This window comes from Borostomias antarcticus (assembly GCF_949987555.1).
Source record: "Borostomias antarcticus genome assembly, chromosome: 5".
NCBI lineage: Eukaryota > Metazoa > Chordata > Actinopteri > Stomiiformes > Stomiidae > Borostomias > Borostomias antarcticus.
In genome coordinates, this window is record NC_140238.1 from 31,722,380 (window position 1) to 31,837,379 (window position 115,000).

The 115,000-nt window shown below is 47.6% G+C and overlaps 3 protein-coding genes across 4 annotated transcripts in view; 1 reads left to right on the forward strand and 2 right to left on the reverse strand.

The window, feature by feature from the left end:
- Nucleotides 1–9,355: 9,355 nt before the first annotated feature.
- LOC311308856 (charged multivesicular body protein 6-like) lies at nucleotides 9,356–15,789 on the reverse strand. Its single transcript, XM_084437927.1, has 8 exons — nucleotides 15,630–15,789; nucleotides 14,150–14,259; nucleotides 13,586–13,673; nucleotides 12,903–12,989; nucleotides 12,358–12,423; nucleotides 11,925–12,005; nucleotides 11,363–11,438; nucleotides 9,356–11,260 (listed from the first exon to the last, which is right to left on the reverse strand). Exons 1-8 carry the CDS (start codon nucleotides 15,693–15,695, stop codon nucleotides 11,211–11,213), a joined length of 624 nt encoding a protein of 207 aa, XP_084294053.1. The 5' UTR covers nucleotides 15,696–15,789; the 3' UTR covers nucleotides 9,356–11,210.
- Nucleotides 15,790–16,159: 370 nt separating this feature from the next.
- ttyh2l (tweety homolog 2, like) lies at nucleotides 16,160–61,397 on the reverse strand. 2 transcript variants are annotated; one of them, XR_014630469.1, is made up of 15 exons: nucleotides 60,998–61,397; nucleotides 56,825–56,997; nucleotides 41,941–42,052; nucleotides 35,076–35,296; nucleotides 33,458–33,553; nucleotides 30,338–30,410; nucleotides 26,890–26,959; nucleotides 26,391–26,446; nucleotides 25,413–25,505; nucleotides 24,960–25,052; nucleotides 24,686–24,828; nucleotides 21,253–21,438; nucleotides 20,496–20,574; nucleotides 18,043–18,341; nucleotides 16,160–17,766 (listed from the first exon to the last, which is right to left on the reverse strand). XR_014630469.1 is itself a non-coding variant. In XM_084438836.1 (14 exons), the coding sequence occupies exons 1-14, from the start codon at nucleotides 61,124–61,126 to the stop codon at nucleotides 17,686–17,688; spliced, it is 1,605 nt and encodes a 534-aa protein (XP_084294962.1). In that variant the 5' UTR covers nucleotides 61,127–61,397; the 3' UTR covers nucleotides 16,160–17,685. The 2 variants fall into 2 exon arrangements, 1 of the variants encoding a protein (XP_084294962.1); XM_084438836.1 differs by lacking the exon at nucleotides 18,043–18,341.
- A 29,521-nt stretch (nucleotides 61,398–90,918) lies between these two features.
- Nucleotides 90,919–115,000, forward strand: part of LOC311309794 (protein sidekick-2-like) — a gene marked incomplete at both ends in the record, with an annotated part of 132,520 nt that continues 108,438 nt past the window's right edge. Inside the window, one exon of the mRNA XM_084439116.1 lies at nucleotides 90,919–91,012. Coding sequence (XP_084295242.1) covers nucleotides 90,919–91,012 — 94 coding nt within the window. The remainder of the gene's footprint in view (nucleotides 91,013–115,000) is intronic.

Below are 115,000 nucleotides of genomic sequence, written 5' to 3' on the forward strand. Positions count from 1 at the left end.
TCCTCCCCCCCCTCCCAGAGTCCTAACCTTCTGAGCGAACGCAATTATAAGATTACGCCGGGGGATTCATGGCGGAGCTTTGCAGCATCAGAACGAATTTCTTCATTTGGCTCCGCGGCCGGGAAACTCCGCTCCTCCGTCTCTGTCCGAGATCAAACGGATGTTTCTCTGTGGGGTATCTCTGAAGGAGAGAGAGAGCAGCGGCGGTGGGGGAAGGGGGTGGACAGGACAGTGAAACCAAAGCGCGTCCGCCGAAGCCAACTTCTGACCGCGGCGGAGTTCAGAGAGACCGCTGCCCACCAGCCCAGCGCCTTCAAAGGAGACGACGATGAGGAGGAGGATGAGGAGAAGGAGAAGGAGAAGGAGAAGGAGAAGGAGAAGGAGAAGGAGAAGGAGAAGGAGAAGGAGAAGAAGGAGAAGAAGAAGAAGAAGGAGAAAGAGAAGAAGGAGAAGGAGAAGGAGAAGAAGAAGAACTCAACCCTCACCGCCTTCTGCGGCGCAGAGTCCCCGAGTTGACTTCCTGGTTCGTCCCTGAGTTGACTTCCTGATTCCTCCCCAAACAGGTTATGTAGCTCAACACACACTGGCCTTTTCAGACGAGGAGCGTCCGCCAAGGCCTGGTTATGCTGAGGTATGCCCAGAATGCGCTCTGTGAGAAATCAGGCTCTCCCGTAGATCACTCCGCTAACGCCATCAAGCCAGCCTGGCTGTCGGCGTCCACCTGTCCTCATGAGGTAGTGCATTGTGGGACATGAAAGGCAATTTATCCAGGTCTGCGAGCCAAGTTTAAACACAAACTCACCGAGTCAACCCTAACCTGAGACCTGAGACGCTCCTGTTCCGTAAAACAATATGAGTGACGTGGATAGAAGCCCTGTCTGTCTGTCTGTCTGTCTCCTTGTCTGTCTCCCTGCCTGTCTGTCTGTTTGCCTGCTTGTCTGCCTGTGTCTCCCTGTCTGTCTGTCTGTCTCCCTGCATTTCTGCCTCCCTGCCTGTCTGTCTCCCTGCCTGTCTGTCTGTCTCCCTGTCCGTCTTGTCACCCTGCCCGTCGGTCTGTCTCCCTGCCTACCTGTCTGTCTGTCACCCTGTCTGTCTCCCTGTCTGCCGTGTGAGTTAGCCTGTGGTTCACAGCCTTGCTGCTTGGAACGAGCCTAATAACTCGTCTTATGAGCGTCGGCGCCCGGGGGAGCAGTGAGACAGCCGTCTGAAGCTGCTGGAGGTGGGGGACCAATTACAGGCCAGCTGGCCAGAGGACTCCTCATCATTACAACGCCAGCAACATGCTAGCACACAGCTGAGGGAGACTGAGGGACGGAGGGAGGGAAGGAAGGAGGGAAGGAAGGAAGGAAGGAAGGAAGAAAGGAAGGAAGGGAGGGAGGGAAGGAGGGAGGGAGGAAGGAAGGAAGGAAGGAAGGAAGGAAGGAAGGAAGGAAGGAAGGAAGGAGGGAAGGAGGGAAGGAAGGAGGGAAGGAGGGAAGGAAGGAAGGAAGGAAGGAGGGAAAGAAGGAAGGAGGGAAGGAAGGAAGGAAGGAAGGAGGAAGGAAGGAAGGAAGGAAGGAAGGAAGGAAGGAGGGAAGGAGGGAAAGAAGGAAGGAGGGAAGGAAGGAAGGAGGGAAGGAAGGAAGGAAGGAAGGAAGGAGGGAAGGAGGAAAGGAGGGAAGGAAGGAGGGAAGGAGGGAAGGAGGGAAGGAAGGAAGGAAGGAAGGAGAGAGAGAAGCAGAGAGAGAGAGCTAGAGGGAGTAAGAGAGAGAGAGAGAGATTGATTACATTTACTCATGTGGGTGTTTGCGAGCGTCCCAGAGGGCCGTGGGGCAGAGGAACCATCATCTGCTCCACAGATTCAATCACAACTCTGATCAGACTCGACAGGCTGGTACTAGATCCCTGCGTCCCATAACCGTCTGCTAGTGTCAGAGGAGGAGAGGGGAACCAGGTCACCTCCTTCACCCCCCCCACCCCCCCCCCCACCCCCCTCGCTGACGGCCGACCGATCACTGGCCGGAGCTACAGCTTACCGGATTGGTCTAGTTTTGTTTACGTCGCCACCCTCTTGACCAATCACAGCCCCTCTGCTCCGGTGATTCAATTCCATTCAACTCAAAACAACAACAACAAATGAGGACGGTCTCCATGGAAGCAGAGTCTGTGCTGGTTGGGAGTTCCAGGGTCGTTAGATTGATCTCTCAGACGTTAACGGGGCTTCAGAAATGCACTTCAAAACAGCATTTTCTGACGAAGAGTTTTTTTTTATCCTCTACAAAATAATAGTTTGAGATGAAAGTAGTCTGAGATGAAAGTCCTCTGAGCTCAAATCTGTGCATGTAGGTGAACTTTGGAATGTTACAAAATTCCGGGAATATTCAAAGTTGGAAACTTCCCATGGGAATTAACAAGTATTTAAGGGAGTTAATGGGAATAAACTGGGAAATTTGGGGTTATTTATACTAACTGTATTTAGCTTGTCATATACAGACATAAATATTAAACTTTTGTTTATATAACAACATAGCAGGCAAACAATTCTATTTACTACTATCAATTTTACAAATGAGAATCTATTTGTGAGTAGAACTTGAATGGATTCTACAGCCCTCTTAGTAAACAGGATGCTAGGAATTAGCTGTGCATGTGATGGAGGAATGCACTGTGCATGTGATGGAGGAATGCACTGCACATGTGATGGAAGCATGCATTGCAACTGAATTTGCATTAAACCAGGAAGGTTTTAACCAAGATCAAGCTGCAAGATCTAGAATAGCATTTATGTATTTTCCCCAACTATGCTACATTTAAGTTCCCTGTTATAGGGGTCTGTGGAGGTGTAGCGGTCTAATGCATTGTGTTCCGGTGCAGCTGCCCACCAGTGACCGGTGGTCTCGCCAGATCCAGAGTGTGGCCTCATCCCAGAGGGAGGGGCCTATTGGGCCGCCGCTCCCCGAGGGTGGTTAGTTTAATCTCGGCTTGAGGATTCGTCACACAACAGCAACCAACCAGCAAATTGGGTGAACATGGGTAAAATCCTAAAATAAATTTATAAAATAAAAATCTGTTATAGACTAAAATAAATTTTAAAATTTCCAAAATTCCCGAGCTTAACTTCCCAGAAATGTCACACCCCTTTGCAACCCTAGTTATTACATCACTGCCGTCCCCCCAGACGGCTGTGCTAGAAAACTCACCAAATCAACGCACATTATGCAATTAACAATTCTCTCTCTACCTCAATTAGCCAATTCAATTAAGAATTCAGTGAGTTTGCACACAGACTCTGGTGCTTCAACAGCTTATGGAGACTCTGCTCTAAACCTCACTGACAGATCTGTGACAGTCACAATGACTCAGAAGTCAAAACGTGTCCAGGGTGCCTCAACACTTTGATTGAGCTGTGTGTACAGTGTGTGTGTGTGTGTGTGTGTGTCACAAGGTACAGCATGTCACAGAGTTGCATTTCCTAACCCACAAGCACTTCAATTAGGGTCCACCGCGCTCCACCTCAACATGGTACATGACTCACATACATGACCGCTCCCCACAAACACATGGACAGATGGTCCTTATTACCGAGGAGGGAGTTGAACCAATTCAACGCGGATGCTCGTGTGCTACGCTAGGCTAGGCTAATGCTAGGCTAACGCTAGGCTAAAGCTTCTCTGATGTTCAACCAGCTATAGGTGAGGAATGTTTGGGTCTGGCATGGCTGCATGGTGCCAGGGATGATTTCCCTCTACTGGCCCACTCATCCATTGGGGACGATGACACTGAGCTTGGGATGAGCGAACAAGCTTCCCCCGCTCAACGTCACACAACTGGGATTAGGATTAGAAGAAGAATAGCAGGTCATTGTGATCCCATCACAGGTTCAACTCATTACTCATAGCTCCACCCCCTGAACCTAAAAAAGACCCCTTAACAAGAACTGACCACTTAGAGGGGTTCAACCTCAGTAAATGAGCTGTGAGCCTGAGGCCTCTGGCCAATGATACACCGCTGCCTAAACCTCGTTTGCTCTCTCTCTCTCCCTCCTCTCTCTCTCGTTAATTACAGCCCAGATCCCTCCACAGTAATTAGGGACCATTTCAACGAGGATGTGGAACATCTCTCTCCTCCAGCACGCCGCACGCCCCCCCCCCCCCCCTCGTCTGCCCTCACCCCTGAGCCTGGGTTGGCACGCCTCAAATCGAAACCATCCGTGGAAATGTTCAACACACAACACGGCAGCGGCAAAAGAAGATGGACGCCCGTTAACGAGACGCAGCCGCAGCCTCGGGTTCCGCTCCGCGAAAGAGCGCCGCGGCGCCCAAGGAAGGAGAAGACGCGTCTATAAGCCGTCCGCCCACGAACGCTGAGAGAAGGTGGGAGTAGCGGCGTTTACCGCCGCGTCCACACAGCCCCCGGAGATACCAGCAGAGAGACCAGCAGGCCGGCCGGCTCTGCGTTACGACGCCTTCCGCAAACGCCGTCTTCCAAGGCCCAAGGCAGAGAGTAATACGGTAGAAATACTTCCATTTCAGAATCTAACGCTCGGGAGTAGCGGTCGTTTGGGAGCGTACGTGTTCCGCAAAGTAATGCGGTCGAGACGAATGGCTATAGGGCGCCGGCGCTGTGATGAACGATGTGTTTATTCGGTCGGCGGCGGCGGCCGCGAGGCACTTCTAGAACTCGCGAGGCCGCAGAGAAATTAAACGGGAGAAAATGTTCCTGCGCCGGGTCCATAACAGCTTGAAGCTTTTTGCGAGGCTTCCACAGGCCATTTCTCCTCCGACTACTCATCAATTAAACAGAGAGTGAGATGTGGTACATTATCTATCACTCTCTCTCTTTCCCTCTCTCTCTCTCACACACACACACACACAGACACACACACACACACACACACACACACCTCTCTGTCTCTCTCCCTACACATCTCCCCAGGATGACATGACACTTGACAGCATGTTGTTGCTAAGAGACCACCTGTTCAAAATCTCCCACGTGACTCGCTGGAAGTGTCGTCCCCTCGTCCCCGGCTAAAAAAAACAAACCCTGATTCGTTCGACTGGAGAGCTCGCCGACGACACGGCGTTGGAACGTTTGGCTGAGGAGAGAACAGGAAACGCGGGGGGAGTTCTCCTGTCAGGGAGAGAAACTACCTTTAGAGCCGCGAGATGTGGAACACGGTACTCGGCCCTGAGCAAACAGCACAGCTCCTCCTCACCCTGTTAATTACCACAGCAGAAGGCGAACTCATCGCGACGCCATCGCCATACCTAGCATTAACGCGGACGTAATAGCGGTGTTCTCTAGGTGGTGTTTACGGTTCGGGAGGGGTTCGGGAGGGGTGCAGGGGGGGGGGGGGGGGTTTGGGAACGGGAGCACAGGCCCGAGGGCAGACGGGGTCGGCCGCGCCCTGCGCTGCGCTCCTCGTACCTGGCAGGGTTAGCGTTAGCTCTGACGGCGCCCTTCCAACAAGCCGGCCATTGTTTGCGGCGCCTCGCCGTCGTTTCGAAAGCGATGGAGACGGAACGTCGTCGGGCTTCGCTTCCCGCTCGACGACCCATTGCCCCCCCCCCCCACACACACACACACACCACGCCCCCCCCCCCCTCCCGCCCAGACTGTCTGGTGCTTGTGTCTTTTGCGTGCAGCTAAGAGGCTTGACCCGAGGCCGCCACCCCTCACCCGAACTCCCGTGGAGGGGCGGGGCCGGCGATGATCCCCGGCAGGATGACCAGCTGGTGGGAGCTCCCCCCCCGCACACACACACACACGCGACCTCCAGGCACTGCCTGGGAGTCCGGCGTTTCCCTGGCCTTCGACGAGCCTTCTGACTGTCGATGAGCAACGACTGCATCCTTTATTTGAGATCCCACGAACTTGGGACTGTTGGGACCGAGGAGAGGAACGCGACGTGACTCACGCGGTAATACCAGGTTCTCAAGACTCACGCGGTAATACCAGGTTCTCAAGACTCACGCGGTAATACCAGGTTCTCCAGACTCACCATGATGAGCATAGACTCATTAAACTAGGTGTGACTCGACTGAATAAATAGCAATTCAATTCCAAACCATACCCTATTCACGCCCTGTGTAAACTCACCTGCCCTATTCAACACACACACACACACACACACACACGTGAGTCACAGCAGTGCAGTTGGCATCCTTTCCTCCCCTGCAATTACTCAGCATCTGTGCAACCAGCCCACTGTAAGGATTGAGCCGACACACACACACACACACTACACACTACACACTACACACTCTGTACTCTCTCTCTCTGACACAGCGGGATTCAGAATCAATCCCAGTCAAAAGCCGCTTTTAAAAAAAAACGAGGGTTCCGCAGAGGTGAGCGTGAGGAGGCGGAGCCAGTCGGACCCGGCCGCTCGTCCGTTCCCGTTCCTGCCGGCGCGCCCATCGGTCGGTCAGTCAGATCAGCCTGGCCGGTACGGCGAGCTGGCATGTCTCTCCGCTCTGTTCCGCTGCCCGTCAGCCAGGCCTGTCAGGGTGGGCGGGCGTGACCGGACCTCCACCGGCCCCCGGGGATGAACCCGCCGCCGGGGTTCACGGTCCGCTGGCCAGAACCGCTCTGCTTCCCGGAGAACCCTTGACAAGAACCGCTCTGCTGCCCGGAGAACCCTCGACAGAACGGATGGCAGTTGGTCTTCTGAACTACCCAGCTGTCCAGCATCTCTGGCTCTGTTTCTAGCTGTTTTCATTGACTGTTGCGCTTATTGCTGTATTATTGTTGGGGTCGTTGTACTGTATTTATTGTTGTATTGTTTGTTGTGATCTATTGTATTTATTTTTTCACTGTGACATCGCAAATAAGGGCGTGGTCACCCTCAATGTATTTTCCGAGCATAAATAAAGGTTATGAATGAATGAATGAATGAATGAATGAATGAATGAATGAATGAATGAATGAACCAAACCACACATGATTAGGAATGTGAGGGGGGAGGGGGGACATTCTCCCTCTCATCCAAGCACAGCGTCCAAAGTGCATCGGAGGGGTCTATTTATATTCGGACTAAATGGACGCCTTCCTTCCTCGAGTAGCTCTTTGAACGCAGCTTCTCTCAAGTCTGGCCTCGCCTGGCCTCATTTCCGACTGCTGACTGCTCCCCAAAGGAACGCCAGGACCTCGGCTTCCCAAACCCTCCGCTCTTTCTGGGCGCACTGGCTGATGGGAAACCACTCTGGTATGGAGGCCCTCAGGTTGTTGCTTTAAAAGCATGGGTGGTCGTTTCTTTATAGGCATGGGTGGGTAAATGTTAGATGTTAGACCATCCTAGTGTGATACAGGTGTTGGTGGGGATGGGCGGTTGTCTTGGTACCCTGAGAACAAGATGGCGTGTTAACATTCCAGAAACATCCACAGGTGTTCGGCCCTTTCAACTCAACACCCGCGTGAACCCCCAAGCTAGATGACGCAGGCAGCGCGTTCAAGGCCGTCTGCAGTGAAGCAGTAGTCTCGCGACGCCAGACTTTCAGAAATCCAACAGACTCAGTGAAGCAGTAGTCTCGCGAGACCAGACTTTCAGAAATCCAACAGACTCGCGCAGGGGATCACTGGCACATTGCACAATGAAACTCGCGTGTTATTAGAAATAGAAAGAGAAGGCGCCCAATTGTCCCCTTATGTCAGCCTTGAGATAGGCTAACTGATAGTCCTGTACCATTACCAAATCAGGAACAGTCACTTCTCTGTAATGAACATACAGTAATATGATGGCCTGTAAAATAAGAAGCGGGTGACAGAGAAACCAAAGAGGGCTGGAGCTCAACTGCTGAACTGGTTTGGATGTGGAAATCCCTCTAGGCAAATGTTTGCAGTCTCGAGGCCCTACCTGTTGCAACACAGCGGCAAGCCTACCCTGCCTGGTCCTGTCAGCCAAATACCCACCTACAGGTATGTCTAGCAGGCAAAATGGCAGGAGTCACTTTGAAAGCTGAATGGTTAATAGGTAATCTATTGATTGACTGAGCTGGGCAAGTGTGTGTGTGTGTGTGTGTGTTTATATATAAAAGATGGGATATTTTAGTACCTTGGTAGGCCGTGACTGCACATCAAATGCCTTAAGACGGAAGCTATACAATATGCAACAAACGATAGCAACAACTTGAACTCGACGCAACAAGTGACAGTCAAATAAAAGCTATTAATTATGCTAATGATCTGAAACGACGCAAAGACGCTACTCCCAATAGAGCCATATGGATTGAGACAGTAATAAAACCTCCTCCGCCTCCCTCGAGTCCCATCGTCTCAATCCGTGGAAGATGCGCCTCGGTCGAAATAAACATAACGACGAATAAGAGAAATCCGTCTTTCTAACAGCAATCCTATGTCAGTAACCTACCGCTCCAAACTTTTAACCACAGTTGAAGCACTTTACCTTGTAGACATTCTCCGTGATGCGGTGGACCTCGTCGGTGCGAGACATCTTGGAATCGTCGGTCAAAACCATAAACAGTATTTTCCTTTAGAGAAAAAAAAAAAGTATCCTCGTAAAAGAGACAAAGTATGCTGAGAAGGAGACGGAGAGGTGCTGTGATTGACGGTGTGTGTGTGTGTGTGTGTGTGTGTGTGAGAGAGCTCCCACTGAAAGTAAACGCACGCAATCTCTGCCCGGAGTGCAAATCGCTCCGCCAGCAGAGTGGATCAGGCTGTAGTTTAGCAGAGATCCGCCTCGTTTTCTACAAAAACCCCGCCTCCCCCATCCACTTTTGGCCAAATAACTACATTTGACCGGCTTCCCTGGTCTAGAACAACGTGAAATTGATTATACACATTTCACAAGAGCCTATTTCCTAATAAACGGACCATAGCTGTCAACTTGAAACCAAAACAAATGTCCTTCCGCTCCTGAACTGTGAAGAGTAGCAGAGTGACAGGTAGGAATATGTTATAGCAATGTCTATAATGACTTGCTTTTTGTTTTAATGCTTTTAATTCGTCCTGCCTTTTGTTTTAAATGTCTATAATGTCTTGCTTTTTGTTTTAATGCTTTTAATGTCTCATGTAAAGCACCTTGAATTGCCCTGTGGCTGAAATGTGCTATATAAATAAACTTGCCTTGCCTTGCCTAGGCGACCCTTCAGGCATGTAACCCCAGACACTAGTTGTCCATGCTGGCTATGGATAATAATATCATGACTAATGCTTTCAGGTGTATGACATTTTAGAGAAAGCACTGTTATCCTGTGATGTCTCAATGCAAAGTAGGCTGGTCTCTATGTTCACAGAGAAGTTAGAACTGTGGAGATACCGCCAGTGATCATCTACAACACAAAATGATCATCTCTCATTCGACTGTAATACTGTAATTTATTACAAAATCATTGTGGTTATATTATTTCACATGAAACAAGTGCATTATTGACATCCATTTGAAGTTCCTTTCACAGTACATTGTATGCCATCGCATTGTGTAAGATGGTAAATCAAACTCCTACACTTAATTGTTTTCAGTTTTCAGTGGGTGATGTTTTTCTCACAGTGGATAATTGGTGTGAGCTCATTACATGGTAATTAATTTACACGTTTTTTCCCCTCAGTGTAGGATAGTAAACAATGTCAGTGACATCTTGGTACGTCATGTCTGCCACAGAAGACCTGCGAGGAGGATTAACCCATCTGTCAACTTCACTCTCAGGTGGGAATCTGTCACGAGGACAGAGCTGCAAGACTGGTATATGGTGCCACCTGGTGGTCAATACATGTCAAAACAGGCTGTCAGTGATAACGCTGCTTGAAATAATCAAAAACATATGTTCATCTGGAAAACAATAAGAAATAAAAAGGGTTTGGACTAAATAAACAAGATCATGATGTAGTAACCATTAATCATTAATAAAATATGAATGTGAATACTACAGCTGGTTGGTAGAACCCCAAATACAATACAATACAAGCGTTAGCCACATTTGACTTTATCATGTAAGATGAGATTCTAAAACAATCATGACTGAGATGGTGTAATCAGAACAGATACTAGTGACATTAAGTCACCAATCCAGCTCACACAAAGGACACAGAATCCAAGATTTGATTGTGCTTCTTTTGTTTATGCAGGCTCTCTGTGTTCCATCCACATTGGGAGTCCGATTCCTCGTATGTGAAAATGTATTTGGCAAACAAATCTAATTCTGCTTCTGATCTAGCCTCGTGAGACCATCCTGATCTTGCGAACTCACATTCCACTTCTCTCCACAGATCAGTCTGGCCTTCCTCACAGTATCTACATCTAATCGATTTCAGTGGGCGGGAGTACTCGCCTTGACAAACTCCTTCAGCCAATCAGCGTAACAAAACGTTGCCAAATCCAGTCGGAAGAACGGCGAAAACGTATTTTCCGCCGAGAAACTCCGCTAGTGCGTACACGCGAGAGATGTTTTGTTTTTGGTGGCGTGTGTTCGTTGGTTCTTTAACAGGATTACCTAAAAACTACCAGGCCGATTTTCCTGAAACTCGGTGAAAGTGTGTAGCATGGTCCAACTTAGAACCCGTTAAATTTTGGAGCGAATCCGAATCACGGGGTGGGTCCTCGATTGTCAATTGGGGGGGGGGGGGGGGGGTCACTGAGACATGTGAAGGTCACTGAGACACCGGGTTTGGACTGACATTAAGCTCTCGACTTAACGAATGCAGCAATACTAAACACCTCCTGCTCGCACGCACGTGCACACACACACAGCCACAAAATGCACTCATGGGCGGAGGTCTGTGCTCCCCGAGCACCATTTCTAGTCATTATCGGGTCTATTTCTGCAACTGATGGCTGTGTTTATTCTACTAACACTTGTTGCTTCAGGAGACTCCATTAGCCTGTATTTCACGTCATCGACTACGGGACCCAATCAGGGTCTGCGTTCCCCTGGTGGACAAAACACAGAACGCAGTCTCCGATTGGCCCGGTCACATTGTAATTTCTGGAAATTGGCGTAGATACAGGGAGGGCCAGACTGATCTGTAGAGAGAAACGGAAGGTGAGCTTGTGTGAGGTCAGGATGGTCTCACGGGGCTAGTTCTGATTTCCCTTCTGACATTCCTTCATCCTTGAACAGGGTTCTAGAGAGGGGAGCAGCAGACAGATGGTGTCTACAGTGTCCTGTCCCTCCTCCTCCATATCCCACCAGGGTGACCCAGGGTAGGGTCAGCTGGCCCGCGTCATGCAGACCGACACCGTGACCCAGCCACTGTGGACGGCTGTTTGGCCTCTAGGCCGCCAGCATCTCTCTGTCCATCTTGTTTTTTGCAGGTTTCCTCTCTGGGAAAACACAAAGAAGAGGCCAAAACAGTCACGTCACAGTGAGAGATGACACTACATTACCAGGATCTGGCTTCTACCCATGAGTACCAGGCCCAGTACCTGAGTCCGGCACACCTGCTTCCGCTACTTCTGGTAGCGGCTCGGCAGGGACCTCTGGCAGAACCATGTCTTCTCCCTGTCTCGGTAGAGAGGGGGGGGGGGTTAACTTACAGAAGAGGAACGGATCCATGAAGGACACCACCACCGATCTGCATTTCCACGTTCCTCCTACCCAGCATCCCTCTGGGTTTAAAAAATCGATTAATCGATTCTGAATCAAATGATTCAGAATCGATTCATGAATCCCAAAATCGATCTTTTATTGAATGAATGAACGAATGAATTAATAAATTAAGGAATGAATAGTTCATTAATTCATTCAATGATTCATTCATTCATTTTTGGAAATCAGTATCGATACCCAGCCGTAGTATTGATGTGTTGCACAACTTGGCAGTCATGTAATTAAGGTTACAGCTCAAAAAAACAGGTTTTAGTAACAATAACCGAATCGATATTGAATCGAATCGAATCGCGATAATCGATTCTGAACCTTGTGAATCGGAATCGATTCTTGAAATTGGAATCGATCCCCAGCCCTAGACCCTACTGGGTGACGCACCTGAGTGATGGCCTCCAGCTCGGCCAGAACCGCGTCCTCGTCCTCCTGCGTCAGGGACCCGGCCAGCATCTCATCTATTTGCTGTTGGAACAAGAGGAGGAGGTTAAAGGTTAAAGTCCCAATGATTGTCACACACCTGCGTCGCACACCTGTGAAATTTGTTCTCCGCATTTGACCCATCCCCTGGGGGGGGGGGGATGTAGCCCCCCCAATTCCAACCCTTGATGCTGAGTGATGCAGAGAGGCGATGGGTACCATTTTTATAGTCTTTGGTCTGACTCGGCCGGGGATCGAACTCCCGACCTCCCAGTCTCAGGGCGGACACTCTAACCACAAGGCCACTGAGCCGGTAAGTGTAAGGCGGAGGGTGGAGAGAAATGATAATAGCGACAGCAAAAAAAACAACACAAACAGGAAGTGATGCGACGCTCACCTTCTGGTACTCGATGGCTTCCTGGGTCTCATCCATGATCCTCTCCACGTCCTCTATGGACATGACCTGAGGAGGAGAGGGCAAGACGAGGGCGTGACGCCATGTCCGTGTAGAGCCAACGTGATCACATGCTGCGAGTGAAAAGGCCCGGATCTTTCTTTTTGCTCCTGTCATTGTGCTTGGTTGTGAGACGAGAGAAAGCAGGGCTTTCCTAAGCAGGGCGGGAACACCGTATCCAAGGATAGCTAACAGTCACACTGCTGTAGTCAAGGATTTGCCTCTTAATCCTTTAATCTTCAAAGAATGTCCAGCTATGCTAACACGGCAAATAAAGGCTTTCTGGAGTGCACGCTATTAAACCAAGGAGCACAAAAGAGTCGGTGGTGAAGGTTTGACAGCAGTATGATGTATAACGTATACTAATGTGGTTGGGTGTTTCGTTGCAAATGTACGGTTCAGGCTGTAGTCATGGCTATTGTCGTGAGAGGAGGAGGAGCGGATTATGAAATGTCAAACAGATGACTCAGAGCGATCCATACTCATACCTCATGCATGCTCTTCAGGCAGTCATTGCCAATCTTGAGTCCCTCAATGACTTTCATCTCAATCTGGGCAAACTCAATATCTTGAACCTGTGGAAGCATCTCAGTTAAATGTTTACATTGGCATGGCTAACATGGTATTCAGTCTGAAAAATGTTTTCATGACAAGTTCTGTTACCCGTTGGAGCGCACAATCACTTAAGTCTGCCAGTGTTTATTGAAATGTATTGTCTAAAATGTTCTATGGACACACACACACACCTTTTCAGAGTTATGTGTTATTTGTATTGTGAAGCGCTTTGTGCATTCGTGCTGTGAAAGGCGCTATATAAATAAAGTTTTACTTACTTACACACACGTGTCTGTGGAGTTGTTCAATGTAGCTGTCCTCTATACAATCTACTTTATAGTGTGTGTGTGTGTGTGTGTGTCAACATTGCATGCCCCCTGCTGGCTGCTGTGGGTAGTGTTATCACTACCAGTAATTGACCATTTGGTTGATTGGCCTAATTAAAAAATCTGGCCGTCACCATCTGCGACCCCTGCCAGTACCCGTGCCAAATATGAACGCTCTCAGGCCCACGGTGTCCAAGGAAATTGGAAACCGAGATACAGAGAGAGATTTGCTCATTTGTGTGTTAAATATGCCTCATTGCTCCTGACAGAAGGAGGATATAGATTCTTACCATTCGTTCCAAGTTTGTTATCTGGTTGTCCGTCTTTTCTAGTAGCTGATCCTGGTAGCGTTTCTTCTTCAGAAGAAGCAGTGCCTTCCTACGGTGTGAGAAATACAGCGCAGCCAGGATGAGACTCTACATTATACAATTGCACACTCAATCTTAAGTTGAATCACAAAATGTTTGGCAATATATCGGCCTTCAAATCGTTAAAAGCTAGACGGCATTTAAAATCATCCAGGGGAACCTTTGTGTTCAGGCTACTTTGAAAGGGACAGTAAAGGTCAAAAAGGACATCAAAGATGCATGGTAGCACTCACCAATAAAAGATACATGGACAGATCCTCTATTTCACCGGTTTTATATTTGCCTCCATTGACGGCAAAAATAAAACCGGTGAAATAGAGGATCTGTCCAGGTATCTTTTATTGGTGAGTGCAACCATGCATCTTTGATGTCCTTTTTAATGTTCACAATTTTGGTTAAGCACCACAACAAAGTCTCTTTTTTTGAGGAAGGCGCATCCATTTCTATTGGGACAGTTAAGATATTTGTGATAACATTCAGCCTTACTCTTTTCTGCCATCTTTCAGCAGCTGCTTGGCCAGAAACCTCTCTTTGTCCAGCTGCAAAGTGATTCTTTTCTGGTACTGCTTCAGTTTATCTCTCTGCTGCTTCAGTTGCTGAACAGACACAGGGAAGTGAAAAGCATTGGTGAAAAAGGCATAGCAGTCTAAACAAAAACAGGAAGTGCTTTAGTGTACTGTAGTTAGCCAGTGTGCAGCTGGCCGGAAATTGAAGATAGCTCGCTACTTTTGGGCAAGATACTTAACTTGGTAAGGTAGCTAATTAGACAGCAGCCCCTTCAACTCATCAACATTGCTAATGAGTTAATAAGTAGTGCGTAGCTACCTGGCCTGACGGTAATCCATGTTATGGTCTGAGCTAGCTCAGTGGCTCACTTCACACACTACTTTCCTTGGGTGTTCATCGTAATAATGTATGATTGATTGATTGATTGATTTTTATTTATTTTTAAGACAGGGACAAGGTACTGTAGACATTTCCCCTATAGAATAGGGAGAGATGCACTGTACAAGGTTATAGCTAGACAGCTAATTTCCACCCGCAGTCCCTGGGCAAATAAATATACAGTCTTAAAATAGTGGGGCAAATAGTACACAGTGGGAAAGTTACATACATGCTGTAGAAGGAATACAAAAAAAAAGTTATGTAGCACAGATTTCACTCATTCCTATACCCACATCCCTCTATACCCTCATCCCTATACCCTCATTCCTATACCCACATCCCTCTATACCCTCATCCCTATACCCTCATCCCTATACCCTCATTCCTATACCCACATCCCAACCTCCCCAGACCCTTTCTCAAACCCTAGGTACAGCCCCCATACATATGTGCCACACACACACACACACACACACACACACACACACACACACTTGACTGCAGCGTGAGCGTGTAAAAAAAGAACTCGTTCACCTAGACAGTACTAATGTTAGCCAAATGGTCCTGGTAGCCAGTTTAGGTAGCAGTTGGCAAGCTTGCTAGCTAATGTTAGGTAGCTAGTCCACCCTGCACTCCCTGGTAGGGCTGCTCGATTATGGCAAAAATCATAATCACGATTATTTTTGATTGATATTGAGATCACGATTATTTAACACGATTATTCATTGAATTTTTTTTATTTTTATCAAGTTTTAACATTTTCTTAACATATCAAATTATACATTGACTTTGAAAACAATTAATTTATTAAATGTTGACTTGCTTTTCTTTTTAACAATGTTCTTTGGATTAGATCCATTTCTCCCATGGGAGACAGTATAGCTCTGCAGTGTAGGGTGCACTTGATTTGTGCAAAATCGTTTTATGGCGATTATTTTGTTTTAATGATCGTTGACAGCCCAGATCTTAATCTAGATTAAAATCCGATTAATCGAGCAGCCCTACTCCCTGGCTAGTCCACATGAGAGGCTGGCTACATAGCTAACTATGCTACATAGCTAACCCAGCTAACCCAACTCACCAGAACCGCTTTGTCCTGGTCCGTAATTCGAGAGGGGCGGCTCTTTCTCCCGAAAATGTTTCCCATTATCTAACCACATGCCCGCCACAGTCCTCTTCTTTAATACAAGAGCTACTTTCTACCAACAGGGTTTATTTCTATCATTATGCGACAGTAGCTGTGTATGGTCTGATGGTTGCTTGCTAGCTTGACAACATCATAGACAGAGCCATCGTTTCCTTATTTAGTACGGCAACTAGAGCAGGTCAATTTAAATCGCTACGGCGTCACTGCAAAAGGCAAAAAGTATCCATTTGCCCATTGATGACATGGGTTTAAATGTATTCATTGTGATTACTTATTGTTCCTACCGAAATAAGAGCTTCTACTTCAAACTTTACAAGCATAATAGTGACACTTGGCTAGTAGGCTAGTGTACTTTAATCATACTGATGGCTACAGTGCAGATTAACTTGTAGTGATCAATACACGGTCTGTCATGGTGCAAATGTAAGGATCAGAAATACCAAGTTAAGTTTTCTCCATTCAATTTATGCACATATCAAATTGGTCCACTACTTCAAACTTATACTACAGTGGTATAGATTTACATGGAAGAATACGTGCCACAAACAAGAATACAGACTGTACAATGGCTCAGCTGATTGCTGGGCCTGATAATACTACGCATTTACAGTAGTTTGAAAACTGCAATATTCTACCAGTGGCCTTCAGTGCTCACAACAGTCATTTTCATCAACTAGCATAAAGTATATTTGAACATGTATACCTTCCAACTCAACATGGCATAGAGGGAAAATTAGAATTCTTTGAAAAAGTATCCAAAATATGTTCCCTCAAATTGACTGTAAGACAAGGATGCAGTTACAGGCGTTCTAGGCGACACAGAAACACTGAATCAGTGCCAACACTTCAAGGTTGATCAATGTATCTTTTTGTGTGTCCATTTCATCCAGGGAATGTTGGAACAAGCTAATGTACAAGCATTGTACAGTATCTCTCATAGTGGGATATTCCCGATAGGCGAGGCACATTGATCGGAAGGAAGACAGACGCAGACGCAAAGAGAGACGCGAAGAGATGCAAACGCCCGTTGCAGTTGAACACCTACAGCAGTTACAGAAAAATGGAGGCAGTATAGAAACATGTCGTTCCTCATCACACCTAAAACATCACCTAAAATCACATTAAACAAATAATTAAAAACAGCTCCAGCTCAGCTTGCTTCAAAGTAAGTGCATGATATTCATTAACTGATGTCAATGAACAATCAAATATAAAAGAGGAGGTATGTGGTCCATTTCAGCCTTGTGTCATGGAGGAAAAACACGAGGCCCTCGGCATGTACTTGTTTAACGGGTGGCGTCAGGACTGTGTGGTAGTCTTGTTTGAGTGAGCCAGATACAGACGGGTCACGTGAGAGGGTAGAAGGAGAACAGCTAATCATTAAACACCGTGTTATTCTCTCAGTGAGGATCCATGGGAGACGGAATGACTTGCGCAAAAAAACATCTATTTGGTCGAAAATCATTTCGTAGTCTCTTGATTTGTCTCAACATATGCCTGTGTGTGTGTGTATATATACATATATATGTATATATATATATATATATATATATATACACACATATATATATATATACACACATATATATATATATATACACAAACATACATATATATATATATATATACACACATATATATATATATACACACACACACATATATATATATATATATATACACATATATATATATATATATATATACATATATATATATATACATATACACATACTTACATACACACACACACACACAGAAACTCTCTGTAGTGAATCATCTCCACTGAGGGGTTTTGAGGGGAGACTGACAGCTCTCGTTCAGGACGACTGTTCATACAGTAGCTTAAGAGCTCTGAGAGTCCAGAGCAACGTTGACGAGCTCCAAGGTGACGAGCTCTCTCGTCTCGGGCCGCAGATCAGTTCAGCGAAACGATATCCACCGACGGAAACATCCGCGCCCGCGGCCTTCCTCCGCAGCGGGCGCCGGGCTACACCTGGAAATCGGTCCCAAAGTGTCTGATCTGGGCGTCAGTCATAGATAGGTAGGTGGTCCTCATGCTGGGTGAATACTGCAGTAAAAACAAAAACAGAAGATGGGTTAGTCCAGTCAGGCACACGACACGACACTACTTCAATCACAAATCTGTCTGAAGCTGCGAAGCTGAAGAGTTGATCCAGAAGACATGGAACAATAGTCGTCTCAGACATTGGCGTTCATTGCGGTGAATTTAGGTTATGGCGAGTCAGCGTTGAGAAGAGCAGTGGGGAGAGTTGGCAGGTCAAGAGGTCAAGAGCAGGCAGGGGTGAGAGTCGGGCAGGCAGGACACATGAAAGGTTCCACTCACAGGTGACCCACCAGGACACAACAGCACCGGGAGGTCAGAGGTGACTCGGCTGAGGTAGAGCTTTTAGAACATCTCATTGAGTTAGGACCAAACAAATGGATTAGGAAGTGGCAAGTTTTATACCGGAGGAAAAGTTTCAGGTTACACACACATACAAACACACACACACACACACAAGCACAGAGTGTGTTAGACTCATCTTCTAGAAGTGGCACGTGGATGAGTGCGGTGACACGTAGGAAAGCAACAAAGGTTCAGTTAAGGTTGTGTACAACTGGAAACTTACGGTTTCTAAATGTCTGTGAGTAAAAGAAAGATAAAAATGAAGTTAGTTCCAACATAGACTGTAGTTAGATACCCTGTTAGGATAGAGAAAGACTCATTATAATAGTGTAAGTTAAAGGTGCAGTATGCTGTTTGTGATTTCATGTTACAGTAGACTTGGGAAACATTTCGAAAGTTTTTGAAAAATGCAACCGACAAAATCCCCGCCCCCTCCCTTCAGGCCTCCATCCAAAGCCACTCCTCCAAACTGAGGGAAAACAAATGACACTCTCTAGGCAGGTAGGCAGGTTGACAGACAGGTAAGCCATCCAATCATTTCAATGTGGCAACTCAAAATGATTGGACTCGCTTATTACAGTACAGTCCTGCTACTTCCACAGATTATGGATTTCTAAAATTTTTGTGTCAGAGCACTTTATTTATTGATTGCAAAACATAACAAAAAGTGCTTCTGAGACAAACTGCATACTGCACCTTTAAGATCCCAGATGAAGGGGTACACGGCACATTGAAGGATTGGATTAAAAGCAACAACACATATTGGCACAATAAAATGTTCTTGTCATCTGTAAAATATATTACAAAAATATAATATACAATATAGACAATTTCATATTTTTCCAGGCATAAAATACATTGTTACATTTTGTAAAATATGTCTAAATAGGTTTTGCAAATATATGCTACAGCTACTGTAACTGTGATGATTGTGGAGATTTGTCATTGCTGTTGGGTGAAAAACACTCAAAAAGCTCCATTTTGAGAGACACTTCCCAGCCCTGGGGCCAATGAAATGTCTTCTAAACAGCATCATATGATTTATGATTTTATGTTCAGAAACAAAGACATTTTTTTTTTTTTTTTCCGACATTATGAAAACATTTTGTAGATAAGTGGTTTTCGCCCGACAGCGATGTGTTTGGAATGTCATTTATCTAATGGCGCCTGACATTCTAATAGGGCGGTTGTGGCTTAGGAGGTAGAGGGGGTGGTCCGATGATCGCAGGGTCGACGGTGCGAATCCCGCCTCCTCCTGTCCACATGTCAAAGTGTCCTTCCGCAAGACACTGAACCCCAAATTGCTCCCAGTGAGCAGGCTGGCACCTCGCATGGCAGTTACCGCCATTGGTGTGTGAATATGTGTGTGGATGGGTGAATGAGGGGCCATTGTAAAGTGCTTTTGAATAAAAGCGCTGTATAAGTGCAGAGCGTTTACCATTTAATCATAGCAGCCTCTCTCAGAGAGGGAACTCTGTGTTCCCTTCGTGTGAGAGGGGCGCAGAGTGCCGAGGAAATAAGCAAATGTCGAACGAGGCCTCTCGACTCCTCAGCGGAGTTAAGGGCTCCGTCTCAGAAGTGTTCCGCTGCATGGAAAAGAACGCGGGGCTTCTTCACGTCAAAACAAAACAAATCTCTCCATCAGCCGACATGGAACGAGCATTAAAGGCAGAGCATATTGTTGACACTAATGGGGGGGGGAGGGGAGGGGGGGGCAGCCATGTTTTTACTTAGCAAGCCCCTAACCCTGATTTAGTCCCAGGTCCTAACCAGCTCAGAGGAGCTCACAGGAGGCTGACCCAGGCCAACAGAGGCCTGATCCTCCACGACAGCCATCTTGGTAATGGATTAAACCAGCTCACCTTCAATGCTGCTCCATCTTTGGGGCCCACAATAAATGCTATTGCAAAATTAACTATCCCATTACAACAAGAGATCTCGGGGAAAGCAGACCGTTTTTTTTGTGTTTAAAAAAAAATAATCTTGCTCTATTGCTGCCTTGCTACTTCCCGCAAGGTAAGAGGGTGCTATCTGATCCATTAAGACCATATGGTAAAGCCTAACACATACTCAACTCAAGAGTTTGATCACAGCCAATGTTGCAAGGGACATATAAACACTATAGTCTAAGGGTATCAGTTAAACAGGTGCGGGACATTGCATTGACTGCACAGCAGCCCATGGCCAGCAGAGGGCAGTCTTTCATTGAGAGTGCAGTGGAGGTGTCTCTGTTGGAGTACAGCAGGATGTTTTGTTATGCGGTGAATAACCATGTAAAGCAGTAGTGGACTGTGTGTGTGTGTGTGTGTGTGTGGTCCGGGTGTACTGCGCTACGGAGGCCAGCCTCGTCGCCATCACACAACGGACCCGGCCTCTAGAGGCCAACGCACCGAGGGTGGCGGTGATCCTCTCCCGATCAGCGGCACGTTCTCATAGCGAGGGTTCCCCCCGAACAGCATGGACTGATTCCTAGGGGCGAGAGAGAGAGAGAGAGACAGAGAGAGAGACAGAGAGAGAGACAGAGAGACAGAGAGAGAGAGAGAGAGACAGAGAGAGAGAGAGAGAGAGAGGTGTTCAGTTATACAATGCGACAAATATATGGGTGACAATAGTCTCTCTCCTGACTCTAAAGAACTCTCATGGGTCTGGGGTTGAGACTAGGGCGACACAAACGTGCACTATTTTATGTTTGCATTTCCTGTTTGTCTCATTATTTGTTATTATTTATTACATTGTATTTTATTGTTTTATTGTTTAGCGCCTTTTATCCCACTGTACAGCACTTTGGTCAACCACTGTTGTTTTCAAATGGTAAATGGACTGCACTTATATAGCGCTTTTCCACCTTAGCGGCACTCAAAGCGCTTTACAATGGCCTCTCATTCACCCATTCACACACACATTCACACACCAATGGCGGCAGCTGCCATGCAAGGTGCTAACCTGCTCATTGGGAGCAATTTGGGGTTCGGTGTCTTGCTCAAGGACACTTCGACACGTGGACAGTCGGAGCTGGGATTCGAACCGCTGACCCTTCGATCGTTGAACGACCCGCTCTGCCAACTGAGCTACAGCCGCCCCGTGTGCTTTATAAATAAAGTTTGACTTGACTCGAGGCTACCCAGGAAGGGGTCCGGCCCAGCTTACATGTATTCGGCTGCGGGGGTGCTGGAGGCGGCCTGGGGGAGCGGGGGGGGCAGGCTGCTCTGGCTGCCCAGGCTGCTGCTGTAGCTGCAGAAGCTGTGGACGTGGGCCCTGCTGGGGTTAAACGCCATGCGCCGCGCCTGCGGGTTGAACGGGTCCTCCTCGTCGATGTCGTCATAGTCCCTGTCCCTGTGGAGGGGGGGAGGGAGGGAGGGAGGGAGGGAGGGAGGGAGGGAGGGACGCACGCACACACACGCACACACACACACACACACACACACGCACACACACACACACACACACACACACACACACACGCACACACACAGGGGCATCATCACCGGGCCTGCAAGGGTGTATTAACTAGGGTTTGCTTCTCATAACCATCTGGGGACTCTCTGTCGGAAACTGTTTGGGAAAAGGGCGGGAACTTTCAAAACTACTTGGCAGGTGATTGGATGAACCATTGTAATAGATACATTCAAATGAGTGTATTCTCTGCTCAAGACATTGTCATAGGAAATGTACACTGTGAATCCTGTGTGTTATACAGTGAGCAGCTATCTCCTGTTTTCAATTCAAACCTTTATTTATAGTGGGGCAATTGAGGTTTCCCTCATTTCCAATGCCGACGAGCTCACAAGCAAACGCCAACATCAACAAAACATAAGCAATTTACAACAATAATACAATTAAGATTACGTTTATTGTCCTGACCCCACTTTCCCCAGACCTAAACAACCCTTCATGGCAGGAGACCTCACTAAGGGGTCCCCTCCTCCCAACTAGACCTCCCCAGGGGTCCCCTCCTCCCAGCTAGACCTCCCCAGGGGTCCCCTCCTCCCAGCTAGACCTCCCCAGGGGTCCCCTCCTCCCAGCTAGACCTCCCCAGGGGTCCCCTCCTCCCAGCTAGACCTCCCCAGGGGTCACCTCCTCCCAGCTAGACCTCCCCAGGGGTCCCCTCCTCCCAGCTAGACCTCCCCAGGGGTCCCCTCCTCCCAGCTAGACCTCCCCAGGGGTCCCCTCCTCCCAGCTAGACCTCCCCAGGGGCCCCCTCCTCCCAGCTAGACCTCCCCAGGGGTCTCCTCCTCCCAGCTAGACCTCCCCAGGGGCCCCCTCCTCCCAGCTAGACCTCCCCAGGGGTCCCCTCCTCCCAGCTAGACCTCCCCAGGGGTCCCCTCCTCCCAGCTAGACCTCCCCAGGGGTCCCCTCCTCCCAGCTAGACCTCCCCAGGGGTCCCCTCCTCCCAGCTGGACCTCCCCAGGGGTCCCCTCCTCTCAGCTAGACCTCCCCAGGGGTCCCCTCCTCCCAGCTAGACCTCCCCAGGGGTCCCCTCCTCCCAGCTAGACCTCCCCAGGGGTCCCCTCCTCCCAGCTAGACCTCCCCAGGGGTCCCCTCCTCCCAGCTAGACCTCCCCAGGGGCCCCCTCCTCCCAGCTAGACCTCCCCAGGGGTCCCCTCCTCCCAGCTAGACCTCCCCAGGGGTCCCCTCCTCCCAGCTAGACCTCCCCAGGGGTCACCTCCTCCCAGCTAGACCTCCCCAGGGGTCCCCTCCTCCCAGCTAGACCTCCCCAGGGGTCCCCTCCTCCCAGCTATCTCTGATCTCTGTAAATGTTCACTTCAGCTGTTGACCCTCTGACCTAGCCTACTCACTGATGATTGGCTAGTGGCGTATTTGCATATGCATGTATGGTCACAACCACAGTGTTTATAACGCTCTGTTTTGATGAGAATCACAGCTCTTGGTGAATTCTCCTTTCTCTCTGAGCCCGACTTTGCAAACTTGTTAACTATTTGGAATAAAAGTAACCAGCTTGGACTTGCAAAAGATGAATCTTGGCATTCTCGACTACTCTTTTCTGAATTATCAGAATAAATCGATAACACCATCTGAAAAAAATCTGAAAACATCCAATCACACAACTTCAGCCGCTCCTCACAGTTATACGTAGCTGTTTTTATTTAAAATGTCCTCAAAACCGACGCTGGCAAGATCGTTTTCCAGTCAGGCTCAAAACTGTCTCCCTCGAGAGTATCCAGAGTGAGCTCAGGCTCGGTCTGACGAAGCTAAGGGCGTACTGTACACCTCTAATCTAAGATAAGGGCGTACTGTACACCTCTAATCTAAAATAAGGGCGTACTGTACACCTCTAATCTAAGATAAGGGCGTACTGTACACCTCTAATCTAAGATAAGGGCTTACACCTCTAATCTAAGATAACCCAGAGTCTGTGAACCTAGATGAGGGGGGTCTGGTTGGAGTGTGTGAGATAGGAGGGGGGTCTGGTTGGAGTGTGTGAACGGAGAGGAGGGGGGTCTGGTGGGAGTGTGTGAACCCAGAGGAGGGGGGTCTGGTTGGAGTGTGTGAACCCAGAGGAGGGGGGTCTGGTTGGAGTGTGTGAACCCAGAGGAGGGGGGTCTGGTGGGAGTGTGTGAACCCAGAGGAGGGGGGGGTCTGGTGGGAGTGTGTGAACCCAGAGGAGGGGGGGGTCTGGTGGGAGTGTGTGAACCCAGAGGAGGGGGGGGTCTGGTGGGAGTGTGTGAACCCAGAGGAGGGGGGGGTCTGGTTGGAGTCTGTGATCCGAGAGGAGGGGTGTCTGGTGGGAGTGTGTGAACCCAGAGGAGGGGGGTCTGGTTGGAGTGTGTGAACCGAGAGGAGGGGGGTCTTGTGGGAGTGTGTGAACCGAGATGAGGAGGGTCTGGTTGGAGTGTGTGAACCCAGAGGAGGGGGGGGTCTGGTGGGAGTGTGTGAACCCAGAGGAGGGGGGTCTGGTGGGAGTGTGTGAACCCAGAGGAGGGGGGTCTGGTGGGAGTGTGTAAACCCAGAGGAGGGGGGGGTCTTGTGGGAGTCTGAACCCAGAGGAGGGGGGGTCTGGTTGGAGTGTGTGAACCCAGAGGAGGGGGGGGTCTGGTGGGAGTGTGTGAACCCAGAGGAGGGGGGTCTGGTTGGAGTGTGTGAACCCAGAGGAGGGGGGTCTGGTGGGAGTGTGTGAACCCAGAGGAGGGGGGGTCTGGTGGGAGTGTGTGAACCCAGAGGAGGGGGGGTCTGGTGGGAGTGTGTGAACCCAGAGGAGGAGGGGGGTCTGGTGGGAGTCTGAACCCAGAGGAGGGGGGTCTGGTGGGAGTCTGAACCCAGAGGAGGGGGGTCTGGTGGGAGTGTGTGAACGGAGAGGAGGGGGGGTCTGGTGGGAGTGTGTGAACGGAGAGGAGGGGGGGTCTGGTGGGAGTGTGTGAACGGAGAGGAGGGGGGTCTGGTGGGAGTCTGAACCCAGAGGAGGGGGGTGTCTGGTTGGAGTGTGTGAACCCAGAGGAGGGGGGGTCTGGTGGGAGTGTCTGAACCCAGAGGAGGGGGGGTCTGGTTGGAGTGTGTGAACCCAGAGGAGGGGGGTCTGGTGGGAGTGTGAACCCAGAGGAGGGGGGTCTGGTGGGAGGCCCACCTGCTGGCGATGAGGGTCCAGGCGCGGGGAACGGCACACAGCATGGCGGAGAAGGCGCTGGCTGCCAGCAGGGAGAACAGGCAGAGGTAGAGGAGTCCCTCCACGCCGTCATAACACACCCCCATCAGAGCATCCAGGTAGTCCTGCGTACACACACACACACACACACGCACACGCACACACACACACACACACAATTACGTGAGCTGAACTGCATGCGGTCCGCTTATTGTGGCTGAAAAAGCGTCGTGCTGTGCAGCTAGTGTGGCCTGACCTTGTGCAGCCCACGGCAGTCCAGGAAGACTGTGAGCTGGTGCAGGTTGAACTCTGAGGAGTTCAACAGGCGCTGGATCCCCAGTAAGTCTCTCTGTAACAAGGCACACAGGGAGAGTGAGCGACACACACACAGAGTCCTCCAACGCATTGCGTTTGTAGTTAGGTTTAGCTCCCGGTCATGTTTGTAGTTCGGGTTAGCTCCCCGCTATGTTTGTAGTTCGGGTTAGCTCCCCGCCATGTTTGTAGTTCGGGTTAGTTCCCGGTCGTGTTTGTAGTTCGGTTTAGCTCCCCGCCATGTTTGTAGTTTGGGTTAGCTCCCTGCCATGTTTGTAGTTCGGGTTAGCTCCCTGCCATGTTTGTAGTTCGAGCTAGCTCCCGGCCATGTTTGTAGTTTGGGTTAGCTCCCCGCCATGTTTGTAGTTCGGGTTAGCTCCCAGTCCCAGCTCCTCACCTCGGCGGTGGGGAACACGGGCACGGAGAACTGCAGGAGTCCCTGGACCTGGATCTGCATGGTGGTCAGAGACCTCTGGAACACGGTCAGGGACTAGCAGGAAGAGAGAGAGACACAGAGAGGAGGAGGAAGAGAGAGAGAGAGACAGAGAGGAGGAGGAAGAGAGAGAGAGACACAGAGAGGAGGAGGAAGAGAGCGGATGAGGGGGACGGACGGACGGATGGACAGACAGACGGACAGAGACAGACAGAGACGGACAGACTTAGTAGCACATCAAGCAACACGGTGTGGCATTATGGTGCACTTAATGGAGGCCACATTCATGTCATGATAGATACTGTAGCCCTCCCCTCCCCATCCCCCTAATCCCCCCCCCTTCCCCCCCACCCTGCCCCCCTAATCCCCCCCCTTCCCCCCCTCCTTCCCCCCTACCCCGCCCCCCTAATCTAATTTTTTATCTCACATCACATAAAGCCCTAAATGCATACTGCTATGATAAACACAGACACGCGCACACACACACACACACACACACACACACACACACACATACACACACACACACACACACACAATACGTGTCTTTATAATTACCGGTCATGCATTTAGCTTGTGTTTATTTAATCAATAGATGGAAAATAAAAAGCCCCCCCCATTTCATTTTTAATGAAATAATAATTAAATAATAAGGTATAAATAAGCAAAAATCCCTAAGGCGGTGCGTACTATGCACACATTAGACACGGCTAATTATACCAAACCCACAGATATAAAACAGATCAAAGTTTGTTTTGGTTATGCCCTAAGTAATTCAATCAGCGCCGCCAAGTATGATTTTCCCCCGAGCTGTTGAATAGTGCTTGATAGCTTGATAAAGATCTGCATCGGAGCTAATGAGGTAAATACATACTTTCAAGTCAACGATAATTATCTCCAGCGTGAGTTATTGAGACGAAGATGGGCTGGAAGGGTCTTTACCTGTTGGAAGGGGTTGGGGAGACTCGGACTGCAATACAGATAGTAATGAGCTACTTCTGTGAGGAGCAGATAGAGGGAGAGACGGATGAGAGAGTGAGAGACAGAGAGAGAGAGAGAGAGAAAGGGAAAAAGAGAGAAAGGGAGAAAGAGAGAAAGAAAGAAAGAAAGAAAGAAAGAGAGAAAGAAAGAAAGAAAGAAAGAAAGAAAGAAAGAAAGAAAGAAAGAAAGAAAGAAAGAAAGAAAGAAAGAAAGAAAGAAAGAAAGAGAGAATGAACAAGAGAAAGAAAGAAAGAGAGAAAGTAGAGAAAGAAAAAGAATGAACGAGAGAAAGAGAAAGAAAGAAAGAAAGAAAGAAAGAAAGAGAGAAAGATCACAATTAGGATTGGTCCATTAATCACCCTAGCCAATTAGAAAACTAGCGCTTTCATTCCAGAGAGCAGGGAGGCAGGATGTGTTTGTGGCGTGAGGTCAGTACTGGATGTGCTTGGTGAGAGCTTGCCTGCACTGAGGAACTCCTTGGTCTGGTTGACGATGAACTTGTCCGGAGACACACAGAAGTCGCTGGTGCCCTGAAACGTGGTCATATAAAACACATGAAATAGTCAACAAACAGTCCTTCATTGTGCTATTAATACACAATCCATCACATTATAAAGTGCTAAGAGGCTGTGAGAAACGCCAATGACCTCGGTAAACAGGCCTGCAGCACCACAGTAAATGACTCATTCGTAGGGGGAGGGGGAGAGAGAGGAGGAGGAGATACAGACAGGGAGTGGGGAGAGAGAGACAGAGAGAGGGAGGGAGGGAGAGAGGAAGGGAGAGACACAGACAGGGAGTGGGGAGAGAGAGACAGAGAGAGAGAGGGAGGGAGAGACACAGACAGGGAGTGGGGAGAGAGAGACAGAGAGAGAGAGGGAGGGAGGGAGAGAGGAAGGGAGAGACAGACGGAGTGGGGAGAGAGAGACAGAGAGAGAGAGGGAGGGAGAGACACAGACAGGGAGTGGGGAGAGAGAGACAGAGAGAGAGAGAGAGGGAGAGACACAGACAGGGAGTGGGGAGAAAGAGACAGAGAGAGGGAGATGGAGTCAGGAGATTTCCCAGACAGACCTGTCATGTTCAACCCTACGCCCGGGCGGGCGTGTTTGGTAACCAGCTAATCAGCTTTGCTGACCACAGCCGAGGCGTACAGTGTGTCAGTACTGCCTTATTAATCTGCGGATTTGCACGCATAAGCAATTAGGACACCACAGCGACGCTGAAAGTGTCGAGTCTCAGATTCCCAGGAGATCACAACGCTAGGTTAACCGAAGGAAAGGAGGCGACGCACTCACGAAGGGGATTAGGCCTTTAATGATTAGAGGAGAGGAAGGAGTCAACTTTAAAGGATTAACATGGTGGTTTGTCACACTTTCTAGGTTTTTATACCATTTGCACAATAGGACATTACAGTATTAAATGTGTCCATTCTTTAGTTTTCGAGAAGTAGGCATGTTAAACGACGAAGATCCAAACGGATCGAAACGATGTCACTCAAATAAAGAATCATCTATAATTGGTGTGTGAGTTCCATCCTATTCTACAGATGACAGTTAATTTACCGAGCACCCCTCGATGTGCATATTGGATAGAATTCTCCTCATTGTAGTGTCACATGAGGATAACCACACCCCTGTCCTAATGTTAGCTAGCTAGCTTTCATACATCGATGTTATCGATATCGTAGCGAGCTAGCAACAATTCTCATCAGATAAGCCAGTGTCCTTACAGTACCTTAGCTATCTATAGGATGCTTGATACTAAGTTAGTTCTGCTGTATAACAAAATAAAACCAGATCATCCTCCCAGATCGTCCTCACAATGACCGCTGGAAAGAGAAGTCATGAAATATTCATGGGATTGTGGAATGATTTTCCGGGACAACAGCGTTTTGCCTCCTGACAAGCTGCTAGTGGCTCCCAGTAGGCTTGTTTGGGAGAGACAGCAGGGGCCTCCCCGGGGCCCTGTCCTCACACACACTGGCGTGCACGCAAACGCAAACCCGCGCGCGCGGCGAGCTGATGTGGCGGCAGATCCCAGGTGACATAACAAGATAAACAATGGCGTCTGACAGCGGCTGTGCCTCTGGGAGCTGATAAATCCGCCGCGTACCGCGGTTCACTCGGTCCGTATGCATAATTTACCCTCGTTCTGGAATCATGCTCCAGCAGTTTGAGCGTTAGAGCAGGGGTTGCTGGGAAGTGTAATTACTGCAAAGACAAGCTTGCTTTATAAACAATGGGTCTCGAGGTTCTGTAACCTAGAAGACTGGAACTAGGAAAGTTTTACTGGCTAGCTCTAGGGGAGCTCAGACAGACAGACAGACAGACACGCACACACACACACACACACACACACACACACACACACACACACACACACACACACACACACACACACACACACACACACACACACACAGAAAAGGTGTACCTGAACTGTAATGTTAGCTTAAGAGCTCTTCAAACAAATAACATTGGTGGGTTTTATCCCTGAGCTGTCTGTATGACTTAAATCAAAACCATCCGTGGATTAGAGACATCTGATTAAAAGTTGTGAAATGTTCAATAAACAAAATGGTAGCAGCAAAAAGACGAAGCGCACACACACACGCGCACACACGCACGCACACACACACACGCGCGCACACACGCGCACACACGCATACACACGCATACACACACATACACACACATACACACACACATACGCACACGCACACACACACACACATAGACAAAGACACTCAAAGGTGCACTCAGTGTAGCCTGACACTCTACTGAACCGCCATTTTGTTTAATTCCATTATTCAGTCTGAACAGGCTCCCATTACAGCCGTTTTCCAAGATGGGGCGTTGGCGAAGAGGGAGTCCTCAGCGATTAGTTCATCGTCTAACCAATCACAGCACTTGAAATCACATTCTAAGGATGCTGATTGGCCTGGTTGGAATTCCAAACAGAGATGTCCCTCCTTTCCAGGCCCTGAATTCGAACATCGAATCAGAATCGATTCATGAATCCCAAAATCGATCTTTTATTTAATGAATGAATGAATAAATGAAGGAATGAATAGTTAATTAATTGGGGCGGTTGTAGCTCAGTTGGTAGAGCAGGTCGTTCAATGATCGAAGGGTCAACGGTTTGAATCCCAGCTCTGACTGTCCACATGTCGAAGTGTCCTTGAGCAAGACACCTAACCCCAAATTGCTGCCAATGAGCAGGTTAGCACCTTGCATGGCAGCTGCCGCCATTGGTGTGTGAATGTGTGTGTGAATGAGAGGCCATTGTAAAGCGCTTTGAGTGCCGCTAAGGTGGAAAAGCGCTATATAAGTGCAGTCCATTTTCCATTCAATGATTCATTCATTAATTCATTTTGGAAATCAGTATCGATACCCAGCCCTAGTATTGATGTGTTGCATAACTTGGCAGTCATGTAATTAAGGTTACAGCTAAAAAAAAAACAGGTTTTAGTAACACTAACCGAATCGATATTGAATCGAATCGAATCAAATCGAATTGAATCGTGATAATCGATTCTGAACCTTGTGAATCGGAATCGAATCGATTCTTGAAATTCGAATGGATACCCAGCCCTAGCCCTAACACTAGTCTGCAGGGGCAACAGAATAAACTAAACGGGTTGCCTTTTATCATTGTCCTGCAGTAATGAGCACACAGCCCTTTGAGTACAGGAGAGGACTGTTGCGGTACAGACGGAGAGACAGACAGATGGACAGACAGACAGATAGACGGACGGACAGACGGACAGACAGACAGACAGACAGACAGACAGACAGACAGACAGACAGACAGACAGACAGACAGACAGACAGACGGACAGACGGACAGACGGACGGACGGACGGACGGACGGACGGACGGACGGACAGACGGACAGACGGACTCTCTCACCACAGCTGTAGCAGTGCCCGCCCCCAGCGATGCCCAGCTCAGCATCAGAGTCAACAAACCCAGCACCATGATCCTGGAGATACACAGGAAACAGAGAGATGGATAGATAGATAGAGAGAAAGAGAGAGAGAGGGAGGGAGAGAGAGAGAGAGGGAGAGAGAGGGGGGAGAGAGAGAGGAGAGAGAGAGTTAATCAAATACATCTGTCAGAAGAATAAGCGTCTTTGTACACATATCTGAAAATGTAGTCCTAATAGAGATATAATTCTAAAAAAACACAATAAATGTAATTCATTCAGGAACGCTGACATCATACTGTAGGTTGATTACCATTTATTGCTACAAATTGAATACAGTTAAAGGGGTAGTGAGCTATTTTGGTTATTTAGCCCTATTTGTGGTCTGCCTACCATGAACCTGTAACATAGAGACCATAATTTCACTGATTGTTCCATTATTGAGCTAGCTGCAGTTTGTATGCAGGCTCTCACTGGGCTACAATAGAAGTCAATGGGGTATAAGTAAATGTGTTGGAAAAACTATGATTCATGTGCTTTTCCGAGACAGGAAGCACAGGGTGTAATCTCATCAGTCCCAGTATGCTCTCCTGTGAAATGTATCGCAATCCAAATATTTTTACATGTTTGGCATCACTTGAACATAAGCATTGCTTGTTTTCACTGCTCCCATGGAGAACTCTATGCAAGCCATGCCAAACACCTACAAATATTCGGATTGCGACACATTTCACAGGAGAGCATACCGAGACTAGTAAGATTACACCCTGTGCTTCCCGTCTCGGAAAAGCACATTTATCATAGTTTTTCCAATTGTAGCCCAGTGGGAGCCTGCATAAAAACTGCATCTAGCTCAATACTGGAACGATCAGTGAAATGATGGACTATGTCTCAGGTTCATGGCAGACAGACCACAAATAGGGCTTAACGTCCAAAACAGCGCACTACCCCTTTAAGTTTGGCGCTGACGGCTCCGCTCTAAATGCTTCACTGTATTAGCTAAGCGGCATGCTACACCAAACAGGATGCTACAAAAACAACGACAACAAACAAACAAGGGGACACAGAGCGGGACAAAGGTAAGACATGGAGGCAGTACAATAGACACACAGAGATGAGCGCGACAGACAACAAGGGCATACAATAAAAGAGGGAAAAAGAACAAGGCACATAAATCTTAAGACAAGGGCGAAACAATGGAAAATAAATAAGAGACCGGGTCAGGTTAAGCTACAGTAGGAGTCGTGATAAGGCACTGAACCAGAGGGGGAGAGGTCGCGGAGGTCGAGGAAGGCTCGGCAGCAAAGTGGCGGTGAATACGCAGCATTAATGTACGCTAGCAAAGAGCAGTGTGGTGGGAAGTCGTTTAGATAGACACTGAAAGCCTGGAAAAAGCTGATTGGTCAGTGGGCGTGTCAGCTGATTAGAGCTGAGGCGCATGACCTCATGTCCTGCATTGAAACGATGTGATGCTACAATTAATTAAAATGTCCAGAGATAATACTTCAAATGAGATCACGACTCGCAGGTGAATTAACTTGTTTGGTGGCTCTTCGACATCATTTAATTTCCCCTCATAAAATCGGGATTCAATCAGAAGCAAGTTAATAGCCCCAACAGAGGTGGCTATGAATGGACACAAGTGTTTTTTTGACCATTACACCTCGTACCCTGCAAATAACCACAGTGCTCTAGAGGCTCGGAGAAAGAGCCATGAGAGACAGAGAGATAGACGGGGTGGAAAGCAGAAGGAATTGCTCCCTGATGGACGCGATAAGCAGCAGAGGACCTCGCTTCCCCATCCCCTCCTTTGATGGTCTTAAAAGCTGCAGTAAAGTAGAGTGCACAGGCTCTTAATAATGAGTTAAGGGAGATGCACATCCTGGCAGGCCAGTCAATAGACATTAGTGAAGCCCATAGATGGGCAGATGTCTCCAGCATCCAGCTCTAACACGGGTACTGGGAGAGGGGGGTTATGGGTACTGGGAGAGGGGGGTTATGGGTACTGGGAGAGTGGGGTGATGGGTACTGGGAGAGGGGGGTGATGGGTACTGGGAGAGGGGGGTTATGGGTACTGGGAGAGGGGGGTTATGGGTACTGGGAGAGGGGGGTGATGGGTACTGGGAGAGGGGGGTTATGGGTACTGGGAGAGGGGGGTTATGGGTACTGGGAGAGGGGGGTGATGGGTACTGGGAGAGGGGGGTGATGGGTACTGGGAGAGGGGGGTTATGGGTACTGGGAGAGGGGGGTGATGGGTACTGGGAGAGGGGGGTTATGGGTACTGGGAGAGGGGGGTGATGGGTACTGGGAGAGGGGGGTGATGGGTACTGGGAGAGGGGGGTTATGGGTACTGGGAGAGGGGGGTGATGGGTACTGGGAGAGGGGGGTGATGGGTACTGGGAGAGGGGGGTGATGGGTACTGGGAAAGGGGGGTGATGGGTACTGGGAGAGGGGGGTTATGGGTACTGGGAGAGGGGGGTGATGGGTATTGGGAGGAGAGCTACATGTACAGTGCGTATGACAATGCGTTACAGTATGAACCTTCGGGGGTAACTTGCCGTGTTCACCCCAAAGGGGCCGGGGTATACGGGCGGGTGGGGACTTTATACCCCCCCCAAAAAAGCCCCAGCTTACTTTGTGGGTGGGGAGGAAACGTTGAACATTTCTGATTGGCTGATTAGGGAGCCTACAGACAACGTTTTATTTCAAAGGCGCCATGTTTAAATTCACTGCACAAAAACGCTTCGTTTCGTGTTTAGTATTAACGTTGATGATTTTCTAAAACTGAATAAATCCCACACATATAAAACACAAAACCAAGTTCAATATAGTTCAATATAGTTTTTTAAATTTTTTATTCGACAGATTGAGGTTTATAAGTCTGCAATCAAAACCACTTCTTTGTTTCCTGCAGCGTAGGGATGTAACGAACGATAACCGTGATATAATGATAAACCTCGATAAAATTTGATTACATTTATTGTTAATCATTAAATCATTTATCATTAAAAACGGGTTTGATTCCTTGACAGACACACACACACACACACACACGCACACACAAACATCACACACACACACACACACACACACACGCATCTTACATGATGAGGATCCATCGTGACTGCTTCGCCATCCCCAGACATGTGACCAGGCAGATGACCAGGTCCAGGATCAGCAGCAGCAGGTAGCTCAGCCATCTGCAGTCGGGGCAGAACACAGAGATCAACCTCCCACCAAACTATCATCATCATGTGTGTGTGTGTGTGTGTGTGTTAGCGTGCATGCGTTCGCGCATCTGTGTGTTTGTGTGAGTGTCGTGTGTTTTGGTCTCTTATAGACCCCATCTGCTCAATAATTAAACAGGACAAATACACAGACATGAATATTTAATGTGCCAAAGCGTCTTCCACAGGAACGGCCCATCCTACCCAGGTCCTTGTCTGTAACATACATGGCTTTTGACACACACACCCGTGGGAGCAGGTGCTACTGTTGTACCATGTCTAAAACCACCGTTATTATTACTAATACGAACTAGAATTGACCACCAAACAGGGACAGGCCAAACCTCGAACGTCCACTGTGAAATAATCGTCTTGTCGGTCAGTTAGGGGAATTCACGGCACGATGAATAGTAGTGATGGAAAAACCCCAGCCTACTTATCTGTATTGTAACATTAGACCATGAGAGTCTGGAGTGACCGCATCTTTATAGAAGAGAGTGGTGGGAGAGAGAGAGACTACGATTAGATTAGTAAGAACTGAGGCGGCTAAATGTGATCTGATGAACTTCGATGCGTGGGGGGGGGGGGGGGGGGGGGGAGAAGACGAGAGGAAAGGAGAGAAGTAGCCTGATTTTTTCCCGCTCAATAACCCGGGGCCCGGTTGAAACGCTAGCTCTTCATCGATACACTCCGCCTCCGCCGACTCCGTTGGCTTCGTAGCCCCGCGACGGGGTCCGATCGGGAAACCCAATCGGCGCCGGGGGCGAGCGGTGTCGGGTTCCGTAGCGGGCCGGGGGAACGGGCGTTTGAGGCCGAGAGTCTACAGCGCGGAGCCGGGCGTACTTGACGTGACGGTCGGTTATGGGTCGTTGACGGTGATGCGAGCGGTCATGACAGAGATAGTAACAGTTGGCGCCGCCCCCCGAAACCTCCCCCTCTACCCCACCCCCCTGTGATGAATAACTACAACACTGCGTTCGACGAATCCGAATGGAGTTCACGTGTCGACTGGACACAGCGAGATACCCCGGGGCTAACGGCTGTCACAGCGTGTCGTGGTATCTCTGTGGGCGAGGGGGCTTCTTAGCGGTCAGCAGGGTCGTGGTTCGGGTGAGGGGGCTTCTTAGCGGTCAGCAGGGTCGTGGTTCGGCCGTGGATGTTAATATCTTGTGCGTGAGGAGCCTCGCGGGCGTGACACTGAGCAGGGTCGAGTTGAACAATAGTGGGCTTCGTATCAGATGTCTTTATGTATCGCTTGGTAAGAATAGCTCTTCCAGTCAGCGGTGCAGAGGAAGGCCGACACCCACCAGAACGGCTCCACAAAGCCTGTGTGTGTGTGTGTCTGTGTGTGTGTGTGTGTGTGTCTGTGTGTGTGTGTGTGTGTCTGTGTGTGTGTGTCTGTGTGTGTGTGTGTGTGTGTCTGTGTGTGTGTGTGTGTGTGTGTGTGTGTGTGTGTGTGTGTGTGTGTGTGTGAGAGGACGAAGCGAGCATTCACCTGTAGTATTCGATGCTTCCGGTCTGGTCGGCGATGGCCGCCAGGTCCACCTTGGCCCTGCTGAGGTCCGGCAGGTTGGTCAGCTGCCTGATCACGTTGTTGGCCATCTGCTGCATGAAGCGAAGGGACTGGACATAGTCCTCCCTGGCGGCGAAGATCTCGTCCAATCGGGCGAGGTGCTGCTTCATCCCCGTCTGCATGGTGCCGAGGGAGCTCCCCACCTAGGCCAGGGGACGAAGGGGGAGGCGGTCAACGAGGGTTTGGTGACAGCTGTGATGACGACCGTGTACGCGAGAGTGCGTATTAGGGATGCACGATATATCGGCGATCATATCGGTATCGGCCGATATTAGTCATTTTTTTGTATATATCGGTATCGGCCGATGTTAGTCATTTTTTAATATATCGGTATCGGTCCGATGTGCAAAACAGGGCAGATGTGAACAATTATTTCTCTCTAGCTGCTGTTGTGTGTTGTTTTTGAGAGGAAACAAATGTGGAAAATCGATTATTTATCAGCTTTTCCAAATTCCAAATATCGATTATCGGTTATCTTTTATCGGTATCGGCCAAAATGTTCACATGGGTGCATCCGTGGTGCGTACATCTCAAAAACAGCCCAGGGTTGAGTGGGAATGCTAATGGCGTCCCGGGAGAGCAAGAGAGACAGCCTGGTCAGTGATTTAGAGAAGAGATGGCGGAGGGAAGTGCACTCACTCCGGTCTCCTCTGCAGCCTCTGCTCATCTAAGTGCATTCGCTGATGAGGTGAACAAGCACTTTCACGCCCGAGGAAAACTGCACACTGTTGACTGGGCCCCGGCAGAAACAATAAGTGACAATTTTAAGGTCTTTTTTCACTGGAGAACGTGTAAAAAGCAGTGAACCACACACTGGAAAAAGCCCCAGACATCCCACTGAGGACTTCAGCAGCTTAAATCCTTCTCTCCACAGGCCTGCGGCATACTGTAGTGTGTCTACGGTAACAAGCTATTTCACAGACTAATACTGTATGCATGGAGTTTAATGGGGTCAGCTGTTTAAATGGGGTCGGAGAAAGTCCGAGGGATTTCCTGCTTTGTGTGCCAGTAAAGTGTGTATCTGTAGATGCGGCCCAGTGTAAATATGTGTGTTTTGTGTTTGGATCTGTGTTTATGCTTGCACAGTATCTGTGTATGTTTGCATGTGTATAAAGCTTCCAATGCTGGTGTGTGTACGTGTGTGTGTGTGTGTGGGGGGAGGGTGTCATGATTAACTGGAACAGTAGGAAATGATTGATGCAAACATAATGACCACAGGAAGCCGATTTTCTCCTCTAGTTATGTTGACATATCATATATAAGTCAACATACTAGGGAACGGAAATTAGTTCGGAATTAAACACCGTGGCAGTGTTTCGACTTCCTGTAAACAGACGCTGACAAATAAATAGAACTCGCTACTAAACTAGTTCAAGGAAATCTTCAAATAGGGCAGTTCCACTTCGAGGAATTGTCAGTACAAGCACCCCGTGTGCTTCACAAGGGTGAAAAGACAGACCACATTGAGTGTTGATTTAAATCACAGACCTGGAACTGTATGAATCAAGCGTCTCAGAGCAGGAGTGCTGATCTAGGATCAGGGCCCCACCTCTCATTCCTCATCCTCTCAATATGTCTTTGGATAAAATAGTTTAGGCCTTTCTGTAGAACTCTCTTAGACAAAGTAGTGGCATTTGACAAATAACATCCAGCAATATTGTCAGGAATCCTTGCGAGAATCATCAGGTATGTGCTGTTCAGTGGACATCTTATTAACTTGCTCCAAAGCTTGTGGGGCATAGCAACAGTAACTAGGGGTGGGGGGGCGGAGCTTGCCCCCTGAATATGAAAGGTCTATGGATATCTGGTTGTGCGGAACGCTTGAGTTCCATGTTCAACAAAACTTCCCTGCTGCTGTGGCAGTCAGAATATTATCCGTTACGAGGAAGAGCGTACAGTAGCTACTTCCATCAGGTCCCAAACTGTCACAATTCCCAGTTAGTTTCCAAACTTCCTCATTATCTGTGTACTTCCTCATTTGTTGTGCTATTCATGCGTCAGACGGCAACACAGGCCCTCCTCGGTCAAATCCCGACTGAAAACCCCCTCAAGGGTAGATAAGGACAGATCTCAAATCAGTGGACCGTGTCAGTGAGAAAGCCCAGAGCGACAGCTGAGCAGGCCAGGACTAGCAAACTGAGTTGCACCCAAGCCTACTCTGCATGAGATGAGCAGGTCCTGCCAAACCGCCACCAGCTGGGGGGATGGATTCCCACCACAGAGCAGCCAAACACGCCCCGAATAAGAACCCTGGAAGCCTCGACTAGGCTCCTCTTCAAATCCATAAGACCTAAAGGAAACTGACTTCACCAAAATAATTGGTAGCTGAAGACCTAACCCAGCATACTCATGTCTTATCGTGGCATACTTAAAGGAGTAGTAAAGGGAAAAATCATGTTTAGCCCTGTTTTAAGGTTACTTATGATCATATACAATGGTTCAGATCAAAGCGTTGACAAAACTAGCACTTTTGAGAAAGTCTGATAATTGCTCTACCAACGTTTTGGTCATACAATGGATGTGGGTGGGCACCGTGAAAAATCATTCAAAAAACATGTTACACTCTCAATTTCAAAGACAAGAAACACACTGAGGTGTTAGTTGGCGTTCTGACATATAATTCGCCATAAAGTAAGATTCTAGTTCATCTGGAAAGGCTTTAAAAACAAATTTTAGCATAGAACTATTTAGTCGCAGCACATACGTGTGTAAACGTCTGCAAACTAGCTAGCCTAGCAACATAAACAATAAAAATAGCTACCGTAAGTAGTTCCACTTCCTGAATCCCGTCTGCGGATTGATCTACACATCTACAACGGTTGCGTCAATACAAGTCAATGGATTTCATAAAATGATCAATAAAACCCTACAGGATTCATACTTTGTGGCGAATTTGATGTCAGAACACCAACGGACACCATTTACCCCCTTGGTAAGCTTCTTGTCTTTGAAATCAAGAGATTAACATGTTTTTTAATGAATTTTCACAGTGCCCACCCACATCCATTGTATGACCTAAACGGTGGTAGAGCAATTATCAACTTTCTCAAAAGTGCTAGTTTTGTCAACGTTTTGATCTGAACCATTGTATATGATCATAAGTAACCTTAAAACAGGGCTAAACATGATTTTTCCCTTTACTACTCCTTTAAATGCTGATCAGCTCCAGATGTAGATGGGAGGGAGAAGGCGGTATAACTTTGGTTTTCTGCAACTGAAGAGCTTTTCGTTTCTCTGGAGATCTTGGTTTCAAACAAGCTATTCCAGCATGCATCACAAGTTACAGAAAATCAATAGTGAAGTGTGTGTGTGTGTGTGTGTGTGTGTGTGTGTGTGTATAAGATTAGGAGAGCTGCTCAACAATTAAGATATCTTTAAATTCCCTTGTGTGTTCTTCATCTGACCATACACAGTAATTTGTCAAATTTACCGTTTGATTGGTGTCACTGTCATAATATCAATATCGCTGTGCATGTGACGTGAGTTAGTGGCATTGTGCGTATGTGTGTGTAATCCATGTGTCTGAGTAGAAATCAGACTGGTGGCTCGTGTGTGTGTGTGTGTGTGTGTTTCAGCACAGGGCGTGTGTGATGCGTTAGTGCAGTAATACTGGAGTAGTAGTGCTTGTGGTTAGTGCATATTGCATGCTCCTTCTGCTTGCTACTTTCTGCTTTCTGCTGCTGCGGCCAGCCAGTGCTCTTTGTGGGGTGAAAAGAGGAGCCAAGTGCGTAAGGCCTGATTCATAGTCAACGTAAACAACGCAAGCTACGTTGTGAACGCAAGCTCCAACATGACTCGAGAGCTTGCGTTCTGTGTTTTGTTTTGTGGAAACACAAGGAATTGCACTATTGCTTGCGTCAAGTGACACATTTCGGCATGACACACGCAAGGACGCAACGAGATCTTGCGTGGCCTTATGAAGCCTTGCGTTGCTTGCGCTTATGTAGTTTGCGTTGACTATGAATCCGGCCTTAGTCTCTTCCTGCTGGTACACAGCCCCTCTACCGCCAAGACTTCTGCAGTGCCTTCTCGTGGTCACACACAGTAACTGGGTCCCCTGCGGTCCCTAAACTGTAGGGGATCTCGGAGCAGCAGTGGGCCCCAGAGGGAAGGCGCAAAGGAGAAGGTCACTCCGAACTTCTTGCGACCCTTCTGAAGGAACATGAGCTACTGGCTGCTAACAGCCTGTTCCAGAAAAGAAGAGGAAAGAGATGGACCTTCTAGGACCGGGCTTCCGGTATGTTTAGATTGCTAGACTACATACTGGTAAGGCACAAGTGGAGGAACTCAGTCACAAATGCAGAACCTTACATTCAGCACTGTTGGCTCAGACCAGCGAATGGTTTCCATGAGGGGGAAGCTGAGCTTGAGGGTTCAGAAGTCAAACCTGAAGACCCGGCATGACTGGAAGACTTTCTCAGTGAGACCGGATCTCCAAACTATATCCACAGTGGAGGTGAAAAATCGCTTCCAACTGCTGGACGTGGAGGAAGGTCCTAATGCACAAATGTACGATCGGTTTGTAGCACATGTGGAGGCAACGAGGAAGTGTGTGCCAGTAGTAGAGAGGACCAGAGCTTCCCCAAGGTCCAGGCATTTGGAGGCTGTAGGTGCATGGGAAAGAGGAAAGACGTCTTGGCCAAGAGAAGACTACGGGGAGCCGGTTGATAAGGAATGAGACGAAACAACAGCTCTTCGATACCTCCGATAAGATCAGAGAGGAGGAGCTGATGGTAAAGGTGCGCAGGGTGGAGGCGGACCGAGGGGAGCAACGATACGGTGGCCTGGAAGGTCAGTAACGAGATGAGTGGACAAAGGAAGGACAAGTCACAGGCAACAGCCCAGAGGAGAGGGTGAACACTTGGTTCACTCACTTCAGGAACCTCCTAAGCACCCACCTGACAGTGGAAGAAGAGGAGGAGATACTTGTGATCCTCAAAAATCTCAATATTGACGATGGCCTCTTTTCAGCTGCAGAGCTTGCCAGGGTGAAATCCACTCTGAAGCAGGGAAAGAGTGCTGGGCCAGATGGCATTCCCAAGAGGTCTTTAAGAACTGTGACCTTGATGACATCATCTTGGACATCTGCAACCTTGCCCTAATGAAAAATAATGAGCCTGATATATGGTCTCTCTCCAACGTCATCCCAGTGCCTAAATCTGGGGATCTCTCAATGCCAGACAACTACAGTGGCATCAGCCTGATCTGTATCTTTGTATAAATGTATAAATACAACCGCATGATACTAAACAGGCTGCAGAGCGCCATCGACCCGCACTTGAGAGACAACCAGAATGGCTTTCGAGAGGGGAGGTCCACAGTAACTCAGATCTCGGCCCTAAAAGGATCATTGAGGTGGTGAAGATTGATTGATTTATTTCGAAAAGGCATTTGACTCAATACACAGAGGCGGCATGATGAAAATCCTTAAGGCCTATGGTAATCCCACCAATTAACTTCAGGCCATAGGGACCATGGAACACAAGGAACACAAGGGCAAGGGTTTTGCTACCGGATGGCAACAACAAAGATTTTGACACCATGGCGGGAGTGTTACATGTGGACATCCTCCACCCTTCCCCTGGACTACGCACTGAGGCAGGTAATCAAGGGAAGGGAGGAGGATCTCAGCTTCACTATACTGTAACACCTATTGTAGGAGGTCGAGAAGGTATCCTGCTGTCCTGTAGTCCTTACAGACCAGGACTTCGCCGACAACATCAGCCTGATATCTAACCACGTGAGGCAAACACAAAAGCTCCTTACCAGAGTGGAAAAGGAATATGCCAAGGTGGGTCTTGGACTGAACGCCAAGAAAACTGAGGTTATCACCTATAACACTCCAGAACATCTGCCCCCTAATGACAGCTGAAGGTACTGCTCTGAAGGAGGTTGAGGACTTCAAATACTTGGGCTCTTGGGTCAACTCAATGGAGCAAGAACTTAAAGTGAGGAAGGCGCTCACGTGGAGAGCTCTAAACGGCATGAGCAACATGCTGAAATCCAACCTCCCCCGTGAAACCGAGCTCCACTTCCCCGACGCCACCGTGGAGGCCGTTCTCCTGTATGGGTGAGTGCTGCTGGACCCTGAGCCACTCCCTGCAGAGGTCGCTAGACGGATACTATACGAGAATGCTACGTGCAGCACTGGACATAAGTCACAACGCGCATGTCAGTATTGAAGATCTGTACGGAGAGAGGCCAAGGGTGAGTGGGAAGATAGCAGCAAGGAGAATGAGGCTGGCTGGGCACTGTTATAGACACCATGAGCTTCCGGCCAGTAAGCTGGTGAGAGCCATCTCCATGGCGCGGACACAAGTCGTGAGGATGTCCTACCAAAACATTTGTGGACATAATCAAGATGGATGCGGGAGTGGAGACCACTGATGAGATCGGCAGGTGTATGGAGGACCAGGACACCTGGAGACGAAGATGGGAGGCCCATCCCCAAAAGTCCCAGTTTATTCCCGTTAATTCCCATGGAAAGTTTCCGACTTCTGAATATTCCTGGAATTTGACAACCCTAGCCATGACAACAACAACAATAACAACAGAACACTACAGTATGACGTCCCTCAAGCGGCTGTCGTCAATGACAGAGAGACGACATACCACAGTGATGAGTCGCGATCTCTGTGTGTTATCCTGTATCTAGGGGAAGTCCCAACACAAACGGTCTCTAAGAGTCTCTACTTCTGAGGGAGCGTGTCCAGCCACCCTCAGCTCTGACCCGTCAGGGTGATGGCTACGGGGGCCTGTGGGCCGGGCGCCTCTGCCCCTCTCTTACCATGCTGTTGATGCCATTCAGCGTGTGGTTGGCATTGTAGAGGGAGTAAGTCAGCTGGTACACCCCGTCGTTGGTCTGGCTGTTTCCATAGAAACCCACTCCCACGGCAGAACTGTTGAGAAAACAGAAAAAAATCTAAATTATTATTGTTTTTTTTGTTTTTTTTACACATACTTACGTTCACAGATTGTATCGAGCAACGGTCAAATACTGTACACTGCCTAAATTGAACGTGGGAGCCCGGCACACCGAGCCTCCTACGTGTGGTGAGGCATGGTCCAGCCCCAGGGAGAGAGGACGACAACGCCTCCCATCAGCAAACATGAAACTAACCCTTCTTCACCCAAACAGCTGAGGGCCGAAGCCTCTTCAGAACCAGGGTCTCGAGTCTCTCTGTCCTGACAGTCTCTCCTCCGTCACTTTGGGGTACCAATCTGTCATTATGTCAACAGAACAAATACCACAACAGAACCGCTCTACTGAACCCTGGCGACGGAGCCGGGTTGGGGCAACATGGAGGCCGGGGGGGGGGGGGGGGGGGGGGGCAGCATGGTGAAAGTCCCTGCTAAAGACCCATCTTTTCTCCCTGGACTTTGAACTTTGAGTTGAGCCTGCCTCCTGGTAATCCAACTGTTGCTATTTTAGTCTCTTTTAATTTATTCTGTAATTTGCTGCACTTTTATTTTGTATCTGAGCCCTTGTGTTTGTATTTGCACTTTTGTACTACTTTTTATCTTCTGTAGATGTATTTTTTGCTCTGTGTTATTACCTGTGAAACATTTTGGTTAAGCCGCAGCTGTTGTAAATGTGCTGTACAAATAAAGGTGACTTGACTTGACTCCTGTCCCCTCCCGTCTCTCCTGTCCCCTCCCGTCTCTCCTGTCCCCTCCCGTCTCTCTCCTGTCCTCTCCCGTCTCTCCTGTCCCCTCCCGTCTCTCCTGTCCCCTCCCGTCTCTCCTGTCCCCTCCCGTCTCTCCTGTCCTCTCCCGTCTCTCCTGTCCCCTCCCGTCTCTCCTGTTCCCTCCCGTCTCTCCTGTCCTCTCCCGTCTCTCTCCTGTCCTCTCCCGTCTCTCCTGTCCTCTCCCGTCTCTCTCCTCTCCCCTCCCGTCTCTCCTGTTCCCTCCCGTCTCTCCCCTGTCCTCTCCCGTCTCTCTCCTGTCCTCTCCCGTCTCTCCTGTCCTCTCCCGTCTCTCTCCTGTCCCCTCCCGTCTCTCTCCTGTCCCCTCCCGTCTCTCTCCTGTCCTCTCCCGTCTCTCCTGTCCTCTCCCGTCTCTCTCCTGTCTCTCCTGTCCCCTCCCGTCTCTCTCCTGTCCCCTCCTGTCCCCTCCCGTCTCTCTCCTGTCCCCTCCCGTCTCTCCTGTCCTCTCCCGTCTCTCTCCTGTCCTCTCCCGTCTCTCCTGTCCTCTCCCGTCTCTCTCCTGTCCTCTCCCGTCTCTCCTGTCCTCTCCCGTCTCTCTCCTGTCCCCTCCCATCTCTCTCCTGTCTCTCCTGTCCCCTCCCGTCTCTCTCCTGTCCCCTCCTGTCCCCTCCCGTCTCTCTCCTGTCCCCTCCCGTCTCTCCTATCCCCTACCGTCTCTCCTGTCCCCTCCTGTCCTCTCCTGTCCTCTCCCGTCTCTCTCCTGTCCTCTCCCGTCTCTCCTGTCCTCTCCCATCTCTCCTGTCCTCTCCCGTCTCTCCTGTCCCCTCCCGTCTCTCTCCTGTCCTCTCCCGTCTCTCCTGTCCTCTCCCGTCTCTCCTGTCCTCTCCCGTCTCTCCTGTCCTCTCCCGTCTCTCCTGTCCTCTCCCGTCTCTCTCCTGTCCCCTCCCGTCTCTCTCCTGTCCCCTCCCGTCTCTCTCCTGTCCTCTCCCGTCTCTCTCCTGTCCCCTCCCGTCTCTCTCCTGTCCCCTCCCGTCTCTCTCCTGTCCTCTCCCGTCTCTCCTGTCCTCTCCTGTCCTCTCCCGTCTCTCTCCTGTCCCCTCCCGTCTCTCTCCTGTCCTCTCCCGTCTCTCCTGTCCTCTCCTGTCCTCTCCCGTCTCTCTCCTGTCCCCTCCCGTCTCTCCTGTCCCCTCCCGTCTCTCTCCTGTCCCCTCCCGTCTCTCTAATGTCCCCTCCCATCTCTCTCCTCTCTCTCCTGTCCCCTCCCGTCTCTCTCCTGTCCCCTCCCGTCTCTCTCCTGTCCTCTCCTGTCCCCTCCAGTCTCTCTCCTGTCCCCTCCCGTCTCTCTCCTGTCCCCTCCCGTCTCTCTCCTGTCCCCTCCCGTCTCTCCTGTCCCCTCCCGTCTCTCCTGTCTCTCCCGTCTCTCCTGTCCCCTCCCGTCTCTCTCCTGTCCTCTCCCCTCTCTCTCCTGTCCTCTCCCGTCTCTCTCCCGTCTCTCTCCCGTCTCCTCCCGTCTCTCTCCTGTCCCCTCCCGTCTCTCTCCTGTCCTCTCCCGTCTCTCTCCCGTCTCCTCCCGTCTCTCTCCTGTCCTCTCCCGTCTCTCTCCTGTCCTCTCCCATCTCTCTCCTGTCCTCTCCCGTCTCTCTCCTGTCCTCTCCCGTCCCTCTCCTGTCCTCTCCCGTCTCTCTCCTGTCCTCTCCCGTCTCTCTCCCGTCTCCTCCCGTCTCTCTCCTGTCCTCTCCCGTCTCTCTCCTGTCCTCTCCCGTCTCTCTCCTGTCCTCTCCCGTCTCTCCTGTCTTCTCCCGTCTCTCTCCTGTCCTCTCCCGTCTCTCCTGTCCCCTCCCGTCTCTCCTGTCCTCTCCCGTCTCTCCTGTCCCCTCCCGTCTCTCTCCTGTCCTCTCCCGTCTCTCCTGTCCTCTCCCGTCTCTCCTGTCTTCTCCCGTCTCTCTCCTGTCTCCCCTGTCCTCTCCCGTCTCTCTCCTGTCCTCTCCCGTCTCTCCTGTCCCCTCCCGTCTCTCTCCTGTCCTCTCCCGTCTCTCTCCTGTCCTCTCCCGTCTCTCCTGTCCTCTCCCGTCTCTCCTGTCCTCTCCCGTCTCTCTCCTGTCTCTCCTGTCCCCTCCCGTCTCTCTCCTGTCCCCTCCCGTCTCTCTCCTGTCCTCTCCCGTCTCTCTCCTGTCCTCTCCCGTCTCTCCTGTCCTCTCCCGTCTCTCCTGTCCTCTCCCGTCTCTCTCCTGTCTCTCCTGTCCCCTCCCGTCTCTCTCCTGTCCTCTCCCGTCTCTCTCCTGTCTCTCCTGTCCCCTCCCGTCTCTCTCCTGTCCTCTCCCGTCTCTCTCCTGTCCCCTCCCGTCTCTCTCCTGTCCCCTCCCGTCTCTCTCCTGTCCCCTCCCGTCTCTCTCCTCTCTCTCCCGTCTCTCTCCTGTCCTCTTCCGTCTCTCTCCTGTCCCCTCCCGTCTCTCTCCTGTCCCCTCCCGTCTCTCTCCTGTCCTCTCCCGTCTCTCCTGTCCTCTCCCGTCTCTCTCCTCTCTCTCCTGTCCTCTCCCGTCTCTCTCCCGTCTCTCCTGTCCTCTCCCGTCTCTCTCCTGTCCCCTCCCGTCTCTCTCCTGTTTCCTCCCGTCTCTCCTGTCCTCTCCCGTCTCTCTCCTGTCTTCTCCCGTCTCTCTCCTGTCCTCCCCCGTCTCTCTCCTGTCCTCTCCCGTCTCTCTCCCGTCTCTCCTGTCCTCTCCCGTCTCTCTCCTGTCCTCCCCCGTCTCTCTCCTGTCCCCTCCCGTCTCTCCTGTCCCCTCCCGTCTCTCTCCTGTCCCCTCCCGTCTCTCTCCTGTCCCCTCCCGTCTCTCTCCTGTCCCCTCCCGTCTCTCTCCTGTCCCCTCCCGTCTCTCTCCTGTCCTCTCCCGTCTCTCTCCTGTCCCCTCCCGTCTCTCCTGTCCTCTCCCGTCTCTCCTGTCCCCTCCCGTCTCTCCTGTCTTCTCCCGTCTCTCTCCTGTCCTCTCCCGTCTCTCCTGTCCCCTCCCGTCTCTCCTGTCCTCTCCCGTCTCTCCTGTCCCCTCCCGTCTCTCTCCTGTCCTCTCCCGTCTCTCCCGTCTCTCTCCTGTCCTCTCCCGTCTCTCCTGTCTTCTCCCGTCTCTCTCCTGTCTCCCCTGTCCTCTCCCGTCTCTCTCCTGTCCTCTCCCGTCTCTCCTGTCCCCTCCCGTCTCTCTCCTGTCCCCTCCCGTCTCTCTCCTGTCCTCTCCCGTCTCTCCCGTCTCTCTCCTGTCCTCTCCCGTCTCTCCTGTCTTCTCCCGTCTCTCTCCTGTCTCCCCTGTCCTCTCCCGTCTCTCTCCTGTCCTCTCCCGTCTCTCCTGTCCCCTCCCGTCTCTCTCCTGTCCTCTCCCGTCTCTCTCCTGTCCTCTCCCGTCTCTCCTGTCCTCTCCCGTCTCTCCTGTCCTCTCCCGTCTCTCTCCTGTCTCTCCTGTCCCCTCCCGTCTCTCTCCTGTCCCCTCCCGTCTCTCTCCTGTCCTCTCCCGTCTCTCTCCTGTCCTCTCCCGTCTCTCCTGTCCTCTCCCGTCTCTCCTGTCCTCTCCCGTCTCTCTCCTGTCTCTCCTGTCCCCTCCCGTCTCTCTCCTGTCCCCTCCCGTCTCTCTCCTGTCCTCTCCCGTCTCTCCTGTCCTCTCCCGTCTCTCTCCTGTCTCTCCTGTCCCCTCCCGTCTCTCTCCTGTCCTCTCCCGTCTCTCTCCTGTCCCCTCCCGTCTCTCTCCTGTCCCCTCCCGTCTCTCTCCTGTCCCCTCCCGTCTCTCTCCTCTCTCTCCCGTCTCTCTCCTGTCCTCTTCCGTCTCTCTCCTGTCCCCTCCCGTCTCTCTCCTGTCCCCTCCCGTCTCTCTCCTGTCCTCTCCCGTCTCTCCTGTCCTCTCCCGTCTCTCTCCTCTCTCTCCTGTCCTCTCCCGTCTCTCTCCCGTCTCTCCTGTCCTCTCCCGTCTCTCTCCTGTCCCCTCCCGTCTCTCTCCTGTCCCCTCCCGTCTCTCCTGTCCTCTCCCGTCTCTCTCCTGTCTTCTCCCGTCTCTCTCCTGTCCTCCCCCGTCTCTCTCCTGTCCTCTCCCGTCTCTCTCCCGTCTCTCCTGTCCTCTCCCGTCTCTCTCCTGTCCTCCCCCGTCTCTCTCCTGTCCCCTCCCGTCTCTCCTGTCCCCTCCCGTCTCTCTCCTGTCCTCTCCCGTCTCTCTCCTGTCCCCTCCCGTCTCTCTCCCGTCTCTCTCCTGTCCCCTCCCGTCTCTCTCCTGTCCCCTCCCGTCTCTCTCCTGTCCCCTCCCGTCTCTCTCCTGTCCCCTCCCGTCTCTCTCCTGTCCTCTCCCGTCTCTCTCCTGTCCCCTCCCGTCTCTCCTGTCCTCTCCCGTCTCTCCTGTCCCCTCCCGTCTCTCCCCTGTCCTCTCCCGTCTCTCCCCTGTCCTCTCCCGTCTCTCTCCTGTCCTCTCCCGTCTCTCCTGTCCCCTCCCGTCTCTCTCCTGTCCTCTCCCGTCTCTCTCCTGTCCTCTCCCGTCTCTCCTGTCCTCTCCCGTCTCTCCTGTCCTCTCCCGTCTCTCTCCTGTCTCTCCTGTCCCCTCCCGTCTCTCTCCTGTCCCCTCCCGTCTCTCTCCTGTCCTCTCCCGTCTCTCTCCTGTCCTCTCCCGTCTCTCCTGTCCTCTCCCGTCTCTCCTGTCCTCTCCCGTCTCTCTCCTGTCTCTCCTGTCCCCTCCCGTCTCTCTCCTGTCCCCTCCCGTCTCTCTCCTGTCCTCTCCCGTCTCTCCTGTCCTCTCCCGTCTCTCTCCTGTCTCTCCTGTCCCCTCCCGTCTCTCTCCTGTCCTCTCCCGTCTCTCTCCTGTCCCCTCCCGTCTCTCTCCTGTCCCCTCCCGTCTCTCTCCTGTCCCCTCCCGTCTCTCTCCTCTCTCTCCCGTCTCTCTCCTGTCCTCTTCCGTCTCTCTCCTGTCCCCTCCCGTCTCTCTCCTGTCCCCTCCCGTCTCTCTCCTGTCCTCTCCCGTCTCTCCTGTCCTCTCCCGTCTCTCTCCTCTCTCTCCTGTCCTCTCCCGTCTCTCTCCCGTCTCTCCTGTCCTCTCCCGTCTCTCTCCTGTCCCCTCCCGTCTCTCTCCTGTCCCCTCCCGTCTCTCCTGTCCTCTCCCGTCTCTCTCCTGTCTTCTCCCGTCTCTCTCCTGTCCTCCCCCGTCTCTCTCCTGTCCTCTCCCGTCTCTCTCCCGTCTCTCCTGTCCTCTCCCGTCTCTCTCCTGTCCTCCCCCGTCTCTCTCCTGTCCCCTCCCGTCTCTCCTGTCCCCTCCCGTCTCTCTCCTGTCCTCTCCCGTCTCTCTCCTGTCCCCTCCCGTCTCTCTCCCGTCTCTCTCCTGTCCCCTCCCGTCTCTCTCCTGTCCCCTCCCGTCTCTCTCCTGTCCCCTCCCGTCTCTCTCCTGTCCCCTCCCGTCTCTCTCCTGTCCTCTCCCGTCTCTCTCCTGTCCCCTCCCGTCTCTCCTGTCCTCTCCCGTCTCTCCTGTCCCCTCCCGTCTCTCCCCTGTCCTCTCCCGTCTCTCTCCTGTCCTCTCCCGTCTCTCTCCTGTCCTCTCCCGTCTCTTTACTGTCCCCTCCCGTCTCTCTCCTCTCTCTCCTGTCCCCTCCCGTCTCTCTCCTGTCCCCTCCCGTCTCTCTCCTGTCTCCCCTGTCCCCTCCCGTCTCGTCTCTCTCCTGTCTCCCCTGTCCCGTCTCTCTCCTGTCCCCTCCCGTTTCTCCGAGCGTCCCCCACGTCTGCAGGGCTGCCATATGCCGTCTAACCGCGGCCAGGAGAGGAGAGCAGGAGGCGGCTTCAGAGGTGTGATGGCGCCTGCCTCTCCCGTCAGTAACACCTACCGGAGCTGGTCTTCCTTCCCTTCTGCTCGGCTCACCGCGGTCTCTCTCCCAGCCTCGCACGCACGCACACACACGCGCGCACACACACCCCGTCATGTCCCATGACACTCAAGTTAAATATATCATCGGTTTTCTTTTGGGACAGCAGTCTAAAGGATCCCAGTTCAGTATTCTGCTCTTCTCAAACCCATGCTCGCTCGCTCGCTCTCTCTCACACACACACACACACACACACACACACACACACACACACACACACACACACACACACACACACACACACACACACACACACCCTGCCCTATTCCCGGGGCTGTAATGGGAGCCATCATCAACACATTCCCCCGTGTGACTGTAGTCCACCACTGACAAGACCCTCCAGACATGAATGATGGTGCAATTCCGTCATATCTGAGAGTGGTGAGCTCACGCTGTGTGGAGGTCAGAGGTCAGGCAGACCAGGGCAGCTCCTAGGGAGCTCTCTGTGCCCAAGGAGGGGCCTCATCGATCACTGTCAAGCAGAGCAGGACAGAGTAGAGCAGAGCAGGGTAGAGTAGGATAGAGCAGAACAGAACAGAGTAGAGTAGAGTAGAGCTGAGTAGAGTAGAGTAGAGTAGAGTAGAGTAGAGTAGAGTAGAGCAGAGTAGGGTAGAGCAGAGTAGAGTAGAGTAGGGTAGAGCAGAGTAGAGTAGAGTAGAGTAGAGTAGAGCTGAGTAGAGCCGGACAGAGTAGAGCAGAGCAGAGCAGGGTAGAGCAGAGTAGAGTAGAGTAGAGTAGAGTAGAGTAGAGTAGAGTAGAGTAGAGTAGAGTAGAGTAGAGTAGAGCAGAGCAGAGTAGAGTAGAGTAGAGTAGAGCAGGGTAGAGCAGAGTAGAGTAGAGTAGAGTAGAGTAGAGTAGAGTAGAGTAGAGCAGAGCAGAGTAGAGTAGAGCAGGGTAGAGTAGAGTAGAGTAGAGTAGAGTAGAGTAGAGCAGAGCAGAGCAGAACAGAGTAGAGTAGAGTAGAGTAGAGTAGAGTAGAGTAGAGTAGAGTAGAGTAGAGTAGAGTAGAGTAGAGTAGAGTAGAGTAGGACAGACAGAGTACAGTAGAGTAGATTAGAGTAGAGTAGAGCTGAGTAGAGTAGAGTAGAGTAGAGCTGAGTAGAGCTGAGTAGAGTAGAGTAGAGTAGAGTAGAGTAGAGTAGGACAGAGTACAGTAGAGTAGATTAGAGTAGAGCAGAACAGAGTAGAGTAGAGTAGAGTAGAGTAGAGTAGAGTAGAGTAGAGTAGAGTAGAGTAGAGTAGAGCAGAGTAGAGTAGAGTAGAGTAGAGTAGAGTAGAGTAGAGCTGAGTAGGACAGACCAGGAGAGAGCAGAGCAGCCCATCTATCAGCCGTCTGATCCACATTGGTCATAGACGTCTCTATGGGGTCTAATGGAGGGGCTGAAATGAACGTTTTTCTGACGTCGGTTTCTTGACCCACGTCGATGAGACGGCGCATAGACGTCATTTTAACGTGGTATAGGACACCAGTGTCTTTTGTGTGATTTGTAAATTGTGTATTGTACAGTAGTTTATCTGTAATGAGCTCATCTTGGAGCCGGCAGCAGCATTTCACTGTGACTGAACACTGTAAAAAACTAAGAAACTGATCTGATCTGACAGAGCAGAGCAGGAGAGAGCAGAGCAGAGCAGGAGAGAACAGAACAGAGCAGGAGAGAGCAGAGCAGAGCAGGAGAGAGCAGAACAGAGCAGGAAAGAACAGAACAGAGCAGGAGAGAGCAGAGCAGAGCAGGAGAGAGCAGAACAGAGCAGGAGAGAGCAGAGCAGAGCAGGAGAGAGCAGAACAGAGCAGGAGAGAGCAGAGCAGAGCAGGAGAGAACAGAACAGAGCAGGAGAGAACAGAACAGAGCAGGAGAGAGCAGGAGAGAGCAGAACAGAGCAGGAGAGAGCAGAGCAGAGCAGGAGAGAACAGAACAGAGCAGGAGAGAGCAGAGCAGAACAGGAGAGAGCAGAGCAGAGCAGGAGAGAGCAGAACAGAAGAGGACAGAGAAGAACAATGCAGAACAGAGCAGAGCAGGAGAGAGCAGAGCAGAGCAGGAGAGAACAGAACAGAGCAGGAGAGAGCAGAGCAGAACAGGAGAGAGCAGAGCAGGAGAGAGCAGAACAGAGCAGGAGAGAGCAGAGCAGGAGAGAGCAGAACAGAGCAGGAGAGAGCAGAACAGAGCAGGAGAGAACAGAGCAGAGCAGGAGAGAGCAGAGCAGAGCAGGAGAGAGCAGAACAGAGCAGAATAGAGCAGGAGAGAGCAGAACAGAGCAGAGCAGAGAAGGAGAGAGCAGAGCAGAGCAGAGCAGGAGAGAGCAGGACAGAGCAGGAGAGAGCAGAGCAGGAGAGAACAGAGCAGAGCAGGAGAGAGCAGAACAGAGCAGAATAGAGCAGGAGAGAGCAGAACAGAGCAGAGCAGAGAAGGAGAGAGCAGAGCAGGAGAGAGCAGGACAGAGCAGGAGAGAGCAGAACAGAACAGAACAGAACAGAACAGAGAAGAGAAGAGCAGAACAGAACAGAACAGAGCAGGAGAGAGCAGTGCAGGAGAGAGCAGAGCAGAACAGAGAAGAGAAGAGCAGGAGAGAACAGAGCAGGAGAGAGCAGAACAGAGAAGAGAAGAGCAGGAGAGAACAGAGCAGGAGAGAACAGAGCAGGAGAGAGCAGAGCAGAACAGAGCAGGAGAGAGCAGAGCAGGAGAGAGCAGAGCACAGCAGGACAGAGCGAACAGGATGGAGCAGATCTCTGATCCCCACCCACACTGGATTATTATAAGTCATGTGGTCTCGTGGAAGAAGGTGATGCACTTCCTCTTTCGTACCATGAATCACAAGGTGAAAATGATCAACAACACCCCGAATATAAAAGAGCTCCACAACAGACCACGTGCTTAAGATAGGACATCCTGCTACACAGGCAGCCAGATGGACAGATCAGGCATGCTGGGAGTAGGAGGTGGCGAGGGGGCTTCCATGACGGTACACATCCGGTGTGTGTGTGTGTGTGTGTGTGTGTGTGTGTGTGTGTGTGTGTGTGTGTGTGTGTGTGTGTGTGTGTGTGTGTGTGTGTGTGTGTGTGTGTGTGCGCGCGCATGTCTATAACCTCATAACCATGACGGATCTCACCAATTTTATCTTGTCCACACCTGCTTCTCCCCTCGGAGCCTGAGGGAGACAGGGGGTCTCTCTCTCCTCTCTCTCTCTCCTCTCCTCTCTCCTCCTCTCCTCTCTCTCCTCCTCTCCTCTCTCTCTCCTCCTCTCTCTCTCCCTCTCCTCTCTCCCCCTCTCTCTCCCTCTCTCTCCCTCTCCTCTCTCTCTCTCCTCTCTCCTCTCCTCTCTCTCTCTCCTCTCTCCTCTCCTCTCTCTCTCTCTCCTCCTCCTCCTCTCCTCTCTCCTCTCTCTCTCTCCTCTCTCTCTCTCTCTCTCTCTCTCTCTCCTCTCCTCTACTTCCTCCCCAGACGGCTTCCTTCCTGCTCATTTCATTTTACAGTCCAGGATCACAAATGCAAAAAGGGTCGAATCAAATCATGAAACAGAAATCCGCCTCTTAAATTAACCATGGTGGGAGCTTGGGTGTCTGTTCTTAAAGGAACCATGGCGGGAGCGTCAGTGTCTGTTCTTAAAGGAACCATGGCGGGAGCGTCAGTGTCTGTTCTTAAAGGAACCGTGGTGGAAGGTGTCTGTTCTTAAAGGAACCGTGGTGGGAGCTTGGGTGTCTGTTCTTAAAGGAACCATGGCGGGAGCGTCAGTGTCTGTTCTTAAAGGAACCATGGCGGGAGCGTCAGTGTCTGTTCTTAAAGGAACCGTGGTGGGAGGTGTCTGTTCTTAAAGGAACCATGGTGGGAGGTGTCTGTTCTTAAAGGAACCATGGTGGGAGGTGTCTGTTCTTAAAGGAACCGTGGTGGGAGGTGTCTGTTCTTAAAGGAACCGTGGTGGGAGGTGTCTGTTCTTAAAGGAACCTTGTGGGAGGTGTCTGTTCTTAAAGGAACCGTGGTGGGAGGTGTCTGTTCTTAAAGGAACCGTGGTGGGAGGTGTCTGTTCTTAAAGGAACCGTGGTGGGAGCTTGGGTGTCTGTTCTTAAAGGAACCATGGTGGGAGCGTCAGTGTCTGTTCTTAAAGGAACCGTGGTGGAAGGTGTCTGTTCTTAAAGGAACCATGGTGGAAGGTGTCTGTTCTTAAAGGAACCATGGTGGAAGGTGTCTGTTCTTAAAGGAACCGTGGTGGGAGGTGTCTGTTCTTAAAGGAACCGTGGTGGGAGGTGTCTGTTCTTAAAGGAACCGTGGTGGGAGGTGTCTGTTCTTAAAGGAACCGTGGTGGGAGGTGTCTGTTCTTAAAGGAACCGTGGTGGGAGGTGTCTGTTCTTGCAGGGTACAGGAGGTTAGAGCAACCAGAAGCTGGCTGGATGAGGCCTTTCGCAGGTTTGTTTGATGCTTAATTGACTGTATCTTGGCCTTCTCCCCGGAAGCTGTGTTAAGAGTGCAGGCGCTGCTGGTGTCCATTAGATCTGCCCGGGCCAAAAACGAAGTTAAAAATAACTAAATAAAAAGATCTGCCCGGGCCAGGGAGAGGGGGGAGGTGGGAGGGGTGGGGAGAGAGGGGGGAGGGGTTAACTGGCTAGATTCCAGAGCTGCAGCTGGGCCTCCTTTACCCCTAATAGGGTCATTCAGTTATAACATTACAGTAATGCACACACACACACACACACACACATATGCATGCAGTACAGTACGGTACGGTACGCACCCACATCATCCCCACAGTGAATCATGTGCTGTCGTTGCACAGGTGAAGGCTAAACTCCGCGTTAACCCTTTCAGTCAGCTGTCTGTATCAGTTCCATAATCAGCAGGGTATCGCTGAAGTTATACGCTATCAGGGTATCGCTATCAAGTTATATACTGGTCACCAACAGGTGGGGACACCAGTCTATGGTGGTCATGGGTTGAACAGATTATATACTAAAACTGCATATATATTTATATGTGCTGTATGTGTACTATATATAAGTGTATACTGTAAGTGTAATGTATATGAGTACTGTATTTGCTTTTGTTTGCCTTGTTTTGCCTTATGCCTCCTGTAATGCATTGCCTTATGTGTTGCAGATAGTTGCTTGTATTGTGCCTTGTTTTCACTGAAAAATCCATAAATACATCAATACCTGAGACATACTAGCGTCATGTCCAGGGGGTGTCCTTGCACATCAAGCTGCCTCACGCTAAGGAATCAGGAGATAGGCTCCTGCCCTATGGGTTCTATAGGCTCCTGCCCTATGGGTTCTATAGGCTCCTGCCCTATGGGTTCTATAGGCTCCTGCCCTATGGGTTCTATAGGCTTCTGCCCTATGGGTTCTATAGGCTTCTGCCCTATGGGTTCTATAGGCTTCTGCCCTATGGGCCACTAGGCTCCAGAACCACTGGTTCTCAAGGATACTTACTAACTACACTGGTTAAAAAGAAAACAAGGACTAGTACAGTCAGTGTATCAGAAAGTACTAGTACATGTATATCAGAAAGTACTAGTATAGTACATGTAAATCAGAAAGTACTAGTACACTATATCAGAAAGTACTAGTACATGTATATCAGAAAGTACTAGTATAGTACATGTTTATCCGAAAGTACTAGTATAGTACATGTATATTCAGAAAGTACTAGTACACTATATCAGAAAGTACTAGTACATGTATATCAGAAAGTACTAGTATAGTACATGTATATCAGAAAGTACTAGTATAATACATGTATATTCAGAAAATACTAGTACACTATATCAGAAAGTACTAGTACATGTATATCAGAAAGTACTAGTATAGTACATGTATATCAGAAAGTACTAGTATAATAGGCCTACATGTATATTCAGAAAGTACTAGTACACTATATCAGAAAGTACTAGTACATGTATATCAAAAAGTACTAGTATAGTACATGTATATCAGAAAGTACTAGTATAATAAATGTATATTCAGAAAGTACTAGTACACTATATCAGAAAGTACTAGTACATGTATATCAGAAAGTACTAGTATAGTACATGTATATCAGAAAGTACTAGTATAATAAATGTATATTCAGAAAGTACTAGTACACTATATCAGAAAGTACTAGTACATGTATATCAGAAAGTACTAGTATAGTACATGTATATCAGAAAGTACTAGTATAATACATGTATATTCAGAAAGTACTAGTACACTATATCAGAAAGTACTAGTACATGTATATCAGAAAGTACTAGTATAGTACATGTATATCAGAAAGTACTAGTACAGTACATGAAAGGTTACGATTGGGAGTTTCAGTTATACTCCATATTACTGTACACATCCACATCCACTTTGAATTGAATTTATTGATTACATGATTAAAAGGTTGACTATTTGATTTCCTAATTAGAAGCAGTGTGCTCAATACAGTGAGCTTGTTTTAAATTAAGAATATATAACTCTCATTAAACTCAGAGAGAGAGAGAGAGAGAGAGAGAGAGAGAGAGAGCGAGAGCGAGAGACAATGACCGAGAGAGAACTGTCCAGCCGGTGAAGGGTTAACAGGTCTCCTTCGTTAAGCAGCATCACGCTGCAGTGCTTAACACTACAACTGGCCTTGTGTAAAGCCCTGGAATGTTAACAGCAACCTAACCCAATCAAGAGCCAGCACTTAGATGACTGTCACAAGATAAAGCTGAACCCATCCTCAAACTCAATCAAACACTTAGCAGATGGAATCATTTGTTCTTTATCATGAGCGTTCGGAAAACTATAGGGTGTGGGTCAGCTCGGCTCTCGCCTTCTTTTTCCATCCCTGTTGTCTGATCCGGTTGCATCACTGACCGCCTGGTTTCGCGTGCACCGGGAGAGAGAACGGACTATCCAACCCGTAGCTTTGATGATATGGGTTGGATAAATCCAGGTGCGTTTGATTGCTAGAACTCGCCGTCGGATTGGATGGCGATGGACGGTACAAATGGTTGCGGTCCGAATTGGGTTTACTCTGAACCGCCTGATCTATTACGTTTGCTAACTAACTACAAAATAATGACCATGGAAACGCGTTATTGGCTGTTATTTCACGTACCATGTGACTAGTCGTATCTTAATCAAGTCATATCTTTTTAAAATTTGAAACCTCAGGTCAGATTTAAATTTTGTTCGCTCTTTTTTATCATTGGACATGAGAGGGGTGTCTGTTAGCGTGTTCTTCCTTATCCAAAACATCCAGAAACACACTTCCCATCTCTGCTGCAGGAAGAGAGACTGGTTTGCTTTTGTTCTATTGTTAAAGTTCTATTCATAAAATGACTAAGTTCAATTGTTATTTCTTTGTGGGTCTAGCTAAACAAACACACTCACACACACACACACACACACACACACACACACAGGTCAGGTCACACTGCGAGTGTTTATTTGAGCCGCGTGTGTTGATGACAGACACACACACACACACGCCGTGTGTGTTGATGGACAGAGCTTGTCTTTATCTTAACACCATTGGGAGTGACTCCAGAGAATCCATCAGGCTCTGCTCCTCAAATCAAATCACGCTCTTTCCGATAACCTCCGCTAATCCTAGACACACACTGTCCACCCCGGGGGCCTGGGAACAACAGGCTCGCGGGAGACTGACCGGAGACAGGATCCAGAAACCCAGAGAGGGTTAGCGACCAGAGAGAGTGACCGGTGATTAGGGCTGGGTTTAAAAAAAATGATTCATTGATTCTGAATCAAATGATTCAGAATCGATTCATGAATCCCAAAATCGATCTTTTATTTAATGAATGAATGAATAAATGAAGGAATGAATAGTTCATTCCTATAATTCATTCAATGATTCATTCATTCATTCATTTTTGGAAATCAGTATCGATACCCAGCCGTAGTATTGATGTGTTGCGTAACTTGGCAGTCATGTAATTAAGGTTACAGCTAAAAAAAAACAGGTTTTAGTAACACCAACCGAATCGATATTGAATCGAATCGAGATAATCGATTCTGAACCTTGTGAATCGGAACCGAATCGATTCTTGAAATTCAAATCGATACCCAGCCCTAGCGGAGATAGTGACCGAAGATGAGGGCCCCGGTCATCGAGGCTCGACTACGTAATCGTGTTTGGAGGAGGTGTTGGGGGAGGAGGAGGGGGGTGGAGGGATGGTGGGGGGCGTGGTCCTACTCACCAGATGACCAGGCCGGTGACGACGGCGGCCCAGGTGACGCAGCAGGCCTCGGGCCTCTTGCTGTCCTCCTCCTCCTCGCGGCGGCAGCAGCACAGGCAGCCCAGGTAGACGGCCAGCAGGAGCAGACTGACCGCCAGGCCCAACGGCGCCACGCACGACAGCAGGACCAGCGACTGGGCCGGGCCCGGGGGGCCGGATGGAGACAGAGGGGGGGGGGGGGGGGGGGGGGGATGGGGACAGAGGGGGGGGGGGGACAGGAGAAAGGAAATCCGTTAACACGAAAAAACACGGATCGCCTACACGCCGCCCGGCTGAAAGAGCCGACTGTGCTCGTTATGAATATGGCGCCGGGATATGAGCCCCTTCATGCCTTTGTGTGGAGTTGGGTCTGGTCACAAGCCGCGTTCTAGAGGCCTGTGGCGGGGAGATGTGGAGATATGTACGGGCCGTCGGGGAGGGAGGAACAATGGGAGAGAGAGAGAGAGAGAGAGAGAGAGAGAGAGAGAGCGCCTTTGGCTGTCGGGAAGCGCTGGAGAGAGAGGGAGGGAGAGAGATGGAGGGAAGGAGGGATACGCGGATGGAGGGAGGTGGAGATGGAGGAAGGAGAGAGAAGAGAGGAGAGGGAAGTAGAGAGGGAGGGGCTGTGTGTGTGTGTGTGTGTGTGTGTGTGTGTGTGTGTGTGTGTGTGTGTGTGTGTGTGTGTGTGTGGAGGGCTGAAGCTGGTGTTTCGGGAGCGCGCTCTCTCCTCCGGGGCCCCTGAACTGCGCGCGTTGCCATGGTTACGTCTTGAGACTCCGGGCTGAACAAAAATGATCGGAGGTTTTACGAGTACTACGAGTTTCTAAACAGTCTTGTGACTCCCAGATTACTGCCAGAGCCCACGGGGGGGGGGGGGGGGGGGGGGGCGTTCTCTTGTTTGGGTTACTGTTCATAACAGTACTGTTCATGTATTTGCTTCATGCCACTTCAAAATAAAACAAATGAGACAGTTCTGTATACTGTAGAAAGTAAATTTAGGTGTTTTAGGTGCATAGGTGTTTTGATTGGTTCTACTAGTCATTTGCTACTACAGCCATAATACAAATGTATTTTGACAGACCATAGGACGACTGTATTGTGTTCCAAATGTATTTGCTTCATGCCACTTCAAAATAAAACAAATTAGACATAATGCAGATAGGTGATAGGACATTTTCTTCAAATGGAGTCGACCATAACTTATTACAGCATGACCTTCTGTTCTCACGCACCAGCCTGTGACCTTTCTCTAATGGCAAACGTAATGTGACAAACATTGTAACAAAGCTGTCTCAGTAAGGTCACGTAGGTGTGTGTGTGTGTGGGGGGGGGGGTGTCTGTGTGTGTGTGTGGTGTGCGTGCGTGCTTGCGTAATTATTACGCACGCACATCACACACACAAACACCCCCACTCCATTTGAAGAAAATGTCCTCCACGTTTCTGCATTATTGTTTATTATTGTTTTATTTTGAAGTGGCATGAAGCAAACACATTTGGAACACAATACAGTCGTCCTATGGTCTGCCAAAATACATTTGTATTATGGCTGTAGTAGCAAATGACTAGAACCAATCAAAACACCTATGCACTCTCCTAAATCTACTTTCTACAGTATACACAGATATACACACACACACACACACGATAATCATGGCAAAATATATAACAATAACAATACTATCGTGATATCTATACTTTGTAGTAATCATTAAAACGAATAATGTGATCACTTCAAATCTCGTCAAAAATTGTGGATGAATTGAATCATTCATTCAACAACTCGTGTAATTAACTGTACCCTTGTGAAGGGTCTGTCATTGTCTCAGTCCTGTGTCACTGATGCTCAACTCAATCACTTCCCAACTCTTCCACACACTCTCACCAGTCTTATTTTAATTTTCCACTCCATGATTTCTTAATTAGACATGTAAGCCTTTTACTTTCCACTGACAGCTGACCTACAGTATAATACATTTATGATCCGGGCGAGAGACAATGCACTGTTGAGAGAGGAAGAGAGAGAAAGAGAGGGAGGGAGTGTGTGTGTGTGTGTGTGTGTGTGTGTGTGTGTGTGTGTGTGTGTGTGTGTGTGTGTGTGTGTGTGTGTGTGTGTGAGAAGGAGAGAGATATAGGTGGGGGGAGAGAGAGAGAATAAACAGGTAAGGAAAATTAAAGAAGGACAAGTGAATGAAAGAAGAGGAAAGAGAGGAAGAAAGTGAGTCCTCCATTCTGAAAAGTCATTCCAATGGAAGAGAATAGTAGCAAAGGCCCTCTAAGTTGTCTGCGTGTGTGTGTGTGTGTGTGTGTGTGTGTGTGTGTGTGTGTGTGTGTGTGTGTGTGTGTGTGTGTGTGTGTGTGTGTGAGTGCCCTCCTTGGTTCTGCTCATTGATTTACAGCTTATTATATTCACTATTGCTTCCGCAATGAGATTGTTTGTTTTTTTAGGGCATTTCTGCTTTATTAGTAGGGCTGCACGATTATGACAAAACATAATAACTGCGATTATTTTCTTCAAAATGGTAATTGTGATTAATAACATATAATATTCATATATAATAACCAAAATGCTCCCAAATCACGGACGTTGATCCCTTTCTTGCTACTAACTCGCTGACCTCGTTTTCGCTCATTTTTTCACTACTCACGGCTGCGGGTACTCTTGTGACACTTATCTTGACCTACTGCTATCTGTCTGTCTGTCTGTCTGTCAGTGAAATTGCTGCACACAATGCACTCAGTGGGAACGCATGTGATTGGTCAGACAGCATAAGTGCCTGTGATTCGTCCTAGTCATAGCACACTCAATTCAAAGCAAAATGATTAATGACATTAATTGTGGCCTTTTGCGATTAGTTAGTCGCGGAGGTCATAATCGCGATTTCGATTAATTCACGATTAATTGTGCAGCCCTATTTAGTAGGACAGGACTGTATACGGACAGACCGGAAAGGTGGGAGAGAGAAAGAGACAGAGAGGAAGACATGCAGCAAAGGGTGTGGGCCGGATTCGAACCGCGGTAAGGACTAGCCTTTATGTGGTACGCTCTCCAACCCATTGAGCTACCGGGGCGCCCCACTGCGTCCACAATGAGGAACAAGGACTGTATTCTGGTGCCATCTGAGGAGGAGGAAGTGTGAACTCCAGCTGATCTGATCGGAGGAGCGGCCCAGATAAGGGTATTTGTCTCTCCAGCTCTGTGTTCAAGGCTGTTCAGCGGGAGCTACTTTCAGCTGTGCTACAGGCAGGGGTCAACTCCTCTACCACTAGAGACAGCGTTAGCTCCTCTCACTGCGGTTCAGCTGGGAGTCTGTGTGACGAGGCCACGGTTCAATGACCTAGCTGGACTTTCGCACATGGGGAGAGGACGCGAATCAGTTCTGAGAAAACTTCGCTTCTCTGTACTGGATCTCCGTTCACAAAGGCCCTTGACATTTAACCCCTCCGTGATACACAGTGCCTGAGACAAATACTACACACACACACACACACACACACACACACAAACACACACACACACACCAGAATTCAAGAATCTAGGCTACTTTAGTGGTTACAAGAAAACAATAGTGTTAGCAGCAGGAGTAGTCTGGAACCCTCTCCAAGAAACCACCTAACGGAACCACAGGCAAAGTGGTTCCGTTAAAATCCTTACAGACATGTGAAAGCTGAACAGCACAAGCATTCACCCGGAGACCACGTCCTAAAGCTAAAAGTGTTAAAAGGGCCAGTTACATGAACATGAGAGAACTACTTGTGTGATGTTTTCACTTCTAATTGCTCTGCTTCAAAGAACAGCGAGGCACATGACAACATAGTGCTCAAGGAGTAACAGTCTATCTGTGTGAACTTCGAGTGTGAGTGTGTGTGTGTGTGTGTGTGTGTGTGTGTGTGTTTGTGTGTGTGTGTGTGTCCGTGAGAGAGAGAGAGAGAGAGAGAGAGAGAGAGAGAGAGAGAGAGAGAGAGAGCATTTACGAAAGCGCGTAAGCGGAGTTCTTTTATACACAAATGGGAAATTGGAAATGGAAATTTAAAAGGCATGGATTCCATACTGAATAATCAATGTTCCTAAAAAAAACACTTGCTGAATAGTTTACTTTGTTCTCCTATCACCGGTGCGAGTTACGCATCGCCCCAAGAATAGCCTACTAGCCTACCTGCTGATAATTCGCATCCTCCGGTCTGAAAGTGTTGTCAACGGACAAGAAAGTCAGGTTCATGTGAGGAAAATTGTGCAGCCAATAAGTCCACCATGGAGCGATGTAGTCCAGCCTTGCAGTGGCCATTCCTGCGCCTGGAAAGTCTTCAGACCACCGAAAGCGTTTGGGAAACTCAAGACTCTTGGTAATCCCAGTTTCTGAACATAAACACACCTTGCGACTTTGATAAGACTTGTCATTAAAAACGGACCCAAATACTTCCCTTTAATGCCCCACAACAAGGCACAACGGTGAATTATCTGAGAATGTCCATGGTTCCGTGTTGAGCGTGTTTTGTTGGCTTGAGTGCGCTCGCCTGGCTACATTTCAAAGCGAGACTGTCAAACGAACCCGGGCGAGTCTCATATCTCGTTCACATCCAAGGGACTTTTTTTGACGGGGCCGCGCGTGTGCGCATGTGTCTCAGCCGAGGCACGAGACTGTTGAGTGAAGTGTGCCACTCCCACTGAGCAAAGACACGTCTAGAAGATGTCTTTTAGACGTCTTTTTTGTCTTTTTCGGACGTCCAAAGACATCCAATTAGGAGCCAGAATGAAAGTTTATTTTAGACGTTCAGATTTAGAACCTGTTCTGCACGTCCACAGACGTCTTAGAGGGGTCCAAGCCAGACGTGTGAATATTGAGGGGTCCAGCAGACGTACAAACGGGGTTCAGGACCGACGGACGTTATTAAGACATGATCTGAACGTCTCCCTGACGTTGCGTGTTTGCTGGGCTGCCTCGATGATGGGGAGGGGGGAGGCCGCGCGTGCGTGACCGGCTTTCAAGTTGCCTCAGGAATGTTCGAGAGTATTATAACTTCGAAAATGACGTGTGGTTTTAACGCTCAAGGTGTAGCTTATGGTCTCATGGATGTGTATTCAGGTCACGTTAACCTTTTTAGTCCTGGAAGTTCAGTGTCAACATTCCGAATAGTAATTGGATTTTCTTTGTTTTCAGGAAGTGTTGGAATGTGGGATTTTCTTTTGTGATTTTTTAGATTAAAAAAAAGAGTTATTTTTTAATGATTTTTTAGATATTGTTTTTACATTTTTGCCGGTGACGGTTCAAACCCATCCGCCCAAGACGAGTGTCAAAGCTCTGTTGTTGTCTGTGTCAGCATGAACAGATAAGTCCTACCTGTGATGCAAAATGTTTTCCTCACACCACAGGCTGACACAGATTGGTGTTCTGGAAGTCTAGGCTGCAGTCTTGATTTAGCTGTATGGTAAATCAGTCTCTCCATGAAACACAATTGTTTTTCTTCAGCAATCAATAAGGCAATAATTGTAATCGCCATTGACATCAGTGGGAAATTAAATAATACTAAAAATAAAAAAACCTCCAGATGATTGCCCTGGCCTGCACTGTTGGGAATGGGATATTATCCAAGATATTGATATTCTACCTAATCAGAGGGTCTACCCTGGGAGATTCTCCTGTAATCCACTCATAATGAGCCACACTAATGAGCTTGCCTGGGGGTGAGCGTAGGCTATCTGTGAATGAGTTGTCTTTGTAGTGAAAGCCTGAACTCTAGTGGAGGATCATGGCGAACATGATGTATGTTGAACGGCCATTCCTGAAATCGGGTTGCCGCTGCTGCAGCTGCCGCTGATATAAATGCAAGATCAGAACCGGTAGTCATTTCCAGTGCTTTCTACAATGCAAGTCAGCAGTTTGCGTAAAAGCTTGTGATCGATTATATGACCTTTACTGCATATAAGGACATTAACTAGGCCTACTGATCAGCATTTTTAGTTGGGAAAATATATTGAATAATCAAAACGATATCTGTATCTCTCGTTTATTTCAATTAATTTATTACATTGACATGCATCTACACCCACAGAAATAGAGGATTAAATAAAACCAATAGGTGGCAGTATAAGGCTGATCTAAACTAACCTTCTAAACTGGAGGGAGGGGAAGAAAGAGAGAGAGAGAGAGAGAGAGAGAGAGAGAGAGAGAGAGAGAGAGAGAGAGAGAGAGAGAGAGAGGAGGAAGAGCGACAGATGTAAACTAGAGAGAGCTTGTAGTAGCCTACCTTACACCATGCTAGGGATCAGTCACGAGAAACTCGGGTGGTATGCTAATATGGTACGAATTAAGCTAATCAAAACAAGATCATTTTACCTCTGGCTAGAAATAAATAAGCAACTTCCTTCAACTGAGAAAATATCCTTCTGTGTGCTATCCCCCCCAGTCGAATCTTCATATTTTAAGGATGACATGTTCTCCATCCTATCTCCATTAAGTAGTACATTTCCAGGCTTGTGGTCACATTGTAGTCTGTGTGGATGTCAACGCCAGGACAGGATGAGAACCTGACACTCTCAGAGTCAGCACACAGGGAGAGACCTGCCAGGAGGTGTATACATCCCCTCCTCAATATGCCCCCCAGACACAACTACAACTAGAAATGGTGCTCAGAGAGCACAGAACTCTGCCCATGAATGCATTTTGTGGCTCTGTGTGAACACGTTTGGTATTGCTATATTTGTTAGGTCGAGATTCTTATGCCAGTCCAAACTAGGGTTGCAAAGGGGTAGAACATTTGTGGTAATTTACCATGGGAAGTTAAACTTGGGAATTTGTACCTTTTTTTTTTCAACAACTTCATGCCAATAAAACCATTTGAATTGAATTGATAGAGAGAAAGAGAGAGGATCCATAGATCCCCACTGCCCTAACACCACCATTACATTACATTACATTACAGTCATTCATTCATTTAGCTGACACTTTTATCCAAAGTGACTTATAATAATTGCATTTAACGTAGGAAAAGCCAATGTACTACTACTTGCTAGAACCCACAAGTGAATCTCCTTTCTAAAACAAGTGACTAAGAGCATTATCTAGTGCTGAAGGCAAAGAGCAAGAAGTCAGTGACGAAAGGGTGAATCCTTCTGATGTTGTAGAGGAGGAATCTGCAAGAGCGTCTAACGGATGTGATCGGTGCGGAGAACGACAGTTGGTCGTCCAGGGTCACACCCAGATTCCTCGCAGTCCGAGTTGGCGTCACCACTGTGTCTTCAATGGTGATGGCCAGGTCCCGGTGCGGACAGCCCTTCCCCGGGAGGAACAGCAGCTCAGTCTTGTCTAAGATGTCAGCCAAGCACCCAGCTATGAGTGCCTCCACTTGTGTGTCAGAAGGGGGAAATGACAGGACCAGTTGGGTGTCATCGGCATAGCAGTGATAGGAGAAACCATCTGAGCGAATGGCAGAACCCAGAGATGTAGTAGAGAGGGAAAAAAGGAGATGACCCAGGACAGGCCCTTGTGGAACCCCTGTAGTCAGACTACGCGGTTCCGACATCGACAATCTCCATCTCACCTGGTAGGAGCGGCCCGTCATGTCAGATGCAAACAGGGAGCATGCAGAGCCAGCGACGCCTTTCTCCTCGAGGGTGGAGAGGAGGATCAGGTGGTCTGCCGTATCAAATACTGCTGACAGGTCTAGGAGTATCAGGACAGAAGAGAGAGAGTTTGCTCTTGTGGCATGGAGTGACTCCGTCACTGCAAGGAGGGTGGTCACTGTCGAGTAGCCAGCCTTGAACCTGGACTGGTTAGGGTCCAGGAGGTTGTGTTGGTGGAGATACGAAGATAGCTAAACATAGCACGCTCAAGTGTTTTTGATAGAAAGGATAGAAGGGAAAGCGGTTTGTAGTTTTTGATGTCAGAGGAGTCGAGATATGTTTTTTTCAGGAGGGGGCTGACTCTGGCAGTCTTGAAAGCGGAGAGAAAGCATCCTGATACAAGAGATGTGTTTATGCGTTTATGAGGTGGGTTAGGAAGGGAAGGAGTTCAGGCGTGACAGACGTGCTCTCTCCATTCATCAGAGTAATTTAGCACAGGCTTATCGCATCCACACAGCTGGATGTCTCTCAGAGGGTCTTTGTCCCTTTCACCACTCATAAAGTGGGATCCAAAAGAACTCTGGCAGTACTGTGTAAGTACCTACTGATGTTGTAACAACAACAAATCAAAGAGTTATTTGAAGTACCATTGCCTAGTCCGTAGCAGACAAGCTAAAGTGATTCTGAAGATAGACATGATATTGTGTATGAATAACCTGAAGGTCAATTAGCCTTCAGCCCTATTGCAATGTTACAGATTGGATCTTATTGCTAAGTGCTTATTGTTCTTTGTTATATGATTCACTTAAATATCATATTATAGACTACAGGGATAGCTAATGCATAATGGCCGACCATATAGGCAACATCTCTGTAACTATGTTTATACCCTACTGATAGTCATGTCTCTCCTATGAAGTATTTAGCCCGTGTTTATTGGTCTGTAAATGTTCTTAGCCATAGACAAACATTTTCCAGGAGCTTGCTCGATCGTCTCGTTGAGAGGGGTCAGGGAAGAATTTTTACAGCTCACTTTTCTGGCCCCCGGGTAAAACTGTTTTTTTTCTTCCCTCTGGAATATGTAGGGATAGAACCTATGCCCCCCCCCATTGCTCTCTGTAAAGCACACTGTGTTGCCTCTGTGTATGAAATGCGCTATACAAATAAAGTTTTATTTGATTTGGTTTGATTTGAATTTCAAATGTCAAACTATACCTTCTCCTAGGACCCAGTGCCGTTCCAACCTTGACCTCTCAGAGGACAGCATGGAGCTGGAGCTGACTGGCTTCAAATAGAGAGCAGAGGAAATCCCGCTTGTGTGGAAGAGTGTTTTTACAGTAGCTCATTCGACTTTTTAATGAACTCACAGTCTTGTATCGTGATCACCAACTTTTCCCGAATTAGAAATGTGCATCAGCCTAATATACTACTCAGCACAAGCAGAGTTTCTCATAAAACCAGAAGACACTCGCTTTAGTTCTTTATGAAGTTTCAGAGATATGTCTCTGTCTTCATCCGGTGTCTTAAGAGTTATCTACTGACTGCAGGACAGAGCTTTAGATTGACTGTCTCGGTGATGATTGGCGGGGACTGGGGATGATTGGTTCGTTTCAAAGGGGTTTCAAGAGACTGTATCCCATCTCCTTTCTATGTTTTTCACTCTTTTTGGCATCTTACATTCTTACTTTGTACTGTTCGCTGAGATGTGACACTATGTGTCTCATTGGACGTCCCTCTCGTCATGGTTATTGCTTTTCGGGGGATTTGTGCTTCAAATCCCCTCGTTCTGTTTTGAGTGATTTATACATAGAATGATGATTTATGCCCCAGCGCTCAACGTGTTGGTGTTACCCAGTCAGGGGGGCTGCTCAGTGGCTCCTGAGATCGTATTAAAGTGTAATATCAAAGCTGCAATACCCAGGATGTTGTCTCTCAGAGATACTTGGGTCTGTCCAATTCCGTGGTCCGTGGACAAGGGGATTTGTCTATTTATGTAATGTACATTGAAAAGCTGACATGAGATCAACAGGGTGATGAATGTAAAGTTGTCTCGCATGTCTGATATAATATGCACAGATCGTATTTGATTAAAGATGGAGGGAGGGGGAGAAGACGGGCCAGAATAGAACATGTGACCTTACAGGAGAGAGGAGAGGGCAATGAGCCAGGGTACAATCATCTGCTTGTAAAATGGAAGGAAATTAGTTACTAAACCTAGCCATATATATATATATATATATAGAGAGAGAGAGAGAGAGATGCTTGGCTTGCTGCTGCTTTGCCTTGATCATTAATTTAAAAAATCATCTCCCAGTGTGTTATGAAAGATAGAGCGTTGATGTATCTTCACATTCCCCTTATTGCAACCTGCTGCTATCCTCTCCCACTGATATCATTGATCTCACTCTTGCTATTCTGCATCTAGTGTGTGTGTGTGTTGTGATCATGCGTCCTGAATGCTCAGTATTTGCTATGACGTTAGTACAGACGTGAAAAATCACAACACATCAGAAGACAGCAGCTGCCGTTACAGCTATTACATCTACTACAGCGGCGCTGCTAGGCATATTTTATACTATAATGATTTGTGAGCTCGGAGATTGACACATGATTTTCTTTTAAATTTTCCCTCAAGAAGGCGCTTTCTTAGACTGCAATTTATCCAATTGGACAGTGTTACAGCAGTGAAAATTCTATCAATAGAAGACAGTATTAGTGCCTTTTTCAGCCTAAGGAGCAAATGCAATCATTACAAATGGTAGCTGATGGTAATAATTGCAATACTGTAGCATGGTATCGATCGAGTGGGTCGACAGAGAGGAAACAAGCAGACCTGCTGTAGAGAGAGACCACTCTGTGTAATAATGCCTGGTTTGTTTATCCGGATTCTGAAGATGAAGCAGTGAAGCATTGAGATAAAGCATAGGCTTTATGTTTTATTGCCTGATAGTGAAGAAAAAGGCTTTTATTCCCAAGATTTCTCTTTACAGTCTTGTAGCTTAATAACATATTTGGATGTTTTCAGAACAAAAAGTACCATAGAGAAGTATGTAAGTGTTTCTCTTCCATGTCTGTTGAGTGGGTGTACTCGTTCCATTTTATAGAAAAGAAAAGAGAAAAAATGAAGGTTATGTATTGTAACTCTAGTTCAATGAGTGGAATCCCACCGGTCAGGCTCTCTATTGGCTTAACCAATTGTAGTTAGCTAAAAAAAACATACTGTACACAGACCTCAGAATCCGAATCCGTTTATTGCCGTGCAGTTTTACAGCGTACTGTACTGATCTAGGTATTTGCTTTCAGTCGTGGTGCATAACATTGAGACAACATTGGACAGGGTGCAGGGACGAGACAGGACAGTGCAAAGACAGGACAGTGCAAAAGGCCGAGTACACAATGCTAGTGCAAAAAAAAAAAGATAAGATAAAGAAAAAGAACAATGTACAAAAAGTAGTGCAGTCGGTGTTTATACAGTGAGTATGTAGAGTGTAATGTGTAAGTGAGTGTGTGTATGTGTGTGTGGTGTGATGTAGTAAGTCAGTAAGTAAGCTTTATTTCTATAGTGCTCTTCACAGCACGGATGCACAGAGTGCTTTACAGTAATAAATTAAAATCAAAGGCAATACAACACGAGACAAAATTAAAACGACAGAACAGAAAAAACAACATTGCAAGCAGCAAGGAGTTATAGATGGCCGAAGGCCTGTTTGAACATGTGTTTTAAGACGTTTTTTGAACAGGAGTTCAGTGGATGGCTCTCTCAGGGCCTGTGAGCGCGGTGCGTCCTATACATACATTCAGGTCATGTGCAAGTGTCTATTGACAGTGTCAATGGTGGTTGAGTCCGGGGGGGCGGAGTCAGAGGGGGGACACAAGCCTTGTTGAAGAGGCTGATGGCCCTGGGGAAGAAGCTGCCTCTGTGGTGTGATGGTCTGCAGCCTCCTGTCTGGGGGGAGGGGCACGAACAGATAATGGCCGGGGTGAGACGGGTCGGCCGCAATCTTCCTGGCCCACTTCAGGGTCCTGGAGTTGTGCAGGACCAGGAGGGAGGGCAGGTTGCAGCCAATCACCTTCTCTGCGGATCGGATGACGTGCCACCGTTTGGTCCTTGGATGTAATGGCAGAGTACCCGATGGAGGAGGTGAGGACGGACTCGATGATGGAGATGTAGAAGAGTACCATAATTTCCTTTGGTAGTCTGAATTTCTTCACCTGCCTCAGGAAGTACATCTTCTGTTGTGCTTTCTTCGAGAGGGAGGTAGTGTTTAGTTCCCATTTGAGGTCCGGGAGATGGTGGTGCCCAGGAAGCGGAAGGAATCGACAGTGAACACTGGGGTGTCATTCAGTGTGACAGGGGAAGGGGGGCTGGTTTCTTTCTAAAGTCTACAACCATCTCCACTGTCTTGAGAGCGTTGAGCTCCAGGTTGTTTTGGCACTCACCAGGACAGCAGCTGGTCGATCTCCCACGTGTAGGCGGACTCAGAGATGAGTCTGATGAGGGTGGTGGCGTCCACAAACTTTAGGAGCTTGACAGACTGGTGGCTGGAGGTGCAGCTGCTGGTGTCCAGGGAGAAGAGTAGGGGGGGGAAGGACGCAGCCCTGGGGGGATCCTGTGCTGATGGACCTGGAGTCGGATATGTTTATTTCCCAGCTTCACATGCTGTTTCCTGTCAGATAGGAAGTTGGTGATCCACTAGTTGGGGCGGCTGTAGCTCAGTTGGTAGAGTGGGTCGTTCAATGATTGAAGGGACAGTGGTTCGAAACCCAGCTCCGACTGTCCACATGTCGAAGTGTCCTTGAGCAAGACACCTAACTCCAAAATTGCTCCCAATGAGCAGGTTAGCACCTTGCATGGCAACTACCGCCATTGGTGTGTGAATGTGTGTGTGAATGGATGGATGAGAGGACATGGAAAAGCGCTTTGAGTGCCGCTAAGGTGGAAAAGCGCTATATAAGTGTAGTCCATTTACCATTTACCTGCAGGTAGAGTCAGGCACGCGCAGTTGGGAGAGCTCGTACTCCAGTGTGGGTGGGAGGATGGTGTTGAAGACAGAGATGAAATACATAAACAGGATCCTGGCGTAGGTGCCTGCATCCCAGATAGCAAGTGGATCTGGGCCATATACAGGCCAGATCTGGCCCTTGTGGTTTAAATCCGGCCCATATATGGCCCAGATCTGCTTGCTATCTGGGATGTTCCAGATGCTGTAGAATGTAGTGAAGGGCCATGTTTACTGCGTCATCCACAGACCTGTTTGCTCTGTAGGTGAACTGCAGTGGGGCTAGGAGTGGGTCTGTGATGGATTTGAGGTGCAGCAGAATAAGGTGCGCAAAGACCTTCATTACTACAGAGGTCAGGGCGATGGGCCTGATAGTCATTTAGGCCAGTGATCTTTGCCTTCTTGGGGGCAGGGATGATGGTAGAGGTGTTGAAGCTAGCTGGTACATGGCATGTCTCTAGTGAGGTGTTGAAGATGTCAGTGAACACCAGGGACAACTGATTGGCGCAGAACTTCAGCATGGAGGGGGAGACAGAGTCCGGTCCGGCCGCTTTCCGGGGGTTCTGTTTCGGCAAGGTCCATTCCCTTGTTGGAATGGGGACAGAGTTGATGGGGCTGTAGGGTCCCACCTGTGACCAATTAGAACAGTTGCACCACTATAGAAGTGTGCTGAGACCACACAACTGCTCCCAGCTGAAACTTTTAGTGGGGACTGGGGTTCAGCAAAGTTAACCCTAACCCTATGCCCTCACAAATCCATTGGGAAAGACTCTGTTTGGACAGCGGCGAACCCACCTTCCCAGAGCTGTGACACACCAATAACTGGAGGATGGTCCGGACTGCAGCCGTGTGCTGAACATCAATCAATCAAAGCTTTATTTGTATAGCGCATTTCATACCCAGAGGCAACACAATGCGCTTTACAGAGAACAAGGGAGGTGGGCATACGACCCACCTCTACATATTCCAGAGGGAAGCAAAAAAACAGTAATCACCCGGGGGCCAGATAAGTGAGCTGTAAAAATTCTTCCCTGACCCCTCTCAACAAGGCAATCGAACATAACAGTTAGCGCACGTACACGACACAACAAGAGCAAATGAGCCTCTTCCTTGCTCACATGAGGCGAAGGATAGAAGGAGGCATGAAAGATGGGTCCGAGCACGAACCAGCCTTACTCCCGTCACCCGCGATGAGGACTGTCAGCGCTCTCAAATCACTGACCCGCTTGCCCGAGGTCAAAGCAGGGAGCAGCACGGTCTAGATCGAAAGCCGCTTGAGGGAAACCTGCTCCATTGGTTCAAACGGAGTTCCACAGAGCATGTTCAAAACAAAAAGCAGATCCCACGGTGGCGCCGTAGCTTTACGCACAGGTCGAAGATGGCGCGTTCGGGCATTGAGGGATGGGCCATGGGGTCCACAGACATCATGGCATCACCTCCGCATACCACCACGCCCAGTGCCGGTCTGGCTCTATCAGAAACACTGATAAGCCCTCCGACCGCACCCTGGCTAACAACATTAAGATTAGGCCCATCAGATTGCCGATGTAGATGGCAAGCATAGCGATGGACGAGCTTGTGCAGAGCTAGCTACGATTGGTTAAGCCAATAGGGAGCTCGCCCTGTGGGGTGGAGTTCCACAAAATAGAGCATGTATTGTTCATGCTGATTGGCTGAAATGAATGTGTGGTGAGCGAAGACATAACTGATCAAGGTCCAACACGTTATACTCTTGGTTTTTCTCTACTTTTTCTTCATATCTGTCTATGTCTCTTGTCTTCATGAAAAGAGTGGCAGAACATCCTTAACCAAAACTCCTTTGTGTGGGAATCTTCATGGTCACACAGGATTCTTGGGTAAGGACGCTCTGTGTTGGAATGTCACCCAAGGCTAGAATTTTTTCCAACCTTGCCTGACTGAAGTGTGAATACCTTTGTTTGGAGAGATGTATTAAAATTGATATATATAAATAGGCAGATCACTTATCGGGGTGCTGGGTTATGTAAAGGTCACAGCGAAAAGAACAGAACCCACACATGCTCCAGTGTTGACATTTACTCGACAATGTTTCAAGCCTCTCCTCTTTATCAGGTCATCTTCAAGTAATGAAATCAATTTTTATTACAATATTGTTAGGAATCGTGTGGATGGTATGTCCTTGATGATGACGAATCCTTAAGAATTTGTCTCAATGCAATATACTGTAGAACTACAGGGTCAAGGTCCAACTGGATGTCTCATTATGTGACTCATCCCCAACGCATCCACCATCACCCCATTCCAATCCTCATCAGACCAGAAAATTGTGTGTGAACAGACTATGTGACAACACAAAATGACAGCTATTTGGTTGGCTTGGCTGCAACTTTTCCAATAACCACTTTTGAATTACCAGCAGTGCCATCTCTTAGACTTGAATGCAACACTAGATGGGGGAGCAAATGGGAGAATATCAGCACAGCACAGGTAATGCATTCCAAACAGCTGACAGCCATTACAGATAATGGCTCAGCCACTCAATAAGGACAAGGTCTCCGATTCGTTCTCATGTTAAGTGCCTTGTCTTAGTAAGAGATAAGGACACGTTAAGGAGCAGGCTGTAAAACAGATAGGCTACTGTATGACAGATACCCCCCCCTCTGAAGAGGGGGGGGGGTGAGGGGGGGGATCACAGATAAGTGAAATGAATGGACTGGAAAAATTATCTTTGAGCCGGTACCACACACATATTCTGTTTGGATAATTTATGCAGCAGTGGCGCCTATGTCGCCTACTCTAAAATCTGCTGATATCCCTCAATGGGCTTTAATCAGTGAATTTTAAGTAGTTTTTTTCGTGTTTTAAAATGCAGTGGATTGTATAATCAGAATAGCTGAGAAATGTAAATCAATGGGGCGGAAAGACAGTGGCTAATTAAACAGCTTCCTAGTGGAATAATGCCCGGTTGTTTAGAAAGAGGAGAGAAACACGGTGACACCGAGGGGAATGTGACAGTGACACAGCTCCCGGGCGAAGCTAGACCCCCATCGCCGTCTGAACCGTGAACCCAACCACGGGGGGAGGGGGGCGGGGCTCGGTCAGGTCCAGGCCAACTGTCTCTCGGGCCGACATATTTCTAGAGTCCCGTATCTTCAGCAGACGACTTTATCCATTATTCTGGAGCACAGAGGATCTATTTATCCACTCCGAGACCAAGGTCACACAGTACAGCATCTATGGCACGGCAGCCATAGCTCTCCTATGTTCGAGCTCTGCGATTGCTGTGTTTTTTTGCGTTCGGCGGAGGAGACAGCGGGTGGGGAGTGTGAGAGATTGATTTAGTGTGCTCCAGGAACACGGGCTGCTTTCTGGAGTTGCAATTTAGATTTAGCAGACAGAGGCCCTGCAATCAGGGAGAGGTGGTAATCAATTTCTCTAGTGTCTGAGGCTTGGCAGAGAGCCATGGGGAACAGGCCCTTGGTCTGTGCCATCGTAGCACAGCCGGTAATAACTATTCTGCTTCACTGCTGCCTCACATACGCACGCACACACGCACACACACACACACACACACACACACATACACACACTGCTCAAAGTTTTATCACAGTGATTCACTCAATAGTGTTTTTCCCTCAACTCTTTGAAATGTTTTCCCTCAACTTCAAATGCTTCAGAAAATCTTTTTGTTTGTCTATTTTGTCCCACATTTTGTAGTTCCCCTGTAGCCTATATCAGCGTATACTCAGTGTTCACTCATGGATTTTTTTTTTCTTCCAAACAAAATAATCTAAAAGACATTTACAAGGAGACCAAGTCAGTTTTATATAATCACAATAGCTGGTAGTTATTCCACCCGAGAGTGATTAAACCGTACTGTATTCTCTTCACGGTGGATTTAATCGGTTTGTTTTTATATGGCAGTCTGGCCACATCTTCTCCCTTGAGCAACACGAGAAGTTGATCAGGCAGTTTCACGGAGCGCTTTATTGCGGCTGGCTCGCGGGCAAGCTAGGTCTTCATTAGTCCTAAACACTCCCGCTTCTTGGCGACCGGGGCGGCGGACGACGGCGCGTTTTTATTGAGTGCCATGATCCCGTGAATGAGAGGCGGAAGATAGATGAGCGTACACTAAAGAGTTGGTTTTCACCTTGAACGCGCCATCAGTCTTCCTGCCTAATCCCGGGGCCGGGCCTCACGAGCGCCAGGAACTCCATACGTGCGGCCTGACATGCGCTGTCTGGAGCGCGGCCCGGAGATCCATCACACGCCATCGCTCCGCAGATCCATAATCCGCCGCGCTCCGCCTGAACGGCAGAGGTGACACCGCTGCGATAAGGAATCGCTAAAAGCAAATAACCACAGTAAAACACATGTTAAGATACGGAGAGGGATATGCAGGTCCTCTGTCCTCGTTCTACAAAACTAACCAGCATCGGCGCTGCTGTAAAGTGGGAACTATTTTTTAGCTGTGTTCGGAATCTCTCCCTATTCACTATATAGTGCACTATATAGGGCGTCAGCCATTTTGTTTGTAGTGTCCGAATTCTCCACCGAATTTTCGTTCCCTATAGTCCACTATTTATTACCCACAATTCACCTTGATTTGCAGGGAACAGCGCATGTACCCTACATTTTCTCCGTTCCCTAGGTAGTTCGCTACATGGTGAACCCCATATAGGGAATAGGGAGTGAGGGAACGAGGGAGCGATTCCGAACACAGCTTTTGTCATGCTCCCGTTCTCGTCCCTCCCTCCTCCCCTCTTGAGAAGAGATGGTAAAGATAGCCGGGCCTAAATGTAATCACCGCAGAACACAGCGGGAGACTGATTGACAGGCCGAGAGAAGTTTCCGGAAGGCATACTGTGGGGACGGACAGCTGAGGCCCGCTGGGCTGGCAGCCTGCTTGTACCTGTCTCTGCGCTGAGCCCCGGTCCCGTATGAATGCACGGAACTGTCTGGGAGATGAGCGGAGAGCGGCCGCCGCTCCTCCGTCTTCTCTGGCATATTTAGAACAGATGTGCCGCGCGCCGACAGCTGGGGCCAACGGACGCCGCGGCTGTTCTCTCCGGCAGTAGCGTTTCTAGCTTATATGCCACCCTGGGTGAACCCACCGCTACCACGCCTCCCACTTTCAGTTTCGTTTTGTAAACGTGAAATGAACGGGCTTTCCGATTGTGAGAATAATACTCTGTCGGCAAGTAGTCGGGGGGGGGGGGCGAGGGGGGGGTAGTTTGTTTACTTTTCGCTGAGTTTTTGTGTGTTGGCTATAAGCCGACACACCAAGAAGGGGGAATCCTTTCTGTCGCTCCCTTCCTCCCTTCCTCCATCCCTCTTGGCGTTGTTGACCTGCAGTTCTATGTTGCTACCACAAGAGGCAGTGGTCACAAAAGTGTCTATTTTAACAAATGCTGGGTTGAAGCTTCAAAGCACCGCCACCACCAGTTGCTAGTTGTTGTGAGCCCATGAGCTTACTGGCTATCCCGCTCTCATTGTGCTGGATTAGCATTGGAAGTATTGGAACTGATGTGTCCAGGTGACAAGACCCATCTTTATTTATCAGACATTACCATCCTACCAGTCCTGCACAGAAACAAGCCAGCCAACACACATAAGCCAGGCTTGACCTGGCCTGGTTTTTTTTCTGTTTTCTTTTTCTGCTCCTCTTGCCGCCCCCTACGAGATGCCGCCCCGGGCGGCTGCCCATGTCGCCCGTGCCTAAATACGCCACTGCTCTCCGGTAAAAGTGGAGCCGCAGCATTCGCGCGGCATCTCCTCATCCAGAGGTAACCCGAAGGCCACGTCTCCACAGCAACCGGGTCCATCAGCGGCTGGCGTGTCTGGCAGAGCCGTGGGCAGCTCTCTCTGTAAACCTCACATTTCGCTTTCTGCGGAGAGGGGGCTGATGGGAACACGCCGACGGCGGTGTTGAGACGAGCGGGTGGCTGTCTGCGGCGGTGTGACACAGTGACCATAATGGATCTCCCAGCGTCTTTAAAATACTATCTCTTTCTTCACTTCTCCGATGTGACACAGTGGTCATAATAGGTCTCCCGGCGTCTTTAACCTCTGTCTTCACTTCTCATCACAGGCGTGGACTGTAGCAGGGGGAGTGACAGGAGCAAAGGCCGAAAATAAGAGGGTGTCGACAGATCGGTAAAGTACCGAGTCTAGTTCATCGCACCGAAAGACGGCGCGGGAAGGATAGACCATTTCGACGGCCATTGCTATGATATGGAATACGGTACCGTTTACTTCAGGTAAACTGACACGGTGATACACTCTTTACAGTACAACGCGTGATTTGAAGACGTCCCAATAATGTCACGGCCCAAAAATCACCCTCCCGCCCTATGTTGTCCTCTGCTTCTGGTTCTATTCGGAGATCAAGCATACAGTCCGCGTCCCAGGGTGACTGTTCTTCACCTCCAATATGGCGGCCATAATAAGACTGGGCTCCCGCTGTCATGGAAGGTTAGATGCCCCATCCGGCAGGACGGGAGAGCTGCCCGGGTGAGAGTGGTCCTTTGAGGACAAGCAGGGGGGAGGGAGGGAGGGAGAGAGAGAGGGAGGGAGGGAGAGAGAGAGAGCGAGGGAGGCAGGAAGCTCCTGTGGTCGGCTGTGTGGGTGTACCTGTCTCCCCAGCAGGACTCCCTGCTGTGCATTCACCCACACACAGCTGTCTGACCGTGACCAGCAGCGTTACAGTCGGGCAGGAAGAAGGCAGGCAGGTGCGTACGCGAATAACAAAACGCTCTGAGTGCCGTCTGAGGAGCTGGAGTCGGTTAACCGCTGGAAGAATGCCACTGTCTCACACAAACCCACGCGTGAATAATCTCCAGGTGTAGAAATACGAACGCAAATAGAAGAATTGATTGCTTTGATGGTGGGGCTGACGGTGATTTCCGCCTAAAGGAGGAATGGTGCTTTAATGAGATTATCTCCTGTCCCTCCAATGGATTGGACTGTGGAGACGGGTTGATCTAGTGGCGTGGTTTCCCTTGTTTACGGACATGTGCTGCCGCCTCCAGACAGGCGTCCCGGCTGATGCATTATTGCAGGAATCAGTCAGTCCTCTCATCCGGACCACCCAATTTGTCATAACAGCGTGGTCTCTGTCTTCTGTCTCTCTCTCTCTCCCTTGCCCTTTCTCTCCTTCTCGCTCTCTCTCTCTCACACACGCACACACACACACACACACATAACCACAGACTCAATTCAAATGGCTGTATTGGCATGGGAAACATGTTTACTTTGCCAAAGCAAGTGAGAAATGTGCAAATAGTTGGAGTATGAAGCAAAATCCTTGATAAATATTTGTTGCATTTGCAATGGGGTTTGTGCTCCACTGGTTGCCCTTTTCTTATCACAACAGGTTACAAATCTCAAGTGTCCCCATTTTGTGTGCAGTGGGTGTATGACCTGTCTTCTCTTGACAGCTAGGGGCCTCATTTATAAAACATGGTGCATAATCCATACTAAAGGCGTGCGTAAGCACAAAACCCCAAAATGGAGTGTGCACAGAAAAAAAAACAGATTCATAAAACCGTTCGCACGCACAACTGCACCCAAATTCCCCTTTGTAAATCACAGCCTGCCAGAAAATGTGCACACGTTGATTAGCCTCGTGTTCTGCCCTCTACACACCCATAACTGCATATAAATGGTCAGTGGACCGCCTCACCCATCCATTCATGAATGATGACTACATGACGACAATGATGGTGATTTCTTTTTTTAAGATATTTTTTAGGGCTTTTCAGCTTTAATGTTATAGGACAGTGTAGAGAGACAGGAAATGTGGGAGAGAGAGAGAGGGGAGGACATGCAGCACAGGACCCGAGCCGGGAATCAAACCCCGGTCCCCCGCGCGAAGGACTAGCCTTCATGTGGTGCGCGCCTTAACCATTACATTACATTACATTACAGTCATTTAGCAGACGCTTTTATCCAAAGCGACTAACAATAATTGCATTTAACATAGGAAGAGCCAATGTACTACTACTTGCCAGAACTCACAAGTGCATCTTCCTTCTTAAACAAGTGACTAACCGATGAGCTACCGTGGTGCCCACAATGATGGTGATTTCTATTGGGAAATAGAAGTTGAGGTTGAAGGTAGACTGTTGTGGTTCAAATACATATTACTGAACGGGCCTGCCGGGCCCAGGCCCAGGGGCCCAAGAGCTCAGGGGCCCTTTGCATTTCTTGTCACATAGTCAAAAGGCTTAGTCATTCATTCAATAACAGAGCCTCAAAAATGCTGCTGAAAAACTGAAGCAATAGCCTAAACATTCACTTTGAAGACGTCACAAGAAACAAACCATCATGATACCTGTAGTTTTTAAGGGAATGTTTATCTATAGGACTTTAGAGGGGCTGAGTACTCCATGCAATATGGGCCCTTCACGTGTTTTGGGGAGAAATCCAAAAAGCAGGTCCTCCCCAAAGAGTTGAGGTCCCTAGAGTCAAAACTGATCTGGGTAAAGCTGCTTTTGTGAGTTTTCTCAAATCATCTGCAAATTGGATGCCGTCTCATTGGGCAAATTCAAAAATTCGATAAATGAAATGGCTTTACGTGTCTGTGCCCAGGTGCCCTGTGATTCTCACTTTACGAGACCAACACCTTGCCACTTAGCTGCCATGCCATAGACGGATTATGAAGTGATGGGCCACTCAGGTTCAAATTGGTTCAATCCCCGTCCGCGCCACTGTGATTAGGATATTATATTATGAAACTAGCGGGTGTGAGACTGAGGTGTTGAAAACGGCATCAGTTTAAATGTAATTTGTCCTACTTCTTCACCTTATTTATGGGAATGACATATCATTTGGTTACGTGTGCTGGTGGCTTTCAACAAGGTTTTATATTCCCAATTAAACTCAGCGCTTTGTTCATCCTTGTGATCAATAAACTATCATTTCTATATTGTACAGATCCAATTAAATTCCTGCTTAAAAAGTATAACATATTTGAGTTTTTTTTGTTGCAAAAACAGATATCTCCATTTGGATTATCCTAATCATGTTTGCCTATTATCTGCTGTGAGCGGAGTGGGTTAAAATACCAGAGGCTATCACTATATACAGTAGATTACAGTAGATTATTGTACAACTATATACTGCAGATTTATTGATGGTGACGTTAGCAAAATTGGCACAGTGACAACATAGTGGCAGTTGGCGTATTCGTAAAAACATTCACACACTCTAATATTCATTCACAAGCAGTTAAACTTCTCAAAAGAATAAACTGTCTCTCTGCGTGCTTCTGAATCAGGATTGCTGACATAAACCCACTCTAAACACGTCTCGTCATATTATGGGTTTTTAAAGAGCACAATTTTGGCACGAAAAGTGGCGTACGCCTCTTCCAGGGCCTGTTTTGTGCAACCCTCATAACTGTGGCCCCAGGTTTGTCTATGGTGGCTTTTCTCGATAGCAAGGCTTTGCTTACTGTACATACAGGAAGTCAAGGACTTTCTTCATTGTGGATCAGTCACAGTGCTCAGGTATTCATCCACTCTGTGTTTAGGGCCTAATCACGTTCAAGTTCCAAGTTTTTTTTTTGTCTCTGTATTGCAGGTCTTTGGATTTTGATAAATAGCCGGTAGAGTATCTTCCTCAGTCTGCTCTGAATGTCTCAGAACACGACACCCACAACAGGGCTAGCACCCAAACGCAGAACATGACACCCACAACAGGGCTAGCACCCGAACGCAGAACACGACACCCACAACAGGGCTAGCACCCAAACGCAGAACATGACACCCACAACAGGGCTAGCACCCGAACGCAGAACACGACACGCACAACAGAGCTAGCACCCGAACGCAGAACATGACACCCACAACAGGGCTAGCACCCGAACACAGACTCCTGAGGCAGGGCGAGATCGCTCGGTGAGTTTTAATCCGACAGAAACACGAGAGCGCTGACAAAACACGCGGCAAGACAACTACAAGGACCCGACAAGCAACTGGGCCAGCGTATGAAGGAAATGGCTAACGAGGGAAGCAGGTGCTGGTGGAGCGAAATCCTAATGATCTGATGGAAGAAAATACACAAACACGACGACAGGACCGAGAGACTAACAGGACGCACAGGTGCAGAGGGAAACACCGAAACACTTCCTCCAGGAAGTGAGGTCCCCGGGGATCCGGGGAGAGACGTTATCACCGAATGCTTATTTGGTGTTTTTTTCACATTGAACACGGAGGATCATTGTGCAGAATCCTGCTCTCGGAGCCTCCTCCTCTCTCCTCTCTCCTCCTCTCTCCTCCTCCTCTCTCTCTCCTCCTCTCTCCTCCTCTCTCTCCACCTCCTCTCTCTCCTCCTCTCTCCTCCTCTCTCTCCACCTCCTCTCTCCTCCTCCTCTCTCCTCCTCCTCTTTCTCCTCGGTGCAGAGTGGGCAGACCGCCACACGACTACAATGCAGGCTGCTGTAAAAGTTTGGGTTCTAAATCACTCTGCTCAGCTCTCCCTTAAGGAGGGCCTTCTGTACATGCTAGCATTTCATCCGGCCCAATCTATCTGCCGAGTGTCAAACGAGGACGCCTGCTGTCAAAATAAAATGACAGGCTCTTTTCACATGGCTCCTGGCCCCTTGAAGCCAGCGCCTGTGGGGCTGCCTGTGGGGGTGTGGAGGCAGGTTAGACAGTGCCATGGGGGAAGACATTGTAGCACCCCCTGCTTATTTTGATTAATGGACCTCTCTCTACCCCTGAGTGAGCAATTATCAGAGGGTCGGAACACTCGTTCATCACTGTTACAGTGCAGCCGGTCTGTGGATCGTCACACCTGCAGGGCTAACCCCCACCGCCAACCCCGGCGCCATCACCCGGAGACCCCTTACAAGAGAGGGGAAGAGGGGGTGGGGCTGATTCATTTGGAGTGGTGAGCAGAGTAGATCAGATTTCCCAGGGGGCAATTGCGTGGTCCGGTGTGGGGGCTTTTCCGTGCCGATCCATTTCATGAAATTCCAGCTGCACCTTATTGTGAGATCGCGTTTCTAATCGGCCCTGTGATACAAAGGCTAAGATTCGGTTAGTTCCCACACATTCCTTCTGGCATGTTGTGGACAACAATTGGCTTGAGCAGGGAGGATGAGCCATAGATACAAACAGCCACAAGGAGAATGAATGAACGAACAAACCAACGAACGAACGAACGAACGAACAAACGAATCCTATAGGTCTACTACACGAATTGCCGAATTACGAATACGAATACCACACGAATACAAAATGTATTCTTCCTGGTATCTCCAAGTCATTACCTCATACTTTTAATGCACTCTCAGTCCAGAGTATCGACAGGTTTGAGTAGAGCAAAGTTCCGACATCAGCCTCATACTTAGCTCACTTATCTTCAAGAGCCCAGGACCTTGGAAATCTCACTGATTGATTGAAAAAGACATAATACAGTTCTCATCTCGATCCTGAAAGTGGATGGCAAACGTCTCACACGAATCCATAGTTCGTATTGATATGAAGGGCATCATTAGACAGTGCAAGCAATCCCAATCCCGGTGACACATGGTCGATAAGTAATTTTCAAGAGTAACACATCACAGTCCAATGTGTTCTAAATAAAGGATGATCTGTCTAAAACAGGCACAGCCACATGTTGTGAATAAATAAGACAATCAAGGAAGTGCTCAAGTTGTGTGCTCGGAATCGTCCTTGTGTCCAGTGAAGGTTTGAGTGGCGGTCTGCCCACATCTGTATCGCATTGACATACTGTAACATTACCATGCAGACCAGACCTGTTTTATGACCGGTTTTATTATTCAAGCAGGTACTGTAGCACTTACATCCTCAATGTTGGGCTTTCTAGCATTCCTTGAAGCTCCTAAACTGTTTCGTTGATATTCTCCTTGTAGGTACACGATATGCTAATGCTCAGCAAATGGCCTTGAATTCTTGTTTTTACAGAAAAGTAATTATCTTGTCACGTTACATTGGCCATTGCTGTGACCAGACAGGGCTATTGTTTACCTGTAATCGCCAATACCCTCTCCCAGGGTCAGAAATATACAAGTAACAATAGTGTTGTGCCTTGCAGAGACCAACAATTTACCTGCCATTTACCTGAATCTATTAGTCAATTAGCAGAGTCTTCAGGCCGACCCCGCCGACTAACGAGTTTGGGGGAGGGCCAGGATCTGATTTCCTTTAACACACTCTAATGGGCTGTCAGCTCATACATTCTTAATGTAGCCAAGTGAACACCAGCCCACCTCTGCTGCTGCCTCGTAAGGTCATGGACTTCTTTCTTTACATTTCAGTCAAGTTTTCCTCCCGTTCTCAGTTAATGCAATGCATGCCGGTGCATCTTGTGAATTCGGGAAGGTAACGTCGGGTGGGTTGTGGGCAACGGACTGGCGGTGGAACGCGTTCATTGTACCGAGAATTTGTTTTGACCGGCCTGTTCTCATTTAACGGTGCGTTATGCATGTCGATGAGGCATGTCCCTGGCTGTGTGTTTTATATGCATCCATGAGGCGTGGTTCCTCCGCCACCAGAGGAAAGCAGAAGGCAGACTGCTAGCGCCCGGCGTCGTCTTTGCCTTTTTCCTTTTCCATTCCTCCATGTTCAGAATACTGAGCAGCCAAGAGAAGATCCGATAGATGCTATTTCATATCATATTAGCATGTCAATTATTATAATCATTTCTGTCAAAAACCCACATCAGCTCTGAAAATTGCTAGTCTCGTTCATCACCAGTTTACATAATCAAGTGTATTGTATTTGATGCAACAAGGGCAGTTTAGTTTACTGGAGGGTGTGATAGCCACTGATTCTGGTTCTCTAGATGAATATAATCTGTCGTGAGCGGTTTCTTCAAGATCTTGGTGCTTTAATGAGAAAAAGAAACAGTTTGAAATCTCTGTGAGGCCTGCGTGTCGTTTTAGTCTGTCTTCCTCCCTCCGACCCCCCCCCCCCCCCCCAATCCCTCTCTTTCCATCTCTCTCAATCTGCAGCACACATCTTTATATCACTCCAATTTTCACACGGACAGATGGAAATTGAGTGGGAGGGCAGGGTAGCTGGATCAGATGGAAGTCTGGAAGTGGACAAAAATAAAACCCAATTTCAACAATAACCACCAACCCCCCCCCCTCTCCCCCCCACACACACACTTTCCCTTCCCATCACCCTGAGGACTCACCTGCACATCCTGCTGAATTGGGGACACACAACATTGCCCTGTTTTTTAAAACTTTTAACCCAGAGTAACTGCTTCATGTCACAAGGAAGGGGAGCGGCGGAAACTCTGTTGCCCTGGGGAATTGTTAGTTGTTAAGAGTCTTTAGAACAGTCTTTTATTTATTTTTTTAAAACATTTTTCCGGTGATGCGTCGTATTCAAAGGGTTAGGGAGCTGCCATGGTTAGTTGAGATGTCATAAGAGGCAGACACCTCAAACCTCTGTCTGTGATAGGGCTTAAACTGCATGCCAGGGAGAGATTAAGAGCAAACTCTCCTCGGTTACTGTAAGTCATACACACACACACACACACACACACACACACACACACACACACACACACACACACGTATGGTTGTGTTGTGCTCTGAAGGAAACGCCTCGCCTTGCTGACAGACTGAAGTCAAACTGATTCCTCTAATACATCTCATACAACCCCATTTCAGCAGTTCTCAATAACTGAAAAGAGTAACGCTGAATAATGAGAATTCTACCTTTTTTTGTGTTTGTATTGACTGACTCAAATGTTAGCATTCTGGTTACAATGGCAATGAGGACTTGTTGATGTGATTTCGACCTGTAATTGCCCAATCAGATTTGAATGAGCTACGTTCCCAGGTCTCCTTCAATCGATGTTTTGTTTAAATGTGTTAGTAGACATGGATTCTGCAGAGTGCGGTCAGTTCTGCACTCTGGCGCTGGTCAGCAATGCTCACCACCTTCTTATTATAGACATTTTGAAAAGGGTTTTCCTGACAGGCGCGGACGCCTTTTCCCACACCCACAGGGTGGACACAGAGAAATACCAATCATTGTAGGAGAACAGACACTGGCGATGGGGTCAGGGACATGCATTCGGCCGGCGAGAGATAACTGAACGGGAGGATGAAAGGTAGCGAGGCTACGGAAATAATCCACCGCAAATCTTCAATTATGTTTCTCTTATTGGATGTTGCCAGGGCTGCTCGTTGGCGGAGAGGGGCCCGTGGCCTGGTTTTCCATCACCGCCGCGCTCTCTCCTCGCTAACTGGGTCTGAGTCCATCCCTCACAGAATGTCCCCCTGAGGACAGGACCTTAAAGACACTATACACACCAGAACATCGCCTCATGGCTTTCATACGGACGGGAAAAAAAATCAATCGGACTAAACTGTGCGTGTGTGTGTGCGTTTTGCGGCATCAAAATGACTCTCTTTTATCGAACATTACAGGGCAGCAGTGCTGGGGTAAGAACCTAGAAGCAGACTTTTATTTATTAGAATCCATAATTTGCGACCACAGTAATACTTCTGCCCATCCGCTAATATCATAAGAGGACTCAAGTCATCCAACTCATGTTTTCTTGCAGTACAGAATATGAACCATATACCTGCAATAAACATGTAATCACCCTGCAAAAATGGATCAATTTATTCTAAGACTATGATATTTACCTTCAATAAACAGGCCAGACTCTCCTGACATGGGAAAGAGGATATTGGGTAAGGGTAAGAGCGATATTAGTCCATCTCAGTATTAACACATGTACTCACTTATCAGGCCCAGTCCAAGGCCTCTAGTTCCTCCATATACAGCCCTACTATAGACCTAGAACAGGTCACAAAGACCCTTGGTCATGTCAAGAACCAGATGAACGACATGGTCCTGTACATTGTCACTGTAAATGCTGAAAGAATGATTAAGTTCATATTCATCATCAAGGTGATTAAGGCTATCATGTGTCACTGAAAAAGGCGTCCTTAGGTGCTTCTGTTCCGATCCACACTCCAGGGGTGTGCCTTATTGTTTTCTCTCCCTTTCAATTATTTCTCCTTTAACTCTCTCTCTCCGTCTCGTACAATCTCCCTCACATCACCAAGCATTCCCCACAGTGCACTTTGTTTGCCTGTAGGAATTAATTTTCAGGCTCCTGCTGCAATCCTCTAATTTGACAAAAGGCAGGAGTGTTCGTGTTTAGACATTCCGTCAGGCCTAACTCCTGGCTCCCTACAGGGGTCCTGTGGGCTCTGGAGCAGATCGCGCTGTGCTGCAGTCTTCCTGCTTGGCTCCAGGAAGCACAAGCAGATTCCACGGCTGTAAGGTACACAGGGCAGGTCTTGGGTGGGGTGTTGTTGTTGTTGTTAACTGGGTGGGTCCCCATGGGGACGATGATCTGTCCTTTTGTTCAAGCCACTCGATGATCGCTAAAGGACCCGGAGCAGGTTCGAACTCAGCAGTTGAGTCACGGCTCTGAAACATACGTCAAAGTCAACTTTATTTATATTCCAAATGTAGTCCAAGATCTGCCATATTTGTGCCCTACACAGGTGTGTCAATTTGTCTGATTGCATAGGATTCGATGCACTAGAGCCAATTAGACCACTTGATACACCTGTGGAGGACACAAAGATAGCAGGTCTAGGATGACATCTGGTACCCATGAATAGCACTGTTCATACAAACAAATGTAGCAAAGTGCTTTACAGAACTTTAAAACGGTTAAAATAGTAGATAAAGATAAGAGAATAAAACACGACAAATCATATATGGTAAAAGAGAATAGAAAGTAAAAGAATAGAAAGTAAAAAATGATGCAAAACATGATGAAATATGAACACAAGTTTCAGTGAAGTTGATTTATCGGCTCTCTGCAACACTATTGATCGGCTCGCTGTACACTATTGATATCACACACGTACACAATGCCTGCACATATGCTAGACTAATCCTTTCTCTACGGCCGCGACCTCTGAACTCACAGACAAACATGCGGATGCACATGCCGCACATGGCGCAGACGTTGGCGATCTGGAGCGCCCGTCCGCACTCCCCGCTCATCAAGCAATTCCTGGTCTGCAGGCAGCACCTCTTGCAGCCGTTGTCCGTGTCCCCCTGCTTGTCGTCCCCCTCGCCCTCTCCGGCGCTGAAGCAGCAGCCCATGCCTCTGATTCACGCTCTCTGTGAAGGGGAAGAAATAAGCCTGTCGATAAATCTCCAGCTTGACTGGCAGTCTGTGCTCTCGTCAGACCATCTATGGGAGATTAGCACACAGATGGATTTGACTGATCTGCGAAGGTCATCTACAGGGCCATATATATGGACTTAAAAAAAAAAAATTCTATTAACACATCTGCTGTACATCATAATGAATATTTCATCAACTGTCCGGTCATTCGTTAACATAACACAGAATATTGACACTGATTTATGGTTTAATTGAGATCTCCAAAATTCTGATATCTCAATCTGTGAGTCATGATCACTGCTAGAGAGGCGATCACATTGCTGTAGTGGGTTTGACTCTGGCTGGGATGTGCGCCTGTATGTACCATACCAGTGACACACACACACACACACACACACACACACACACACACACACACACACACACACACACACACACACACACACACACGATTAATCACTGACATATAGCTCAGCGAAATTGAACCCTTTGATCTTTTCCTAGCAGGCACAGCCATAACAGAAAGTCAAATGCGTTTCCAAGGCATGTGTAAATTGATGCAATATTAAAGGAACTTTAAATGTATAATACTTACACTAGCAGGAACAATTTTACTCGAGGAAACAGAACATAAGTTACTGGTTTTCCATTTGTTTTTACCTTTCACTGTCTAATAACTTCCTCTACCTCTCCCTGAGTTCACAAGATAAATTATCCAAGTCCTTCCGAAAAGTAGTTTAATATTTTCTCTTACTCCCTAAGCAGCTCTGGAGGAGTGTGCAGACTACACCTCCTCTGAGTATCGGTTTTCTAGTCCTGGGTACACATACAAAGTGAGCTCTTCTCATCACACATTCCTCACAGGGTGTGCATTCCGGTTCTGCTGCTTTCGTCCCCCTGAGTGAATACCTAGCCGCATAATTCACTTCCAATTTGGTAATTCGACACCCATGACAGATGAGCGCAGTTTGGTGATGTAGGCTACTTGAAAGGGCCTCTTGAAGTAGGTGGAGACCTGGCTCTGTCAAGGGGAGATTGTTCAATAAAACGGTCAGAATGTAAACTAAAGCGGCCTAGCGCTGCCCCGTTATTGGCTGGAAATTCTTGGGCTGCGTTCCGAATCGCATACTTCTACTTCTTACTACCAGCGCCTACTACAGCTGCCCTTAGAAAGTACGTACTTTGCAAGCAGTAGGCATCCAATTGGGACATACTACCTTGTCATAACATTGCGCCTTGAAATTTGCCCACATCCGTCGCCGTCCATAACGCGACATTTGTCTACAGCTGTCACGACTCGCACATGACGCACATTTCCGCTGCGCACAGGATTGTGGGTCAGAATAGCCAGAAAAGCCTGCTGGCTTGCATACTGCAAAATACGACCGGATTTTAGTAGGACATCCTGGTATTTTTGCCATACTGCATGTGGCATACTATGTATTGGGACATACTACATCCTGTTTTGGCACACTATATAGTAGGGTAGTATGCGATTCGGAACGCAGCCCAGGTTGTTGTCGGTCATCCCGTCCAAGACAATCGTCCATGCGCCTGTGAAGTATCCAGCATTTATCTGTGGCGCATGACATCACTGGAATGCACTCGGGTGTAAACAATGGACATAGCTGGATCTGTGCCATCTCACAGGCCAGAGCTGTAGGGGTCAATGTGGATTAACCTGGTGTCATTTAGGGACACATCATCCCATAAACTCAACATCGAGGTGAGAGCATTGTAGCACATGACGGTTGGACGCAATGACCTAGCCAAAAACTATCACTACTCTACTACACTAGTCTAGACTACTCTAATGTATCCAACATTCTAAAAACAATAACTAAACTAGAAATACAAGGACTTTAACAATAATTGTACCGACAATGCAATCTACCAATGAGAATCCTAACATTTCGAACAAGGTAGGAAGCACCTGTCTAAACTCAATGGATTTGGAAATAAGAAGGACAACTGGGTAGAATGGACTGTACCTGTACTAAGACAAGTTATATTTTTTGTGCTCTGGTACTGTATGTCTACAAACCAACAAGTGGCACCATCGCCGATGACATTCATAACGATGCTAAAATGTTTGACAGAGCCTTGAGTAGTGTCCTGATGACCTTGCATTCACATCATATACAGCCAAGCACAACTGCATCCAAGTGAAAGTATAGCTGGAAATGTATTAAGTTAGCAGGCTAGCAGACGCAGTAGCTAACCAACCAATGATCAGACTACCTTCTGTTTCTAATAGTTTGGCTGGCAGAGGTGTAAAATTGCTTCAGACAGTAAAAAAAACACAAACCTTGTATTGGGCCCAGTCATGCACTTAACCAGCTGATTTCACTAAATAGATCCCCTTACCTGGCTGAAGAGTTAATTTCTAATTAGAATCAGCTGTTTTAGCATGGTCAGAACCAACTTCCGGGAGTCACTTAAGACACATGTCCACTAGCACAAGTGTCGTGTGAATCAGAAACCTATTCAAAACCAATGGGGGCGCGAAATCGGAAAGTGGATGATGCGAGTTCCGGTGGCGATGTGTTCGCTAGCGACGTGCGAAGACTAGAGGTTAAGAGTGAAAGAGGCCAGCGATCTCCCCAAACATGGAAGTCAGGGCTATTCGATAAACTGACCCTATATTGAGAATCTACTGTAGACTATATTCTTACTTTCACGCCTGAAATGACATTAAAACTTAATAAAGTGGCATATTAACAATCCTACAGACACATGGAAAACCAGGCCACTTTTATCTATCCAGAGATGACACCTGCGCAGGTCCATGTCCATTAGAATAAAACAGAAAGTTTATTTGCATCGGTACATTGGAATTTGTGTCATCGCTTGTCCTTGCAGTGTCTTATCAACACTAATCAGTTCATCGTTCCAGTCCTAGGTCTACAGCTAAACATTAAAGGTTCCCAAACAGGCAATTTACTATCTGAAGTCTAGCAGTCTAATCCTCATCTACTTATCCCATCCGCTCATGGATGAATGTGTCTGTGTTGGCAGTGCAATTAAATAACAATTAAGAATAGGCCACGAGTTGCGCAGTCATTTGTTGTTGTTTATTGTGTAGGCAAGAATCAATTGTTATTGTCCCTCTGTAAGTTGTGGCAACAATAATTTAACTTACTTTAAACTGCCTTAGTGTTGCATTAAGTGTTGATGGTAGATAGCAGTTTACCTGATGTCCATTGGAAAAATTACATCTCTCAAGGCTACTTCAGGCTATGATAACTTCAGAGATCATTTCATTAAGTAATGACTGAATGATTGAGAAACCAGCCTCCCCCCGAGGTGACATGGCCCACGGTATGCAGACACATTACAGGCTGATGGTTTGTGTGACACCAGCCAGTTAAGAGCCCAGTGACACTACAATTTGTCCTCCTTGTTCTTGAAAATGCAAAGTATTCTTTATATTCCGTTGACCCATCGGTTTGCACGGCGAAGTCATCTAGAGTAAAGTTAGATTTGTGTTTTATATTCCATCTTATTTTCCTGTCATTTACACTGTATTTTACTTGAATTCTTATCTTTTATTGTACATGTTTATGATATCAAAGGTATACCTGAATGGTTTGTGAGTGCGCTGTGAAGCCGGTAATTGTTTGAATGTGCAGATTGTATGTTTCAGCCTAGTAGGCCTACGCTATAGGACAATAGCCAATCAACAGGTTTCAATCATACAAGATGCCCACATGGAGCTATAGGCCACTTCATCTAGATTGTGTCAGACATAGGCACTCAAAGGACGCCTAGCGGGTCGAATGTCAGATGATTTGGTTCGTTTATGACCTAGTACTGAGGGATTAGGTGCATTTTATGCGATTTACCCGTCGCTTTGAACGACGAATAGATTAAGATTAGCTTTTGTTGACCTGTCGCCTTGCACGACGAAGTAACCTAGGTTAATGTTAGATTTGTGTTCTATCTTCCATCTTATTTTCATGTTATATCTGTTTTTATGTGAAGCACTCCATGCATGCATACTCTCTGTTGTAAAGCACTTTGCGCTGCATTTGTTCGTATGAAAAGTGCTATACAATAAAGTTTGTTATTATTTATTTATTTATTTATTTATTTATTTATTTATTTATTTATTTATTTATTTATTTATTTATTTATTTATTTATTTATTTATTTATTTATTTATTTATTTATTTATTTATTTATTTATTTATTTATTTATTTATTTATTTATTTATTTATTTTTATTATTATTATATTTCCAACATGGCATGTCAGGAAATGGTTGATCATCTGAGTCAGATATTTTCCTGGTCTCAACCTCTTATGAAAGATACTGTAAGAGAGAAATATTACAGAAGCATGACATCCCTCCTACTGAAGCTGTCCTGAAAGATTTGATGACTGCTGTTATGGATACAAAGACTTTTCTTCAGTGTCACCGCTAAAGGTGAGGATTTGTCTTCAAGTAAATGAAGAAAGACGTTTATTGAGAAAAATTGCCCTGTGGTAATGCCAGTGAAGTGTGTTAGAGCCTGAATGTGCAACGGTTTATGTTCTTATACTTCAGATGATCCAGGAAATATTTAAACGCACATGACATCCTTAACAAAATAATGGAAACTAAGCAAGAACAAAAAGGCCATTATACTGTATAAGCCCACACGATGGCTCATACTTCCAAGAGAATGATTTGTCGTCTTCAGAGGAGTCACTCAAGCTGCCATTGATTTTGTACATCGATGAGCTTGAAATGGCTAATCCAAGGCACTACCCTGAATTTAAAGTTCACAAACTGTGTGCAATATTCTGGGTATTTGCTGATCTACAGTACCAGCAAAATACAGATTTGTGCTGTACAGTATGTGATACAGCTAGCAGCATTACTGTATGTAATGGATCTGATGTTCAGAAATGTGGCTATAAAAGAGTCCTCGGCCTTTTGTTACATGTCCTTTGCAATCTTGACATAGATGGCATTCATTGAGTGCCTTGGTGAGTTAGTTCAGGGCACTGTTTCACTTACACGTATCTGACAACCTGGCAGCCCAGGCATTAAGCACGTTTTATGCAGTCTTTTGGAGCAGGACATGCTTGTAGATTCTGTTATCACTGAACAAATTCAGTCTCATGATGTTGGAGATGGTGAATTTACTCTGGGGACAAAAGCCAGTCATGGCCGTGATGTGCAGGATGTTATACAAGGGGGATCATCAAAGTCAGTCTGGTGTCACAAGCGACTGTGTCTTGAGAGAGTTTGTGGTATTTTCATCTAACCACTGGTTTCCCACCTGATGTCCTGCATGATCTTTTTGAGGGCATTGTACCTTTGGAGTTAGCCCTGTGTATTCTGAAGATGATTGATCTGAAATATTTTACCTTTGAGTATTTGGACAGGGAAATCATGTCGTTCCCGGACCAACACACGGACAAGACTGACGAACCAAAGCTTATCTCCAAGAACCTTGCTGGAAAGAGGACCAATGGTCCCGAGAATGGTACATTGTTGAGACTACTCCTGTTTATGATTGGTAATGCAGTTCCTGAGGGAAATGGTGCTTGATCTGACCCAGATAGCAAGCGGATCTGGGCCATATACAGGCCAGATCTGGGCCATATACAGGCCAGATCTGGCCCTTGTGGTTTAGTTCCGGCCCATATATGGCCCGGAATCATTACACATCCGCTTGCTATCTGGGGGATGGATTTGAAAGAGAATGTGGAGCTGGTGCTGTCGCCAACATTTGATGATGTATTTATCCAGTATTTACAGACTACGATAGGGATCACAGACATGCTTCAGGAGGTTTCCCCTGAGTTTACTCTGCACCCTGAGCATCATATCGAGCACTACCCAGATATGTCATTTTAGGCCTCTTGTCCATTTGTGGACTATTAGATTTGAGGACAAGCATAGCTTTTTCAAACGTGTCATACATGACACACAAAACTTGGCCTTGGAATGTGTGTAAAACGTGGTGGCATGCTCCCTCAATGCACCATCATTCTTTAAACCACATCAGCAGACTTCAAATGTCTCTTATGTCTTGGTTTCAGTGCTTCCTGAGGTTGCAAAAGAACACATTGAACAGAAAACAGACAGCAACATGATATATAATTAAACATCAAAGATCACTATTAATGGCACTAACTATGGTGTTGGGATGTTTGTGTCTGTGGGACAGGAGGGTGGGGCTGCCTCTTTTGTATTATTAGTATTTTTTAGCTAAATTTAACAGCTCTTCCTTGTTACATTTATTTTCCAAGAACACAAATCATTCTACATTGAACACCTGAGATCATAATGATCTTTCCCTGGTGAATATGACCGTCCACAGCATATTGGAGCACAATGACAGCTCTCCCCTGTCTGCATACAACGTGGAAGGAAAACTGATGTTGACGCCCAAACGATTCATACTGCTACATTGAAATATAATACATAATGTTTTGCTGTTAGTGCCCTAGAATTTATTCTTCTTTCTTAAAAAAAGAAAGAAAAGAAAAGGTTGTGTTTGTTGCCACGAGTTAGTTTTTTGAGTGTGCCTGGCTGTCTGTGGGAGTTGGTGTGACCTCCATTTTGTTATTTTCTCTTTGTTGTTTTTGTGCGGTAACCGTGGGGCTTGTCTATTTCTACATTTAGCAGCACCATGTGGTGGCATTCGCTGGCCTTTTTTTCCCTCACTGGTTTGTGTAGTGTGTGGTTGGTCGAAGTTTCTCACTCTCATTTACATGTGTTGTGCGACAATACATTCTACATTGCCCACCTGCGATCGTATGAACCTTCCCAGGGGAATATGACTGTCCAGTGCATATTGGAGCTCAGTGACAGCTCACTGCATACTTTGCCAACTACTGAGCAAACCCAAGGGATTTCTGTACCCAGCAAGCAACAAGACAGACACCACAGCAAAGTTAAGCCCAGTAGGGGTGTTTATTAAATTCAAAATAAAGCACTCGGTAGACTTCTTGCTTCGGGGGCAGTCCATGTCTCTTCGTGGGGCACTCAGCCTCGGATCACTCCTGACCAGGTTTTCTGTAACATAGCAAAGAACTATGGAGCTCTATATTGGAGTTCAATTCATTGTAACATAATGGATGTAATGTGTATGCATTGAAACAATTGAGCAAACAGACTTTTTCCATTTTGATCATTCGCGCATTTGTAATGTACTGTAATTGACTTTCTTTGTTGATAAATGTTTTTACCTAGGACCCACCTTTGTACGGCACTTTGGTCGACTGCAGTCGTTTTAAACGTGCTTTATAAATACATTTTGATTTGATTTGAATTGTCCATTAGATGATGCCAGCACCCAGAAATCCCTGCTCGCGCTTACATCACTACAGATATTGCTATCAAGATTACACTGACTGAGTGGCCAGAGTCAGAGCTAATTAACATAGTGCGAGAGAAAGCCAAGCCAAGACTGGACCAGTTTAAGGTCAAGGTTAAGGTTAACTTTATTTATATAGCACATTTAAAGTCACACTGAAATAAAAAATAAAAAAAGCATTCTGTCCCATTTTGGTTCAATCAATCAAATCAAAGCTTTATTTGACACATAATGGTCATAGTGTTCACCTATTCAACGATGTATGCCCAAAAAATTTCAAAATTCTAGTTGTTCCACAGCTTCAGGGCAGCCACTGCAAAAGCTCTGTTGCCGTTTAACGCTTAAGTATGATGATCCCGACCTTGGTGGACAACTCAGCTGTCTACTTGATATTCAAGAGCTACCTGAGAAAGCCACATTGCAAGTAATGAGAAGTGAAAGTGACGCAAGCTCATGTGCCAGTTCAGATACGGAAATCCTCCCTCATGTGCCTGTAAGTTTGTGTTTTAAGACCTCGCCTGACGTTTTCCCTGTGCCTGCGTTTCCCTTTGAAGTAGAGCATGAGCTTGAAAAGGGAAACAGTGCCTTCGAGAGATCTGGACAGAGACTGGAATTAACCAGAGCCCACAAGCACCATATCTTGGAGACCATGGCTGAAGTGATGCACAGTTTCAAGCCTGTCCAAGTGCCAGCTCATTCATGTCTTAAAGAGTCTGGAAGTGTCAGTGGATGGTATGGATGGAAAGTGAGCCTGAAATTCAAGATGGGAAGTGACCGGACCAGGCTGGCCAGATCGGGATGTCTGGAGGTGTCTGTCAACGCAGGCAGAAACAACCCTGACCAAGAGCACCCCCACTCCAACATAAAAGCCCAATCCCAATAACCCCCCTAGGCCCTAGCCCTTGCCCCTACCCCTACATTTTACACATTCCCGCTTAGGGTAGTGTGTCCCATTCCTTTTAGCTTCTAGGGCTAGGGGGCATATTGAGGGCTAGTGGACGTTCAAACAGCCCTCCAAACCAATTTTTTTTTTCAGATGCTGACTTCAAACTGAGGCTAGATGAAAACTTACACAATATTTTGCGGACTGAGGCAGTGATATGAAGTGTAACTGCTGTAGACACCTCAGAGAAAAGGCTTTCATCTTTCCATAATAATTTTGTCTTTAGATGCGGAGCAGCAGACTGAGTTCTCTGGGGGTACGACCCCGAATAGTGTACCGCCCTGGACCAGAGCTGGACCAATTACACACACACACATGCACACACACACGCACACACACATGCACGCACACACACGCACACACACACACACACACACACACACACACACACACACTCACGCACACACACACACACACTCACGCACACACGCACACACACACACACACACACACACACACACATGCACACACACATGCACGCGCACACACACACACACATACTGAGCAAGAGGCTCAGTTCGTCGTTGTTAAATGTTTTAACTAATGTTGAAATGTGTCAAATAATGTTTGATGTTTTATTGTTTCTTTCTCTTTAGATGTTTCTGCTACCGTAGAGGATTGTATACTACTTTTTTATTTTTAACTTTATCTTACCAGGTAGTTGAGACTGAGACCTCTTTTTGCAAGGGAGACCTACATATGTACAGTACCTCTATGGGAAAAACAATTATCCTAAATAAAGATACAATTTGTACAACTGAAGTTTGTGCTTTTAGTATTCTGAACTTAAATTAAAATGAGATTAGCTTTTGAGTTATATACTTACTAAGTTAGTCGATTTTTATTCAATTAAGTACTCATACATCAAAATTGAGTTCGGAGAAAGTAAAAACATTATATATCTTAAACAATACTTTTAAGTACAGTGCACAGTGAAAGTTTGAATACATATACATTTTTAATTACTTACTTACTGAAAAAAACTAGTTTAGTCAACTTAAATAATTAGGTCAGTTAACTTAAAATATTTTGAGGTAATCAGTTTCAAACATTTTGAGTATTCAGAAATGTGTTTTACAGTGTAACTAGCTAACTAATACACTAATCAGCATACACGGGACGGGTCTAATCTATTTAATTGAATTATGTACATAAGGCTATTATATGTGACCCCTGAGCTCAACATTGGCTATCTGAAGTTAATTTGCAAAATGGCTGACTTTTTCCATTCATAACATGAGGATCTATGTTGTCAACAGGGTTTACATGCATTGACCTTCCTCAAATTTTTTTTTGAATGGGCTCTTTACAGTAGTATACAGTACACTGTCAGCGGGTACCTCTTTGAGATGTCCATCAGCCTGGATGCCCCTGGGGAAGGCTATCATCAGTGTCATGTCTCTCTCAGGCACCTGTCATCCCGAATCAAGCATGGCCTCTTCAAAACAAACCACACAAACAGACAATCAGCTTCGCTAAGAAAAAAACATCTACCCGAGACATGACACACGGCAGTGAATGACCAGGATGTAGAGGGATGAAGTAAGGCAAGGAAAGGCAAGGCAAGTTTATTTGTAATGCACATTTCAGCAACAAGGCAATTCAAAGTGCTTTACATGAGACATTAAAAGCATCAAGACAAAGTGCAACACATAAAAGATCAGAACATTTAAAACAAAAATGCAGGAAAAATAAAATACAGGAATAAAAGTTACAGTGCAGTGTATGAATAAATAATTAAATTGATTTAATAAAAAGCAGACTCACGCTGCACCCCTGTGCTCTCAGTCGGGTCGGAGGTGAAGAAAAGAGTGCAGTTTTGCACCGCTTGGAGGCAGATGGTGCAGAAGGTGTAGCTGCAGTCGCCAGAGCAAAGACCACAACACACGTCCAGACACAGACCACAACACAGGTCACAGCAGCGGTCACAGCAGTAGTTCCTCCTCTCCCGACCGCTGTTCTCCTCTCTCTGTGGACAGGAGCAGGGCAGCTTGCAGGACTGCAACCCCATGGGTCACCCTTTAGAAAGACGAGCACACATTAGCCATGCACTCACTTGATATTCAAAGATACTGGAGAAAGTACAGGCAGCTGCCTGGAAAGTTGAGGTTCAGTGGATTCACTTGATTGGTCAGATAGTTTCTCAGTTCTTAGAAAGCTCTCTTTGGCTGTATGGAGCTTAACATTACTTCTTAGTCGATTATCTTGAGTTTAGTCCAAAGTTCTGAAAACCACACCTCCCTGCCACATCACCTCATCTTCTCTCTATTTATCTTCCTGGTGCTATCTGTCTGTTTGACTGACTACAGTATTGCTATTACTGTACATGAACATGTTTCACACTTTGCACCTGCATCCCTTCGCAGATAGCAAGCGGATGTGTAATAATTCTGGGCCATATATGGGCCGGAACTAAGCCACAAGGGCCAGATCTGGCCTGTATATGGCCCAGATCCGCTTGCTATCTGGGTTTCTCACACAATCAGGTCTACAGTAAGACAAGACACAAAACAGAGCAAGCCTGAGCAACATTTCATTTCATTTCAAACCTTTATTTATACTCGTAAAGCATGAGGTTTCCCTCATTTACAGTGTTGACAAGTTCACACAGATACACAAATAACAGAAAAAATACAATAATAATAATAATAATAAATAATAATAATTAAAAACAGTTACAGGTCGAAGTACAAATTCCAAGAGCCATGGATTTAAACTCTGCAACCGAAGGAGACTCCAGTAGACCAGAACACAGTGACATCAAATTGTAATAAATAGGAAGTACATGACACATGCGGATGGACACCCCCCTTTATGGGGGGAAAACCAGGCAGGACCAGGGCGGGATTTGTCATTACCATTTAAACTTTCCACCATTCAGATTCAAAGTTGTTCACCCAAAAAGGGGCAGTAGCCACACCCACGGCATGATAGGTCCTGGATGTTGCTCAGGGTTTTGATGTACCGCAGTGCTGTACGAAGGTTTCTAATGTATCAAATCAAATCAAACTTTATTTGTATAGCGCATTTCATACACAGAGGCAACACAATGTGCTTTACAGAGAGCAATGGGAGGGTGGGCATAGGTCCTACCCCTACATATTCCAGAGGGAAGCAAAAAAACAGTTTCACCCGGAGGCCAGAAAAGTGAGCTGTAAACATTCTTCCCTGACCTCTCTCAGCGAGACGATCGAGCAAGCTCCTGGTATACCTTAGCGAAGGAATTGTTTTTCCTATGACTGTTCCCTAGACTCTCCTTTAGTGGGCGTCTTAAGGTACATCGTTAGACGAGCTGGTGAGATACATCGTTAGACGAGCTGGTGAGATACATCGTTAGACGAGCTGGTGAGATACATCGTTAGGTGGAGCTGTCCCTGGGTGCAGTTCTGGAAATTAATTAATTGATACCGCACGCATTGATTGCTCATTTGTAAAGTCAAATGAATTACATTTGACTATAACAAGCATTGTCGTAATCACTGTACTTTCTAATATTATGTAAATCACAGGTGCATGTAACATGGAGGTGTCAGCAGTTTCTTCAACATTTTTGTTAAAATAAAGGCATCATGAGGGGCAAAAACCAAAACCAAAGACTAAACAATAAAACCAAGGTGAAAAACAAGTGAAGAACAAAAGACAAAGCTTACAAGTTTACAGACTTACAGTACAAGTTGGCAGAGGACAACAGGGACAACACACAGCTACAGCAAATAATGAACAAAGAACAAGAGTGGAGGTACTGTACGTGTTGGCTATATACACACAGACTAACAAGACAAGTGGAAACCAATCAAACAATCAGTGGCACAGGTCACTCAATCAGAGTCAATTTAGCCAGTTGTAGTCCTAGGGTCTGCTATTGGGCCAGGGATGCCAACAACAACATATTTGATTGGTGGAGACATTGCTGTTGCACTACAGTATAGGATTGTGGGTAGTGCAGTAATGTTTTTCCTGTATGAGCAGCAGTAGTTTGAGGGGACAAAATGAGGACTTCAAAATACTTGAACTTGAATACAAAAATTCTGTTTTTGAGATAACATTCTGACACATTTCACAATTCATCTACCAAATCATGAAGATTTTTTTTTTTTTTCATGAACTTTGGAGATTTATAGAGTGAGTATTTGCAGTAGCTGCATACAATATTGTTTACAGTAAAACATTTTGATGTGCTGTGGGCTCCGTTTTTGATATTTCAAAAATCTGTGAAGATCGTTTGGAAGACGAAGAGGAAGACGAAGAGGAAGATTCAGCATATTGGGAAATATGACTGGCAGCTGAGGCGGCCCGGCCCCTAATGATGATGATGATGATGATGATAGCTAAATGGGTATCGGGTGGGTGATGGGTGAGGATTTTGTTCTCGGACGGTATTTGAACAGGACTGCACTGTCCGAGAGGACATCCAGAGGACTGCACCGTCCGAGAGGACATCCAGAGGACTGCACGGTCCGAGAGGACATCCAGAGGACTGCAGTTGGTCGTGATGAAATAATTAACACAAACCAAATGACTATGCAGACGGCGTCGCCGTTGGCTCCTTTGGTTCAATACAAGGATGCGTTGTAATGCAGCGATGATGTAATGTGTTGTAATACAAATACAAAAAAATAAAATAAATAAAAGCCATAGAAATATCGAGGTATCTGGCTCGACAGTTCTCTCTCCTTCCAGACCCACATCCATACCCTGCTCAAGTCAGAATGATGAAAATATTGTTTTCATCATGAATTTTCCTAAAGTTGATTGGTTGACTAATGACGTGATGCGCAGGGAGGGTACAGTAGATGCAGAAGATGTGCAACTCTCCTTTTGAAAAGTATAATTTTGCCCTAATCAGGCTAAAACTATAAGAGGATAAACGGAGCGCTTCGGTAAGGGACAGCTACGATGGCTGATCTAGATCTAGTGATCTAGTATAAATAGACTGAGTATAAATGAAGCTTTACAGTACGCAGCCTACATTGTGCTAGAGGAACTCAGTGAAACTTTTTAAGTGTACGGTTTTGTGCCTGTTTCTGTATGTGACAGTGCTTGGTGTGGTGTCAGGTGAGAGGTGGCCCATGGTTTGAGCGTCCGAGACCAGGCTAGGTTCGAGACTGCGTCACTAGGCCAACTGCCAAGTGATTTCTCATCCATCACTGCCTACTACTGTTTCCTTTAGCTAGGCACTTAACCCCAACTCTAGCTCATAATTGTAAGGCGCTTTGGATAGAAATGTCTACAAAATTATGTGGATGTTTCAACTCCAAGATGGAGAGGAAAGTTAGCTGAAGACAGTTGTCTGCTAATTTATCATTCCATCAAACATGAAGAACTAATGAGAAATATTGCAAATGTCCAGTTTTTTCTTCTTCTCTACACCCATCTCTCCCACTCTCTTTCTCCCTCTCTCTCTCCCTCTCTCTCTCACACACACACACACACACACACACACACACACACACACACACACACACACACACACACTCCTTATAACACACACGTCAGCATGCTGGGAGTGACATGGGAACGACTGTGCGGCAGATTTGACCTTGACGGCTCCAATAGGGAGGTAATAAAAGGCTGTAGTGTGCTATTGTTGGCCCTGGGGCATCAATTAATGAGTGACATGACACAGCTGTGAGATATGGCGACAGGAAGGGGGCAGGGGGGTGATGGACGACAGGTGTCAGCAGCCCACAAGGTCCTCACCCGTGATGATCCCCGGCAGCGGAAAACGCCCCCCACCCCCGACACACACACACACCTCCACACACACACACACACTCTGAAGACAGCACTCTGCCGGAGAGGTACGTTTACTGTAGAATAAATCACCAACGGTTTCATTACATTATTCATGCGCTAAGTAGGCCCCACTAGACTCAAGGGCAACTTACATATTTCACCTCTCACATACTCAGACAGACCTAGTCCATACTTACACACAAGCTCCAGTGACAATTTACTTCAGTTTGAATGTGATCAACCATCCCTACATTGTGTTCTTGTACATTGTGAGTATGGAAAACAGAAAACTCAAATACAGCATAATTAAAAATGGAGAAAAATCATATCTATTGGACGCTTAATACATTACTGGCTAGACATGTTAGACTGATATCAAGGTAATGCTGGATAATTAATTGATAAGGGTGATGAGTGTCAACTGCCTAATGGAATGCAGTGCTTAACCTCTGATATCCTTCTGTGCACTTCACTTAGTGTCAGGATAATTGGATTACGAGCTGATAACTACTTTACCATGAACGCGCACACGCGCCGACACACCCACGAGCGCACGTACCATGACACAAACGTTCCTTCACTTCTCCTCATCCTCGTCCGATAGAAGCCCCGGCAGGGAGGTGTGATACTTATAAGGGGGTAACGAGTTAAGAAGCACTTAACTCCAAAGTACTTCTTAACTCCCATACAAAGGGTTGCTTAAGAAGAGTTCCTTAAGAAGGTTCTTTATCGGGAGACGCGGCCAAGAACGTTAGACCCGACCGAATCGCGCGGCCATGATTGCGCCGAGCCTGATGTCACCGCGTGTACGCCCACACCCCGCCCACACCCCGCCCACACCCCGCCCACACCCCGCCCACACCCCGCCCCGGAGCGACTCTGTGGCTAAAGCGATGAATAACAGTTTAAACAGTAAAACGGCGAAGAGATTTACCGGGGCTGTCGGAGGGGAGACGGCAGGGCGGGGTGATAAACGACAGTGGGGAGGGACCCTGCGTAACAGGCCACTCCGGCATTTCATTTGATTGGCAAGACACCCATATTTCAACCCTCCCCCCCACCCTAAGTCCCATAAGAGCTGCGCACCAGAACTTAGTGTTGCTCCATCACTCCTATCAGCTGGGCACGGTGCCCGGGGGTAATTGGCAGGTTGAGATCAACACTCACAGGGAGGAGGAGGAGGAGGAGGAGGAAGAGGAGGGAGGAAGAATACAGCGGTGTGTGGAAGCAGGAAGGATGGGGGAGATGTTTAAATGGACCCAGGAAGGAGTGGGCGATTTTATTTGCTGTGTGAATGCCTAGTGGGATAAATGCCTAAGCAGCGTTCTGTGAGGCGTGGGCCTTTTGTGCGACAGACTACAGTGAGTCTGAATTAAAAAGCAAAGGCAGAATGCTCCTTTGATACCAATGTCTGGGTCTTGGAGAAATATGGCTTTTTTTTTGATAAGCGAAAGGCAATGGAAGCGTCCACAGGTCTAATTTATGACTCCTACATCTCTCACATCCGACCATAGAATGAAGCCATGTTTTCAGTTACATTAGTTTACTGTAATGAGTGCACCTTTGAGGATTGTTTCCAACATATTTTAGTGTATGACAATGTATTAACTTAGATGTCCCTTCTTTATGCAGTTCTTAAGTAAATAATTTCTCTGATTGTTTTGGAAAACCCCAAATAAAATATATTTAACAATTTCTAGCACACTGAAAGTGATGTTTGACCATGATAATCACAGGACCTCATGCAGTGTATTTCAAATGCATCATCTTCGTGTGGAACAGAACTTCAAGGAGGCCAAAAACGTCTAATCAACAAATTTATTGAGCATGCCTAACACAGGGCCGAATCTCTAGGCAAAATACTAAGGTTCACAGAGAGGCGCCGAGCTTATATGTCCTGGCTTCAGGTCAGGTATCACATGACAAACAAATTTGCATACAAGTAATGTTCATTAACTCCAGTTATGGTCACAAACGGTCAACTGATGTTGTGACTGGTCAGGGTGTCAGCTGGTCTTTGGCCCCCCTCCGGACAAAGGGGCTGCTTGGTTCTTCCTGGATCCTCCTAGAACAGTGGTTCTTAACCTGGGTTCGATCGAACCCCAGGGGTTCGGTGAGTCAGTCTCAGGGGTTCGGCGGAGGTCAAGACACACACCCGACTCATATGATTCGTGATGACACGCCCCGCTTGGCCATCATTGGCTGCAGGTGATCACGCTACATCGCTTGGCCTATCTGTGCTGCAGGGAATTTGGTGCGCTCAGTAGTCGACTTGTGACTGTCGTGATGGTACGTCGTGTGATTGTGAAAGGAACAGACTTTGTTGCGAAAATGACATGAGAGTGGCACTTGCCAAGGTCTGAACTGGTCTCTGAAAGGCAACAGCAGAAGTCACACTGATTTGCAGTAAATATTCATTATTATGCTTTTGTTTTTGTGTGAAAATCATGTTTTGATGGTTTTGTTCTTTGAACACAGTGATGTTGATGCACCGTTCATTTTGTGCACCAGTAAAATATATACCTACAGTATGTTTTGAATTTGAAAAAATCATATTTTATTTTTCCAATTAAGAAGGGTTCGGTGAATGCGCATATGGAACTGGTGGGGTTCAGTACCTCCAACAAGGTTAAGAACCACTGTCCTAGAACCATGTTACAACTGTAGTCTAACCGCCTTCTTCATCCGAGGTGAACTTTAGGTCACGCTGACTCAGAGACAGGACAAAGGAATGCTGACTCAGGGGCAAAGACCTCTGTTAAGACTTGAATTAACACAGTTTTAACTAAAGTGAAGGTATTTCATTATTCTAATTAAATGATTACTACATGAGAGTTATACAGACATGTGATTGATGTAATACAGTATAATACAGTATAAAAATAGACTACATACGCAAACACATGTGAGTGGTGACAGCTCACACAACACACACATGCATCTTCAGCGATCGCCAGTGAAATTTGTCCTCTGCATTTGACCCAAGCTGTCCTCCTCCAGGGGCAGCCAGGACCTGTCCTCCTCCAGGGGGAACCAGGAGCTGTGCTCCTCCAGGGGGAACCAGGACCTGTCCTCCTCCAGGGGGAACCAGGAGCTGTGCTCCTCCAGGGGGAACCAGGAACTGTCCTCCTCCAGGGGGAACCAGGACCTGTCCTCCTCCAGGGGGAACCAGGAGCTGTGCTCCTCCAGGGGGAACCAGGAGCTGTGCTCCTCCAGGGGCAGACAGGAACTGTGCTCCTCCAGGGGCAGCCAGGAGCTGTGCTCCTCCAGGGGGAACCAGGAGCTGTGCTCCTCCAGGGGCAGCCAGGACCTGTCCTCCTCCAGGGGGAACCAGGAGCTGTGCTCCTCCAGGGGGAACCAGGAGCTGTGCTCCTCCAGGGGGAACCAGGAGCTGTGCTCCTCCAGGGGGAACCAGGAGCTGTGCTCCTCTAGGGACAGTCAGGACCTGTCCTCCTCCAGGGGGAACCAGGAGCTGTCCTCCTCCAGGGGGAACCAGGAGCTGTGCTCCTCCAGGGGGAACCAGGAGCTGTGCTCCTCCAGGGGGAACCAGGAGCTGTCCTCCTCCAGGGGCAGCCAGGAGCTGTGCTCCTCCAGGGGGAACCAGGAGCTGTGCTCCTCCAGGGGGAACCAGGAGCTGTCCTCCTCCAGGGGCAGCCAGGAGCTGTGCTCCTCCAGGGGGAACCAGGAACTGTGCTCCTCCAGGGGCAGCCAGGAGCTGTGCTCCTCCAGGGGGAACCAGGAGCTGTGCTCCTCCAGGGGGAACCAGGAGCTGTCCTCCTCCAGGGGCAGCCAGGAGCTGTGCTCCTCCAGGGGGAACCAGGAGCTGTCCTCCTCCAGGGGCAGCCAGGAGCTGTGCTCCTCCAGGGGGAACCAGGAGCTGTCCTCCTCCAGGGGGAACCAGGACCTGTCCTCCTCCAGGGGGAACCAGGAGCTGTGCTCCTCCAGGGGGAACCAGGAGCTGTGCTCCTCCAGGGGGAACCAGGAGCTGTGCTCCTCCAGGGGGAACCAGGAGCTGTGCTCCTCCAGGGGGAACCAGGACCTGTCCTCCTCCAGGGGGAACCAGGAGCTGTGCTCCTCCAGGGGGAACCAGGAACTGTGCTCCTCCAGGGGGAACCAGGACCTGTCCTCCTCCAGGGGGAACCAGGAGCTGTGCTCCTCCAGGGGGAACCAGGAGCTGTGCTCCTCCAGGGGGAACCAGGAGCTGTCCTCCTCCAGGGGGAACCAGGAGCTGTCCTCCTCCAGGGGGAACCAGGAGCTGTCCTCCTCCAGGGGGAACCAGGAGCTGTGCTCCTCCAGGGGGAACCAGGAGCTGTGCTCCTCCAGGGGGAACCAGGAGCTGTCCTCCTCCAGGGGGAACCAGGAGCTGTGCTCCTCCAGGGGGAACCAGGAGCAGTGGGCAGCCTCATCAGTGGCGCCCGGGAACCAAGTCCAAGTGCTCAGTCTCAAGTGTGCATGTCCACTAGCGCAATTGACGTACAATGATTATCTCAAACCCATTCAAAATCAATGGGGGCGTGAAATCGGAAAGTGGATGGTGCAAGTTCCCATGGCGATGTGTTCGCTCGCAACATCTGGACGCTTCGAATTAGCATAAAATAGGATGGATGTCTATTCTATGCAGACTCCAGGCGAATTCCGCGTGCCGTGTCCAATCAGGAGAGGCTAACAGTGAAAGGGGCAAACAGACCCTGGCCAGTGATCTCCCCAAACGTGGAAGTCAGTGCTTATTTGGATAAACTAACCACATATTGGCAATCTACTTAACGCTACTTAAAACTTAATAAAGTGGCATATTAACAATCCTACAGACACATTTGAGTCAACTGATAGTGGCAGCAGGTGACAGGAAGTGAAACCAAAAGGCCCACGAGCGATTCAATCGTGGGGGGGGGCATCACTGCCTAGTGGACATGCACCCTAAGTCCAGGACAGGGACAGGACAGGACTGAAGAGTGATGTGTTCTCTCTGCATGTTTTTATATTAGGGTTCTTGTGAGGAAACCGCTTGAGAACATGCGAACTCCACACAGAAAGACCCAACCATCACGATACTGACAGGATATCCAGTGCAAAATGACAAAGATTCTACAAAGAGAGATGGAGAGATGGAGTGACGGGGGATTCAGAGTGACATACTGTATGTTCTCTGTAGCATTTTAATTTAGCGTGCAAAGTGACAAATGCCCGGTTAGACTATGTTATCAAGTTGTCTTTTTAAAGGAGCGTTTGGCACCTGACAGACAAGCATAATGCGCAGTGCTGTCTCTCCCCCATCCCGGAGGTAGGGGGGGTGGGGATCGATTCTGATTGGTTTCTCAGCATGTGGTCGATCTGTGGGATTGACTGACTAATGTATGTTGACATGGAGATCAATTTAGCCTGCTCGAGCAGCTGCTATTAATGAGGCGCAAAATAACTACTGTCTGTTAGCCGTTGGCTGGGCGCGGTTTCATTCCTTCTCATTAGCTACAATGCACACTGATGAGGCTTCTCCTATGGCTACACACTAGTCTTCAATCACAAAATAGCGTCTCATTCATTTGCATCTGTGGGAAGGAGAGAATCTACTTTCATGCTTAGTCAATCCTCTGACAGTTCTCTCAATTGTAGCCGATGACTACTAGTGTTGACATTATGTCTTCATTTTAAGATAGTGCACATTTAGCACATGAAGGCAGGCATAAAAGGCAATTAAAGGCGTACCATTTTGATATAATTTACAAAAATACCTACATTACTGTTACTACTATTACTACATTACAGTAACTGTTCCGTTAGTGGGGAACCAATGCAGAGACATGTGAGCTACTTCCTGTGACATCACCACAGGTTCTGGGTCCACTGCCCTGGATGTTGTGTTGGTAACACACCCGCCCCTGCTCATTCATCAAAAGGGCCAGTGCTCTATTCATGAGAGGATTTACACACTATAGAGGAGAGGTCGACAATTACCACAGATTTATGACCAGAGGCCGGGATGGCGTGGCACTGGCAGCTGCTGCTTGAGATTTGAACACGTTTGGACACAGAGAGAGAGAGAGAGAGAGAGAGAGGGAGAGAGAGGGAGAGAGAGAGAGAGAGAGAGAGAGGGAGAGAGAGAGAGGGAGGAGGGGAGGGGTAGAATGAGAGATCGTTCAGGATATTGACCATGGGAAGACAAGAGAAAGCAGGTCAAGGTAAAAACATAACTCAAGCTAAGAGACAAAAGGTGAAAGGTTATCTGGTAGGCTCTCTGTTTAATGCAGTAGCTCGTTAGTTCCCATTTTTGACAGGGCTAGCTTCGTAAGTAATGAGTTGTTCAAGTATGACCACTAGGAAAGAAGAACTAAAAACTGTGTGTGTGTGTGTGTTTGTGTGAGTGTATGTGTGTGTGTTGGTGTGTGTGTGTGTGTGTGTGTGTGTGTGTGTGTGTGCATGTGGTTGTGATCCTAGAAAGAGGGAAACTCCCATGTTAAAACACAGCCCTTATCCTCTCATACTGACTTTGCTATTAAAGTGATTCACAGAGCAACATCACACAGCTGTCTGGACCTATCGGGTTGTTTCATGATAAACCATGCCATGCATCGGGGATATGAATGATTCCTATACCTTTTGGATTTACTGAAAATCGTTTTTCAACATTGGAGGAGATGCAGGGACAAGTGACAAAGGTGACCTCTATGATCAGGATTATGTCTGCTAATGTCACTGCTTGTCTTTTCCAAGATGGCTCCTGATGTCACCGGGGCACTAATTGTGGCCCCGACATAATCAGCTCACAAGAGCACACAAGGCCACTGAAGTCACCTCTCTAATGACAAGATGGCTGGCTTTGTTAGCCTTGCATGGCTTTAATGTAGTGTAGAGAGGGAATGGGAGGTGCAAAGGACATGGATTACATGTCAGAATTAGAGGAGGCAGATACTGTATGCAGCACTAAAATACCCTCTGGGGGCCCTAGGTCTTCTATTGACAAATGCGGGCTTCGTCGTCAATCTTGCTATTCAGAAAATGTGGACTCACTGTTGGTTCAGGCTCACTAAAATCAATATGTCATTTTATGGCCAATCTTAGAAAACATGTCATGCTACTGTGATAAGGTCCTCTAATAACCCACGGCCCATTAGAACGCATAGAGAAAACAATGTTTCAAGCCTCGTTAGCAGAATTATCCGGATCATTTTAATGTGTTGTACACTGTTACTCTCTGTCTTATGGCTTCGATACACTGTGATATTTGCAATCTTATATGTTTCTTGCAAGCCACACGGTGCGACACAAACCTGTAATCTTGGGTACGACCATGCATGTACATTGTGATGAGACACTTCTGAATCGTAGGCTACGAGCGGCTATGACCGGCTACCCTCCCCAAGCCCCGCCCCCCCTAAAAAACAACAAGTAGCATCATCAGCGTGCTCACACCACTGAGGTTGACCTATCATGATAAGATGGTGAGGATACATCATATAAACAAGGCCTTATAAACCGCGGGTGTTTTTTCGCGTCTATCCTCTATGTTGTTTTCACATTTGAGGTTAGCGTGGTGTGGTCGCGCTGATTAGTGAGTCGTTTCATGATGCTTTTCTATTGGTTTACTAGTTGACGTAGATCGTAGCAGCATTCACACTGAGATGATCATCCCAGATCATCGTAAATATCTGACACTGATACTTGTCGCAGGCTATCTTTATCGCAAGACCGTGACGTCGGCCATCTTTGAACCTCTCCCACAGTGCAGTGTAAGACCACCGGTTTTTGGAGCCACGAACACAGATTTTGCCACGATTGGTAATCTTTTGTCTGGGACATCCCATAATCACAGTGTATAGAGGGGCTGTTATTGCCAGTCTCAAAGATACTTACCCAAGCCCAGAGGAAATGATGGGGTCGATTGTCTCATACTGTTCTAGCATTTGGCTTTGACATTTGACACAAGGTTTTTTGTCCAGTCTGTTGTTTATGCTGGGGGGAGCGGATCATTCTGAATGGCAACTTGCCTGGTGTAATTTTGCTCAAAAGAAATAGTACACACACACACGCACGCACACACACACACACACACACACAAACACACACACACACACACGCACCACAGGCTGTCATGTTTAGAGTCACCCCTCTGCGGGTCCAGTTCTTAACAGTACTACTTCATCTTTGAAATAACCTGATTTTGCCGTACAAGTAGCTGCTACTGATGCATGCTGATGCTCCCGGTCATCTTCATCTGCTGACCCTAACCCTCTGCTGATGAGTAGCAAGGCAGGGCACAGTACTGCTTCCTCTCTTCTGTCTCATAATTGCATTAAACATACAGCACTACTAATCAGGTTCTGCTTAACAGCCTCACAGTACGAAGCCCAATCGTGGGAGAGGTCAGAACTCATCGGCATGACAACTGTTCACTCACTACTCCATTTAGCCTGCACCTTTGCTTGGACTGAATCTTTCGGACTGGCTTTGTGCTTCTTCCTTTCCCATTTGAAATAGATAGTTCATTCAAATGTGAGGGTTACTTCTAATGCCTGCTAATGTGATAGCTAAGTGTACCCACAGAGTGTTAGGGTACAGGTACCGTGGCTCAAAGCTGTAGACTTTTCCTCCATGCTGGATTATGTGACGATAGTTTGACTTAAAAAATTATGATACTGTATAAACACTCAAATTAACCCCCAACAGACTGTCCATATTTTATTTACTATGGGTACTCTGTGGAGTTTTTAAGTGAGTTTGGTAATGGATGACAGATTGTACCATTGCATTGTACTAGCAAGACGTGAATGCCTAAACGAAGCAGGTGAAAACCCAGATAGCAAGCGGATCTGGGCCATATACAGGCCAGATCTGGCCCTTGTGGCTTAGTTCCGGCCCATATATGGCCCAGAATCATTACACATCCGCTTGCTATCTCGGAATGATCTACATCAATCAACAACATAATGGCCGTGAATGAGGCCCTATGTCAAACATTACCAACTATCCCTTTAATACCAATGCTCAATATGCTGATAACAACATTTAAATCGTTAAAGCTTGCAATCAATAATCAAACTGCCATACTGTCTTTTTGAGTGAGTTATTGATTTCCATAATTTAACAGTTCTGAAAATGAAAAGGGGTCTTCCTATTTCAGTGGTTATTTTTGGTAGTAATGATTTGTATCTCTTAATCGTATGTTAACTTGATGTTTATCACACACAAACAGTTTGTCCTTAATGGAAAAAAGGCTTTGTAAACTTTTTCTTAAAATATTTTTATTTTATTTTAATTTGTGCAGTAGAATGTTGTCTCACACACATTAACTACTGTTGGGCATCCCATTATATAGTATACACATCACTCACTTCTTTATCAAAACCGCAGCTTAAAACTTCTTGCTTCCTTATCTGCAGTCTCCCCATATCTCTCTGAGTTGCATTGCAACTACACAGCAATAATTGATGTGGCTCTAGATTAGACTATGAGATTAGCATAAGAATGTATTTAGATAAAACCTTTGCAACCATTCGTCCAACCATTCCTGCCAATTGCATCACTCTTTCAGAAAAGACCTGTAATATGAGCCGTCCATGAGAGATTATTTTATAACAATAACATTTGACTCCTGTAACCTCTTTAATTTGAACACTGCTATATGTTATGTTGGAAAAGGGCAGGCTTTCAAAACTACTCGGCATAAGATTGGAGGAACCATCTATCACCATCTATCACAGGTAAATCTAATTCTTACTGAATCCAGTCGTGAGAAGAGCAAAAACATATTATCCGCAGAGAAAAGCCTTTCCATGTTGTTCTTTGTTTTTCTTTCAATGAAGAAATACTCTCCTGTTCAGATGTAACTGATGCTATAACATCTACGCTAACCTCCGCCATTGTTGTTTTAGAACGAACAGTTACTTCTCGCTACTGCCACACCTTAACCACGCCCGGCATAGCTGCTAGTATTTCCTCAAAGAAGGTTGATTGGCCGATCATTTTCTGATCGGGCACAAACAGATCTCTATCAAGCTTTTCCAGACTGAAATCAGGTGTGAGATCAGGATGGTGTCACCAGGCTAATGTTAAGTACCATGGCTTCAATTTATTCCTATTTCTTGCAGTACATACAATCTTTTTTGTCTTTTATTTAGGCCTACACCATACTATTGTTTTCCACTCATTTGATGGTTGAGGAAAAGGGAGAAAATGCACACCATAGTCTTGAAGAGATGCCGGTAACGGGTGAAATATACTACAACAAGAAAAGAAACTGCAATGGACTACACTTATATAACGCTTTTCCACCTTAGCGGCACTCAAAGCGCTTTACAATGGCCTCTCATTCACCGTAGCTGCCCCTTGGGTGCAATTTTGGGGTTAGGTGTCTTGCTCAAGGACACTTCGACATGTGGAAAGTCGGAGCTGGGATTCGAACCACTGACCCTTCAATCATTGAAGGGCCCGCTCTACCAACTGAGCTACAGCCGCCCCTGCACACAGAAGCTCTTGATGCTGGGTGATTTATTCAGACAACGTTTGGACCTAGCGGCCTTTGTCATTGTCTTACCAATGGGTCAGCCAGTGATAAGCTACGCCTAAACGTTGCCTGAATAAATCACCCAGCATCGAGAGCTCGAGTTTGTGGTTTCTTTCCTTTTTCTACTATATTCCACTCATTTGATGACATATTTAAAACAGACATAATGTTGGAGTTGACCAACACTAAAGGAATATTTGTATATATACAGTAATAAACAACAATGGCCCATGGTAACTCTCTTGTGGGATGTTGTATTAATACATCCATGGTGGGATGCCACAATGAGAGGAAGAAAAGGAACCAATAACATAGATTGCTTTCTACTATTTAAAATATATTTAAAGGATTTAACGGATTATAGGATTATATTTAAAGGATTCCATGCAATTGATAGAATTCTTACTGTAACCATAATGATTTTTTTAAAGGACTATTGTTACTATCAAATCAAATGCTGCATTGAAAAAAAAAGAAGTGGGGATACAAGTTGACCTTGATCCAGGGCACTTAACCACTCATGCATGTTGAGCATGGATTAGTTTTTATTTTCTATATTACCTCTGTCCGGGATGAAGTCCGGTGGAGGATGTTATGTTTTCAGTGGCGTCTGTTTTGTATGTTTGTCAGCAGGATTTTGCTAAAAATACCTGAATTTGCTACTGTGGGCAACGCAAGGCAAGGTTATTTGTAGCACATTTCAGCAACAAGGCAATTCAAAGTGCTTTACATGAGACATTACAAGCATCAAGACAAAGTGCAACACATATAAGGTCATATAAAACAAAATGCAAAAAAGGACACTCTTTTCTTTATCACATACTGAAAACTTCTCTCTCTCCACTCACTTATGTACAGTGTCCTTCTGTATAGTTGCTCGCTGGCTTTTCACCAGAGTCTCAAGGGACCTCATCAGCTGTCGGTGGCCTACTGTTGTGTCACGAGGCACACCTTGCACCAAAAATCGAAATTCTCCATTTCCAACATACATTTCCTTCTTTCCTCCCTCAACTCGTTCTACTAACACTCTCTTGTACTTTGCAGAATATTTAAAACATAATGCAGGAAAAATAAAATACAGGAATAAAAGTTACAGTGCAGTGTAATTGGTGCGCTTCTAGTTCCAAATGTGATCACTTACTACTCTTTCCGAGGAAGCTAATTGGGCAGCTGTTGGATGCAGTAAAAACTATTTTAGCATCCTTAGGAATGTGGGACATTTTAGTATGTTTCCATTCTGTGAAACTGTCCTCGTTGCAAATAGGACTGTTCAGTGATGCTGAACAACATCTGGAAACAATTTCGTAAAACAATCAACAGCGCAACATCCACATCCTCCTCAAGAAACACAAGGTCCCGTGAAACAGTGGCCAAATCTCTCTGGTGGTCTAAGAGTTAAACATTTTTAAAGCTCTGTTTTATAGTCACTCTAGGGGGTCTTTTTGGCACTTTGGTGAGTGTATTTCGTAATGCACACAATATTTATGTCCAGGATAGCAGGGCGTATTTAGCATTTGAGCATTTATTTGGAACATTACAGAATATTAGATCAACAATACTTTCAGTTCTACGCCCAAATGTGTTTCTTGCAGACCTCGTGATGTCCTGTGCCATTTGGAATAAATGACGAGTCTACATATCAAGTATACATACTTAGTCTTGTTCCCATCCGAGTGACTGAGTGAGGGATCTTCAACCTGCAGTACACTGTCCACCCAGAGAGGGCTGTCGTCCACTGCTGTTGACCGTCCGCGTCAGAAACATACTGTATCTCCACCTGGGACCGAACCGCAAGAGAGGGCCCCCTGAGGCCCCGGGCTTAATGTCAGACATGACACAGTACAGTTCTTCTTGTTTACTTAATTTTGTTAGGGATTCATTGAGCTGTCACACTCTGCGACATGTCCTGGTACATTGGACACCAGAGAGTTGATTAGGAAGAGTAGGCAGAATCCTCTTGATACCGAGAGGGATTTTGTCTGTGGGAGGCCAGTGTGAAATAACAGAAGACCTCCTGCTTCAATATCTCTATTCACGCCACATAAGCTATCCGGTGCCCCTGGAACCTGTGAGAATACTGTACCACGATACGCCTTCACACTCATTACGCTCGGGGATTTGAGAGTGAAGGATGCTTGAACAGAAAGTCTTAGAGTGATGGCGAAAATATAATTTGCCACCGTATGTAAATAGCTCCCTTAATTACCTACTGAGAAAAGCACAGAAATGAAAAAGCTGACCTTTAGAGGCTGATGAGCTATCAAACCTGTCTAAGATTACATGAATTCTAAATCCTATGCCTACGAGTTTTATTATGTTCATTGCCAGTCAGTTTTTATTAGGACCGCCGTAGCGTTTTGATTAAGCTACAGAGTTTGTGGCTTGCCAAGTTTTGTGCGGTATAAAAGAAAGAAAGTAGTCTGTTCAGAGTACTTCAGAAGTTTCTGAGTAAGGAACGAGAGAGATGAAGCACAGACACTTCTGCCATCACATTTCCCCAGATGGCAACACTCCCCAGAAAAAATGGATGGGAGAGGAACTTCAATCACCTAATGGCCATTTCAGCTTGGGGACAGGGGTGTAAAGTGAGAGAAAAAGGAGGTCTAGCCAGAGGCACAAATATAGATCACAACTATCACCAAACACAACTGAGAAAAGATTGTCCTGAATTACAGTTAAAAACATAATTCTAGTCAGAGCGACAAAGATGCAGGCATATGCTTAAAAATTGATATATTAGATGTTTACAGTTTTATATTTTATAGGGATGTAACATAATTTTGCATTAGTAAACCGTACGTGCTTACTGGTGACTGTGTGTGTGTGTGTGTGTGTGTGTGTGTATGTGTTTGTGTGTGTGTATACATTTATGAGTATGAAAATGGAAAGAGAGTTGGACAATAAACTGCCACGAGGCAGATGCAGCATAAATAACCAGAGGAGTGCAGCAGCTCTCTGGTTGTACGTCTCTGGGGCATTCTTGACTAAACAACTTGCTTTTCCCCCTCAAATCTTAACCTGGGGACTATTTCCACAGGCACTATTTTGCAATGGGTGCAATGTTTAGGCTAATGGATGGAGACAAATAGCACTTAAATAAAACATGTTGACTTTAATCACTGAAGTGCAGTAGCTCAACATAGACCTACTAATTAGTTTCTTGTATTAAAACCCCAAGGGGGAAATTGAGTGCCGGCATAGTTCAAAAACACACAACATGCAACACATAATAGCACAAAGGCCTGACGCAGCACACAACACAACAGAATACAAGACAACAGAGCCCATCTCAAGGCAATGTGGGCAGTAGGTGGAGAGCACAGTCAGACATGACAAAGATGTTCATTAAATAACTTCACTGCAGCAGGTACAAAGGACTTCACAAATCTATCAGTAGAGCACCTAGGCATCACAAAAAATGTGTCAAAGCTGAATATGCTAGAGAACCTTGTAGTGCAAAGGTGAAATTAAGAGTCTTAATATTTCACATCGTTTTATTTAATTTTTTTGAAGGTGATATGAAATTATGTTAATCCTTTCACGTATTGCTTTTCAAAAGCTGCTTTCTTGTATATGCATGGGTTTTGATGACATAGTTTCATAGGAGCCACCACAGTGGACGCTAGTGAGTCATCCGATACACTGCCACCCACTGGCCAGCCGGTGTGCAACACAAATTTCTGAAAACCAAGATGGCCGACGGAAAGCCAGAAACTGAAACAGAGCAATACCAATCCTTCCAGGTAAATAACGTTTGGTAACATTGAGTAACAACTAAGAAGTAATACAATTGTTAACATTTGCAATTATTGATTTCATGTTGGGCGGAAATTATGAATTATACAATTCATACTGTGGCTTTGTTGTTCTTGAAAATACTTAATCTACAGTAACTTTTTGGCTGTAAATCAATTGATTGATGTTCTTAGAATGTAAATTGTGTTGTGGGGCGTTCGCAGAGCGCGTCCCGGTCTGCCTCTCCAACACCTGACCTACCCTCCACCTCTGACCAGACCTCCATCTCTGACCAGACCTCCACCTCTGACCAGACCTCCACCTCTGACCAGACCTCCATCTCTGACCAGCCCTCTACCTCTGACCAGACCTCTACCTCTGACCAGACCTCCCTCTGACCAGACCTCCATCTCTGACCAGACCTCCCTCTGACCAGACCTCCATCTCTGACCAGACCTCCTCCTCTGACCAGACCTCCCTCTGACCAGACCTCCACCCCTGACCAGACCTCCACCTCTGACCAGCCCTCCCTCTGACCAGACCTCCACCTCTGACCAGACCTCCCTCTGACCAGACCTCCATCTCTGACCAGACCTCCCTCTGACCAGACCTCCATCTCTGACCAGACCTCCTCCTCTGACCAGACCTCCCTCTGACCAGACCTCCACCCCTGACCAGACCTCCACCTCTGACCAGACCTCTACCTCTGACCAGACCTCCCTCTGACCAGACCTCCACCTCTGACCAGACCTCCACCTCCACAGGTCTGCCTCTCCAACAGCTGACCAGCCCTCCACCTCTGACCAGACCTCCATCTCTGACCAGACCTCCACCTCTGACCAGACCTCCCTCTGACCAGACCTCCACCTCTGACCAGACCTCCATCTCCACAGGTCTGCCTCTCCAACAGCTGACCAGCCCTCCACCTCTGACCAGCCCTCCCTCTGACCAGACCTCCACCTCTGACCAGACCTCCATCTCCACAGGTCTGCCTCTCCAACAGCTGACCAGCCCTCCACCTCAGTGCACTCTCAGAGAGCGTTGCCTGGGCGACGACGCAGCCGGCCTCCATCAGGCAATCAGCGCACCTGAGACTGATTAGCTCCTCTGCTACAAGAGCCGGCCAGTCGATCTCCTTGAGTTTTCCTAAACGAGCCTGTTGTCGTCGAACCCAGCCTCACGCCGTTCGTGTCTTTCCCAGGATTTTGTTCCCACGGACCGTCTCCCTCTCATGTTT

Coding starts and splice junctions, on each gene's coding strand:
- LOC311308856 (XM_084437927.1), bottom strand. CDS start 15,695: ATGGGAAACATTTTCGGGAGAAAGAGCCGCCCCTCTCGAATTACGGAC. Junction 12,424..12,902: donor GCCTGAAGAGCATGCATGAG/GTATGAGTATGG, acceptor TCTCCTCCTCAG/GTCATGTCCATAGAGGACGT. Junction 11,261..11,362: donor AGCAGGTGTGCCGGACTCAG/GTACTGGGCCTG, acceptor GTGTTTTCCCAG/AGAGGAAACCTGCAAAAAAC.
- ttyh2l (XM_084438836.1), bottom strand. CDS start 61,126: ATGGCCACTGCAAGGCTGGACTACATCGCTCCATGGTGGACTTATTGG. Junction 30,411..33,457: donor TCACGATGGATCCTCATCAT/GTAAGATGCGTG, acceptor GTGTATCTCCAG/GATCATGGTGCTGGGTTTGT. Junction 21,439..24,685: donor TGGACCCTCATCGCCAGCAG/GTGGGCCTCCCA, acceptor CCCCCTCCACAG/GGACAGGGACTATGACGACA.